The following is a 144,179-nucleotide window of genomic DNA, read 5'->3' as shown; positions in this document are numbered from 1 at the left end:
TGGTTTATTACTATTTTTTCTGAGTTATTGCTTAGTTTTTAGTGGCCATAAGTAAAGCACGCGCTAAACCTAGAAAAGAGATATTTTAATTAAGTTTTTGTTGTTGGGGAGAAATAATGAATGACAAAGTTCATATTTTTTAATTTAGAAATTTGGAGAAATTAGTTAAATGGTCGGAAGTAGATGAAAAGATGGATTGCTGAGGGACGACAAGAAGAATGGTCGGAAGTAGGTGATAACTTAGATTTGATTCTTGGAAACTGAATTTCCGCATATTAATTATCACTAAAACTTTAAGAGAAACAGAAGACTTTTTAAAATTTTTTCCCAAAGGAGCAGAAGATGGATTTTTAAATATTTTTTTTTTTCAACAGTCAAGGTGCATTTTTTAAATATTTTTTTAAGAGACAACGGATTTTTTAAATAATATTTTTCAAGAGACAAAGTGGTTTTTTAATATTTTTTTTTTTCAATAGAGACAACGTGGATTTTTAAAATATTATTTTTCAAAACGCGGATTTTTTTTAATATGTTTTTAATAGAGACAACGTGGATTTTTTAAGTATTTTTTTTCAATAGAGACAACGTGGATTTTTTAAATATTTTTTTCAATAGAGTCAACGTGGATTTTTTAAATTTTTTTCAATCGAAACAATGTGTATTTTTTAAATTTTTTCAATAGAGACAATGTGGATTTTTTAAATATTTTTTTCAATAGAGACAACGCGTATTTTTTAAATTTTTTTTCAATACAGACAATGTGGATTTTTTAAATATTTTTTTTCAATAGAGACAACGTGGATTTTTTTTAATATGTTTTTAATAGAGACAACGTGGATGTTTTAAGTATTTTTTTTTCAATAGAGACAACGTGGATTTTTTAAATATTTTTTCAATAGAGACAACGTGGATTTTTTAAATTTTTTCAATAGAGACAACGTGGATTTTTTAAATTTTTTCAATAGAGACAATGTGGATTTTTTAAATATTTTTTTCAATAGAGACAACGTGTATTTTTTAAATTTTTTTCAATACAGACAATGTGGATTTTTTAAATATTTTTTTCAATAGAGACAACGTGGATTCTTTTTAATATTTTTTTCAATAGAGACAACGTGGATGTTTTAAGTATTTTTTTTTCAATAGAGACAACGTGGATTTTTAAATATTTTTTCAATAGAGACAACGTGGATTTTTTAAATTTGTTCAATTGAAACAATGTGTATTTTTTAAATTTTTTCAATAGAGACAATGTGGATTTTTTAAATATTTTTTTCAATAGAGACAACGTGTATTTTTTAAATTTTTTTCAATACAGACAATGTGGATTTTTTAAATATTTTTTTTCAATAGAGACAACGTGGATTTTTTAAATATTTTTTTTATACCCTCAGCCTTTAGGCTAAAGAGGGTATTTACACTTTGATACGACCAAAAATGTGCCTCATCGAAATAATGGTTTTAGACCCCAAGTATGTTTGTACGATATCCGTTTCACACAATTTTGAGTAGATCTAGCAATGTCCGTCCGTCTGTCTGTCTGTCCGTCTGTCTGTCTGGCTGGCTGGTGCGCACGATAACTCTCGAACGGATCAATCAAATCGATTCAAATTTTGGGTATCGAAATATTTTGTCCAGATTCGATTTAAGTTCGAAGATGGGCCATATAGGTCCACTCCTTCAGGTACCTCCCCCACAAATGTTCAAAAATTGTCGCAAAATTTGTGCGCACGATAACTCTTGTAGGGAATAACCGATTTGGTCCATACTTTGCACATCGTGTAATTCCTACCAAACTTAGATGAGGTTCCAATATGGACTCAATCGGTCCACTGCCTCGGGTACCTCCCACACAAAATTTCGGAAAAGTTCAGTTTAGGACCTGGTCTCGAATCGCTTTGATTTTTGTTTACACAAGTTGTGTTCGCTGTCCTCTATACGACGCTGTAAGTTTTATTAGGGGCAAGTCCATACTTCCTGAGAAATTAGCCTGAAAGTTACAAAAAACCCTATGACACCGTGTGTAGTGGTTGGAGCGCAAGATAACTCTCGAACGGATCTGCCGATTCGGTTCAAAATTTGGCTTTCGTAATATTTTGTCCAAACTTAGTTCAAGTTCAAAGATGGATTATATCGGTCGACTCCTTCCGGTACCTCCCCCACAAAAGTTCGAAAATGTTCGGAAAATTTGTGCGTACGATAACGCTTGAAGGGAGTAACCGATTTGGTCCATACTTTGTACATTATGAAATTTCTACCAGACTTAGATGAGGTTCCAATATGGACTCAATCGGTAAACTCCTTCGAGTACCTCCCACACAAAATTTCGGAAAAGTTCAGTTTAGGACCTGCTCTCGAATCGCCTTGGTTTTTGTTGTAGCATATTGTATTGACCGTCCCCTATACGAAGGTACAAGTTTCCTCAGGGGCAAGTCCATACTTCCTGAAAAAATAGCCTGAAAGTTGAAAAACAAACCATGTTTTGGGTGGAAGCGCAAGATAATTCTCGAACGGAAATGCCGATTCCGGCCAAAATTTGGCCTTCGTAACATTGTTTCCAAACTTACTTTAAGTTACTTACTTTAAGTAGATAAGCCATATCGGTCCACACCTTCAGGTACCTACCCCACAAAAGTTCAAAAATATTCGGAAAAATTGTGCGCACGATAACTCTTGATGGGAGTGACCGATTTGGTCCATACTTTACACATTATCATAATATCTACCAGATATAGATCAGGTTCGAATATGGACTATATTTGTCCACTCCATCCCGTACCTCCCACACAAAATTTTGGATAAGTTCACTTTAAGACCTGCTATTGAATCACTTTGATTTTTGTTGAAGCAACTTACATTCGCTGCCTCAATTACGATGGTAAAAGTTGTTCCAGGGGCAAGTCAATACTTCTTGAGAAAACAGCCCGAAGGGTGTAAAAACCCCTATGGCACCCCCATGGTCTATGTCGGTCCATTCCTTTAATCGACATTTTTGTCGGTTCATACGACCAAAATTTTGAAACCCCCTAAATACATAAGTTTTTTGTGAAAAAAGGGTTTTAATTTGCACAGGCTGAGGGTATATCTCTGTCGGCAAAGCTGACTGATACTTTTTTACTTGAGACAACGTAGTTTTAAATATTTTTTCATTAGACACAACGTGGATTTTTTAAATATTATTTTTTCAATAGAGACAACGTGGATGTTTTAAATATTATTTTTTTCAATAGAGACAACGTGGATTTTTTAAATATTATTTTTTTCAATAGGGACAACGTGGATTTTTTAAATATTATTTTTTTCAATAGAGACAACGTGGATTTTTTAAATATTATTTTTTTCAATAGAGACAACGTGGATTTTTTAAATATTATTTTTTCAATAGAGACAACGTGGATTTTTTAAATATAATTTTTTTCAATAGAGACAACGTGGATTTTTTAAATATTATTTTTTTCAATAGAGACAACGTGGATTTTTTAAATATTATTTTTTCAATAGAGACAACGTGGATTTTTTAAATATTATTTTTTCAATAGAGACAACGTGGATATTTTAAATATTATTTTTTTCAATAGAGACAACGTGGATTTTTTAAATATTATTTTTTCAATAGAGACAAGTTGAATTTTTTAAATACTATTTTTTTCAATAGAGACAACGTGGATTTTTTAAATATTATTTTTTCAATAGAGACAACGTGGATTTTTTAAATATTATTTTTTCAATAGAGACAACGTGGATTTTTTAAATATTATTTTTTCAATAGAGACAACGTGGATTTTTTAAATATTATTTTTTCAATAGAGACAACGTGGATTTTTTAAATATTTTTTTCAATCGAGACAACGTGGATTTTTTTTAATATTTTTTTTTTTTTTCAATAGAGACAACGTGGATTTTTTAAATATTTTTTTTTTTTCAATTGAGACAACGTGGATTTTTTAAATATTTTTTTCAATAGAGACAACGTGGATTTTTTAAATATTTTTTTCAATAGAGACAACGTGGATTTTTTAAATATTTTTTTCAATAGAGACAACGTGGATTTTTTAAATATTTTTTTTCAATAGAGACAACGTGGATTTTTTAAATATTTTTTTTTCAATAGAGACAACGTGGATTCTTTAAATATTTTTTTCAATAGAGACAACGTGGATTTTTTAAATATTTTTTTCAATAGAGACAACGTGGATTTTTTAAATATTTTTTTCAATAGAGACAACGTGGATTTTTTAAATATTTTTTTCAATAGAGACAACGTGGATTTTTTAAATATTTTTTTCAATAGAGACAACGTGGATTTTTTAAATATTTTTTTTTTTCAATAGAGACAACGTGGATTTTTTTAAATATTTTTTTCAATAGAGACAACGTGGATTTTTTAAATATTTTTTTCAATAGAGACAGCGTGGATTTTTAAAAAATGTTTTTTCAATGGAGACAACGTGGATTTTTTAAATTTTTTCAATAGAGACAACGTGAATTTTTTAAATATTTTTTTCAATCGAGACAACGTGGATTTTTTTTAATATTTTTTTTTTTCAATAGAGACAACGTGGATTTTTTAAATATTTTTTTTTTTTCAATTGAGACAACGTGGATTTTTTAAATATTTTTTTCAATAGAGACAACGTGGATTTTTTAAATATTTTTTTCAATAGAGACAACGTGGATTTTTTAAATATTTTTTTCAATAGAGACAACGTGGATTTTTTAAATATTTTTTTTCAATAGAGACAACGTGGATTTTTTAAATATTTTTTTTTCAATAGAGACAACGTGGATTCTTTAAATATTTTTTTCAATAGAGACAACGTGGATTTTTTAAATATTTTTTTCAATAGAGACAACGTGGATTTTTTAAATATTTTTTTCAATAGAGACAACGTGGATTTTTTAAATATTTTTTTCAATAGAGACAACGTGGATTTTTTAAATATTTTTTTCAATAGAGACAACGTGGATTTTTTAAATATTTTTTTCAATAGAGACAACGTGGATTTTTTTAAATATTTTTTTCAATAGAGACAACGTGGATTTTTTAAATATTTTTTTCAATAGAGACAGCGTGGATTTTTTAAATATTATTTCAATAGAGACAACGTGGATTTTTTAAATATTTTTTCAATAGAGACAACGTGGATTTTTTAAATATTTTTTCAATAGAGACAACGTGGATTTTTTAAATATTTTTTCAATAGAGACAACGTGGATTTTTTAAATATTTTTTCAATAGAGACAACGTGGATTTTTTAAATATTTTTTCAATAGAGACAACGTGGATTTTTTAAATATTTTTTCAATAGAGACAACGTGGATTTTTTTAATATTTTTTCAATAGAGACAACGTGGATTTTTTAAATATTTTTTCAATAGAGACAACGTGGATTTTTTAAATATTTTTTCAATAGAGACAACGTGGATTTTTTAAATATTATTTCAATAGAGACAACGTGGATTTTTTAAATATTTTTTCAATAGAGACAACGTGGATTTTTTAAATATTTTTTCAATAGAGACAACGTGGATTTTTTAAATATTTTTTCAATAGAGACAACGTGGATTTTTTAAATATTTTTTCAATAGAGACAACGTGGATTTTTTAAATATTTTTTCAATAGAGACAACGTGGATTTTTTAAATATTTTTTCAATAGAGACAACGTGGATTTTTTAAATATTTTTTCAATAGAGACAACGTGGATTTTTTAAATATTTTTTCAATAGAGACAACGTGGATTTTTTAAATATTTTTTCAATAGAGACAACGTGGATTTTTTAAATATTTTTTCAATAGAGACAACGTGGATTTTTTAAATATTTTTTCAATAGAGACAACGTGGATTTTTTAAATATTATTTCAATAGAGACAACGTGGATTTTTTAAATATTTTTTCAATAGAGACAACGTGGATTTTTTAAATATTTTTTCAATAGAGACAACGTGGATTTTTTAAATATTTTTTCAATAGAGACAACGTGGATTTTTTAAATATTTTTTCAATAGAGACAACGTGGATTTTTTAAATATTTTTTCAATAGAGACAACGTGGATTTTTTAAATATTTTTTCAATAGAGACAACGTGGATTTTTTAAATATTTTTTCAATAGAGACAACGTGGATTTTTTAAATATTTTTTCAATAGAGACAACGTGGATTTTTTAAATATTTTTTCAATAGAGACAACGTGGAGTCAGTGCATAGTCCCAATTTGAACTTCGATATCTCAAAAATGGTAAAACTTACAAAAATATCATTCAGGTCAATCTTGTAGAGAATTTTCTACAACATCGTCTTCAGTCTCAGTTCGAAGGAATGTGCGGTTTCCAAGCAAAATCGTGAAAACCCTAAAAACCCCTAAAAATGTGAACTTTGACCGCGATTTATTTAAAAATCCCTCCTGCGATTTTTTTTGTTTTTTGATTTTTTTCTCTTCTATGAACATTGTAGTTTCAGAATCTGCAAAAACTTCCCAGGTGTAAGCACCTTTCATTTAAAGTTAGTCCCGGTGTACACTAGAGCGATTTCAATGAAATAATTTAATGGAATTAGGCGTTCTTAAATCAAGTTCCATACTAAAGCAATTTTATGAAATTGCGGTAGTGGGGAACTCGATCTAAGAACGCCTAATTTCATTAAATTATTTCATTGAAATCGCTCTAGTATGGACCGGGATTTAGTTAAAGTGCACTCGAAAAGAGCAGCCAGTTCAACCTTTGTATCGTTACATTTCTCATAAACTTTAATGAAATTTGATTATGAATTGTTGAAGATGATGAAGATCTTTTATAAGGTACAAGGAGGAGACTTAAGGCCTGGGTACATAAGCTGCCTCGCCTGCTTGGCTTGCTTGCTTCTGATAAAAGAATAAACAAGAAAAGGGCAACCTAGTTCGAAATTGGCTCGGCCTTCTTAATTCTTTTATTTTTGTTATGGCAGAAATGAAGCAGGAAAGCAAGGCAACCAGGCGAGGCAGCTTATGTACCCAAGCCTTTATGCCTTAATAATTGATAAATACATTACTGGTAACCTTTAAAATACGTACATATGTATATTCATACTGTCCTACCTCTCAATCTAACACGCAAAAAAACAAGCAATTCTATAATTCAAATTTTATGAATTTTTAATTAGCAACCAAAGCAATGAATACAAATTTACACTAAGGATACAGATATGATTGATAAGCCCATTATTTGTAATTGACAGTTATTCTAAACAACAAGTAAAGAAAAATTGAATTAAATTCATTTCCCATTCCTTATTTTTCAAAGATTTTTGAAATTCTTTTCACAACTAGCGACAACACATGGCAAAGAGATATGTATGTATGTAAGTAAATGTGATTAAAATCCATATACTAGATGAACATGAAAGGAAATGTCCAACTGTGCTCTCTGTACTCAATGGTAGTTGTCTTTGATCCTTTTCGAAGGATAACAAGTTTCTAGTAGTCTTTTTGTGGATTTATTATTCAAGAAAAACAAAAATGTAATTCATACAAAAGGGATGAACATGCTGGGACATAGTAAATGGTCAGTTTTTTTTTTTTCTAATAAATGAAATTCGTTGATGGGACTGATGGTCAGTCAGCACATTGGTCAGTTCTTTCTTTATGGTTGGTGATTAAGCTTTTTTGCCTGGTTGCTCTTCGCTTTCGGTATGTCCTTTTTATTTGAAAGGTTATAGGTCATTACCGTACTTTTGAGCAATTCTTCTCACAGTCCTGTGGCGCATAAGACGAAGTAGTATTTAGTTACTTAGAAAAGCGTTCTTTAGAAAAAAATATGTGATATGGTTGCTAGTTCGTTTTCTTTACATTTTATAGGCACTTTTATGGAAGTGCAATAACTTTGCATTGATATCATTTTATATACATACATATGTGAATAGTTCATATGCGTGTGTCTTTGCAAAACTCCTTTTCATTAGATATCCTCATGGAGGGGAGTGTCCAGTTAGTAGATGATTTTGCACAATAGCTGTGGAAATGTTTCCTTTTTATTTGGAATGGTTTGCCTTTTATTGGAATGCCATGAATAGAGGCCGGTTTAACATCTTATCATTCGCAAGAGGTCATTTTGAAACTTTAACCTTTTGTAAATTAGATTTGCTAATAATATGTTGTGTTATTTGGGTACGCCATTTTGGGATTTAAAAAACGTTCATATGTAAAAAGCTTTTGTGTTAACGCAACATCGAATTTGCGTACATAAGTATAATATGAAGAAAAAGTTGATCTTCGTGGAAAAGAATATTCAAGATAAACTTAAGACACTGAAAATTATCGGTTAGAGTCTCCGACAAGACAATTTCATATACATACATATTTAAATGTTGTTTTATGTAACAATTTTGTGCAATTACACATTGTTGTACTATGTTGAACAAGCAATTGATAAGAGGACATTTAATTGAAGGAAGGCAATTAAAACTAACAAAATTGAACAGCGGCTACTGTTGGAGTCCCCCTAATTTTTCTCTTCCCTATCCTTAAAGAAAAGATCGTTATGGGGTGGTGCCCTAGCTCAGGAGCCTTATGTACATAAACAAAATTAAAATAAATAAATTATTTTATGAGATTCACGTTTTTTATGAACTTTTAAAAACCCACGTCTATAGAAGTCCTTCAATTTTTATACCCTCCACCATAATATGGAGGGTATAATTAAATTTTTCATTCCGTTTGTAACACATCGAAATATTCATCGGAGACCCTATAAAGTATATATATTCTTGATCAGGGTAAAATTCTAAGTCGATATAACAATGTCCGTCTGTTTTTCCGTCCGTTGAAATCAAGATACAGCTCGCAATTTTTAAGATAGAGCTTTGAATATTGGTATTACTCCTAGGATGGTTTTAAAAATGGGCTACATCGGTCCACGTTTTGACATAGCCCCCATAGAACGGTACCAGCCGATTTTCGGTATTTTGAAGGTTTTAGCTTCATTATCTCAATATTACTCCGAAATGGCTGAAATTCGGTATTTATTCTTCGTTGGGGTACGAAACTTTACCCCATAAATTTGTCGGTACAGGTCCACGCCTTCATATAGCCCCCATAGAACGTTACCTCTCTATTTTTGGTATTTTGAAGGATATGGCCACAATAATCCATTGAAATGGCTGAAATTTGGTATTTAGACTTCGTTAGGGGTATTCTACTTTCCACTCTAAATTTGTCGGTATAGTTCCACGACTCCATTTGGCCCCCTTAGAACAGTACCTCCCGATTTTCGGTATTTTGAAGCCTGTGACCTTAATATTCATCCAATGTGGTAAAAAAAAACTTCCCCACAGAAATTTGTTGGTACAGGCCCACGCCTTAATACAGTCCCCATAGAACGGTACCACCCGATTTTTGCTATTTTGAAGGTTTTTGCTTCGTTATCACACCGAAATGGCTGAAATTTGGTATGTAGCCTTCGTTGGGAATATACAATTTTTCCCCAGAATTTTGTTGGTATGGGTCCACGCCTTCATATAGCCCCAAAAGAACTGTACCGGAGGCCAAAACCTTCAAAATACCGAAAATCGGGATATATCGTCCTATGGGAGCATTATCAAAACGTTGACCTATATAAACATTTTCTAGTGGAAATGGGACTAATACATTCAGAATATATTAAAATTACGCGTACTTTATATGGGGCGTTATGGGGGCTATACCAAAACGTGGACCTTTATAAACCAACATTGGTAGGAATGTTTTTTGGCCTCTGGAGAAATTACAACTAATTCGGTGGTAAAATGGGACAAATATCTTAAAAATTCATTAAAACGACGACGCGTCGTCACCTACATAGCCCGCTTTCAATACCTACGTACATATAATACATTTTAACAAAATTTCATCCACCTACGTCAATCCGTTCGGACGCCAGAGTGATTCCCACAGACGGACGGACATGGCTATATCGAAGTAGAATTGCACTCTGATCAAGAATATATATAGTTTGGGGGTCTACAATAATTATTTCGAGTAGTTACAAACGGTATGACAAACTTAATATACCCCCCATCCTATGGTGGAGGGTATAAATATTAAGTTTCAGTGTTTTACTTAGAAATGCACTTAAAACTAGAAAATAATTTGCCGCTTAGCCTCAATAAATATATTCGTTCTCATGATGGAATCTCTAAAATAAAACGCTTGCCGTTTAATTTTGCCACCATTTATAATTTAAATGCAAGCGTTTTATTTGAGAGATTTCATTATGAGAAAGAATATATTTATTGAGGCTAAGCGGCAAATTACTTTCTAGTTTTAAGTGCATTTCTAAATAAAACACTGAAACTTAATTTTTTTAAACTATTTTTTATTTTTAACTTGTCAGTAAATACATTTTTTGACCATTGTGAACAAAATTATAGTCAAGCCGAAAATTTAGACAAAAACTCTAAAATGCCTGAAGTCGTGTAGTACCGTTATATAAAGGCTATACCAAAACCTGGACTTATGTCCACAATTTTTGGTGGGGAAGTTTCAGTACCATTGGGAACCCCAAATGCCAAATTACAGCCTATTCGGGTTTAAAAATGAAGATTAAATCCTTAAAACAATTGAAATCAGGTGGTACCGCTATATGGGGATTTACCAAAACCTGTACCTATGTCCATCATTTTAGTGAGGAATTTTCTGTATCAATGGGGTGTCCCATTGCCAAGTTACAGACAATTCGGCCTAGAAATTAAGATAAAATCCTCTTAATACTTGAAATCGGGTGGTACAGCTATAAGGGGGCTATACCAAAACCTGGACCTGCATATGTTCAAAATTTTTGGTGGGGAAATGTCTGTATCTTTGGAAATCCCAAATGCCGAATGACAGCTAATTCGGGCAAAAATGAAAAAAAAATCCTCAAAATATCTGAAATCGGGTGGTACCGCTATATGGGGCTAAATGGGCCCATATTCATGTATTGTCATCCAAATCTGAAAATGTTTCAGCTCGATTGGTCAGCTACAACTGCGTTAAAAATGAGTTACTAGATTTGAACTAAATCGGGTGGTACCGCTATATTGGGGCTATAGGAAAAAATAGACCCATATTGGATTTGGTTTCATATTCATGTATTGTCATCCGAACTATCTGTAATTTGAAAAACTGTCCACATAAGTCCATGTGTTGGTAGAGCCACCATATAACGGTATCTCCCGATATCTGAAATTCGACAATTGAGTTTCCCAGGGGTCACAAAAATACTCCACCAAAAACATAGGCCCACACTTTAATTTAGCCCCATATAAGGTTCCCGACCGATGGAATAATTTTTTTATGATTTTTTTTTTCTTATTTAGGTAACAGTGGTCTCAAAATATCTCCTCCTAAAATTGTGGACAGGAAAGAAAATAATTATATCGTTTTACTTCAGAATATTTTATGGTGAAGGGTATAAAGAGTTCGGGCCGGCCGAACCTAACACTTTTTACTTGTTTTTTTAATCCACTTCTATTGAATTTCCTTAAATAATATTTTTGAAAGAATCCAAGCCTATTTTTTTTTGTTTTTTAACCCACGTCAATTGGAGTCCATCAAATAATAATTTTTAAAATATACACGTCTATTTTGTTTGTTATTTTTTAATGCACGTCTATTGAAGTCCCTCAAAAATAATCTTTCAAAAATTCACGTCTGTTGAAATCCAAAATTTTTTTTAATCCACGTCTATTGAAATCTATCAAAAAATATTTTTTATCTACGTCTATTGAAATCCACCAAAAAAATATTTTCTATAAATTTCCCTCTACTGATTTAAAAAAATCACGCCTACTGATTTTTAAAAATCCATGTCTATTGAAACTCCCAAAATATTTTTCTAGAATTCCAGGTAAAGTGAAGTGCTTCAAAATATTTTTTATAAAATCCACATCTATTGAAGTCCATAAAAAAATATTTTTAAAAAATCTACTTCTAAAACATATATTTTTAAAAAGAAAAACAAATCTAATGAAGTCCCTAAAAAATATTTCTTAAAAAATCCACTTCTATGGAAGTCCCTAAAAATATTTTTTTGAAAAATCCACGTCTATTACAGTCCATAAAAAAATATTTTTTTGAGAAATCCACGTCTATTGAAGTCCTTAAAAATATTTTTTTGTTAAATTCACATCTTTTGAAGCGCCTAAAAAATATTTTTTTTAAATTCACGTCTATCGCAGTCCCTAAAAAATATTTTTGTTTTTAAATTCACGTCTACTAAAGTCCCTAAAAGATATTTTTTTAAAAAATCCAGGTCAAGTGACTTACTTACTTACTTAGCTGGCCTTTTACAGAACATTTGTTCCATAAGCCGAACTAAGAAAAAATCTCCAATCCTCTCTGTTTGCTGCTGTATTTTCCCAATCTGGGATATGTAGCTTTGTGATATCTCGTTTCACTTGTTCGCTCCAACGAAGCTTTGGCCTTCCAGATCTGCGAGAACCTCCATGCGGCCCGCATTTATACGCCTTTTTAGCGGGTTCATCATCACTCATTCTTATAACATGGCCTAGCCATCGCAATCGTTGTATCTCGATTCGTTCAACTATATTGATGTCATTGTATAGTTGATACGATGTTCATACGACGCCGATATTCGCCGTCAACACAGATTGGCCCGTAGATCTTTCGAAGAATTTTTCTCTCAAACACACAAAGCACTGCCTTATCTGCTTGAGCAAGTACCCATGCTTCGGAACCATACATTAGCACGGGTAGTATCAGTGTTTTGTACCGTGTTATTTTTGTTTGACGAGAGGTGGCTTTATTCCTAAACTGCTTACTCAGCCCAAAGTAGCATCTATTAGCCAACACTATTCTTCTTCGTATTTCACAACTGATGTTATTTGTTGTGTTTATGGCGGTGCCGAGGTAGACGAAGTCCTTTACTACCTCAAAATTATAGGTACCAACATTCACAGATGGTGCGGTGTTTATGGACATATTACGCGTCGATACCATCAACTTGGTTTTTACGCCGTTTACTGCCAGACCAACTTTAGCAGATTCTCTTTCGACTTTTGCAAAGGTGTCAGTTACTTCCTTTACCGATCGACCCATGATGTCAATGTCGTCGGCATAAGCCAGTAACATGTGGCTGTTCGTGTATATCGTTCCATTTCTTTTGACCTTCGCGTCTCGTATGACCTTTTCCAGCAGGATGTTGAATAGATCACACGACAGGCCGTCTCCTTGTCTGAAACCTCTTTTGGTAGTAAACTCTTCGGAGAGGTTCTTTCCAATTTTAACTGAGGATCTCGTCTCAGTTAATGTCATTCTACAAAGTCGAATGAGCTTTGCAGGAATACCAAAATCAGACATGGCTTGGAACACCTTTGAACGTATAGGGCTGTCGAATGCTGCTTTATAATCGACGAAAAGATGGAAGGTGTCGATCTGCATTTCTTGGGTCTTTTCCAGGATTTGTCTCAAGGTAAATATCTGGTCAATGGTGGATTTGCCAGGTCTAAAGCCGCACTGATAGGGTCCAATAATTTCATTGACCATAGGCTTTAGTCTCTCACACAATATGCCAGATACTATCTTATATGCCATAGGGAGCAGACTTATGCCCCTATAATTGGAGCACACAGTCTTATCACCCTTCTTGTGGACTGGACATAGGATGCTCACGTTCCAATCGTCGGGTACGCGTTCTTCCTGCCAGATGGTGCTAACTAGCCGGTTTTGAACACCTCGGCTGGTAGGCCATCTGCTCCTGCCGCCTTATTATTCTTCAGCCGGTTTATTGTTGTCCTTACCGCATCTTGCCTGGGCGGTATACATTCAATACCATCATCTGGGATTGGATCTGTGGGATCTTCGCCGTCTTCACTGCTATCGGATACCAACAGTTTGGAAAAATGTTCTTTTCATATCCTGAGCACACTATCTGTATCAGTTACCAAATTACCTTGTTGATCTCTACAGGAGGATATTCCTGTACCAAAGCCATCAGTTTGATGCTTCACTCTTTGGTAGAATTTTCGGACTTCGTTCTGTCTCCTGTACATCTCCATTTGTTCACACTCCCTCTTTTCCATTTCTCTCTTTTTCCTGCGGAAAAGACGTTTCTCCTCTCTCCTTTTCTCCCGATACCTCTCTCGTGCGCTACGCGTTGCTACTGATTGTAAAGTAGCCCTATATGCCGCATTTTTTTCTTCGGTAGCAGCACGGCACTCCTGGTCATACCACGGATTCTTTGGTGGAGGTCTCTGGTATCCAAGTACTGATTTTGCGGCTGTTTGCATGGAGTGGGCAATATTTTGCCATTGTGCTGATATGTTATCGGGACGAGAAGCGCTATCATTAAGCAATTCGGTCAGTTGAGTGGAATATGCTGTGGCTATCTGTTGTGTTTGCAGCTTGGCGATGTCCAACTTTCGTGTTGTGTCTGTCCGTGCTTTATTTGCAACGCTTAGACGGGTACGTACCTTTGCTGCAACGAGGTAATGGTCCGAATCTACGTTTGCTCCTCGGAACGATCGTACATCCAACACGCTCGATGAATGCCTTCCATCTATCACAACGTGATCAATTTGATTTATTGTTCTATGGTCTGGAGACAGCCAAGTGCCCTTATGAATATCGAGATGCTTAAATCTGGTACTGCTAACTACCATGTTTTTTGCCGCTGCGAAGTCTATCAGCCTCATTTCATTGTCTGATGTTTCACTATGTAGACTGAATTTCCCAACTGTTTGTCCAAAGATATTCTCCTTTCCAATTTTGGCATTAAAATCGCCTAGAACAATTTTAATGTCATGGGCAGGACAACGGTCATATGTTTCTTCTAAGCTCTCGTAGAATATATCTTTGGTCTGTTCGTCCTTGTCTTCGGTTGGGGCATGAGCGCAGATAAAGCTGATGTTGAAGAATTTTGCTTTAAATCGAATTGTAGCAAGTCTTTCATTCACTGGGGTGAAGCTGGAGACCAGATGTTTTAACCTTCGACCAACTACAAAACCGCAACCAAACTCATGCTTTGTGTCATGGCAGCTATAATACAGTGCGTCACCTTTAGGTGTTGTTGTGACATCTTTCGCAGTCCATCGTATTTCCTGTATGGCAGTAATATCGGCTTTGTACTTTCCAAGTACGTCTGCCAATGCGAAGACTGCACCTTCTCTATAAAGAGTGCGAACATTCCAGGTGCAGATTCGCAGATCATGGTCCTTAAAACGTTTGCGGGGTTCGTCAACTTTAGAGGGGTTTGTTTTTCTTTTCTTTCGTTTTTTCATAGTAGGCTGTTTTTTTCTAGGGGATGGTTACTAACCCGACGCCCAAACCCAAGTTTTTAACGTTCTTATGGGTGAACGCGAGGCACATGTTAGCTCACTACCTTTAACGGGTGTTAAAGGCAGTTCCCCAGGTGACACCACGGGGAGGTCAGTGTCCACTTGAGATGAAAGAGGGACCAAGATAAATCCTGGGTTTTGCCATGTTAAAACCGGTCAGGACCGTTCCTTGGTATCTTCCATCCCCTACGTCACCCCCAGGTCAAGTGAAGTGCCTCAAAATATTTTTTAAAAATACACATCGAATGAAGTCCATAAAAACAATTTTTTAAAAAATCTACTTCTAAAACATGTATATTAAAAAAACAAGTCTAATGAAGACCCTAAAAAATATTTCTTAAAAAATTAAATTCTATGGAAGTCCCTAAAAATATTTTTTTGAAAAATCCACGTATATTACAGTCCATGAAATATTCACGTATATTACAGTACATATTGTTTTTAATATCCACGTCTATTACAGTACATTTTTTTTTTTTTTTTTTTGAAAAATGCACTTCCGCTGAATTTCATAAAAATATTTTTTTTTAAAAAATCCATGTCTATTGAATTCTCAAAAATATATTTTTTTAAATTCACGTTAGGAAATACAATCCCTTAAAAATATTTTTTAAAAAAATGCACGTCTATTGAAGTCCATAAATTTTTATTATAAAAATATATATTTTTTTGAAAAATCCAAGTCTATTGAAGTCCTTAAAAATAGTTTTTGTTAAATCCACGTCTATTGAAGTCCTTAAAAATATTTTTTGTTAAATCCACGTCTATTGAAGTCCTTAAAAATATTTTTTTGTTAAATCCACGTCTATTGAAGCGCCTGAAAATATTTTTTTAAAAAAAAATCCACGTCTATTGATGTCCGTAAAAAATATTTTTGTTTTTAAATTCACGTCTATTGAAATCCATCAAAACATTTTTTTAAAAAATCCAGGCCAAGTGAAGTGCCCCAAAATATTTTTAAAAAATCCACTTCCATTGAAGTCCATAAAAACTATTTTTAAAAAATCTACTTCTAAAACATATATATTAAAAAAACAAGTCTAATTAAGTCCCTAAAAATATTTCTTAAAAAATCCACTTCTATCGAAGTCCCTAAAAATAATTTCTTGAAAAATCCTCGTCTATTACAGTCCATAAAAAATATTTTTTTGAAAAATCCACGCATATTGAAATCCTTAAAAAGATTTTTTGTTAAATCCACGTCTATTGAAGTCTCTAAAAATATATATTTTTTTAAATCCGCGTCTATTGCAGTCCCTCAAATATAGACATTGTCCCTTGAAAGACATAATAATCAAAAATCGAAATTAAACTCTTCCACTTGTTAAAACAAAATCATCAAAAATTCCATTCCAAAAAGTTTGGCACGTGTAATGTCAACAATAATTATTCGACAAATTACAAACAAACCAAAAAAAAAAACAAGAGAAAATCCTTGATCATAATCGGCAAAACCAGTCGAAGAACTAAAGCGATAAGTGCAAAAGTCAAATGTAACAAGCAACAGCATCCCATATCAAGATTTCCAAGAAGAAATAGAGAAAACAATACACGAAAGGATCAAAATAAAAGTCGAACAGATCATGGCCTCAACCCTTCACACACAAGAGAAAGGCTTGCTTCCTTCAAGATTTCAAATGAAATTAGAGCAATCTCGATAATTTCACAAACCACTGAAAACAAATGAAACCCAAGCGAAATACATGTGCGTTGCCCTAATTTCGGATGCTTAAGGATGGAAAATCAGATCAAACCCTTAAAATGGGTTAAATGGCTTGACAACAAACACGCAAAACGCAAAGGCGCACAAACGCACACGACAAAATCTTGGGAAAATGAGGAAACGACCGAAAAAAACCTAAAGGGAGGTTAAAAAAAATAGGGTAAAATACAAACAGTAGCTGCTGTCATTAGCAATGGAATTAGAGTAAAACAACAAAACAAACATGCCACAAACATGAACAGGTATCCTGCCTAATGATGATGATGACGTAGACGACAAATGAGGATGCTTCTTCGTCAGTTGTGTGGAAAACCACCACCATCACAAGCAACAAGCCTTTTTGGGCTTGTGAATGAACTCTTTGCTACGCATGATCGGCTTAAGTGGCATATTGAAAGGATTATTATCTCGTTTTTTTTTCGTTGCGTTTCGTTTCTAGCACACTACTATTGTCCTTTGTAAACAGAGGCTGGGCTTTGTTGTATTATTCTCTTTGTTTGGCAGCTATCTCAAGCATCCTGCTGCGTGTGCGCATTTTACACGCATTCATCTCATTGTTTTGCCATTGTCTGGGAGTTTTTTGCGTAGTTTAGCTACTTTTGGGATAATATCCTCGTTTTTTGTGGGCACAAATACATTTCCTGAGATATTGTTAATGTCTGCCTCTCCCCCCTCTGCTCATTACTCATTGTGTTTGCAGACAAAACGATTAGCATTACAATCCGATTGTAAACGATATTGTTTTGTAACTTTTTAAATATTTCGACTCTTTGTAATAAGCCTCATAGGATTTTTTTGGCAAAGATGGAAGTAGAAAGAATTTTTGAGTTTATTTTCAAAGTGTCAAAATTCACACATTCGCAGGGTGTATAACAATTAATCGTCGCAAAAAAGTGGGGGAGTGTTCCCGTTGAAAGGCAACATTATGTTTCTGTTCTTTCAAAAGTTATCCCATCAAGCGTGTGATGAACAAGTGGCTGGCTGTATGACTGGCTTTTGTGCACCGTTGACACCCATTGATTGCCTGCCACCATAGTGATGAAATTCCCACATTAAAAGCGGCTTAAGTTGTTCTTCTCTCTGTTTTTGTTGGCAAAAATTCCACGCAACAAATTGGGGGGAGTTTTAAATGAAATTCCCATTATATGCTGTTGTGGAGGATAAGTGGAAACTTGAAAATTCACCAAAGCGTAAATCATTTGTATTCACTGTTAAGCTGCTACTAAATAACAATTGAGTAATTAAAGACACCGTAGCAACACAGAATTTATACATACATATTTTGTAAATCAGTTTTATTAATTGTTATTAGTAATGAGCAAATCTACGCATGTTATTTGACAATGACAAAAAATGCTTTATGTAATCGCGCACTAAAACTAAAATTAACTTAAATGAAAACGAATATTTAAAATTCCCACAACTTTACAACCACAGTATATGTATGTGACATTATTCAAAGACTAACAAAACTGCATCATATGTATGATATCACCATTTTAAAACAAAGAAATTCTTTGATAAACCTTCGGGAACTTTTTTATATAAAAAATGCAAATAAACCAACAACTCATCATCAGCAGCAGCAGCATCATCATCACAGGCAAATAACACCATCAACCGCATCGCCATGCATGTGGTGCCAAACTATTAGAAACACATTAGAACCCACTCAAACGTACAACGAACTGTTTCCTGAATGCAGGCGGCGAGAATTGTCACCCGCTGCTAACTAACTTGGTTTTGTAGTAGCCTAACTTATACAAGAAGATAGGAAAGAAACAAAAGAAATCTTCAACTTAAAGATGCAAAACAAAAGATGTTTTTGTGTTGCATATACGAAAAAAAGAACAACGAAATTACTAAATAGATGAAAAATGTGTCTGGAATTTGGAAGGAAGATACACTATAAGAATTTTTTAATGACTTGTAGTTATAAGCTTGTTTATGTATTCGAATAATATCTATAAGTGAACTGACATAATTTCGCATATGCATTTATCTAATGAAGTGCGATATATATTAGTTACCAAGCTTTGCCTTCGTCTGCCATACAAACAACATTCTAATACCCTGAAGATCGGCTTAATCACCTGTGAAACGTAGCGTAATGGTTGGATGTGTGGGACTTCTGTAGACTCCTAATTTTTCAATGTATCTCTTAGGTCATGAATGCACAACTCGAAAGAGAATTAATTAATTAAAATAAAAAGAACCCAAACGATGTTTATATTCTATTCTATACTCTATAATATAGAAAACCCTGGAGGCCCTCAATTCTACAGAAAATTCAACGAAGATCTTCCATTATATAGAAAACACCAACGGAGATGTTCTATTCCATAAAAGAGGTCTTCTATTATCCAGAAGACACCTACAGAGGTCCTCTATTTTCTAGACTTCTAAGCAAGTGTTCAGTTTTATTGAAGACATATATGGAGGTCTTATATTCTGTAGAAAACCCCCATACAGATGTCTTTTAATCTATAGAAAACCCCTACGGATATATTTTCATTCATAGAAGACCTCTACGGATGTCTTCTGATCTACTCAAGAAAACTTCTATGGATTACTTCTATTCTATTGACAGCTTCTACAGAAGTGTTCTACTCTATAGAAGACACCTGAGGATGTGTTTTACTCTATAGAAAACTAACATGGAGGCCTTCTACTCAATGGATCAACCCTATCAACGTTTGTGGGGGAGGTACCTGAAGGAGTGGACCGATATGGCTTATCTTCGAACTTAAACTATGTTTGGACAAAATACTACTAAGGCCAAATTTTGGATCGAATCGGCAGATCCGTTCGAGAGTTATCTTGCGCTCCAACTAGAGGTGGGCGCGTGTCGTGCCGTGAGTAGTGCGTGTTCGTGCCTTCTCGAAAAACGCCGTGTTTGTGCGTGTCGTGCCGGCATACATTTTTAGCCGTGCGTGATCGTGCTTTTTTGTTCGACACGGTTTTTGCACGACACTACTAACACGATCTGCACTATGTGACACGATCGTGCTAAATTTTTGGTCTCCCTTAAGAAGTCGTGCAAGAGATCATACTAAACACGAAAATCGAACAAGAATATAAAACCGACCAAAATATTCCTATAATTGTTTGCTTCGTTTTTTAGTCTAGTACTTATTTCAGTTTTGTTATGGACAGGCCAGAGTATGAGTGAAAAAAAGATGATGTTTGTTTGTCATTTGTTTTGTTCATGAGAGAAGCAAATACAAAAACTACTGAGAGGGTTAACGCAATATTATCTCTTTGCAAATCAGATGTTTATCTGACTGTATTATCTGTTATGGATGATGTTATTGAAAAACGACCTCTTCCCGAATTGGGATAACTGATTGACTGCCCAAAAACGTTGTAAGATATTTTAAACACTCGGAGCTAAACAAAAAATTGTCGATAATGTTAAAACAAGATATAAGAACACGTTGGAATTTCACATATATTATGTTGAGAGCATATACCAAGTTCACAATGAGATTAAGAGTACTTTGCTGCAAAATAATGAGTTGGATCATATATCTGACTTAAAGTTTTCATTGCTAGAACATCTATTGGGTTTTCATAAAACATTCAAAGGTGTTCCGAAAAATTAAGCTCGGAAAAGTACCCTACTATGTACATTTTTGCCCTTTGGTCTAAAAAACTTTTGAAAGTCTGCTCAATTGATACCATTGACTCTTAATTCATGAAATATTTGAAAGCTAAAACTAAACAATCATTGCTTAAACGCTTTGTACCAACAATGACACATCTTATAGGGACGTTTTATTTGCTGCTGAATTTTTTATTGACTAATGTAAAAGCCGCGTTACTTGATATACAAAGTGAGAACATAGAGTTTTCTAATGATGGACAGGAAATAACAATACCACGTTTATGAAAAAGTCTCCAATTGATACAGAAATTGATACATATTATCGATTGCCGTATTTAGCCATACTGATGTTTTAAACTTTTGGAAACAGTCTAATCTTAAATGTTTAAAACAATTAGCCAGGACATTTTTGGCTATACCCATCAGCTCTGCAACGAGCGAGAGATTTTTTCCACATCTGGAAACGATCTCAGCGAAAGACGTACTAACTTGGACAAAATAATGTTTTTTATACCCTACACCACTATGTGGGGAGGGTATTATAAGTTGGTTTTGGCCAAACAATTTGTAACGCATCGAAATAATGGTCGTAGACCCATACCAAATGAATGTCTGACGAGCTGAGTCGATCTGGCTATGTGCGTCCGTCCGTCTGTCCATATAAACCTTGTAATCACTCTACAGGTCGCAATTTTGATCGGGCCCCGGAGCGGAAGAAGCCTATTGTTTTTGGTGATGGTCGGATAATATTCAGGAGTCGGAATAAGCAATAAGCTTATGTGGAGAAAAGTCTGCGTTTTTTCTTATGCAAATATCTCCGCTTCCGGCAGGAGTATTCCAAAAAGGAACACCGTATATGGAAGAAGAAAAGATCTCCTTTATATTGATGCAAAGTATGTTGGCGTAATTGGCAAAGAACCGATATATCGTAAAAATCAGTAATATATCCAATTTTTCCATTTTTTGTAATCAAAAAATATAAGCATATCTTGGCTATAAGTTTTGATACATAAATGTTTAAATTTTTTTTAATATAATTTTTGAGAATTTACTAAATGTCAGAAAAGTGGCAATGCCGCCCCACCCATGGGGCAGCTTTGCCACCGACGTGGATGCCTACGCCAAGGGACTCTAAAACTTCATTTAACACATTTCCTCCTTAAATATCAACATTTTAGAATAAAATGACGTTTTATCTATTGAATATTCAAAAAATATACTAAAATTGACAAAAAGAAACAGATCCTAGCATTCAATTGAAGTTGGTATGTTGAATTTATATACAAAAGATATAATATTACATCAATACGATACGTTTAGCATAATATTTAATTTTGACTTCACATTATTATTATAGTGTGGTATATCTATAACATAACATATTTCTCACATTAACGCACCCCAGCCCCAACATATTTCATAGTATGAATAATTTTAAAAATTTATAATTATTTTTTAATACAAATTATTTGGATTTCTATTCTTTAGAAGTTGTCTTTTAACGGTATAAAATGTATTTTGGATATCACCAAAGGAAAACAAGATATAACAAAATATACCTTCCTTGAACTTTTTTCGCAATACCCCGAAAAACACAAAACTGCTTGCATCCTCAATCATGTCTTTGATACAAATGCCAGCTTTTGGGATATGATAGATCTTTTCTAAACTCAAAATTTTCCTCTTAACGGGGTTTTTGTAGCATTTGTAGTTTTCAAGAAAATCCGCTGTGACAAAGCCGCCCCATGTCATTTTTTTTTTGCAACTTTCAGGCTATTTTCTCAGGAAGTATGGACTTTCTCCTGATGAAACTTGTACTGTCGTATGGGGGGCAGTGAATACAATTTGCTAAAACAACAATCAAAGCGATTCGAGAGCAGGTCCTAAACTGAACTTTTCCGAAATTTTGTGTGGGAGGTACCCGAAGGAGTGGACCGATTGAGTCCATATTGGAACCTCATCTAAGCCTGGTAGACATTTCACTAGTTGCAAATTATGGACCAAATCGGCTGCTTCCTTCAAGAGTTATCGTACGTACAAATTTTCCGAACATTTTCGAACTTTTGTGGGGGAGGTACCGGAAGGAGTGGACCGATATAACCCATCTTCGAAATTAAACTAAGTGTGGACAAAATATTACGAAAGCCAAATTTTAGACCGAATCGCTTGATCCGTTCGAGAGTTATCGTGCGCTCCAGCCAGCCAGACAGACGGACGGACATTGCTCAATCGACTCCAAATTGTCTGAAACACATTTCGTCCAAACATACTTGGGGTCAAAAACCATTATTTCGATGAGGCACATTTTGCCCGTATGAATTTTTTAAACATATTTAAAAAACTCACGTCTGAATATTTAAAAAAAAAATACAAAAAGCCACGTGTGAATAGTTTTTCAATATATTTAAAAAATCCACGTTTAGACATTTCTTAAAAAAATATAAAAAAAGACTTTTGAATATTTTTTTTAATATTTAGAAAATACACATATATTTTTTAAATATTTAAAAATCCACATTTGATATGATTTTAAATATTTAGAAAATCCACGTTTGGACAAAAACAAGTTTGGATATTTTTAAAAATTTTTTAAAAACTCAACTCTGGATATTTATTTTTTTTTTTTTAAATACTATGTTTGGATAATTTTTAATTATTTAAAGAATCCACGTTGGTTTTTTTTAAAAAAAAACTAGGTTTGGATAATTTTTTTATTTATTTAAAAAAACACGTTGGGATATTTTAATAAATCTAGGTTTGCATAATTTTTTAATTATTTCAAAACCCCACGTTTGAATAGTTTTTTAAAATAAATACACATTTAAATATTTTTTTAAATATTTAAAAAAAAATTAAAAAATGTTTAAAATATTTAGGTTTGGATATTTTTTAAAATATTAAAAAAAATCTACTCATAGATATTTTTAAAATATTTTAAAAAATCCACGCATAGATATTTTTAAAATAATTAAAAACAGATATTTTTAAAAATATTTAAAAAACACGCTTAGATATTTTTATACCCTCCATCATATGCAGGGTATAATTAAATTTGTCAATCCGTTTGTAACACATCGAAATACTCGTCGGAGACCCTATAAAGTATATATATTATTGATCAGCATAAAATTCTATGTCGATTTAACAATGTCCGTCTGTCCGTCCGTCCGTCTGTCTGTCTGTTGAAATCAAGATACAGCTCGCAATTTTAAAGATAGAGATTCAATATTTGGTACAGAAGTTGTTATTACTTGCAGGATGGTTGGTATTGAAAATGGGATATATCTGTCCATGTTTTGATATAGCCCCCATAGAACGGTACCTCCCGATTTTCGGTATTTTTAAGGTTTTAGCTTCATTATCCCACCAAAATGGCTGAAATTTGGTATTTAGTTATCGTTGGGTGTATAGAACTTTTCATCTGAAATTTGTTGGTATAGGTTCACGCCTTAATATAGCCCCCATAGAACGGTACCTCCCGATATTCGGTATTTTGAAGGTTTCAGCTTCATTATCCCATCAATATGGTTGAAATTTGGTAATTAGCCTTCGTTGAGGATATAAAACGCTCCACCTGACATTTGTTGGTATAGGTCCACGCCTTAATATAGTCTCCATAGAACGGTACCTCCCGATATTCGGTATTTTGAAGGTTTTAGCTTCATTATCCCACCAAAATGGGTGAAATTTGGTATTTAGTTATCGTTGGGTGTATAGAACTTTCCACCTGAAATTTGTTGGTATAGGTTCACGCCTTCATATAGCCCCCATAGAATGGTACCTCCCGATATTCGGTATTTGGACATTTTTTAATATTTAAAAAATCCACGTCTGGGCATTTCTTAAATATATAAAAGAAATCCACGTTTGGTTATTATTTAATATATTTAAAAAAAAAATCCACGTTTCAACTTTAAAAAAACACGTTTTGATATTTTTTAAATATTTTAAAAATCCACGTTTGGATATTTTTTTTAATAAAAAATGCACGTTTGGATATTTATAAAAAATATTAAAAAATATTTGGCGCCATCGTGGTGCAATGGTATGCACACCGTCATACCCCTCTGTAAATTTGGCGACATTTTCTGAGTGTCTATTCTGGGACACGTTGGTTTTCAAATATTTAAAAAATCCGCGTTTGGATATTTTAAAATATGTATGTTTGGATATATTTTTTAAATATTAAAAAAAACGTCCATGCATAGATATTTTTTAAAATATTAAAAAAATACAATATTTAAATAATTTCAGCTTAAGTATTTTTTAAAATATTTAAAAAATTCACGTAAAGATATTTTTTTTTAAAAAAGTTAAAAAATCCAAATTTGGTTTTTTAATTTAAGAAATTAGAAAATTTGATTTGGTCTTTCTTTAATATTTAAAAAAAACAGGTTTCTATATATATTTTTCAAAATATTGAAAAAAAAATCCATGTTTGGTTATTTTTTAATATTTTAAAAAATCTGGTTAAGATATTATTTTACAATACTAAAAAAATCCACGTTTGGTTATTTCTTATTATTTAAAAAAATTCACGTTTGGTTATTTCTTATTATTTTAAAAAATCCACGTATGTTTATTTCTTATTACTTAAAAAAAAACCACGTTTGGTTATTTTTTATTATTTTGAAAAAAAAAACACATTTGGTTATTTCTTATTATTTTGAAAAATCCACGTTTGGTTATTATTTTTTTATATTTTAAAAACTCCACGTTTGGTTATTATTTTTTAATATTTTGAAAAGTCGACATATGTATATTTTTAATATATTTAAAAAATCCACTTTGGATATTTTTTAAATATTTTAAAAAATCTATATTAGGATATTTTTTTAAATATTTAAAAAAATAAACGTTTTGATTTTTTTTTAAAAAATTAAAAAAATTATCGCTTGTTTTTTTTGTTATTTGAAAAAAAAAATAAACTTTTAGTTATTTCTTAATATTTGAGAAAATTAAAGTTTGGTTATTTTTTAATATTTTAAAAATCCAGGTTTCGATATTTTTTAAAATATTTTAAAAAATCCATTTTAAAATATTTAAAATTGGCGTTTAGACCAGAATTCCGAACCTCCTATGTCGTATTAGATTTTCTCTGTGCATTTCCACTCCCTACTCCTTCCTGAAAATAACTTCAACAAAAACGTTTTCACTACAAAACAAAAACAAAACGTCAAAATGCAAACCCAAGTTTGATGAATACGCAAAGGTATGTCGGTAGGTACTATGTAAAAACCAAACAGTATAGCAGCGCCTAACTAAAATGTGAAAATTGTCCATCTTATTGCAGTTGTTTTTGTTTTTATTTTTCTCAGATCATTGAATACATGCTAAGCAGGCAGTAGGAGACAATACTTGAGATAACAAGATTCCTTTGTTCTTTGGTCTTCCGCTTTTCTTTTCTCAAGTAGCTGCATTCTTTGATGCTACTCATCAGTACTATGAATATTTAGTTTTCTTTTGTCTTCTCCCCCGAAGAAAAAGACACATTGCGTAAATGGCTATAAAAATACCGTTTAATGGCTAACCGATAATGGTAGTAGCAGTAGTAGTCAGCTTGTCATAAAATGTGTTTTGTTTTAACCATGTTTAGATCGATTGTGGTGAGGATCAGATAAAAACATTTGTTTTCTTCTTTTGGTGTTGGATAACCTTCAATCGATTTGGGTAATCGAGATTTATTTTGTTTTGTACAAAAACAAAAGAAAGGATACACGAATCTTGTCATTTGGTAACAGCTGTCTGTCTATGTTTTGGTTAAAATAAATGTCAAGATTTTAACCAAAATGCCGTTAATTTAGCTAGTTTATTGAGAATTTCCTTTCATTTTGGAATCAAAAAAGAAACCCAGTGGGAAAAAGTTTTATTCTTCAAGTTGATGAGAAAATTGTCTACATTTTTTGATTATTCTTATATTTCCGGTAATTTACATATTAAGGATGCAATTTAATGCTTATAACATGTTCCTGCTATTCATCCATTTTCCATTGTGCCTTTTGTGAAAAATATGTAATATCTTTCGTGCTTTTTAGTTAAAATTTCTTACAACGCCATGTATCCAGCTTATTATTAGTTATTATTATATTCAGATATTCAGATTGCTTTTTCAATATACATATGAAATTACATATTAATATCGGAACAGTGGGAGACAAATTTTCAAAGCATGAACTACATTTTATTCATTTAAAATTTCCTTTGTGGTGTACTATTATTGAGGATTTCTTATTGTGAAATAAAGAAACTGGCTTGAATATCAAAAGTTCTCCTCAACAAAAATCCACGCCTATTGCCTTGCAGTCCATCTAAAATATTTGTTAAAAAATCCACTTCTATTGCCTTGAAGTCCCTCTAAAATATTTTTTAAAAAATCCACTTCTATTGCCTTGAAGTCCCTCAATAATATTTTTTTTTAATTTACGTCTATTGCCTTGAAGTCCCTCAAAAATATTTTTTTAAAAATCCACGTCTGTTGCTTTGAAGCCACTTAAAAAATATTTTTAAAAATTTGCGTCTATTGCATTGAATTCCCTCAAAAATATTTTTAAAAAAATCCACGTCGATTGCCTTGAAGTCCCACAAAAATATTTTAAAAAAATCCACGTATATTGCTTTTAAGTCCCTCACAAATATTTATTAAAAAACCCACGTCTAGTGCCCTCATTTTTTTTAAATCAAAGTCTATTGCCTTGAAGTCCCCCAAAAATATTTTTTTTATCAAAAATCCACGTCTATTGTCTTGAAGTCCCTCAAAAATTTTTATTTTTTATTTTTTTATTTTTGCCTTATTAAGGCGAAGGTCATTTATGGTGATATTTAATTAATTCTCTTTCGAGTTGAGCTTATTAGACCTATTATATACATTGAAAAATTAGGAGTCTACCGAAGTCCCACACATTCAACCATTACGCTACGTTTCACGGGTTGTTCAGGCGTATTGAATGTTGTTTTTGTGGCAGACGAAGGCAAAGCTTGGAAACTAGTATATATAACACACTTCATTAGATAAATGCATATGCGAAATTATGTCAGTTAATTGAAACTCCAAACTTTTCCTATAGTCCTGCTTGGTAATCCCATTTTTCTATGTTCACAAATACTATGATAAGTTTTATTCCTACGTCATTAGTATTTGTTCTCCTATATCGGTAGATTTTGATCATCAATTATTGTCTACTAAACTTTTGACAAGTTGATGGTGGCTCAGAACGCTAAGACGCCGGCAACCTTGACACTCAGTTGTCGGAGACCCAGGTTCGAATCCCCGCCTGGCTCATGCTGAAATTATTTTTGCCTTATTAAGGCGAAGGTCATTTATAGTGACATTTAATTAATTCTCTTTCGAGTTGAGCTTATTAGACCTATTATATACATTGAAAAATTAGGAGTCTACCGAAGTCCTACACATTCAACCATTACGAAGTCCCTCAAAAATATTTTTTAAAAAATCCACGTCTATTGCTTTTAAGTCCCTCAAAAAATATTTAAAAAAACCACGTCTATTGCTTTTAAGTATCTCACAAATAGTTATTAAAAAACCCACGTCTAGTGCCCTGAAGTTCCTCATTTTTTTAAATCCAAGTCTATTGCCATGAAGTCCCCCAAAAATATTCTTTAAAAAACCCACGTTTATTGCCTTGAAGTCCCTCAAAAATATTTTTTTTTTTAATTTACGTCTATTGCCTTGAAGTCCCTCAAAAATATTTTTTTATACCCTACACCACTATGTGGGGAGGGTATTATAAGTTGGTTTTGGCCAAAAAGTTTGTAACGCATCGAAATAGTGGTCGTAGACCCATACTTATATATACCAAAATGAATGTCTCGACGAGCTGAGTCGATCTGGCTATGTGTGTCCGTCCGTCAGTCCGTCCGTCCGTCCGTCTGTCCGTCTGTCCATCTAAACCTTGTAATCACGCTACAGGTCGCAATTTTGATCGGATCGTCACGAAATATTGCATGTTGATGGGGGTCCCGGAGGGGAAGAAGCCTATTGATTTTGGTGATGGTCGGATAATATTTAGGGGTCGGAAAGGGCAAAAAACTTAGGTGGATAAAAAGACAACGTTTTCTTCCAAAGCGAATATCTCAGCTTCTATATGGGGTATACCAAAAGCAAAACCTGACAATTAAAGTAGAAAATATCACCTTTCTATTGATGTAAAGTAGGTGCTCGTAGGTGATCAAACAACGAAGATATCACAATAGTAGCAAATAAAACCCCAATTTTCAGTTTTGCGATTTTAATTATATTGACGAATATCACAGCTTTAGTTGTAAACTTTCCAAAAGCAAAGCCTGACTATGAAAGTAGAAGTTCCCGTCTTAACAATGATGCAAACTAGGTCGGCGTAGGTAACCAAATGACGGAGATATCGCAATAGTCGGTAATACATCCCATTTTTCTATTTTTTTGGAAATCACGCTACAGGCCGCAATTTTGATCGGATCGTCACGAAAATTTGAGGGTTAATGGGGGTCTCACAGATGAAGAAGCCTATTGATTTTGGATAATATTTAGGGGTCGGAATGGGCAAACACTTATTTGGAGAAAAGTCAACATTTTATTTCAAAGCCAATATCTCTGTTTCTTTAAGAGGTATATCAAAAGCAAAACTAGGCAAGGAAAGTAGAAAATATCACCTTTACAACGATGTAAAGTAGGTTGTCGTAGGTGGTCAAATAGCAGAGATATGGCAATAGTCGATATTGGATCCCATTTTCCGATATTTTTGTAATCCCGCTACAGGTCGCAATTTTGATCGGATCGTCACGAAATTTTGGGGGTTAATGGGGGGTCCCAAAGAGAAAGAAGCCTATTGATTCTGATGATCGTCGGATAATATTTAGGGGTCGTAATGGACAAAAACTTATTTAGAGAAAAGGCGTACGTTTTATTTCAAAGCCAATATCTCTGTTTCTTTAAGAGGTATATCAAAAGCAAAACTAGGCAAGGAAAGTAGAGAATATCACCTTTACAACGATGTAAAGTAGGTTGTCGTAGGTGGTCAAATAGCAGAAATATGGCAATAGTCGATAATGCATCCCATTTTCCGATATTTTTGTAATCACGCTACAGGTCGCAATTTTGATCGGATCGTCACGAAATTTTGGGGGTTAATGGGGGTCCCAAAGAGAAAGAAGCCTATTGATTTTAATGATCGTCGGATAATATTCAGGGGTCGTAATGGGCAAAAACTTATTTAGAGAAAAGGCCTACGTTTTATTTCAAAGCCAATATTTCTGTGTTTTAAGAGGTATATCAAAAGCAAAACCTGGCAAGGAAAGTAAAAAATATCACCTGTACAACGATGTAAAGTAGGTTGTCGTAGCTGCTCAAACAACAGAGATATCGCAATAGTCGGTAATGCATCCTATTTTCTGATTTGCTTGTAGTCACGCTACAGGTCGCAATTTTGATCGGATCGTCACGAATTTTTTGGGAGTGGATGCGGGTCCCACAGAGGAAGAAGCCTATTTAGTTTGGTGATGGTCGGATAATATTCAGGAGTCGGAATAAGCTAAAAGCTTATGTGGAGGAAAGTCAACGTTTTTTTTTTCTTATGCGAATATCTCCGCTTCTGGTTGGAGTATTCCAAAAGGAATACCCGTCAATTGAAGAAGAAAAGATCTCGTTTATATTGATGCAAAGTATGTTGGCGTAAGTGAGCAAACCGAGATATTGCAAAATTCAGTAATAAACCCAATTTTTCCATTTCTTGTAATCACGCTACAAGTTGGAATTTTGATCGGATGGTGACGAAATTTTGTTGGTAGATGGGGGCTCCACACAGGAAGACGCCTATTGATTTTGGTGATAGTCGGATAATATTTTGGGGTCGAAATGGGGAGAAACTCATTTGGAGACAAATTCAAAGTTTTATTCTTTGTGAATATATCGGCTTCTAGTAGTGGTATTCCAACGGCAAAGCCTGTAAATGGAAGAAGAAATTATTGCCTTTACATTGGTGTAAAGCAGGTTGGCAAGTTGGTCAAACAAGGGAGATACCACAATAGTCGATAATGCATCGAATTCTTCCATTTTTTGTAATCAAGCTACAGGTCGTAATTTTGATCGGATGGTCACGAAATTTTGGTTGCTTATGGGGGTCCAAGAGAGAAAGAGGCATATTATTTTTTATGGTAGTCGGATTATATTCCCTAAAAGAAATGTTTAGCAGTGAAAAGCTTATGCACAGGGGTAGTGGTGTAGGGTATCACATGGTCGGCCCCATCCCGACTATAGCCTTTGCTCACTTGTTTTAATTTACGTCTATTGCCTTGAATTCCCTCAAAAATATTTTTTAAAAAATCCACGTCTATTGTGTTTAAGTCCCTCAAAAAATATTAAGAAAAAATCCACGTCTATGCCCTGAAGACCCTCAAAAATATTTTTCAAAAATTCACGTCTATTGCCTTGAAGTCCCTTAAAAAATATTTTTATAAAAATTTAAGTCTATTGCATTTAAGTCCCTCAAAAATATTTTTAACAAAATCCACTTCTATTGCCTTGAAGTCCCTAAAAATATTTTAAAAAAATCCACGCCTATTGCTTTCAAGTCCCTCAAAAATACCCACGTCTAGTGCCAAAAAAACCCACGTCTAGTGCCATGAACTCCCTCAAAAATATTTTTTAAAAAATCCACGTACGTCTATTGCCTTGAAATTCTTCGAAAATATTTCTTTTAAAAATCCACGTCTACTGCCTTGAAATCCCTCTAAAATATTTCTTTTAGAAATCCACGTCTATTACCCGAAGTCCCTCAAAAAATACTTTAAAAAAATTCAAATCTATAGCCTTGAAGTCCCTCAAAAATATTTTTAAAAAAATACAGGTATATTGCCTTAAAATCCCTTACTATTGCCTTGAAGTCCCTCAAATACATTTTTTTAAATCCACGTCTATTGCCTTGAAGTCCCTCAAAAATATTTTTTTAAAAATACAGGTATATTGCCTTAAAATCCCTTACTATTGCCTTGAAGTCCCTCAAATACATTTTTTTAAATCCACGTCTATTGCCTTGAAGTCCCTCAAAAATATTTTTTTAAAAATACAGGTATATTGCCTTAAAATCCCTTACTATTGCCTTGAAGTCCCTCAAATACATTTTTTTAAATCCACGTCTATTGCCTTGAAGTCCCTCAAAAATATTTTTTTAAAAATACAGGTATATTGCCTTAAAATCCCTAACTATTGCCTTGAAGTCCATCAAATCCTTTTTTTAAATCCACGACTATTGCCTTGAAGTCCCTCAAATACATTTTTTAAATCCACGACTATTGCCTTGAAGTCCCTCAAAAATATTTGTTGAAAAATCCAAGTCTATCGCCTTGAAGTCCCTCAAAAAATATTTTTTAAAAAATCCACGTCTATTGCCTATAAGTCCCTCAAAAATATTTTTTAAAAAATTCACGTCTATTGTCTTGAAGTCCCCCAAAAATAATTTAAATAAAATCCACGTATATTGTCTTGAAGTTCCTCAAAATATTTTTTAAAAAATCCACGTGTTTTGCCTTGAAGTTCCTCAAAATATTTTTTAAAAAATCCACGTGTTTTGCCTTGAAGTTCCTCAAAATATTTTTTAAAAAATCCACGTGTTTTGCCTTGAAGTTCCTCAAAATATTTTTTAAAAAATCCACGTCTATTGCTTTAAGTCACTCAAAACATATTTTTTAAAAAATCCACGTCTATTGCTTTAAGTCACTCAAAAAATATTTTTTAAAAAATCCACGTCTATTGCTTTAAGTCACTCAAAAAATATTTTTTAAAAAATCCACGTCTATTGCTTTAAGTCACTCAAAAACAATTTTTTTAAAAAATCCACGTCTATTGCTCCAAGTCACTCAAAAAATATTTTTTAAAAAATCCACGTCTATTGCTTTAAGTCACTCAAAAAATATTTTTTAAACAAGTAAGCAAAGGCTATAGTCGGACGGAGCCGACCATGTGATACCCTACACCACAACCTCTAGGAATTAATTTCAATGGTGGCATAATACCTCTTTGTAATGCTGCCGATATTTCCTGATTATTTCAGCCATGAAAAACTTCTCTACAAGTGGCAACTTGTACACGCCTTTCGGATTCGGCGATAAAAATACGTCACATATCAATGACATAACATGAATTCATTCCCTCCCTGTCCCTACTGGGATTTTGTGGAAAAATTTTTTAAATTATACATTTCTAAACAATATGCCAAAATTGGAAAATTCAAAATTCAGAAATTCAAATAATTTGAATGCAAACAAATTTATAAATCCCAAAATTATTCATATTCAATTACACACAAAGTAAGATAGTACTTATAAGTCAGCTCCGCTTACGGTGATATACCCTCAGCATCTGACCAAAAAAGAAGCAAACACAATAATTATGCCGTATAAAAATATATATTTTGTAGGTATCGTAATGTAAGGCTTTACCAAATCTAACTTCTGATTTTTGAAAAAGTTTGAGAATTATTTTTTGGAAATTTTGGATCATTATCTCAGGAAGTATGGACTTACTCCGGAAAAATTGTACCGCTGCAATAGGTACCGTGAAAAGAACCTTCTTCAAAAAATGCAAATCGATCCGAAACTGGTCCTTAAATTGCACTTTTCCCAAATTTTGTGTAGGAGGTACTCGAAGAAAGGGACCGATATAGTCCATATTCCAATCTGATACATGACTGGATGGATGTGCAAAGTTTGGACCAATCAGAAAATCCCCTTGAGAGTTATCTTCCGGATTTGCCATTTTAGTTAGGTTTCATGCTTGTTTTTCAGGGTTTCTTGGACCTTTTCGGCCATAATCTCTGGAGGTATGGACTTGCCACTGCAATTGTACCATCGCAAAGGGGACCGCAAGGACAATCTGCTGAAGAAAATCAAAACGATTCGATAGGACTCTTAAATTACACCTTTCCAAATTTTTTGTGGGAGATACTTGAAGTTGTGGAATGATATAGTCTTACCGGATCTATATCTGGAAGGAATACTAATATATGGAAAGTTTGGACCAAATCGATTTCGCACTTCTACAATTATCGTTCACACAATTTTTCAGACAAATTTTGAACTTTTGTGGGGGAGGTGTTGAAGGAGTGAACCGATGTGGCCCATATTCGAAATTAAACTAAGTTTGGGCAAAAATTACGAAGTGCAAAATTTGGTTCCAATCGGTAGATCTGTTCGGGAGTTATCGTGCGCACCAGCCAGCTAGACAGTAAGAGAGACAGATGAACGGAACTGAAAATTTCTCTGTCATGATATAAGACAATTGGTAGCATGGGAGGAAATTATGGTTCTCTACAGAAACCCCATTACATATTAGGCATTATTCCCGTTATCTGGCAGACACATTCATGCAATTTGCATCAGGGGAAAGGTCAGTAGTTATAATTCCATATGTAGGCTACTTTGCCGGTATATGCCTTCCACAAATTAAAACATGGACCCAAAATAAAATCTGAATATTTTTCATACAAAATTAATGATCAATGTCACCCGCTAAATAATATCAGATCATCATTCAAAATAATAGGCATTTTCTTCTACCTAAACTCTTACCACGTGCAAAATTTCGTGACTATTGAACTATAATTGCGACCTCTAGCGGGTTTATAATTATACTACAAACAAAAAACTGGATATATTAGGCTGTAACTCTGCACGGTGCTCTTGAATCAAATTTAAATGAAAGGTGCTTACACCTGGGAAGTTTTTGCGGATTCTGAAACTGCAATGTTCATAGATGAGAAAAATCAAAAAACCAAAAAAATCGGCGGAGCGCTTTTTAAATAAATCGCGATTCAAGTTGACATTTTTAGGAGTTGTTTAGGTTTTCACGATTTTGCTTAGAAACTGCGAGTCCTATCTAAATGAGACTGAAGAAAATGTTGTAGCTATGAAAATTATCTACAAGATTGACATTCACGCTATTTTCGTAGGTTTTACCATTTTTGAGATATTGAAGTTCAAATTGGGACAATGCACTGACTGTATCGCCCCCTTATAAAACAATGTAATGAAGGGGGCGCCTTAACTAAGTTTTAATGAAAACCGCTTACACAGGGGAAGTTTTTGTGCATTCTGAAACTGCAATGTTCATAGATGAGAAAAATCCAAGAACAAGAAAAAATCGCTGTAGGGATTTTTAAATAAATCGCAGTCAAAATTCACATTTTCAGGTGTTTTTTAGGATTTCACGATTTTGCTTGGAAACCGCAAGTCCAATCGAAATGGAGCTAAGGAAAATTTTATAGCTGTGAAAATTCTCTACAGGATTGACGCTTATGATTTGTTCTCAGGCTGTACCATTTTTGAGATAAAGGAGCTCAGTTTACATTTTTATGTTTTGTTTGTTAGGGTTTCGCGATTTTGCTTGAATACGGCAAGTCTTATCGGCATGGAACCTGAGAAAATCGTATAGCTGTGAAAATTCTCTACAAGACTGGCTTATGTAATTTTTCCTAGGTTGTACCATTTTTTTAGATATACAAGTTTAAGTTGGGAAATTGCAGTCATGACATTGTTTTATAAGGAGACGATACAGAATTGAATTGAATTTGTATTGTCCCAATTTCAACTTCTATATCTCAAAAGTTGTAAAACCTACGAAAATATCATTAAGGCCAATCTTGTAGAGAATTTTGACAGCTACAACAATTTCTTTATTCCCATTTTGATGGGACTTGCGATTTCCAAGCAAAATCGCAAAAACCTAAACAACCCCTAAAAATGTCAACTTGAATCGCGATTTATTTAAAAAGCGCTCCGGCGATTTTTTTTGTTTTGTGATTTTTCTCATCTATGAACATTGTAGTTTCAGAATCCGCGAAAATTTCCCAGGTGTAAGCACCTTCCATTTAAATTTGATTCAAGAGCACCGTGTCTGTTATCTAATCACGTACATCAACATAATTGACATCAATTGAAAGGTCAAGAGATCGTCTTCGAAATGTAACTCATGAGTGGGGAATGTGTCTTTCAGGAATAAAGATATAAGCTGTTTATAAAAAAAATTCACAATTTTCACACAAAAGTTGTGGTCCATTTAACCCTCTAAATATCATCTGGTCGCCATCTCAAATCGCAAGCTTCTTCTTTGCCATATACTCTTATCTTATTTAAAATTTCGAGGCGATCGGACTATTATTGCGACCTACAGAGCAGCTACAAAATCGGATAAAAATTATGTTTTTGGTCCATTTCACCCGCTAAATATTTCACGATCATCACCAATTAAAATAACGATCTATTCTGATGTGAAACCGACCTCCATACCAAATTTCGTGACGATAGGTCCATAATTGCGGCCTGGAGTTTGATTACAATTTATAATGGACAGACGGACGGACGGACACACATCTCAAAATCGCTTTATCTCGCCGAGATATGAAGATTGGTATACCACATTGGGGGTCTCCGACGAATATTTCGCGGTGTTAAATGATTTTTTCCCAAAACAAACTTATAATACCCTTTCTACATAGTAGTGTAGGGTATAAAAATCCACGTCTATTGCTTTAAGTCACTCAAAAAAATATTTTTGAAAAAATCCACGTCTATTGCTTTAAGTCACTCAAAAACAATTTTTTTAAAAAATCCACGTCTATTGCTTTAAGTCACTCAAAAACAATTTTTTTAAAAAATCCACGTCTATTGCTCCAAGTCACTCAAAAAATATTTTTTAAAAAATCCACGTCTTTTGTCTTGAAGTTCCTCAAATTATTTTTTTAAAAAATCCACGTCTTTTGTCTTGAAGTCCCTCAAAAAATATTTTTTAAAAAATCCACGTCTATTGCTTTGAAGTCCCACAAAAAATATTTTTTAAAAAATCCACGTCTATTGCCTTGAAGTCCCTCAAAAAATATTTTTTAAAAAATCCACGTCTAGTGCTTTGAAGTCCCTCAAAAACTATTTTTTAAAAAATCCACGTCTAGTGCTTTGAAGTCCCTCAAAAACTATTTTTTAAAAATCCACGTCTATTGCCTTGAAATGCCTCAAAAAAATATTTTTTAAAAAATCCACGTCTGTTGCCCTGAAGTGTCTCAAAAAATGTTTTTTAAAAAATCCCTGTCTTTTGCCTTGAAGTTGCTCAAAAAATATTTTTTAAAAAATCCACGTCTATTGCCTGGAAGTTGCTCAAAAAATATTTTTTAAAAAATCCACGTCTATTGCCTGGAAGTTGCTCAAAAAATATTTTTTAAAAAATCCACGTCTATTGCCTTGAAGTCCCTCAAAAAATATTTTTTAAAAAATCCACGTCTATTGCCATGAAGTCCCTCAAAACATATTTTTTAAAAAATCCAAGTCTATTGCCTAGAAGTCCCTCAAAAAATATTTTTTAAAAAATCCACGTCTATTGCCTAGAAGTCCCTCAAAAAATATTTTTTTAAAAAATCCACGTCTATTGCCTGGAAGTTCCTCAAAAATATTTTTTAAAAAATCCACGTCTATAGCCTTGAAGTCCCTCAAAAAATATTTTTTAAAAAATCCACGTCTATTGCCTGGAAGTTGCTCAAAAAATATTTTTTAAAAAATCCACGTCTATTGCCTTGAAGTCCCTCAAAAAATATTTTTTAAAAAATCCACGTCTATTGCCATCAAAAAATATTTTTTTAAAAAATCCAAGTCTATTGCCTTGAAGTCCCTCAAAAATATTTTAATAAAAAATCCACGTCTATTGCCTTGAAGTCCCTCAAAAATATTTTTATAAAAAATCCACGTCTATTGCCTTGAAGTCCCTCAAAAATATTTTTATAAAAAATCCACGTCTATTGCCTTGAAGTCCCTCAAAAAATATTTTTTTAAAAAATCCACGTCTATTGCCTTGAAGTCCCTCAAAAAATATTTTTTTAACAAATCCACGTCTATTGCCTTGAAGTCCCTCAAAAAATATTTTTTTAAAAAATCCACGTCTATTGCCTTGAAGTTCCTCAAAAATATTTTTTAAAAAATCCATGTCTATTGCCTTGAAGTTCCTCAAAAAATATTTTTTAAAAAATCCACGTCTATTGCCTTGAAGTCCCTCAAAAAATAGTTTTTTAAAAAATCCACGTCTATTGCCTTGAAGTCCCTCAAAAAATATTTTTTTAAAAAATCCACGTCTATTGCCTTGAAGTTCCTCAAAAATATTTTTTTAAAAAATCCACGTCTATTGCGTTGAAGTTCCTTAAAAAATATTTTTTAAAAAATCCACGTCTATTGCCTTGAAGTTCCTCAAAGAATATTTTTTAAAAAATCCACGTCTATTGCCTTGAAGTAATTCAAAAATATTCTTTAAAAAATCCACGCCAATTGCCTTGCAGTAATTCAAAAATATTCTTTAAAAAATCAACGCCAATTGCCTTGAAGTAATTCAAAAATATTCTTTAAAAAATCCACGCCAATTGCCTTTAAGTGCCTCAACAAATATTTAAAAAATCCACGCCTATTGCCTTGAAGTGCCTCAACAAATATTCTTTAAAAAATCCACGCCAATTGCCTTGAAGTTCCTCAAAAAATATTCTTTAAAAAATCCACGCCAATTGCCTTGAAGTTCCTCAAACATTATTCTTTAAAACATCCACGCCAATTGCCTTGAAGTGCCTCAACAAATATTCTTTAAAAAATCCACGCCAATTGCCTTGAAGTCCCTCAAAAAATAGTTTTTTAAAAAATCCACGTCTATTGCCTTGAAGTCCCTCAAAAAATATTTTTTTAAAAAATCCACGTCTATTGCCTTGAAGTTCCTCAAAAATATTTTTTTAAAAAATCCACGTCTATTGCCTTGAAGTTCCTTAAAAAATATTTTTTAAAAAATCCACGTCTATTGCCTTGAAGTTCCTCAAAGAATATTTTTTAAAAAATCCGCGTCTATTGCCTTGAAGTAATTCAAAAATATTCTTTAAAATATCCACGCCAATTGCCTTGCAGTAATTCAAAAATATTCTTTAAAAAATCCACGCCAATTGCCTTGAAGTGCCTCAACAAATATTCTTTAAAAAATCCACGCCAATTGCCTTGAAGTTCCTCAAAAAATATTCTTTAAAAAATCCACGCCAATTGCCTTGAAGTTCCTCAAAAAATATTCTTTAAAAAATCCACGCCAATTGCCTTGAAGTTCCTCAAAAAATATTCCTTAGAAATCCACATCAATTGCCTTGATGTCCCTCACAAAATATTCTTTGAAAAAAAAATCCACGCCAATTGCCTTGATGTCCCTCACAAAATATTCTTTGAAAAAAAAAATCCACACCAATAGCCTTGAAGACCCTCAAAATATCTTTTTAAAAAATCCACGCCAATTTCCTTGAAGTTCCTCAAAAAATTTTTTTTAAAAAATCCACGCCAATTTCCTTGAAGTTCCTCAAAAATATTTTTTAAAAAATCCACGCCAATTTCCTTGAAGTTCCTCAAAAATATTTTTTAAAAAATCCACGCCAATTTCTTTGAATTTCCTCAAAAATATTTTTTTAAAAAATCCACGTCTATTACTTTAAATCCCTCGAAAAATATTTTTTAAAAAATCCACGTCTCTTGCCTTGAAGTCACTCAAAAAATATTTTTTTTTAATCTACGTCTATTGCCTTGAAGTCCCACAAAAATATTTTTTAAAAAACCCACGTCTATTGCCTTGAAGTGCCCCAATAACCCTCTAAATATCATCTGGTCGCCATCTCAAATCGCAAGCTTCTTCTTTGCCATATACTCTTATCTTATTTAAAATTTCGAGGCGATCGGACTATTATTGCGACCTACAGAGCAGCTACAAAATCGGATAAAAATTATGTTTTTGGTCCATTTCACCCGCTAAATATTTCACGATCATCACCAATTAAAATAACGATCTATTCTGATGTGAAACCGACCTCCATACCAAATTTCGTGACGATAGGTCCATAATTGCGGCCTGGAGTTTGATTACAATTTATAATGGACAGACGGACGGACGGACACACATCTCAAAATCGCTTTATCTCGCCGAGATATGAAGATTGGTATACCACATTGGGGGTCTCCGACGAATATTTCGCGGTGTTAAATGATTTTTTCCCAAAACAAACTTATAATACCCTTTCTACATAGTAGTGTAGGGTATAAAAATCCACGTCTATTGCTTTAAGTCACTCAAAAAAATATTTTTTAAAAAATCCACGTCTATTGCTTTAAGTCACTCAAAAACAATTTTTTTAAAAAATCCACGTCTATTGCTCCAAGTCACTCAAAAAATATTTTTTAAAAAATCCACGTCTTTTGTCTTGAAGTTCCTCAAATTATTTTTTTAAAAAATCCACGTCTTTTGTCTTGAAGTCCCTCAAAAAATATTTTTTAAAAAATCCACGTCTATTGCTTTGAAGTCCCACAAAAAATATTTTTTAAAAAATCCACGTCTATTGCCTTGAAGTCCCTCAAAAAATATTTTTTAAAAAATCCACGTCTAGTGCTTTGAAGTCCCTCAAAAACTATTTTTTAAAAAATCCACGTCTAGTGCTTTGAAGTCCCTCAAAAACTATTTTTTAAAAATCCACGTCTATTGCCTTGAAATGCCTCAAAAAAATATTTTTTAAAAAATCCACGTCTGTTGCCCTGAAGTGTCTCAAAAAATGTTTTTTAAAAAATCCCTGTCTTTTGCCTTGAAGTTGCTCAAAAAATATTTTTTAAAAAATCCACGTCTATTGCCTGGAAGTTGCTCAAAAAATATTTTTTAAAAAATCCACGTCTATTGCCTGGAAGTTGCTCAAAAAATATTTTTTAAAAAATCCACGTCTATTGCCTTGAAGTCCCTCAAAAAATATTTTTTAAAAAATCCACGTCTATTGCCATGAAGTCCCTCAAAACATATTTTTTAAAAAATCCAAGTCTATTGCCTAGAAGTCCCTCAAAAAATATTTTTTAAAAAATCCACGTCTATTGCCTAGAAGTCCCTCAAAAAATATTTTTTAAAAAATCCACGTCTATTGCCTGGAAGTTCCTCAAAAATATTTTTTAAAAAATCCACGTCTATAGCCTTGAAGTCCCTCAAAAAATATTTTTTAAAAAATCCACGTCTATTGCCTGGAAGTTGCTCAAAAAATATTTTTTAAAAAATCCACGTCTATTGCCTTGAAGTCCCTCAAAAAATATTTTTTAAAAAATCCACGTCTATTGCCATCAAAAAATATTTTTTTAAAAAATCCAAGTCTATTGCCTTGAAGTCCCTCAAAAATATTTTAATAAAAAATCCACGTCTATTGCCTTGAAGTCCCTCAAAAATATTTTTATAAAAAATCCACGTCTATTGCCTTGAAGTCCCTCAAAAAATATTTTTTTAAAAAATCCACGTCTATTGCCTTGAAGTCCCTCAAAAAATATTTTTTTAACAAATCCACGTCTATTGCCTTGAAGTCCCTCAAAAAATATTTTTTTAAAAAATCCACGTCTATTGCCTTGAAGTTCCTCAAAAATATTTTTTAAAAAATCCATGTCTATTGCCTTGAAGTTCCTCAAAAAATATTTTTTAAAAAATCCACGTCTATTGCCTTGAAGTCCCTCAAAAAATAGTTTTTTAAAAAATCCACGTCTATTGCCTTGAAGTCCCTCAAAAAATATTTTTTTAAAAAATCCACGTCTATTGCGTTGAAGTTCCTTAAAAAATATTTTTTAAAAAATCCACGTCTATTGCCTTGAAGTTCCTCAAAGAATATTTTTTAAAAAATCCACGTCTATTGCCTTGAAGTAATTCAAAAATATTCTTTAAAAAATCCACGCCAATTGCCTTGCAGTAATTCAAAAATATTCTTTAAAAAATCAACGCCAATTGCCTTGAAGTAATTCAAAAATATTCTTTAAAAAATCCACGCCAACTGCCTTTAAGTGCCTCAACAAATATTTAAAAAATCCACGCCTATTGCCTTGAAGTGCCTCAACAAATATTCTTTAAAAAATCCACGCCAATTGCCTTGAAGTTCCTCAAAAAATATTCTTTAAAAAATCCACGCCAATTGCCTTGAAGTTCCTCAAACATTATTCTTTAAAACATCCACGCCAATTGCCTTGAAGTGCCTCAACAAATATTCTTTAAAAAATCCACGCCAATTGCCTTGAAGTCCCTCAAAAAATAGTTTTTTAAAAAATCCACGTCTATTGCCTTGAAGTCCCTCAAAAAATATTTTTTTAAAAAATCCACGTCTATTGCCTTGAAGTTCCTCAAAAATATTTTTTTAAAAAATCCACGTCTATTGCCTTGAAGTTCCTTAAAAAATATTTTTTAAAAAATCCACGTCTATTGCCTTGAAGTTCCTCAAAGAATATTTTTTAAAAAATCCGCGTCTATTGCCTTGAAGTAATTCAAAAATATTCTTTAAAATATCCACGCCAATTGCCTTGCAGTAATTCAAAAATATTCTTTAAAAAATCAACGCCAATTGCCTTGAAGTAATTCAAAAATATTCTTTAAAAAATCCACGCCAATTGCCTTGAAGTGCCTCAACAAATATTCTTTAAAAAATCCACGCCAATTGCCTTGAAGTTCCTCAAAAAATATTCTTTAAAAAATCCACGCCAATTGCCTTGAAGTTCCTCAAAAAATATTCTTTAAAAAATCCACGCCAATTGCCTTGAAGTTCCTCAAAAATTATTCTTTAAAACATCCACGCCAATTGCCTTGAAGTGCCTCAACAAATATTCTTTAAAAAATCCACGCCAATTGCCTTGAAGTCCCTCAAAAAATATTCCTTAGAAATCCACATCAATTGCCTTGATGTCCCTCACAAAATATTCTTTGAAAAAAAAATCCACGCCAATTGCCTTGATGTCCCTCACAAAATATTCTTTGAAAAAAAAATCCACACCAATAGCCCTGAAGACCCTCAAAATATCTTTTTAAAAAATCCACGCCAATTTCCTTGAAGTTCCTCAAAAAATTTTTTTTAAAAAATCCACGCCAATTTCCTTGAAGTTCCTCAAAAATATTTTTTAAAAAATCCACGCCAATTTCCTTGAAGTTCCTCAAAAATATTTTTTAAAAAATCCACGCCAATTTCTTTGAATTTCCTCAAAAATATTTTTTTAAAAAATCCACGTCTATTACTTTAAATCCCTCGAAAAATATTTTTTAAAAAATCCACGTCTCTTGCCTTGAAGTCACTCAAAAAATATTTTTTTTTAATCTACGTCTATTGCCTTGAAGTCCCACAAAAATATTTTTTAAAAAACCCACGTCTATTGCCTTGAAGTGCCCCAATAAATATTTTTTAAAAAATCCACGTCTATTGCCCTGAAGTGTCTCAAAAAATGTTTTTTAAAAAATCCACGTCTATTGCCCTGAAGTGTCTCAAAAAATGTTTTTTAAAAAATCCCTGTCTTTTGCCTTGAAGCCCCTCAAAAAATTTTTTTTTTAAATTTCCGTCTATTGCCTTGAAGTCCTTAAAAAAGTATTTTTAAAAAAATCCAGGTCTATTGCCTTCAAGTCCTTAAAAAAGTATTTTTAAAAAAATCCACGTCTATTGCCTTCAAGTCCCTCAAAAAATATTTTTAAAAAATCCACGTCTATTGCCTTCAAGTCCCTCAAAAAATATGTTTAGAAAATCCACGTCTATTGGATTCAAGTCCCTCAAAAAATATGTTTAGAAAATCCACGTCTATTGGATTCAAGTCCCTCAAAAATATTTTTTAAAAAATCCACGTCTATTGCCTTCAAGTCCCTCAAAAATATTTTTTAAAAAATCCAGGTCTATTGCCTTCAAGTCCCTCAAAAAATATTTTTTTAAAAAAAAACACGTCTATTGCCTTGATGTCCCTCAAAAAATATTTTTTTTTAAAAAAAAAATCGACGTCTATTGCCTTGAAGTCCATCAAATTTTTTTTTTTTAAATTCACGTCTATTGCCTCGAAGTGCGCCGAAGAATATTTTTTTATAAAATCCAAAATGTCAATTGCTTTAAATCTCTCAAAAAATATTTTTCAACAAATCCACGTCTATTGTCGTGAAGTCCATCAAAAAAATTTTTTTAAAAAATCCACGTCTATTGCCTTGAAGTCCCTCAAAAAATATTTTTTAAAAAGCCCACGTCTATTGCCTTGAAGTCCCTCAAAAAAAAAATAGTTTTAAAAAATCCACGTATATTGCCCTGAAGTCCCTCAAAAGAAATTAAAAAATCCGCTTCATTTGAAGTCCCACAAAAAATATTTTTTGAAAAATTAACGTCTGTTGCCTTGAAGTGCCTCAAAAGAAAGTTAAAAAAATCCACCTCATTTGAGGTCCAAAAAAAATATTTAAAAAAATCCACTTCGGTTGCCTTGTAGTCTCACATATAATTTGTGACATTTTAGCAACGCAGAATACGACAGAGCTCCTACTGTGCTTTTAGACAAGCTTCCTTTTTAGCATTTAGTAGCTTTTAAATCCGTACATATTGTCATAAATTCCATAGTAATTTTATCTTTTGTATTCATGCATTCATAAAACATATGTAGATTACTTCATTATATATGGGCGGCAAATATCTTCCAACCATACCACACATCCGTACATCCTTTCTGCTACTACCCACACCTTGATGTCATGGCGTGTGTTTTTTATTCTTTTATACCACTTTAGGCTAAAAAATCGTATTTAAATGTTTCATATTCATACATACAGCAAAGCTATGACGATTATGATACAAAATATGGTGACGACAATAAGAACAACACGAAAAGGAGGACTTCAAGTGTCGTTGAGCTATGGATAATGATGTTATCCTTTTTGGTTGGCATTCATGGTGAGAAAGGCTCACAAATGTCGTCGAACCGACGACATTGTCATCGTTTCGTTAAGTGTTGTTGTATTTAAATTGTATCTTTCTGCTATTGTTGTGATGGCCGAAGTGCAAAAACCCATAAAATCGCATCAACGCTTAGTTGAATACCCAGCTACACAACCAACATTGAATTAAGTCGTCGTATTCAAATAGTTGTGGGTGGGTGTTCGTAGGTTGGGTATATGTATTATAACTTTGGCCCAAAGCAGAATTGTTGCAAGTAACCATAAAAAGGATAACACTTAAATACTTGAGACCCATCAACGATGGTCTGTGAGGTTTAAGAGCCTTTCTCTTGCTGTGTCACTACCACTGACTACTGCATAAACCCATTTTTATGAGACATCATAATTTCGTTCTTTTTACATCAGGTGCATGCAGTCCGTTTTTATCTGTGTGCTAAGAGGGTACTCAAAGCCTAACACTTGTCAAAATGTGTACGTACCACTGAATTCGATCATTTGCTGAGCGTTGTGATTTTCTTAAATGGTCATTGAAACAATGGGGTTACTTTATATCCTTTTATGTTAATTTTCCGAGTGGTTACAATATACTATGTTTTTTATGCATGAATGAAAGAATTCTAGAATCTTAATCGAATAACGACGTTTTATAAAATGCAAATATATTCCTTATCAGGAAACATTAAAAACGGATTTTAGGAGCTGATTTTTTTGAAATTTATTTTTTGAGGGACTTCAAGGCAATAGACGTGGATTTTGTAATATAAATTTTTTGAGGGACTACAGTGGACGTTGATTTTTTAAAAAAATATTTTTTAGGGAATACAGTGGACGTGGATTTTTTAATAAATATTTTTTAGGGACTACAGTGGAAGAGGATTTTTTAACAAAATATTTTTTAGGGACTACAATGGACGTGGATTTTTTAAAAAAAAATTTTTGGGGACTACAGTGGACGTGGATTTTTTAATAAAATATTTTTTAGGGACTACAGTGGACGTTGATTTTTTAAAAAATATTTTTTAGGGAATACAGTGGACGTGAATTTTTTAAAAAATATTTTTTGGGGACTACAGTGGACGTGGATTTTTTAAAAAATATTTTTTAGGGACTACACTGGACGTGGATTTTTTAAAAAATATTTTTTAGTGACTGCAGTGGACGTGGATTTTTTTGACGTACTTTAAGACAGTAGACGTGGATTTTTTTTTTGAAGTACTTCAAGACAGTAGACGTAGATTTTTTTAAAATATTTTTTGAAGTGCTTCATGACAGCAGACGTGGATTTTTTTTAAATATTTTTTGAAGTACTTCAAGACAATAGACGTGGATTTTGATAAAAAATATTTTTTGAAGTACTTCAAGACAATAGACGTGGATTTTGATAAAAAATATTTTTTGAAGTACTTCAAGACAATAGACGTGGATTTTGATAAAAAAAATATTTTTTGAAGTACTTCAAGACAATAGACGTGGATTTTGATAAAAAAATATTTTTTGAAGTACTTCAAGACAATAGACGTGGATTTTGATAAAAAAATATTTTTTGACAATAGACGTGGATTTTGATAAAAAAATATTTTTTGAAGTACTTCAAGACAATAGACGTGGATTTTGATAAAAAAATATTTTTTGAAGTACTTCAAGACAATAGACGTGGATTTTGATAAAAAATATTTTTTGAAGTACTTCAAGACAATAGACGTGGATTTTGATAAAAAAAATATTTTTTGAAGTACTTCAAGACAATAGACGTGGATTTTGATAAAAAAATATTTTTTGAAGTACTTCAAGACAATAGACGTGGATTTTGATAAAAAAATATTTTTTGACAATAGACGTGGATTTTGATAAAAAAATATTTTTTGAAGTACTTCAAGACAATAGACGTGGATTTTGATAAAAAAATATTTTTTGAAGTACTTCAAGACAATAGACGTGGATTTTGATAAAAAAATATTTTTTGAAGTACTTCAATACAATAGACGTGGATTTTGATAAAAAAATATTTTTTGAAGTACTTCAAGACAGTAGACGTGGATTTTGATAAAAAAAATATTTTTTGAAGTACTTCAAGACAATAGACGTTGATTTTGATAAAAAAAATATTTTTTGAAGTACTTCAAGACAATAGACGTGGATTTTGGTAAAAAATATTTTTTATGGTCTTTGAAGCAATAGACGTGGAAATAAAAAAATGTTTTTTAGGGACTCTGGAGCAATAGACGTGGAAATAAAAAAATGTTTTTTAGGGACTCTGGAGCAATAGACGTGGAAATAAAAAAAATGTTTTTAGGGACTCTGAAGCAATAAGAAGGAACTTCAAAGCAATAGAAGTGGAGTTTTTAAAAAAAATATTTTTTGAGGAACTGCAAAGCTATAGATAGACGTGGATCTAAAAAATATACATTTTTTATGGATTTTGGAGCAATAGACATGGTTTAAAAAAAATTAATGGACTTCACTGCAATAGACGTGAATTTTTAAAAACAAAAAAAAATTTAAGGGACTTTGAGGGGGACTTCATTGCCATGAAGAAAATTTAAGGAACTTTAAAAAATAATATTTTTGAAGAAATGGAGTTTTTAAAAAATATATATTTTTTGAGTAACTTTAAAGCAAGAGAAGTGGAGTTTTTTAAAAAAATATTTTTTGAGGAACTTCAAAGCTATATAAAAATATATATTTTTTTAGGAATTTTGAAGCAATAGACGTGGAGTTTTTAATAAAAATGTTAAGGAACTTCACTGCAATAGACGTTTATTTAAAAACAAAAAATTTTTTAAGGGACTTTGAGGCAATAGACGTGGATTTTTAAAAAAATAATTTTCTTGGGGGACTTCATTTCCATGAAGACTTTGAAGAAATAATTTTAGAAATAATTCTAAAAAAAATATATTTTTTTAGGGACTATGAAGCAATAGACCTGGATTTTTTAATTAAAAATTTTAAGGAACTTCACCGCAATAGACGTGAATTTTTAAAAACTAAATTTTTTTAAGGGACTTTGAGGCAATAATCGTAGTTTTTTTAAAAAATATTTTTGAGGGACTTCAAGGCAATATACGTAGATTATTTAAAAAATATTTATAAAGGGACTTTAACGTAATAGACGTACATTTTTTAAAATATCTTTTTTGAGGGGCGTCAAGGCAATAGACGTGGATTTTTAGAACTTCAAAGCAATAGACGAGGATTTTTTAAAAAATATTTTTTAGGGACTTTGAAGCAATGCACTTGGATAAAAAAATAAGGAACTTCACTGCAATAGACATGAATTAACAAAATATATTTTTAAGGAACTTCACTGCAATAGACGTAGATTAAAAAAATAAGGAACTTCACTGCAATAGACGTGCATTTCTTAAAAAATGTTTTTAGAGACTTCAGGGCAATAGACTTGTCGATTTTTTAAAATATATTTTTAGGGACTTCAGGGCAATAGACGTCTATTTTTTAAATATATTTTTGAGGGACATCAAAGCAATAGAAGTGACCTTTTTAAAGAATATTTTCTAAGGGACTTCAGGCAATAGACGTAGTCGATAGTTCTACCACCGCCGATTACATCGGCAATAAGGTTTCCTTGAAGAAGCGGGCTATAGACTACAAATGCACCACTTCAAAACAACAATTCTAAATTTTTAAAGAATTTGGTGCAATAGTAAGCACTCTTCCGCCTTCTTCGGACATTGCTGAAATAATAGCTCACATATCATTAAAAAATCTACCTTGTTTCCTCGTGGATTTTTGTAAGAACATAACTATGTATGTAATAAAATGTTTCCACAACTATTGAAAATTATTCATTTTGGACTTCGTACGATCATCGCATCCACTTTGTCGGTTACTAAGTCGCATTATCATTGAAATAATGAAATTGCGCATTTGTTTATTTCCACAACAAATTCATATTGAATTAACTAGTGAACCTACAAATTAGTGTCGTCTCAGATCGCCAGAAATTCATTCAATGGTAGCTGTTCGTTCGTTCGTTGTGCGAAAAAAGGTTCAGTAAATCGGCACAAAAGTTCAACATGTAGATCAGGCAATAAACATTGTATTTAATCATTTAGCAGAGTGGAAAAGTAGCTGGTGGTGGTGATAGGCAGCTTTTTTTACAATTGCGAAGACAACAATAACAACATGTGATTTAAATGTATTACTCATCAAAAGAAGAAAAAAATGTTAAATAATAACACAAAAAAAAAAAAACATTTTATAAATAGGCTGGGCCTGAAGATTTGCCACTGTGGAAAAGCGCAATTAAAAAATTAAAATTTTTACAGAATATTTTTGAATTTTTTTCTATTTGTATGGTTATTTATCTGTTGACTATTTCTAAAAGTAAAATTCAAATTTCACTTTTACATATTTTTTTCTCCAATAAATCCATCCCATAGTTACACAAAACTCACTATAAATTGTATTAAAACTTGCAATACTCATCGTCCTACAATAATAACAGTTTCTTAATGTCCGAAACTGATAAGACTTTAGAGGGAAATACCACACTTGTTTACTTGAAAAAGTCATAAATAAAAATATATATTCTTTTTATTTCATACATTTTTTCGTATTCATTTTTAACTGATACGAAAGTGAAAACAACTCATCACATTCTCAGTTGTCACTTATATTGTATAAATGTGTGTGTGTGTGTGTTTGTGTGTATTCCTAGATTTCAATAGACCGTAAACACGAACAGAAAATAATATTTCCATTTAACGATTTGATTTCACGCATTTAGTATAGATTATTTCTAAACATTTCTCAGACTAAATTTCAAGATTAGTTCAATTATTTTTGAAAAAGGTCGTGTGACCTTTTGTGGAATATGAAATGAGTGTATATGTAGATTTTGTTTCTTATCAGCATTATATATTTTGAATACGAAATAACAAAAAAAAAATAAAATATTTGTATAATTTATCAACATTGAATACAGTATTCAATAGAGATGGATTTTGACAACAATTTGTAATATTATTAACATTTTGCAGTGGCGCAATATGTAATTAGTTTTGTTGTGGCAGCGAAAATGTAATGACATAAATATATTTACATCAGCTTCTGACTCATCTGCTCCAACTCAAAGTTTGTGTCTTAAAGTCCCTTGAAGTACCTAAAATTTTTTTTTTTTTAAAAATCCACGTCTATTGCCTTGAAGTACCTAAAAGTATTTAAAAAACACGCCTATTGCCTTGAAGTATTTAAAAAGTATGTTTTTTAAAAAAAATCCACGTCTATTGCCTTGAAGTCCCTCAACAATATTTTTGTAAATATTCACGTCTATTGCCCTGAAGTCCCCAAATATTATTTTTTAAAAAATCCGGGTCCATTGCAGCGAAGTCCATAAAAAGCATTTTTTTTTAAAATCCACGTCTATTGCAGCTAAAAAGTATTTTTTAAATAATCCACTTCTATTGCAGCGAAATGCATAAATTGAAATCCTTAAAATATTTGATTAAAAACAAGTAAGCAAAGGCTATAGTCGGACGGGGCCGACCATGTGATACCCTACACCACAACCTGTAGGAATTAGCTATGTGCAACCGCCTTGCACGCTGGATGTCAGGGTTCGATTCCCATCAAATTGTTTACGGTTACAAAATACCCCTTAGTAATGTTGGCGATATTTCCTGAGTATTTCAGCCATGAAAAATGTCTCTACAAGTGGCAACTTAGGACACGCCGTTCGGACTCGGCGATAAAAAATAGGTCACATATCAATAACTTAATATGAATCCATTGATATAAGAGAAGCCTCCCTTGTCTTTACTGGGATGTTTGTGGAAAAATATATAAATTTTACATTTCTAAAATATATTCGAAAATAATATATTGTGATATCAAAAATATATTTTATACCGGTAGAAAAAATAATAACAATGAATAGAAATTCAAAAACATGCATGCAAACAAATTTATAAATCCCAAAATTATTCATGTTCAATTATACAGTAAAGAAGATAGAAGATGTAACACGAGTTTACTTCAAAATACGTGGAATCTGTAGGTATCGTAATATGGGGCTATACCAAATCAATTTTAGTAAGCTAACTTCTGAGTTTTGGAAAAGTTTGAGAATTATTTTTTCAGATTTGTAATTTTAGTTGGAGCCGGCAGGGGATTTTGGAACTTCTGAACTATAATCTCAGGAAGTATGACCTACCCCGGGAAAGGGACCAGAATAGGGACAGTAAAAAGAACATTCTTCTTCTTCAAAAAAAAAAAAGAAAATAATGATCAAATAGATGCGATACGGGTCCTCAAACTGCACTTTTCCCAAATTTTGTGTGGGAGATCCTCGAAGGACGGACCGATATAGTCCATATTCTGACCTGACACATGACTGGATGAAATAATACGATGTGCAAAGTTTCGACAAATCAGAAAATCCCCTTGAGAGTTAACTTGCGGATTTGCGGCGCAAGTACAATCTGCTGAAGAAAATTCAAAACAATTCGAGAGGACTCTTAAATTTCCCTTTTCCGAATTTTGTGTGGGAGGTACCCTAAGGACCGATATAGTCTTATCCGATCTATATCTGGAAGGAATAATAATATATGGAAAGTTTGGAGCAAATCAATTACTCAGTTCGCCAGTTATCGTTCACACAATTTTTCGAAAACAATTTTGAACTTATTTGGCGGAGGTGTGGACCGACATAGCCTACATTCGAACTTAAACAAAGTTTGGCCAAAATATTACGTTGTATAAAATTTGGTTCTAATCGGTAGATATGTTCGTGAGTTATCGTGCGCACCAGCCAGTTAGACAGTAAGAGAGACAGATGAACGGACAGCGCTAAATAGACTCCAAATTGTCTGAAACGAATTTCGTCCAAATATACTTGGGTCTAAAACCAATATTTCGATGAGACACATATTTGGTCGTATTTTGTTTGTATCCCCTTTACCCTAAATCCTGAGGTATAAAATATGTGGCGAGGCGACCCCATGTTGCAATATTTATATAAAAATCCAATTTGACAACTGAACTGAAAATTTCTCTGTCATGAAAGAGACAATTTGTTGCATGGGAGGAAATTGTGGTTCTCTGCACAAAACACATTGTATATCAGGCAGTAGGTGCGTTATCTAGCAGACACATTATTGCAATTTGCATCAGGGGAAAGGTCAGTAGTTATTATTCCATATGTAGGCTACTTTGCCGGTATATGCCCTCCAGGAATCAAAATATGAACCAAAAATAAAATTTGTATATTTTTCATACAAAAGTAATGGTGTATGTCAACCGCTAAATAATATCAGATCATCATGCAAAATTATAGGCATTTTCTTCAACCTAAACTCTTACCTCGTGCAAAATTTCGAGACTATTGAGCTATAATTGCGACCTCTAGCGGGTTTCTGATTACACTGCAAACAAAAAACTGGATATATTAGGCTGTAACTCTGTTATCTGATCACGTACATCAATATAATTGACATCAATTGAAAGGTCAAGATATAGTCTTCCAGATATAACTCACGAGTGGGGAATGTGTCTTTCAGGAACAAAGATATAAGCTGTTTATTAAAAATTTTCACAATTTTCACGCAAAAGTTGTGGTCCATTTAACCCTCTAAATATTATCTGATCGCCATCTCAAATTGCAAACTTCTTCTTTGTCATATACTCTTACCTTATTTAAAATTTCGAGGCGATCGTACTATTATTGCGACCTACAGAGCAGCTACAAAATCGGATAAAAATTATGTTTTTGGTCCATTTCACCCGCTAAATATTTTACGATCATCACCAATTAAAATAGCTATCTATTCTGATGTGAAACCGACCTCCATACCAAATTTCGTGACGATCGGTCCAAAATTGCGGCCTGGAGTTTGATTACAATTTATAATGGACAGACGGACACACGGACGGACGGACACACATCTCAAAATCGCTTTATCTCGCCGAGATATGAAGATTGGTATACCACATTGGGGGTCTCCGACGAATATTTCGCGGTGTTACATGAATTTTTCCCAAAACAAACTTATAATACCCTTTCCACATAGTGGTGTAGGGTATAAAAATCCACGTCTATTGCCTTCATATCCCTCAACAAATATCCTTTAAAAAAGCCACGTCTATTGCCTTGATGTCCCTCAAAAAATGTTCCTTAAAAATCCACGTCTATTGCCTTGAAGTCCCTAAAAATTAAATTTTAAAAATCCACGTCTACTGCCTTGAAGTCCCTAAAAAATTAGATTTTAAGAAATACACGTCTATTGCCTTGAAGTCCCTCAAAAAATTTTCTTTAAGAAATCCAACTCCTATTGCCTTTAAGTCCCTAAAAAATAAATTTTAAACAATTTAATTTTTTCCCAAAGGAAACTGTGGATGGAATCGAAAGGAAAAGGATAAAATGGACTATGACGGCACATTCCTTCAGGTAACTCTTTGGGAAAAATTCAACACATTAATCCTGTTCAAGGCCATTTCTCGAATCGCGATGAATATTTCACGAGATATGGGCGGCGAAATGCCCCAGTATACTTACTTCTTCTCTCTATTATCCATACTTTTGCATGGATGCATCATTCATAGAATCATTTTTCTAAGAGTGGATACCAATCCACTGCTCGGATATGGGTTTGATTGTTCTCATGGGTGAACGTGTTGCGAAGTAACGCAGAAAATCGTTCAATCTGGAACGGTTTATTGAGAAAAATTCAAACTGCCAAAATTAAACCATCCTATCCTATTTTAATTTAAGGAGACATGTTCAGATATTAGGCAAAGGCATATGCATGTTATCCCTTCACCTAACGTTTTCTTAAAAACTGACCGGTCATTAGCTGCCATCATTAATTAATTGAATGGACAACGGAAATTTCGGAAGAAAATGCGAAACTTCTTCTTTTTCTTTAACGGATAATAATGATATGTCCATGTGAAAGGATTTAAGTAGTGAACCATTTTCACACCTTTGAACTATAAATTGTGATAGCTCGATTAATTAATCATTACCAAAATTGCAGCAAATGAGAGGAGTCACAAAAGGAAAGACAAAGGATATGTACAAAACAATCATTAATTATCGCCTTAATCCATCAGCATCGATCAAACGGCAACGGTCAGCTTTGCAAATGAAGATCATTAAGTTGGAACTTTCTCACACACAGGGTGATGAACAAAATGCAAAACACCATTTTCCAAAAATCTTTAATAATTAACCATGAAAAATTGTTCGTTTTTCTTTTACGTTTTCAAATGATTGCCTTTAAACTGACCATTAGTGTTAAGGCGTACGGCGTTGACACCCCTTTTGTGTGGCGATAAAGTCCTTCTGCCATCTTTCTTCATGGTAGACAATCCGCAAACGCAATCCCTCTAACGGTCAGTCAGTCAATGTCAAAAACCATTATCTCGCTAATAACTCAAAACACACACTTTGATGAAAGAGGTATCCTTGTCTTAAGGTTCTCTTTGGTTTCGTAACAAAAGGATTCTTTTACATCTTGTGAAATTTGAGACGCACCAAAGCTCCAGGTAAAGATTTCCTTTCGTCTGTTCTTCAATGGGCTGCGATCAAGCAACCCTTTAACTTAAAGATTTCATTCTTTCCCTTTAACTCTTTTTGTGCGTGCCCGCTCGCATTGATGAGCAAGCGACATGATGGTGGTGGTTGGTGGTAATGTTGTCATGTAAATGCTGGTCAGTTTGAATTTTTCACGCTGACTGCATTCTTTTCTACCTTTTGTCCATCCATGGACTGGACACTCATTTAGTTTTGCATAATCAATAATCCTTGACGCCAAGGCTTTGTCCATCTTTGAGTTTGTGTGTTTTTCTTATTATCATAATTTTTTGTCTACTGCCGTGTCATAAACAGAAAAATATGGTCAAAGACAATGGAAAGAAAAATATAAATTATGGTTTATAGTCAAATTTGGCAGCAAAACTATAAATCCTTTGAAACCAAACTCTGCGTGTGTGTTTGGATGAACAAGAAAAGGATTCCTTTGCAGGATATAAACATCACATCGTGGAAGTTTGCATGACATCTGCCTTATTCGATACTCCATGAACTGGCTGACCATTTGAAGTAGTGGTCAGTTAGTTTCTTAAGTCGTATCCTTTTACTTTAAAGGTGAAGGGGTTTCTATTGTTTTTGTGGTATTTATGGCTATTCTTCGTGACATCTCGATTGCTCTTTTACCGCTTGGATGCTGTTGATTGCATGAGAACTATGTACTTCAACTTGAACTTTGTAACTGTTTATTGCATCTTTGGCCGTTAAAAGAAAACTTGGGTAGAAACATTATGGGTTATGTAGACATTCCCTTTATAATGAAGACATTTAATTTCATAGGCCATTAAGTTTGAAATGTATGAATTATTGAAGAAAATATTTCTTAATACAAGGAAAAAACCGTTAAACATCGATGGTATAGGGAAATAATATTTTCCCTTAGATAGCCTAAGTACTACTGTAAAATATGGTATAGTCCAGTCAAAATAGGCATGCGTATAAGGGGGAAATAATAAAAATTCAAACAAAGCTGAATTTTAGTGTACAGCTAGGGTTTGCCATCAAAAGTAACGTCCAAAAGTCCTCATCGATCCCACGTGTACAAACGAAGTTATACAGGATCAAAGGTCATTTTTTGCAGGCCTTATTCAGTTTTTTTTATTTTTCTCAAAAACGATAAGACCTATCGGAAATCGACTAAAGTAAAAGTTGTAGGCTTAAACATTGTCTACAAGAATGATCTTTATTATTCTTGAGATATCGCGATATGAGTGTCAAATTACACATGTGAAGAAGTAAACCGCGTCAAAACATCATGAAGCGGACCGGTTAAAATAACAACACCGTGTATTAGCTATTTCCATAAGCTTTCAAACGATACCCACTTTGCAGTAATCGGTTCAGAAGAATGGGGTCTAACCGGATTTTAAAGCTGACCTTTCGGATCAAATAACCGCCGAACCGGATCAGCCACCCATGAAAATTATACATTTCCGTATTCGTTCCCGTTGGGCTTTCGACTACACATGTGGGTTAAATGGTCTATTTTTGCATAAAATGACTCTAACATAAAATAATTCTACTAAACACGATCCGATTTTGTTGGAATTTTTTTAAGATAGGTAGACTTTCGCTCTTCAAGGAAACATATATTTTTGGGGGGACACACCAGGTTACTCCGGTTATTTTAGCCGTTTCACCTGAATATGTGCATATTTCCCTTATACGAGCATATAAAAAATGCATTTTCTAGGACCGCTATATCTCAAGAATACTTCCTACTAGGAAAAATATTATAAAGACCAAACTTGTAGAGAATTTGTCTGTCTACAATATTTGCCATAGTCACTTTTTAATTACACCCACCGTTTTTAAGAAAAAATCCGAAAACCTAAAAAATCCCTAAATTTTGATCTTTGTCCCCGAATAACGGTTTTTGCACACATGGGATTGATGGGGACTTTTAGCTCTCCGCCAAAATTCAGCTTTGTGGGAATTTTTGCTATTTCAATGCCTAATTTTACTGAACTAGTAGTAAAGGTTTTGCTTTAAATTAAAAAAATTAAATAACATTTAGAAGGTTGTGCAGGTTTTTCGGAAATATCATGTCATTTATGTTCTAAACTGAGGATTTCCAGAAAAAGAATTTATAGAGTCGACAATTACAACACCTTTGTCCCATAAACCGTACCGTGAACCATTGGATCATTGATAAGATTAAAAGTGGTTTTAGTCCCACATACACATATATTGAATCTAAATTCGTTACAGACAGTTTTGGCGGAAAGTTAGATAAAACCTGAACCAATTTGGTGGCCTTTAGTAACGTCCACTAAGACTACATGCGGTGTAAATTTCAATACGATTCAGAAGAAGACAAATAGATTTTTTATAGACAGAGGACTTCTTGAACTTATCTATTGACAGAAACTCTCTTCTATATCTAGAAGACCTCTTGCGGTATTCTGTAGACAGAAGACTTGTTGAAGCCTTCTCTAGACAGAAGACCCCTAGAGGAAAACTATTGATGTCTTCTACAAACAGGAAACTTCTCGAGATCTTTTATAGGCAGAAGATCGCTTGAAGTCTCCCATAGACGGAAGGCCTCTTGACGTCTTTTATAAACAGAATATCTCTTGAGATTTCTTACAGACAGAAGTTCTCGTATGTTATTTTATCGAGAGAAGCCCGCTTGATCTATAAATATAAAAAAGCAGTGAGGTGAGTGACTCACTGACTGACTGATTCATCAACGCCCAGGCGAAACGGCTGAAGCTAAAAGCATCATTTTGAGTGTGGGTTCTTTGAGGTGTGTAGGGGTGAGATAAGGCTGGGTTTTTGGAAATTCGAACTATAAGGGTACTAAAAGGTATTAAATTACTAATACTAATTTCAGAATTCTAGCTCTACCCGTTTGCCTAATACTAGGGTACCCTTTGTATTTGAGCTAGAATTCTGAGATTTGGAATTAGGGTCACTGATGGAAAGTTAGAAAGATATACAAAAGAATTTTTGGAGATTCGACCTAAAAGCGTATGAAAAACACTAAAAGTTACTAAATTTAGGACCAGTTGTATATTTTGAACTGATATCGCTAGATATTGGAGTGTAGGATTAAGATATGGAAGTAGTTTTGGAAATTCGTAGTTATTTGTACGATTTGGGTGAACGGATAGGGCTGGAATCCTGAAAATTGGATGAAGATTACGGTTGGAGTGGAGGATCGAGGTATTTTTGGAAATTTTTACGTATGTGTACGAAAAGATTTGGGTGAACTGATACACTCAGAATCCTGAAATTTAAAATTAACTTATTGTTGAGGTGTAGGATTGAGGTAGGGATGCAGTTGTGAAAATTCGTACTTATGTGTACGAAAAGTACTAAATCTAAATGTGATACAAATTGGACTTGGATGAACGGAATGAGCTGGAATCCTGAAATTTGTTATTAAGATTTCTGTTGAAGTTGAGTTTTGGTACTTTTTGGTATTTGCTGAAACTTTCGATATAAATGTTGGTATTAAATTTGCTGTTGGTATGTACAATGGAGGTAAAAATAAATTTCACGAAATTAATACTTATATGTATGAAAGTACTAAAAGGCGCAGAATTTAGTCCAAATTGTTTTTGCGTAAAGGGGTAGAGATGTAAATTCGATATTAGGATAGCAGTTGGCATTTAGAGTGAAGATAAGTACTAAATACTACTATAATTGGATTTGGGAGAACAAATAGAGCTGTAAATGAGTATAGGAGTGATATAGCTGGAATTTCGAATTTTTGTAATAGGGTCTGTGTTTTTGATGGTACTAAATTTGGTGTTGGGTGTATGAAGCTGGAATTATATAATTAGTGTGCGAAAAGTTACTTTAAAATATCCAAAGCCGAGGTAAGGTTCTAATAAAACATGGAAAAGGATGTGGAAATCCGAACTAAAGTGGTATGAACAGTACTTAAATGAAATTAAATATCAATAAAAAAGGTATTAGTACAACACAATTTTCAGGGTTTCCACTTTTCAATATTCGTATAGTTTATTTGTATTTTATTCCTTTTCCGCATACGAAGTAGCGGGCATTTTGCTAGTATCTTCATAAAACTTAAGATCTATTGCCATCTTCCATGGAAAGTAGACCTAATAAATTCTTCTACAAACATGAGACTTCTTGTAGTCTCCTAAAAAGTGAAAGACCTTATGATGCCTCCTATAGACAGAATACCTCTGGAAGTATTCTATAGACTGGCGCCCTCTTAGGTGTTCTAAAAACAGACGACTTCTTGAAGTCTTCTATAAACAGACGACGTCTAAAGGTCATCTATAAACACAATATCAAAAAAATAGTGAAAATTAGTAGATTTTTGCCGTACTGGAATAGACCAAAAATTGGGCAATACCGGCTATACTTAAACCTGGATATATTAGCTCAATGATATGGGACCTACTGTTTATCGCTGAGTCCGAAAGGCGTGTCTTAAGACACCACTTGTAGAGAAGTTTTATTTGGCTGAAATACTCCGGAAATGTTGCCAACATTACTGAGGGGTATTTTGCCACCGTTGAAAATTGTTTGATGTTGCCCCACGACCTTCAGCGTGCAAGCCGGTGTGCATACCATTGCACCACGGTGGCAACCAATCTTCAAAATACATATTGAAAATCGGGAGGTACAGTTCTATGGGGGCTATATTAAGATGAGGACCTATACCGACGAATTTCAGGTGGAAACTTTAATAGTAACAACGAAGACTAAATATCAAATTTCAGCCATTTCGGTGGGATATTGAGGTCACAACCTTCAAAATACGGAAAACCGTGAGGTACCCTTCTATGGGGGCTCTATGAAGACGTGGACCTATACCAACAAATTTTTGGTGGAAAGTTTACTACCCCCAAACGAAGCATAAATACCAAATTTCAGCGAATTCAGTGTGATAATGAGGCTAAAACCTTTAAAATACCGAAAATCTGGAGGTACCAATCTATATGGGCTATATGAAGGCGTGGACCTATACCAACAAATTTAAGGTTGAATATTGTATACCCTCAACGAAAACTAAATGCTAAATTTCAGGCATTTTAGTGGGATATTGAGGCCACAACCTTCAATATACCGAAAATCGGGAGGTACCGTTCTATGGGGGCTATATGAAAACGTGGACCTATACTGACACATTTCAGGTGGAACGTTTTTTACCCCCAACGAAGACTAAATATCAAATTTCACCCGTTTCGGTGTGATAATGCGGCTAAAACCTTCAAAACGTGGACCGATATAGCCCATTTGCAATACCAAGCATCCTAGGAGTAATAAAAACTTCTATACCACATAACAAGGCTAAAAAATTGCGAGGTGTATGGTATGGCGGACGGACATGGTTATATCGACTAAGAATTTTATGCTGATCCAGAATATATACCTTATAGGGAATATTTTGATGTGTTACAAACGGAATGACAAATTTAATTATACCCTCCATATTAGGGTGGAGGGTATAAAAAGGAGTTTCTATTCACAGTCTGTTGGGAAAATCGACAGATACTTTTTTCTTAGAGCTTTCAGACCATTTTTATGAATTATGAACTCGCTCAGAAAAAAATATAATTGTACTCGGGATACAAGAAAAAATTAAAACAATTCTCAAACTGGCCTTGATCCACATTACAATTGTTAAGCTTAAATTTGAAAAATATTATCATAGGGACTGAACGTGTTTTCTATAAAAAATCAGTCCTACGTCAATCCTCAATAACCATCATCCAAAGTCGTAGGGTGTTTTCTTTAAGAATATTAGTTCTAAGGAAATCATAAGTCCTCAGCAAACGATTTTTTTTAAATCACCAGCCTTGAGGACTGAACATGGTCATTCTTAAAGGGTCTGAAAATTGTTTCTAAGATAAAATATTAGCTCGTAGAACCTTAACACTTTTTATATAATTTTAATGCAACTATTTGTTATAAAAATATTGAACAATGTCTTCTTAACGCCCCTTTCAGAAATTGTTTTTTTTTTTCAACCACCTGGATGGTCTGCAAATATTTCTTGTTTTCCGTACATTTTAATTGATTTTTTATTCAAATATTTCGTAAATACCTTTGACAATCATTCTAGTTGACCTTTTTGTGACCAATTGTTGTACAGCACACAGAGATCTTTCTATTATCATTATTGGACACACACACGCAGGCTCGCACTCGCAAACGTATTGGCCAAACATTACAAGACATCATCTTGAGACATCCTCCTTCTGTCCAGCTGTACAAATGTTGATGCAAACGAAACGATGATGAAGAAAGTGTCAAAATTATCATTAATAATAACATTAACAAACTATGGCATGGCAAATGTCAAATGAGACGCCCAAGACGATGATCTGAGAAGATGCCAAAGGAAAGACAAACAACTTTGTCGTGTCCGAAGATGGATGAATGGATTGATGAAAATGCAAAATAACGAAGACAAGGAAGGTAGTTTCAGAAGCAAACATTTACACGCAACATCATCTAAACTGGACACTGCAAAATCATTTTTATTAGGAAAAACAAACAAGAAGAAGAAAGGGAGGAGGTGAGAAATACCCAACAACCTGGGTGCAAACGATTTCAACAATATTGGTTGGTCCCCAATGACATCACTACATTGGCGGAAGTTTAATTGAAAAATTATGATAAATAGCCAAAGGACAAACATAATCAACACTAACGCACACACACTCACATAAGCAAATGGTTTACCTTCAACAGGACACTCGCAGGCATACACACTTGGTCATAGGTGAAATAGCCCTCTACAGATATTAATATGCTTATGAAGAAGATGCAACACAACATCCATCCATGCGATGATAATAAAAATGATGAAGCATAACAACCCAGCCGAGTTTCTTAAGTATCTCACCATACATAGTTCCTTTTGAAAGGGTTGCTATGGGACACCACCACTCATCTACACATTAAAAAACGCCAAGGCAAATCCACTACAACTTTGAGAGAGCGTGAAAAATATTATCATCCCATTTTTTATGCGCTTTGAATCCTTTCGCTACGGGATATCATTTACGATTTGAATACAAAGGTATTTTTAGTTTTAGTATTTTTTGTTCTTCTTCGTTGGCTTTAGTAGCTAAACAAACATACAAGTTGGAAGTAACAGTGGGTTACCGGGATATGGAGAAGCCCAGTATTAAGTTTTATTCTAAGTGAGAATCTTCAACTATTGCTTGAAGTTCCTCAAAAAATATTTTTTTAAAAAATTCACGTCTATTGCCTTGAAGTTCCTCAACAAATATTTTTTAAAAAATTCACGTCTATTGCCTTGAAGTTCCTCAAAAAATATTTTTTAAAAAATTCACGTCTATTGCCTTGAAGTTCCTTAAAAATATTTTTTAAAAAATCCACGTCTATTGCCTTGAAGTTCCTCAAAAAATATTTTTACAAAATCCACGTCTATTGCCTTAAAGTTCCTCAAAAAATATTTTTTTTAAAAAATCCACGTCTATTGCCTTGAAGTTCCTCAAAAAATATTTTTACAAAATCCACGTCTATTACCTTAAAGTTCCTCAAAAAATATTTTTTTAAAAAATCCACGTCTATTGCCTTGAAGTTCCTCAAAAAATATTTTTACAAAATCCACGTCTATTACCTTAAAGTTCCTCAAAAAATATTTTTTAAACATATCCACGTCTATTACCTTAAAGTTCCTCAAAAAATATTTTTTAAAAAATCCACGTCTATTGCCTTGAAGTTCCTCAAAAAATATTTTTTAAAAAATCCACGTCTATTGCCTTGAAGTTCCTCAAAAAATATTTTTTAAAAAATCCACGTCTATTGCCTTGAAGTTCCTCAAAAAATATTTTTTAAAAAATCCACGTCTATTGCCTTGAAGTTCCTCAAAAAATATTTTTTAAAAAATCCACGTCTATTGCCTTGAAGTTCCTCAAAAAATATTTTTTAAAAAATCCACGTCTATTGCCTTGAAGTTCCTCAAAAAATATTTTTTAAAAAATCCACGTCTATTGCCTTGAAGTTCCTCAAAAAATATTTTTTAAAAAATCCACGTCTATTGCCTTGAAGTTCCTCAAAAAATATTTTTTAAAAAATCCACGTCTATTGCCTTGAAGTTCCTCAAAAAATATTTTTTAAAAAATCCACGTCTATTGCCTTGAAGTTCCTCAAAAAATATTTTTTAAAAAATCCACGTCTATTGCCTTGAAGTTCCTCAAAAAATATTTTTTAAAAAATCCACGTCTATTGCCTTGAAGTTCCTCAAAAAATATTTTTTAAAAAATCCACGTCTATTGCCTTGAAGTTCCTCAAAAAATATTTTTTAAAAAATCCACGTCTATTGCCTTGAAGTTCCTCAAAAAATATTTTTTAAAAATCCACGTCTATTGCCTTGAAGTTCCTCAAAAAATATTTTTTAAAAAATCCACGTCTATTGCCTTGAAGTTCCTCAAAAAATATTTTTTAAAAAATCCACGTCTATTGCCTTGAAGTTCCTCAAAAAATATTTTTTAAAAAATCCACGTCTATTGCCTTGAAGTTACTCAAAAAATATTTTTTAAAAAATCCACGTCTATTGCCTTGAAGTTCCTCAAAAAATATTTTTTAAAAAATCCACGTCTATTGCCTTGAAGTTCCTCAAAAAATATTTTTTAAAAAATCCACGTCTATTGCCTTGAAGTTCCTCAAAAAATATTTTTTAAAAAATCCACGTCTATTGCCTTGAAGTTCCTCAAAAAATATTTTTTAAAAAATCCACGTCTATTGCCTTGAAGTTCCTCAAAAAATATTTTTTTAAAAAATCCACGTCTATTGCCTTGAAGTTCCTTAAAAAATATTTTTTAAAAAATCCACGTCTATTGCCTTGAAGTTCCTCAAAAAATATTTTTTAAAAAATCCACGTCTATTGCCTTGAAGTTCCTCAAAAAATATTTTTTTAAAAAATCCACGTCTATTGCCTTGAAGTTCCTTAAAAAATATTTTTTAAAAAATCCACGTCTATTGCCTTGAAGTTCCTCAAAAAATATTTTTTAAAAAATCCACGTCTATTGCCTTGAAGTTCCTCAAAAAATATTTTTTAAAAAATCCGCGTCTATTGCCTTGAAGTTCCTCAAAAAATATTTTTTAAAAAATCCACGTCTATTGCCTTGAAGTTCCTCAAAAAATATTTTTTAAAAAATCCACGTCTATTGCCTTGAAGTTCCTCAAAAAATATTTTTTAAAAAATCCACGTCTATTGCCTTGAAGTTCCTCAAAAAATATTTTTTAAAAAATCCACGTCTATTGCCTTGAAGTTCCTCAAAAAATATTTTTTAAAAAATCCACGTCTATTGCCTTGAAGTTCCTCAAAAAATATTTTTTAAAAAATCCACGTCTATTGCCTTGAAGTTCCTCAAAAAATATTTTTTAAAAAATCCACGTCTATTGCCTTGAAGTTCCTCAAAAAATATTTTTTAAAAAATCCACGTCTATTGCCTTGAAGTTCCTCAAAAAATATTTTTTAAAAAATCCACGTCTATTGCCTTGAAGTTCCTCAAAAAATATTTTTTAAAAAATCCACGTCTATTGCCTTGAAGTTCCTCAAAAAATATTTTTTAAAAAATCCACGTCTATTGCCTCGAAGTTCCTCAAAAAATATTTTTTAAAAAATCCACGTCTATTGCCTTGAAGTTCCTCAAAAAATATTTTTTAAAAAATCCACGTCTATTGCCTTGAAGTTCCTCAAAAAATATTTTTTAAAAAATCCACGTCTATTGCCTCGAAGTTCCTCAAAAAATATTTTTTAAAAAATCCACGTCTATTGCCTTGAAGTTCCTCAAAAAATATTTTTTAAAAAATCCACGTCTATTGCCTTGAAGTTCCTCAAAAAATATTTTTTAAAAAATCCACGTCTATTGCCTTGAAGTTCCTCAAAAAATATTTTTTAAAAAATCCACGTCTATTGCCTTGAAGTTCCTCAAAAAATATTTTTTATAAAATCCACGTCTATTGCCTTGAAGTTCCTCAAAAAATATTTTTTAAAAAATCCACGTCTATTGCCTTGAAGTTCCTCAAAAAATATTTTTTAAAAAATCCACGTCTATTGCCTTGAAGTTCCTCAAAAAATATTTTTTAAAAAATCCACGTCTATTGCCTTGAAGTTCCTCAAAAAATATTTTTTAAAAAATCCACGTCTATTGCCTTGAGGTTCCTCAAAAAATATTTTTTAAAAAATCCACGTCTATTGCCTTGAAGTTCCTCAAAAAATATTTTTTAAGAAATCCACGTCTATTGCCTTGAAGTTCCTCAAAAAATATTTTTTAAAAAATCCACGTCTATTGCCTTGAAGTTCCTCAAAAAATATTTTTTAAAAAATCCACGTCTATTGCCTTGAAGTTCCTCAAAAAATATTTTTTTAAAAAATCCACGTCTATTGCCTTGAAGTTCCTCAAAAAATATTTTTTAAAAAATCCACGTCTATTGCCTTGAAGTTTCTCAAAAAATATTTTTTTAAAAAATCCACGTCTATTGCCTTGAAGTTCCTCAAAAAATATTTTTTAAAAAATCCACGTCTATTGCCTTGAAGTTCCTCAAAAAATATTTTTTTAAAAAATCCACGTCTTTTGCCTTGAAGTTCCTCAAAAAATATTTTTTTAAAAAATCCACGTCTATTGCCTTGAAGTTCCTCAAAAAATATTTTTTAAAAAATCCACGTCTATTGCCTTGAAGTTCCTCAAAAAATATTTTTTAAAAAATCCACGTCTATTGCCTTGAAGTTCCTCAAAAAATATTTTTTAAAAAATCCACGTCTATTGCCTTGAAGTTCCTCAAAAAATATTTTTTAAAAAATCCACGTCTATTGCCTTGAAGTTCCTCAAAAAATATTTTTTAAAAAATCCACGTCTATTGTCTTGAAGTCCATAAAAAATATTTTCTTCTTCGTTGGGTTTAGTAGCTAAACAAACATAAAAGTGGAAGTAACAGTGGGTTACCGGGATATGGAGAAGCCCAGTATTAAATTTTATTCTAAGTGAGAATCTTTAACTATTGCCTTGAAGTTCTTCAAAAAATATTTTTTAAAAAATCCACGTCTATTGCCTTGAAGTTCCTTAAAAAATATTTTTTAAAAAATACACGTCTATTGCCTTGAAGTTCCTCAAAAAATATTTTTTAAAAAATACACGTCTATTGCCTCAAAGTTTCTCAAAAAACATTTTTCAAAACATCCACTTCTATTGCACTGAAATTCTTAAAAAAATATTGTTTAAAAATCCACGTTTATTGCCTCGAAGTTCAAATTGTTTTTTTTTTAAATCCACGTCTTTTACCTTGAAGTTACTCAAAAAATCCAAGTCTATTGCCATGAAGATCCTCAAAAAATATTTTTTTTTAAAAAACCCACGTCTATTTAATTGAAAGACCTCAAAAAATATTTGTTACAAAAATCCATGCCTATTGCCTTGAAGATTCTCAAGAATTATTTTTTTTTTTTTAAATCCACGTCTATTGCCTTGAAGTTCCTCAAAAAATATTTTTTTCACAAAATCCACGTCTATTGCCTTGAAGATCCTCAAAAAATATTTTTTTACAAAATCCACGTCTATTGCCTTGAGGATCTTAAAAAAATATTTTTTTACAAAATCCACGTCTATTGCCTTGAGGATCTTAAACAAATATTTTTTAAAAATCCACGTCTATTGCCTTGAAGATCCTCAAAAAATATTTTTAAAAAAATCCACGTCTATTGCCTGGAAGTTCCTCAAAAAATGTTTTATAAAAAATCCACGTCTATTGCTTTCAAGATCCCCAACAAACATTGTTTTTAAAAAATCCACGTCTATTACCTGGAAGATCCTCAAAAAATATTTTTTTTTTTTAAAATCCACGTTTATAAAATATTTTTTAAATAATCCGCGTCTAAAAAAATATTTTTTTTTTTTAAATCCAAGTCTAAAAAAATATTTTTTTTTTAAATCCAAGTCTAAAAAAATATTTTTTTAAAAAATCCACGTCTATTGCCTTTAAGTTCTTCAAAAAATATTTTTTTAAAAAATCCACGTCTATTGCCTTTAAGTTCTTCAAAAAATATTTTTTTAAAAAATCCACGTCTATTGCCTTTAAGTTCTTCAAAAAATATTTTTTTAAAAAATCCACGTCTATTGCCTTTTAGTTCTTCAAAAAATATTCTTTAAAAAATCCACGTCTATTGCCTTAGAGTTCTTCAAAACATATTTTTTAAAAAATACACGTCTATTGCCATTTAGTTATTCAAAAATTATTCCACGTCTATTGCCTTGAAGATCCTCAAAACATATTTTTTAAAAAATCCACGTCTATTGCCTTGAAGATCCTCAAAACATATTTTTTAAAAAATCCACGTCTATTGCCTTGAAGATCCTCAAAACATATTTTTTAAAAAATCCACGTCTATTGCCTTGAAGATCCTCAAAACATATTTTTTAAAAAATCCACGTCTATTGCCTTGAAGATCCTCAAAACATATTTTTTAAAAAATCCACGTCTATTGCCTTGAAGATCCTCAAAACACATTTTTTAAAAAATCCACGTCTATTGCCTTGAAGATCCTCAAAACACATTTTTTTAAAAAATCCACGTCTATTGCCTTGAAGATCCTCAAAATATATTTTTTAAAAAATCCACGTCTTTTGCCATAAAGTCCCTAAAACAAATATTTTTTTTAAAATAATCCACGTCCATTGCCTTGAAAAATATTTTTTTTAAAATAATCCACGTCCATTGCCTTGAAAAATATTTTTTTAAAAAATCCACTTCCATTGCCTCGAAAAATATTTTTTAAAAAAATCCACGTCCATTGCCTTGAAAAATATTTTTTAAAAAAATCCACGTCCATTGCCTTGAAAAACATTTTTTAAAAAAAATCCACGTCCATTGCCTTGAAAAATATTTTTTAAAAAAATCCACGTCCATTGCCTTGAAAAATATTTTTTAAAAAAATCCACGTCCATTGCCTTGAAAAATATTTTTTAAAAAAATCCACGTCCATTGCCTTGAAAAATATTTTTTAAAAAAATCTACGTCCTTTGCCTTGAAAAATATTTTTTAAAAAAATCCACGTCCATTGCCTTGAAAAATATTTTTTAAAAAAATCCACGTCCATTGCCTTGAAAAATATTTTTTAAAAAAATCCACGTCCATTGCCTTGAAAAATATTTTTTACAAAAATCCACGTCTTTTGCCATAAAGTCCCTAAACCAAATATTTTTTAAAAAAATCCACGTTCATTGCCTTGAAAAATATTTTTTAAAAAAATCCACGCCCATTGCCTTGAAAAATATTTTTTAAAAAAATCCACGTCTTTTGCCATAAAGTCCCTAAAACAAATATTTTTTTAAACAAATCCACGCCCATTGCCTTGAAAAATATTTTTTAAAAAAATCCACGTCCATTGCCTTGAAAAATATTTTTAAAAAATCCACGCCCATTGCCTTGAAAAATATTTTTTTAAAAAATCCAAGTCCATTGCCTTGAAAAATATTTTTTAAAAAAAATCCACGTCTATTGCCTTGAAGTTCCTCAAAAAATATTTTTTAAAAAAATCCACGTCTATTGCCTTGAAGTTCCTCAAAAAATATTTTTTAAAAAATCCACGTCTTTTGCCTTAAAGTTCCTTAAAAAATATTTTTAAAATCCACGTCTTTTGCCTTAAAGTTCCTCAAAAAATATTTTTAAAATCCACGTCTATTGCCTTGAAGTTCCTCAAAAATATATTTTTTTAATAAAATCCACGTTTTTTGCCATGAAGTCTCTAAAACAAATATTTTTTAAAAAACCCACGTCTGTTGCCTTGAAGTCCATAAAAATATTTTTTTTTAAATCCACGTCTCCTGCCTTTATGTCCCTGAAAAAATCTTTTTTTGTTAAAAAATCCACGTCCTTTGCCTTCAAGTCCCTCAAAAATATTTTTTAAAAAATCCAAATCTATTACCAAGTAGTGTCTAAAACAAAATATTTTTTAAAAAAATCAACATCTATTGGATTGAAGTCCCTACAAATATTTTTTTTTAAATCCTGGGCTATTGCCATGAAATCCCGAAAACAAAATATTTTTTAAAAAATATTGAATATTTTTTAAAAATATTGAAGTACATCAATAAATATTATTTTAAAAAATCCACGCGCTAAAACAATTTTTTTTTAAATTCCACGTTTATTGCCTTGAAGTACCTCAATAAATATTATTTATATTAAAACAAAATATTTTTTAAAAAATCCAAATCTATTGCCTTAAAATCCCTCAAAAAACATATTTTAAAAAATCCACGTCTATAGCCTTGAAGCCCCTCAAAAAATATATTTTAAAAAATCCACGTCTATAGCCTTGAAGCCCCTCAAAAAATATATTTTAGAAAAATCCACATCTATTGCTTTGAAGTGGCTCGAAAAATATTCTTTAAAAAATGCATGTCTACTGCCCTTAAATACAAAAAAAAAAAAACATTTTTTAAAAAAAAAACTCAGGTCTATTGTCTAGAAGTCCCTCAAAAAATATTTTTTAAAGAATCCACAACTATTGCTTTGAAGTCCTTCAAAAATTGCTTGAGTGGAGTATTCCCCCATATCCAATCCCCGTCTATTGCCTCGAAGCCCTTAAAAAATATGCTTTTAAAAATTAAAGCCTTTGCTTTGGTGAGTCGAGGGTAAAACAGTTTGTTTCCCCAATATATTGCCCGAATACTGTATACCACCAATTGGTAAGGTACTACTATTAGATATTTTAGTTTAGCAAATGATAATCTCATGCACACGCACACACAGTCACATAAAATGGACATTCACATACTGTTTTGTTGACCATTAAAAGGATTCACTAGGATTCTTTTTTTGCTTGCACCCAAACTCCTTTGTTTGCAAATTCAGTTTTTTGTTTGTTTACTTTCCCTCTATTTCATCATACTATGCCACCATTGCTGGGATTTTTAGGCGTTATCTTTTGCGCAATAGTTCACACAAGCTTTGCTTAACTATTTGCAAATATGTGAGTAAAGAGTTGGGATAAGTAAGTAACCAACGTCAAAGGCTTCAAAGGGTATTTACTAACAAACAAAGTTTCTGTTTACAAAATATCATTTGTGTCTTACATATGCATGTGATAGTGTATTTCCATGTGTCCTTTCACTATATACCATCATCCCACCCCCGTGTAGTGCGAGGTGTTTTGGTAAAAGGGTTAGAAGGGGTGTTAACAAACTAATGTCTTTAAAGGATTTACTTATTGATGACCATAAAATAAGCCATTGGCATTTTTTCTTTGGTTGGTGGAATAAATGTTTTGTGGTTTATGTGACAATGTAATCCTGGGTTTAGTGTGATAATAATCTACTCATATATTGGTAGACAAAAGATTTATGAAGGACTTCGAAATAAAATTACTTCTGAACAATCTCATTCACGTGACTCGTTTCAGGGGTATAGTGATATGTATTGGCTGGTGACTGATATGTCGATTATAGCCTAATATAATATATATAAAGCCAAATGGCGCTGAGACTTTATTTGTTTATAGATCAGAACAATGTTTTTGTTGTAGCAACACAAAAATGTTCGTTCGTGTGTTATTCCAAGTATCTGCTTCCTCTGTATCCAGACCAGAGATGGCCAGCAACAACAAATTTCCTATGCCCGCGGGCATAGGCAAAGCGATCGTACTCAGAGGTATAGAGTACACATCTTCGTGTCGATGAGAAGAACGTTTGTTTGTTAGTGTAATACTAATGTTGGTCGTTCGGATTTTTTATACTCACACAAGCGCAATGTATAATCTGCAAATTTGTGTTTTTGGCCATCACTGATCCAGACCCAAAAGTTCTGCAACCTGAACTGGTTGCCTCCATAAAGAATTAGGAGACAGTTGACTGGGGCTATACATATGCAGTGTGTCGTGTGATCCCAATCCAAATGCAGGACATGTGTTGGGTAACGCGGCATCAATTCGGCACCAATACGAAATGAGGCGACTGCATCGTCCGGATCTTTTCTGGTCTAAAACAAATAGTTTTTGTCTTTCCAGCTGGCGTTCTTCTTGGTCCTCTCATGACGATTGTACACTGGTGTCAAGATGAGGCACCCTGTTGCACTCCGGCATTGTGAGTATTCGTCCACTGCGTAGCGCCGCATAGTTTACGACAGACCGGCATATTCCTTTGTAAGAGATCAACAAGGAAAACTGCTTCTCATTGTGGGGAGGAGTAGTGCCTTTAGAATCTTTGCTTCTGGCGATTACTGCCGGTTAAAATAACATGCGCACCTCTTTGGGCCAATTACTGTCACGCCGTTGAAAGTCACAGCCATTCTACCATCCTTCTTTCCCGGATTCGAGAGTGAGTTAACCATTGCCCACAATTTACCTAATCCTGTACCAATGTTGCATCAGGTGGTCTAGCAATTTTTCATTTCGCTCTTTTCTAGTTTTGCGCCTATGCTAGAATTTGGTCTGATTTGGTGTATTCGACCAGCAGGTATGTAGCGAGAGGCGGCTGCAGTGATGATGTCACGGAAAGTGGTCTCAGCTACTCGAGGATCTGAGGGAATGTGCAGCTCTCTGATGCGGTGTCTGGTAAATTCTCTGAACCCTTGCCAATCAGCTTTCCCGTGTTTCAAAAAAGTACGGCGTTTAGAGGTTGTAAAGTCGGTTGGTCCATTAGCGGAGACGATGATAGTAAGATGGTCTAAGCCAAGAGAAATAATGGGTTGCCAGACGCAGAAAAATATATGTTAGAAATATGTTTGGATCCACATAATTTGGTTGGGTCCAAACAAATATATGTTTGCAACATTTTGTAACAAACATATCCCAATTTTATTTATTTGCGTACCAACAAAAATTTTTATGTTAGAACATATTTTTTTGTGGGGGGGGGAGAGGATTTTTGTCAAAGAGCGTAACAACAGGGCTCTCACTTGTATTAAAATAAAGAGCAGTTTTTATGGTGCAATAGAAAACGCAGAAGCGACGACGAGAGGGTGAAAAACCTGTTTTTGCTTTGCGGTGTTTATGCGACCAAAAGCTAGTGTTTCGTTCGTTGTGTTGTTGTTGCGATTTATTCTTCAGCAGGCATTTTTTCTGTAGCTCATCCAAAGCGAGTTGTTCTTTTTGGTCGTTTTTGCGAGAAAGGCAGTTTGATTTATTTTGGCAGTTTCTTCTGGACTATCTTTTTTAGCGTGGGTCGCTCTAGTCGGTAAAGTGAATAAATAAATCAGTGTTTTGTAATAGTGATTTTAAGTAAATTAAAACCCAATACATTTTATAATTGGAAGTTTTATAATTGAATGCAAAAATGTGAATTGAAATATACTGCGAGGCAAAGAAGAAATCGCATTTAATATTGGTAATAACATCAATACATTTTCCATATACATACATAGATGTGTTTGAAATATGGCGATGTACCTGTTTATTACAATTTATAAACATTTGATTCCAGATACCGATTTTCGCTGATGATTTTAACTTTGACAGGAGAATGTGTTTCATTTCACAACTAACGAGAAGTGTACAACGATGTTTCTATATTTTTGTTTTCTTCTTTTTAAAAGTGTGACACTGCATTATTATTTACTTTTTTATAAATTATTCTATTCCGTTTTTCTTTCATTAAAATCTGCTATGTTTTTGTTGTGCGAAGTGGAATTTTGTGTATGTATCTACGCGTCAGTTGTTGCTTTTGTGTTTGGTATTTCTATGCCTTTCAATAAAAGAAAAAACACCACCATTTATAAATGTGTATGTATGTGTCTGTTTTTTTTTGTGGCTTTTGGGTTTGTATTTATATTACATCCAAACATATATTTGTTTCACCCAAACATATATTTATTTGTACCCAAACATATATTTGTTTACGCCCAAATAAATATTTCGTTGCAGGATGTTGGAGTGGTTGCAAACAGGGTTTCGGAGTCGAGGTATTTTTGGCTCGACTCCGACTCCAGACGAATTTTTTTCACTACTCCGGCTCCGACTCCGACTCCGGGTCGACTCCGAGAGTAAATTCCTATACCACTAAAAATGAATAAAATGTGCAACATTTTTTAACTTTTTCCCATATTTTGACCTATATAGGCTAATGTGTTAGTTTTTCCTTACATATTCATTAGAAAGTACATTCGTTCGAATACATTCGATCATATTAATATCGTTTCGGCCGAATCTTATGAAAGTTTCTGTCGGTTTTTTTCTCCATCTGAAAGAGAAAAATATTACGAAGTTTTGAGGCAGTCTACGAAATCCAGCTTTTATTAAAGCATTTTGCGGTGCCAACTCTCGCTCAAAAACTAATAAACCAATTGTCATATATTTTTGTGGCCGATTTCGAGAAAAACACTGTTCATATGCTGCATACAAAATAAAATAAATTGTTCCCATCCTCATACTAAGGCAATATTGTTCCGATCGACTTAAAAGTTTGACCTCATATTCTATGCTATTTATACTTTCTACTTTTTTCTGAAATTTATAAGTAGGGATCACCCCTTTAACTAAAGTTCAGCGCTCACATTTTGAATTTGGTGTGGAGTGGATAATTTTATTGAAATATTTGAGATATATTGTGGACACCACCCAGCACGTTGGCAGATGGATGTCTTCTGGAACTGAAAAATTAGCACAAAAATGTTGCTAGGAAAATTTTATGTATGGTCGGTCCACTAGGACAAGTAATCAATATTGTCATATTTTCATTGTCCTTTATCACTTTTACCCGATCCTTTTTTCATGAAAACCTATATGATTATGTATTTTATTGAATTTCGTATAAGCTATTGATTGTGTAGAAAACTCGGATACACATGAACTATATCTGTTCCTGGCGGACGGATCCGGTTATTGGAATATCTACATCTAAAGCCCTCATTGAGTATATAATGAATCCTAGAAGAAAGATGAGCCGTTTGTCAGACATCAGAGTTATGGCGGGATGAATCTATCGTTGACCAACAACGAATTTATGATGCCCTGATTCAGAAGCGAACATTATCGAAATACATAAACATACGATTTTTTTTTTTTTTTTTTTTTGAGAAAGTAATGGGTAAAACTGATAAAGGACAATGAAAACGTGACAATATGGATTTCTTGGATATGGGAAACCTACATATAATTTTCGATGGAACATTTTTGTCAAAAATTTCATTTTGTTTTACTTTTTGAGGTCAAGAACAAAAAGGACATCGAAGGAACTGAGGTAGAAGGACAGCATATTCGACAGAAGGGTTCCTCATTCTATTTAACTGAAAACATGACATCTAACAATGATGAAACAATATCTCGAAACAAACAGAGACAAAAAACTATTTTCTCAATGATTGATGGGGGTCAATTAAAAAATTCATTATGTCATAACACAGAAATTTCAGCTATGGGATCCTTTAGGTTTTCAATTCGGGTTTTCATCCCGAAAAGAAATTTTTCCACCCCCAGATCTAGACTTTCATTTTGTGTCACAGGGTATTCAGTAAGATTTCCCATAGAGACCACAATGTCTTTAATAGAAGACAAGGATAACTTCTCATAAAAAGAAGATGAGAATACAAATAGAACTTTGTGAGAATACCAGTAAAGAAGTTAAGTTAAGTTAAAGAAGTTAACGGTCCAATCTTAATTCGATTGTCAAAGAACTTTACTTTTGTTTGCAAAAATGTAAAAAATCAATTGGATCAACAAAATAGGGATGAATAGACTACACTTCAGAGGATACTAAATATCCTGTGAATTTTCCTTTAACTTAGTATAATATACTGTTTGCATATACGTTTTCTTATACCTTCCTTTTAAAAAAATAATAATTTAAAAAGAAAATGTTCTTGTTCCAAATTTAATGTTATATTTATATTTATACAGACTCCGACTCCAGCAAAATTGCTCGACTCCGACTCCGAAACCCTGGTTGCAAACAAATATATGTTTGCTGCAAAATATGTTTGGGTCATATGTTATAGAGGTCCTTTTTTCCTCCGTGCAATATACGTCATTTATCAGACCGGGTGCCACAATGGTGATATGTGGCGAGCTGTGACAATCTCCTCTCATTCATCATACAAAACGTGGAGCTACTTATTTGCTCGACCAGCGCTATACCCCTATGGCCAGTACCTGGGCCACCGACGATATATGTCCCTAATTGGACCAATGTCCAATTGGTTCGTAAATGCAGCTAAAAACTCCAAAATACCTGAAATCGGTTGGTACAGTATAACGAGTGGTTTTACCAAAGGCTGAGGTTAGCTCAGCCGCTGCCAGGGTCGACTCGAGGACCCACAGACCTTAAGTAAGATGAGACATGAGACGATTGAACTGTTCTTTAGAGTTTTATGTATATAATAAACATAAGTTTTAGATAGTATGGAGATTAGTTGATGTAGTATATGTTGGTAATGTTGGGGAACAGCCTCGGGTGGAATCGCTTCGAATTTGTCGGTATAAAGTTGGTGGTAATCGGCGGATACAAGATGGGGTTGGTCGTTGACAGTCGGTCGATAACACTCGGCTCGGCAATAGTGAAATCGGCAATCTTCTGATCGTCAGCCCTCGCTCGACAATACTCGGATGGGTAATGGGTCGGTAGTTCCCGTTGTTGGGGTATCGCACGGATCGGCGTTATTCGGATTGCTGTCGGCTCGGTAGTCTTCGGGTGTTGAGTTCGGTTCGTTAGTCTTCGGGTGTTGAGTTCGGCTCGGTAGTCTTTGGGTGTTGAGTTCGGTTCGTTCCTATTCGTATTTAAAGGAGTCGGATATAGTTAGACAACGGAGCGAACGAATCGCAGGGAGCAAACGAGTCGCAAGGAGCGATCGAATCGGCAGGGGCGAACGAATCGGCAGGAGCGAACGAATCGGCAGGAGCGAACGAATCGGCAGGAGCGAACGAATCGACAGGAGCGAACGTATCGCAAGGTCGATGGCTGATGCAGTCTTCCGTTGAATCGAATAGGACTGCGGAGAATGCCACACGTCTTCTCTTTCACGTCGTTTAACGCCAGCACTCGACAAATTCAGCGACGAAAACAAAAAAAACAAAAACATCTTATCCATCTGGGTTTACGGAGTGAATGAGAATTATTTGTAAGGCGAGACAACCAGGAAATACACTGAAGTTTATATAATGTATGAATGGAGTTGTAATTATGCATGAAGTTGGGATTATACATTCACTGATAAGGTAGTTTTGTGTTGATACTGGACGTAATATCAGAGGGGCGGTTTGCAATGTAGCGGTCACGTTACAACCGTTATATAGGGGCTATTCCAAAACGTGAGCTGTTATAGCTCATCTTCGAACATGACCTACCTGCAAACAAAAGACGAATCGAACGACGAAAACGAATCGGACGACGAAACTTCTTCTGTTTTGCTTTCTTAAGTACCGTTATAAATTACAACAAGTAAAAAAGGCGTTAAGTTCGGCCTGGCCGAACTTGTTATACCCTCCACCACGATATGGAAGTAAAATGGAATAATTAGTTTCCTTTCATGTATGAAGAAGACTTAATACTAAATTTCAGCAATTTTGGTAAAACAATGTGAGACACCATTCTATGAAAGCTATTTCAGAACGTCGTCAGAACAAATTTCTGACCGAAAGTTTTTAGACCCAAAGAAGACTAAATACCGAAAATCGGGAGATATCGTTCTATGGGGGCTATATAAAGGCGTTGACCTATACGACAAATTTAAAGAGGAAAATTGAGTATCCCCAACGTTGTCTAAATACCAAATTCCAGCCATTTCGCAGGAAAGTTGAGGCCACAACCTTCAAAACACCGAAAATCGGGAGGTACCGTTATATGGGGGCTATATGAAGGCATGGACCAATACCGACAAAATTCTGGTGGAAAGTTTTATACCCCCATCGCAAATTTAGTACCAAATTTTAGCCATTTCGGTGTGATAATGAACCTAAAACCTTCAAAATACCGAAAATCGGGAGGTACCGTTCTATGGGGACTATATGAAGGCATGGACCAATACCGACAAAATTCTGGGGGAAAGTTTTGTACCCCTAACGTAAACTTAATACCAAATTTTAGCCATTTCGGTGTGATAATAAATCTAAAACCTTCAAAATACCGAAAATCGGGAGGTACCGTTCTATGGGGGCTAGATGAAGGCATGGACCGATACCGACAAAATTCTGGGGGAAAGTTTTATACCCCGAACGTAGACTAAGTACCATAATTCAGCCATTTCGGTGTGATAATGAAGCTAAAACCTTCAAAATACCGAAAATCGGGAGGTACCGTTCTATGGGGACTATATGAAGGCATGGACCAATACCGACAAAATTCTGGGGGAAAGTTTTGTACCCCTAACGTAAACTTAATACCAAATTTTAGCCATTTCGGTGTGATAATAAATCTAAAACCTTCAAAATACCGAAAATCGGGAGGTACCGTTCTATGGGGGCTAGATGAAGGCATGGACCGATACCGACAAAATTCTGGGAGAAAGCTGTATACCCCCAACATAGACTAAGTACCAAATATTAGAAGTTGTACCGATGATATGTTTAGAGATAATTTGCTGAATTCTCATTGAAATTTGTTGATATCGATTTGTTTGTTTTTTGTCGCAGGTGGGACCACTTTATATGGTAAATGATTATTTCAAAACGTTACAAACGAAGGAACATATTAGTATGCCCTCCTTTCTATGGTGGAGGGTATAAAAAAGTCCTCTTATATCGTCGGTGTCACGCTTAAGTGTTCCATACGCCATATTTTTACTTTTTGAGATGCAGGTGGTTTCTAAGGTTTTCCGGTATGTTCTTTCAGAATTTTTGGTCGGCTTTCTCCTATCTGCTCTAATTTCCGAGATATTCACGCTTCGACGCCAAAGCTTAATTTTTTTCAGTTAGGAAATTACTATTTTAAAAGCTTACACGTTTAAAAACACATTTCAAAAATCAGGACTTTAATTTTCGATTTAGAAGTTTTTAATTTATTGAGACAAATATGGAAATTGTGTCATAAGTTTGGATTATATTGGTTTTAACTCAAAGGGAAAACATCGATGTCCGATTCTTTTATGCGGCACCCTCCTATAGTGTTTATTTTTGTTAGATTTTAAGATTGCCAAAAAATCCGACAACCACCCTAGTGTGGATATGGAACAAATCGACAAAAATTCTATTTTTAGAAAAATTTCTATGACTGAACCCGGTGCGCTTCGCTACCCCAATTAAGGTAAAGTATATTTTGATACATTTATTTGTAGGCCAATTTTCGTCACACATTCCAACATTCATTAAAATCGGGTATATATAGCGTGTTTGGTACATCAATACATGAAATCGGACGAAAATATATATGGGAGCTATATCCAAATCTGAACTAATTTCAATATAATTTGCCAAATGTATTGCTAGGCCCAATTCCGTCACACATTCCAAATTTCCTTGAAATTGAATATATATAGCGTGTTTAATGCATAAAATACATGAAATTGGCCGAAAATATATATGGGATCTATATCAAAATCTGAACCGATTTAAATATAATTTGGCAAATTTATTTCTAGACCAAATTCCTTCACACATCCAAAATGTGGAGACATTATCTGTTACCATTCTATAGATATTTGCATAGCAATCTAAATTTTTTGGAGGTATATCCGATTCTGATGCTATATTTCAGGATCAACAAGGAATTTCAGAAATTTGTATAGCCTTTCAGGCCAAGTAGTGATATACTCTGAAATTTTCAGGAAGATCGGTTCAGCGGTTTTTGAGCCCATAAACTTCAAACAAACGTACACACATTTTTCTACTTTATGTATATAGATATTCCTCTATATTTATACCCTACTCCAGGGACGTACGCAGGATTTCATTTCGGGGGGGGCCCAACTTGACAAAAAATCATGAAAATTAAAAATGTTGTGTATCGTTACGTAAAGCTATTTTAAAGGGGTTTTAATTGATTTTATGTATATTCAATATTGCCACAAAGTATATACATTCAAAAGAGAGAGATCACAATATTTTAGATACAAGATTAACATTGGAACTGATTATAATATATTAGTCCTTGGATGAACCATATCAGACCACGTTCGGCATAGTCTCCTTACAAAAGTTTTTAACCAAATTCTCCAACAGAAATGAAGCAATAACTAAAAAATCTTTCAAATTAATATTACCCATATAGATGTACGTTTTGGTGTATCCCAGAATTTTCAACCACATTAGCTCTTATTTTGGCATTTTGGGTTCTAAATCCCGCAGCGAATAGCTTCCGAAACATTTTTTCTATTTTCGAGGCTATTAGCATAGTTTTTAAAAAAATATCGTCAGTAATATGGATTTCGGAAATCATTTTGTTGGGAGAACTTCCATGCAAAAAGTGGTGAAAATAGATCCACGTTCGAACGCAGGGATTGCATTCGCGAATATTTCGAATAGATACATACATACATTGTTTGGAGGATATAAACAGTTCGATCTGAACATAACGCCGTTTCTTCTTTATCACACACTAAGTTCAGTGCCATTAAAAAAAGTTTTGTGTTATTGTAAGAAAATAATATTCTTTAGTGCATAAAAACACCAAAACTTTACTATTTTACCAGAAGTGATAGAGTCCGTAAAAGCCAACTAATAATTCAGAAAATTACATTAAAAAAAGAAAAAAATATCAGGAGCCGGGCGATGCAATCTACGACTCATAGACTCCGAATCCAACTCGCAGTACTGTTTGAGACCACGCTAACACATGGTCGAAAAAATATCTCTAAAAACGCTCGGCAACATTTTAGCTAAATCATGAAAAAATAGTTTAAGACGAAAAACTCCATCTGATACATCAATGGTTGTTGTTCCCGCTAATTTCTATCTTAATTGTACGACTAGATGTTTATGGACTCTATGACCTTAAAAACTTTCCAACGACCAATCACTCCTGTCGGCACAGCGGAGACAAACTTATGAAAATGCATAACTTTTGTTTTCTGGAAAACAAGTAAAAAGTTACAGTCGGGTTTGCCTACAGAGATATACCCTCAGCCTGTGTGAGTTGAGACTTTTATATATAAACAGATCGAATACGGGCTACATAGCCAATTTTTTTCTATAAATTGTATAGCCAAGAAGTTTCAGAATTTGATATGTACGTAATTTTAGGATGTTTCCGTCAAATCGGGTAATTGAAATTTTGTGTTGAAGGTATTTGAAGGAGTGAATCGATATAATCCATATTCGAACCTACTCTAGGTCTCGAAAAAATCGGATTGGACTTTGCTCAAGATTTGCCCCATACGACGGTACAAGTTTCATCAGGGGCATGTCCATACTTCTTGAGAAAATAGCCTGAAAGGTACAAAAAAGCACCTGTGACACCGTGTGTAGTGGTTGGAGCGCAAGATCACTATCGAACGGATCTGCCGATTTGGTCCAAAACTTAGCTTTCATAATATTCTGTCCAAACTTAGTTTAAGTTCGAAGATGGACCATATCGGTCGAATCCTTCAGGTACCTCCCCCACAAAAGTTCAAAAATTTTCGGAAAAATTCTGCGCACGATAATTCTTGAAGGGAGTAACCGATTAAGTCCATACTTTGCACATCGTAAAATTTCTAACAGACTTAAATGAGGTTCCAATATGGACTCAATTGGTCCGCTCCTTCGGGTACATCCCACACAAAATTTCGGATAAGTTCACGTTAAGACCTGTTCTCGAATCACTTTGATTTCTTTTGAAGCAACTTGCATTCGCTGCCTCAATTACGACGGTAAAATATTTTTCAGGGCCAAGTCCATACTTTTTAAGAAATAAGCCCGAAATGTGTAAAAAATCCATATGTGGTGGCTGGAGAACAGGATAGCTCTCGAACTGATCTGCCGATTTGGTCAAAAATTTGGCATTCGTCATATTTTGTCCAAGCTTAGTTTCAGTTCAAAGATGGGCAATACCGTGCCACAACTTCCGGTACTTCCCCCCAATATTTATAGAATGTCGCTAAAATAGTATGCACGATATCCCTTTTAACGGGGCAATAAAATTCAGAAAACACGTTAAATACATTCCAGCTGTCAGTAGATGAAATTTTCAATTCACATAGGCTGAGGGTATATCTCTGTCGGCCAAGCCGACTTTTTTAGGATTTTTTTTGTTAGGTTTTCACGATTTGCTTCAAAACAGTAAGTCTTGTCGAAATGGGACTACAGAAAATCGTGTAGCTGTGAAAAATCTTTACAAGATTGGGATTCGTATTTTTTTTACTCGGTTGTACAATTTTTGAGATATATAAGTTTAAGTTGGGAAATTGTAGTCATGACATTGTTTTATAAGGCTACGATACAGTCAGTGAGTAGTCCAAATTTGAACTTCTATATCTCAGAAATGGTAAAAACTACGAAAATATCATATAAAAACAATATTGTAGATAATTTTCACTGGTACAACATTTTCTTTAGTTCCATTTTGATGGGGCTTGTGGTTTCCCAGCAAAACAGTCAAAAACTAAAAAACCCTAAAAATGCAATTTTTTGTTTTTCGATTTTCTCATCTAAGCTTCTTTCATTTAAAGCTGGCTCAAGAGCACCGTAATATACAATACAAATAACAGCAGATTTTAATACAATACCATATAACGAAAGTTTGAGCATTAATTTCGTTTACGGTTGTTTTCAGCTACAAATTTGTTATTGACAGGAAAAAATTCAGATGGGCACGCTATTTATAGCAGATATTATCACTTTATAATGCACAACAATACATTTTTCTACATTATGTATTTTATCCCACTGTTTAGCAACAAGTTAATATAAACTAGGAATACAAAATTTTGATTAAGGCAGTAAAACAATTTTCTAACTGCTTTTCGAGATATACTCCACGGAAAACCCTTGATATGTCGTACATATTGTCCAATAGACATTTCATTTTATGTACTTCTAATCCGCACAATACTGAATTTGTAAATGTTTTGAATACAAAATGAGTTTAAAGCCTCAAGATCTTTATATTCATTACAGAATTCCAAAACACTGGCATGGCATAAAGAAGGAATTCAGTTTTACTGGACGTATCTCTAAAAAGAGTATTCAAACAAAAAAAAATTTTAATATTTCTTAGACAACTTGATGACAAAGTACATTTTCAGTACAGAACCTTCAGGATAATATCAGTTTTCATTTGAAATTTTAAAAACAAAAATTATTTTAGAGAAAAAATCGTAATAATTTGTTAAAGTAGCTCAAAAAATTGTAGTCGACCAAACCATTTCGGGGGGGGCACGGGCCCCCAGTGCCCTACTCCACAATGTGGGATGGGTATTATTAGTTTGTTTTGAAAATATGTTCTATATACTATTATTAATAATTTAAGTCAAAAATATAAATATTTGCTTTAATCAGCTCCACGCAGTTGTGAGGCAAAACCTTAAAATGCGATTATCTCAAATCGGGCAAACAGCGTATGGAAACTTAAGCATGACACTTAAGCATGATATACCGACTTTATTATCAAATATGTGAAAGAACTTTCTTTGGTTATTCCCCTCTCCATTCACCTCGCCATACAAATAAAGTAGCTAATTGCAGAATTAGTATTTTCATTAAAGTTACATCACCTCATCCCCAATAAATTGCTCTATGCTCCCAAAACTTTCTCACACATTATTTAATGTCAAACTAAAATTACTCCCAATATCCTTTGGAAATACGATCAATTATATGAAATTTACAATATATTGGAAACCAATAAAGTTCCGGCACCCCTTTTACACAGAGACGGAATGTAAAGCAATATTGCTGTTCATCGAAAAGATATTAAATGTTTACAAAACGTTTCATACGATTTTGAGAACTTTACTGTGAAATGTATTTCTTTTAAAGCACAAATGATGACAACAATAACAACAACGACGACGACAACGAATGGCAGCAAATTAAACACGTAATTTAAAACGCTTCTGATGTCATTTAACAGAGTAGATTGGGAAAAAGTAAATCTGTGGCAGTAAACAACTCCATTGAAAGTGCTAATTTTATGTTATGATACCGATCAAAAGATCATATTTCTATATAGTATAGAAACACACATACACATGAAGGCAAACATACGGAAAACAAGAAATCCCTGTGCTGCTGCTGCTGGCTGACAAACAAACGATAAAACCCACCAAACAACAACAGATCGCCTGTTTAAAGAAAGGGGGAAATCATTTTGTTGGTGTGTTGTTTCTATGCCTTTTTTGTCCGTCTCTCCTGTAAGCATATTTTATCGTATCTCCCATATATCTTTTGTCGAGGATAGTGACATAAAGAGTTCTGTATTTTATACTTTAAGATTTCTGTATGTAGTTGTTGTTGCTGTGTGGTATTGTCTTTCTTTTGGAAGAGTTGCTGTTATTTATGTTATGTCAACAGCGATTAAAAGATAAAAATCTAAGACAACAAAAAACAAATCTTATGCGCCATGATTGCGGTAAACACAAATGTTGATTTTCAATCAATGACGTTTTCAGGAAATTCAAAGTGATCCATTGTTTTATTTGTGATGTGTTTTTAGACTTTTTGTGGTCATGTTTTATGAAAGTGAATGAGCTTTAGCCTTAATTAGAGTCGCATGTAAATTTGTTGTAAGTGGGGTGTTTAGAATATGGAATAAAGCACATCACACCAAATGTTATTGTCTAAAATAATTAACATAAGCACAAAAAAGCACAATATTTTTTTTTGGGTTAGAGGGAATGTATTGAAGTATAATGTTACTACCTACTGGCTTCTTCAAAATGCTGAAAATACTAATTGAATTAGCAACCATATAATGTAGAGTGAAATTTCCTTTCATCATAAATCATACATTGAACTATTAGTCCTAGACCCACATTTTTAGTATACCAATGTTCGTATCCAGTCATGATAAAACGATCGTCAACATATCGCTCATTTACACAAAGCGTGTCATAGCTCAAAAAATGCGTTTTCTGAGTTAGCAATTTCTATATTTTCTACGACTTCTACTTTATCTTGTACTTTAACTTGGAGGCACGGTTCCATGGTGGCTATATCAAAACGTCGATCTATACCTACAAATTTCTGGCGGAAAGTTTTTAGACTCAAAAAAGACTAAATACCAAATATCCGATGTTTCGGTTAAACCTTCAAAATACCGAAAATCAAGAGGTACGCTTCTATGAGGGATATAGAAACCCGCGGACCTATACTGATAATTCTTCTTCGGAATGTTTTATAACCCCATGGAAGACTAAATAACAAGTTTCAGTCTTTCGGTGGGATATTGACGTCACAACCTTCAGAATTGCGAAAATCGGGAGGTACCGTTCTACGGGGGCTATATCGAAACGTGGACCTATACGACGAAGACTAAATACCAAATTTCAGCCGTTTCGATGGGAATTGAGACTACAACCTTTACCGACGAATTTCAGGTGGAAAGTCTTATACGCCCTACGAAGAGTATATACCCAATTTCAGCCATTTCTGTATAATATTGAGGCTAAAACCTTCAAAATACCGACAATCGGGTGGTACTGTTCTATGGGGGATATATCAAAACGTGGACCGATATAGCACATTTGCTATAACAAACATCCTAGGAATAATAATAGAAATTTCTACACCAAAATACAAAGCTCTATCTTAAAAATTGAAAGCTGTATCTTGATTTCAACAGACGGACGGACGGACAGACGGACATGGTTATGTCTACTTAGAATTTTACCCTGATGAAGAATATACATATATACTTTATAGGGTCTCCGATGAATATTTCGATGTGTTACAAACGGAATGACAAATGTAATTATTCCCTCCATATTATGGTGGAGGGTATAAAAAGATTTTCACCCTCTCGTCGTCGCTTCTGCGTCTTCTATTGCACAATAAAAACAGCTCTTTATTATAAAACAAGTGAGAGCTTTGTTGTTACGCTCTTTGACAAAAATCATCTCTCCACCCATAAAAAATATGTTCTAACATAAAAAATATCTTGGTACCCAAACAAATAAAATTTAGATATGTTACAAAATGTTGCAAACATATATTTGTTTGGACCCAAACAAATTATGATTGGATCCAAACATAAATTTGTTTGCAACCAGTCCCAAACAAATATTTTTTTGGATCCAAACTTATTTCTAAGATATATTTTTCTGCGTGTAGGAGTTTGGTATAATTCAACAAAACAGTTTTTTGGGTTTATGAAGCAGTAAAACACTTCAAATCATGCTTGATCTTGCACAAAAATTCGAAGCTGATATCTGGCTAGCTGCTTGCAAAATATGGTCCAAGGGGTTGTTCCATTTTTTTTGTGTAATAATCTTTTTAAGTTGGCAGGTCAAATTTCAATCGCCAATTTAAAACGCGTTCTTCTCGAAACTAGATTTTTTGAGATGTATTCTAGGGCAGGTCGAGTCGTGTGCGCAGTCTTCCTACTGGCGAACTTTACGAATAAGTGCATTAAACTACAGTAAACCTTCCAAAATATTTAACCTTCCTATTTACGATACGAATTGGGGTAGAGGGAATGTTTTCTGCTAATAATTGTAATCACACACCGCACTGTGGTTCCGCCCGTGGACAAAAATCGAAAAATGTATGGCGTCAAATTTGATTGCAATTGAAATAAATATTCTCTAAACACATTAAATTGTTAATATCCAGTATTATTTTTCCCAATTTACAGCGGTAATATGCCAAGTTAGGTCGATGAAGTTGAGATGTGTATGTGGTGCCTTAAAAACGTAAAATAGATCTGCATAGCATTCCAAGCTTATAAGTGAAATTATAAAAAATTGAAGAGGTAAATGAAAAATTTTCAAAATCACACTTATATTTGATGGCATTGACAATATTCTTACGAAGAACCAAATTCATAATTCGTTTTCTAACTTCCTTAAAAATAAATTCTTTGTAAATCACTTTTTGTGCTATTGATATTAAATCATTACTATAAATTTATGTTGAGTTTTACTAATGAAGGCCCCGTAAGGGCAAGCCCGTATTTTTTTTAAAATACAGGGGAAGTCTCTAGTTTACGATAAAAAGAAATCCAGCTGCCCCTACCTGCCACCCTGTAAGTTATTCCCATTATAAGACGCACGCCCCGCCTGTAAAAGCACGCACCTCTATATGTAAAAATGGAATGTACGAGTACGAACATTGTTCTCAGCAGACAACAAAATTCGAAATTAACGGATTTAGTTTATTTCACATCATATGTTTATTTTTTATATAACTGAAAATAAAAGTTTAGCATCTCGGTAAGAGACTTATTTTTGATATGAATATTTTTCTTTAGTCGACAAAACGACTAAAACTTGGATGTACCATTATAGAGAGGGGGACTATAACAAAGTGTGGATCTATATGGAACATTTTTTGCAAGGGGGTATTTTGTTCACTAAGAAGTGAAAATACAGAATTACAGCCAAATCGGTTCGAAAATGTGGCTTAAATAGTTCAAAATACCGAAAATCGGACGGTACCTTTATATGGGGTCAATAGCTAAACGTGGATCTATATTGAATATTTTTTGGTAGTTGGTCCAAAATGCAAAATTAGTTTTGCTAAAATCGGTAAAACCAATCAGTGGTCTACGAAAATATCGCATAATAAATTTAAAGGCTATTCAATAAAAATTTAGAGTTATAGCAAAATCGGGGAAAAATATATATGACGGCTATATCCAAATCTGAACCGATTTTTGTTAGAATCAGTAAAACTAATAAGTGGTCTAAGAAAATATCGCATATTAAATTTGAAGGCCATTCAATAAAAATTGACCGAGTTACAGCAAAATCGGAAAAAGATATATATGTGTCTATATCCAAATCTGAACCGATATGGACCAAAGTTGGAATTTTTCATTCCTATGCCGTCAAAATTAATTGTACAAAAATTCATCAATCTAGATCAACTCACTCTATTTTTGTCCACGTTTACAAAGAAGCGGCACCACTGTGCACCGAGGAAAAAATGCCTCTCTAACTTATGTCTCATACATATTTTGCAGCAAAGATATATATGTTTGCAACAGTCCCAAACATAACAAATGTATGTTTGGGTTCTGCAAATAAATATATGTTTGGTGCAAACTAATATGCGCTTAGGTGCAAACAAATATTTGTTCGGGTGCAAACAAATATATGTTTGGGTACAAACATATATTTGTTTAGATGAAATATAAATACAAACACAAAATCCACAAAACCATACACATACACCAGATTAAGGCAATGGGTCTCCCTTGAGCGTAAATTTACTCTCGCTCACAACCTGTGTAGACTCTAACTGGTGGTGAACGAAAGTAAATTTACGCTCAAGGGAGACCCATTGCCTTATTCTGACATACACACATTTATAAATGGTGGTGGTGGTTTTATTTTATTGAAATTTATAGAAATACCAAACACAAAAGCAACAACAGACGCCTAGATACATACAAAATTCCAAATAAGAAATAGTGTCACAATTTGCAAAGAAAAACAAATAAAAACAAGTGAGCAAAGGCTATAGTCGGGATGGGGCCGACCATGTGATACCCTACACCACTACCCCTTTGCATAAGCTTTTCACTGCTAAACATTTCTTTTAGGGAATATAATCCGACTACCACCAAAAATAATATGCCTCTTTCTCTCTGGGACCCCTATAAGCAACCAAAATTTCGTGACCATCCGATCAAAATTACGACCTGTAGCTTGATTGCAAAAAATTGAAGAATTCGATACATTATCGACTATTGTTGTAACTCCCTTGTTTGACCACCTTCGCCAACCTACTTTACACCAATGTAAACGTAATATTTTCTTCTTCCATTTACAGGCTTTGCCGTTGGAATACCACTACTAGAAGCCGATATATTCACAAAGAATAAAACTTTGAATTTGTCTCCAAATGAGTTTTTCCCCATTCCGACCCCTAAATATTATCCGACTATCGCCAAAATCAATAGGCTTCTTCCTCTGTGGGGCCCCCATCTACCCCCAAAATTTCGTCACCATCCGATCAAAATTCCAACTTGTAGAGTGATTACAAAAAATGGAAAAATTGGGTTTATTACTGAATTTTGCAATATCTCGGTTTGCTCACTTACGCCAACATACTTTGCATCAATATAAACGAGATCTTATCTTCTTCCATTGACGGGTATTCCTGTTGGAATACTCCAACCAGAAGCGGAGATATTCGCATAAGAAAAAAACGTTGACTTTCCTCCACATAAACTTTTCGCTAATTCCGACTCCTGAATATTATCCGACCATCACCAAACTAAATTGGCTTCTTCCTCTGTGGGACCCGCATCCACTCCCAAAAAACTCGTGACGATCCGATCAAAATTGCGACCTGTAGCGTGACTACAAGCAATTCAGAAAATGGGATGCATTACCGACTATTGCGATATCTCTGTTGTTTGAACAGCTATGACAACCTACTTCACATCGTTGTAAAGGTGATATGTTCTACTTTCCTTGCCAGGTTTTGCTTTTGATATACCTATTAAAAAACAGAGATATTGGATTTGAAATAAAACGTAGACCTTTTCTCTAAATAAGTTTTTGCCCATTCCGACCCCTGAATATTATCCGACCATCATTAAATTCAGTAGGCTTCTTCCTCTGTGGGACTCCCATTAACCCCCAAAATTTCGTGACGATCCGATCAAAATTGCGACCTGTAGCGTGATTACAAAAAAATCGGAAAATGGGATGCATTATCGACTATTGCCATATCTCTGCTATTTGACTACCTACGACAACCTACTTTATATCGTTGTAAAGGTGATATTCTACTTTCCTTGCTAGGTTTTGCTTTAGATATACCTCTAAAAGAAACAGAGATATTGGCTTTGAAATAAAACGTTGACCTTTCCCCAAAAAAGTGTTTGCCCATTTCAACCCCAGAATATTATCCGACCATCATCAAAATCAATAGGCTTCTTTCTCTTTGGGACCTCCATTAACCCCCAAAATTTCGTGACGATCCGATCAAAATTGCGACCTGTAGCGTGATTACAAAAAAATCGGAAAATGGGATGCATTATCGACTATTGCGAGATCTCCGTCATTTAGTTACCTACGCCGACCTAGTTTGCATCATTGTAAAGACGGGATCTTCTACTTTCATAGTCAGGCTTTGCTTTTGGAAATTTTACAACTAAAGCTGTGATATTCGTCAATATAATTAAAATCGCAAAAATTAAAATTGGGGTTTTATTTGCTACTATTGTGATATCTTCGTTGTTTGATCACCTACGAGCACCTTCTTTACATCATTAGAAAGGTGATATTTTCTACTTTAATTGTCAGGTTTTGCTTTTGGTATACCCCATATAGAAGCTGAGATATTCGCTTTGGAATAAAACGTTGTCTTTTTATCCACCTAAGTTTTTTGCCCTTTCCTACCCCTAAATATTATCCGACCATCACCAAAATCAATAGGCTTCTTCCCCTCCGGGACCCCCATCAACATGCAAAATTTCGTGACGATCCGCTCAAAATTGCGACCTGTAGCGTGATTACAAGGTTTAGATGGACAGACGGACAGACGGACGGACGGACTGACGGACGGACACACATAGCCAGATCGACTCAGCTCGTCGAGACATTCATTTTGGTATATATAAGTATGGGTCTACGACCATTATTTCGATGCGTTACAAACTTTTTGGCCAAAACCAACTTATAATACCCTCCCCACATAGTGGTGTAGGGTATAACTATTAATTATAAAATAAAGAAACATCGTTGAACGCCTCTCGTTAATTGTAAAATAAAACCCATTCTCCTCAACATTAAAATCATCAACGGGAAATCGGCAACTGAACTCTTGAACCAACTTTAAGTGAAAGGAGCTTACGCCTGGGAAGTTTTTGCGGATTCTGAAACTACAATGTTCATAGATGAGAAAAATTGAAAAACAAAAAAAAAAGCGATGGAGCGCCTTTTAAATAAATCGCGATCAAAGTTCTCATTTTTAGGATTTTTTAGGTTTTCACAATTTTGCACAAATATTGTAGCTGTGAAAATTCTCTACAAGATTGACCTTTATGATATTTTCGTAGATTTTACCGTTTTTGAGATATAGAAGTTCAAATTGGGACAATGCATTGGCTGTATTGCCTTCTTATAAAACAATGTCATGTACACCTGGGGAGTTTTTGCGGCTTCTGAAGCAGCAATGTTCATAGATGAGAAAAATCCAAAACAAGAAATGGAAACATTTTTAAATAAATCGCAGTCAAAGTTGACATTTTTAAGTTTATTTTAGGTTTCCCCGATTTTCTTGCAAACCCCAAGTCCTATCGAAATGAGTTAAAGAAAATGTTGAAGCTGTGAAAATTCACTAGATGATTGTCCTTTATGATTTGTTCCCAGGTTTTACCAGTTTTGAGATATAGAAGTTCAGGTCACATTTTTAGTATTTTTGTTAGGTATACGCGATTTGCTTGAAAACAGTAAATCTTATCGAAATGAGACTAGAGAAAATTTTATTGCTGTGAAAGTTATCTACAAGATTGGCTTTTATAGTTTTTTTCCTAGGTTGTACCATTTATGAGATATATTCGTTTAAGTTGGAAAATTGCAGTCCTGACATTGCTTAATAAGGAGAAGATACAGTCAGTGAATTGTCCCAATTAGAACTTCTATATATTTAAAATGGTAAAACCTGCGAAAATATCATTAAGGTCAATTTGTAAAGGATTTTCAAGGCTGTTCGCACAGAAAGTTTTTATGCGCCCGAAACCGAATCAAATAAAAAACACGAGAGTTTTTCTAATTTAAAAATTCACAATTTATTTGGTTTGTTTGTTTTGCCGGCTATAAGTCAACTAAAAATTGTTCTAATTTTCTAATCCCTTCTTGGGCCACACAAATAAGGGGAACAAAAATGAATCGAAACGATCAAAACAAATAAACGATCAACATTAAAAGCGATTAGCGAAAGAAATAATCGCAACAAAAACAATACAAAGGGCCACAGTTATGGGTACTTTACACGATATGTTTTTTACATATGAATTGTCACTTCTCCCATACAAAATGTATATGCAAAGTGACAACTCATATGTAAAAAACATATCGTGTAAAGTACCCATTACTGATTTGTATGTACGAATATGCATACAAACAGAACTGACCATATGTAGGCATTGTTGTTGTTATCTCTCGTTGCGACGAACAAAATTGACACAAAGTGCCCAACGTACCTGCGTAAGTTAGGGTGGGACGAACAATTGACGATTACAAATAACATTAAGGTGGGTCTAATAAAATGTAAAAACTTGAAAATTATCAAATTTCAAATTAATTTATAAAATGCAAAGACCCAATAACTATAAAATGAAAATTAATACAAATAGACAGAAATACATAATATTCTGCTCCAACAAAGGCTACAATATTTTCTCAAATACCATTTCGATCATCTTGTGGTTTTCGAGCAAAATCGTGAAAACCGAAAAAAACCCTAAAAATGTGCATGTACATGAAAAATGTATTACCGCCTGTTCATGTATGTCGCACGGAAACCTGTACGAAAGGAAAGCAGTCACTCGCTTCCGTCTAAAAATGCGTTCATGTATTTCGCAAACTATCGTGCGACTGCCGTTACGTATCTTATGCGAAATACTACTAATTTGAATGTACATTTGTACAACTATGTTCCATAAATGAGAGCTAAATGAAAAATGAAAACAAAATCCACATATACATACAAATATTGGAATATGTGTGATTTGTTTTGTTTGAAAAATAAAATGTGTCGGTGTTTTGAATTATTTTATTTAATTGATTTCTTCAAAATAATGAATGAAAGCGCCATTGAATCGTATCTGTAAAATTTTTATTTTGTTTCAAGAATGTGTTGCATAAATTTGTTTTAAGATTTTCTGTGTTATTCGCGAGTTTACGTTCTACTCGGCAGCTACAAAGCAAGTGAGTGATTTTGACATTCTCTTTCTATAATAGACAGTCCTTTCGAAATACATAAACCCAAATTTAATGGAAAAGTGTACGTTTACGTGTTATTTCGTATGGCTTGTCGGTCGCATAGATTTTCGTTTCGAAGGTGTTTACATGAACAGAAAATGATTTTTTTCCACTTCCGAAGCGCAAGAAACCTTTCGGTCGACATACATGAACAGGCTGTTAATGTTATTACCAATTATAAATGCAATTTCTTCCTTCTCCAATAAAATATTTCCATTCACCTTTTTGATTCAATTATAAAATTTCCAATTTTAAAATGTATTGGGCATTTAATTTACTAAAAAGCGTCATTTCTTTAAGAACTCAAAAAACACTGATTTATTCACTAACTTTACCGACTTCATTCAACGACTGCCTTGGGGGAACTGAAGATAAAATATGTTTCTCGCAAAAAGAACAAAAATAATTCATACCAATTTCTCTTTTCATCCTCGCTTACTTGTTAACTGTTACAAAAAAATTACTGCTTGTGATGAATAAATTGCAACAACAAAGAACGGAACACATGTGTTTGCCGCATATCGCATACACACCACCAAAGCAAAAAAAAAACTTTTACACCCTTCCGTCGTCGCTTCTACTTCTATTGCACCACACACACAGCTTTTTATAACGAAATAAGCGTGAGCCCTGTTGTTACGCTCTTTGATAAAAATTCTCTCTCCACCCATAAACAATATGTTCTAACATAAAAAATATGTTGGTACCCAAACAAATAAAATTAAGAAACATATGTTACAAAATGTTGCAAACATATACATATCTCTTTGCAACCAGTCCCAAACATATACTTGTTTGGATCCAAACATATTTCTAACATATATTTTTCTGCGTGAAGGCCACAATCGTTAATACAATTTTGGTGGTGATAAGGAATCGAATGTAAATATCACCTCTTCTATTCCAAAAGATTACAATAACGAATATCCCAGTATTGTTTGGGAGCATTTCAAAAAAACTTATCAATAACAAGTAAAAAAGTATCAGTCGGCTTTGCCGACAGAGATATACCCTCAGCCTGTGCAAATTGAAACACTTTTTTCACAAAAAACTTATGTATTTAGGGGGTTTCAAAATTTTGGTCGTATGAACCGACAAAAATGTTGATTAGGATTAAAGTTCAAAAATTTTGCGGAAAAGGTACTTAAAGGAATGGACCGACATAGACCATGGGGGTGCCATAGGGGGTTTTTACACCCTTCGGGCTGTTTCTCAAGAAGTATGGACTTGCTTAAACTAAATTTAAATTAAAATTGGAACTTAAACTAAATTTGGAAACAATATTACGAAGGCCAAATTTTGGCCGGAATCGGCATATCCGTTCGAGAATTATCTTGCGCTTCCACCCATAAACATGGTGTCATAGGGTTTGTTTATCAACTTTCAGGCTATTTTTTCAGGAAGTATGTACTTACCCCTGAGGAAACTTGTACCTTCGTATAGGGGACAGTGAATACAAGATGTTACAACAAAAACCAAGGCGATTCGAGAGCAGGTCCTAAACCGAACTTTTCCGAAATTTTGTGTGGGAGGTACTCGAAGGAGTTTACCGATTGAATCCATATTGGAACCTCATCTAAGTCTGGTAGAAATTCCATAATGTGCAAAGTATGGACCAAATCGGTTACTCCCTTCAAGAGTTATCGTACGCACAAATTGTCCGAACATTTTCGAACTTTTGTGGGAGAGGTACCGGAAGGAGTGGACCGATATAATCCATCTTTCAACTTGAACTAAGTTTGGACAAAATATTACGAAAGCCAAATTTTGGACCGAATCGGCAGATCCGTTCGAGAGTTATCTTACGCTCCAACCACTACACACGGTGTCATAGGGTTTTTTGTAACTTTCAGGCTATTTTCTCAGGAAGTATGGACTTGCCCCTAATGAAACTTACAGCGTCGTATAGAGGACAGAGAATACAACTTGCGTAAACAAAAATCAAAGCGATTCGCGATCAGGTCCTAAACTGAACTTTTCCGAAATTTTGTGAGGGAGGTACCCGAAGGAGTGGACCGATTGAGTCCATATTGGAACCTCATCTAAGTTTGGTAGAAATTACACGATGTGCAAAGTATGGAGCAAATCGGTTATTCCCTACAAGAGTTATCGTGCGCACAAGTTTAGCGACAATTTTTGAACATTTGTGGGGGAGGTACCTGAAGGAGTGGACCTATATGGCCCATCTTCGAACTTAAATCGAATCTGGACAAAATATTTCGATACCCAAAATTTGAACCGAATCGATTGATCCGTTCGAGTGTTATCGTGCGCACCAGCCAGACAGACAGACGGACAGACAGACAGACAGACGGACAGACAGACAGACGGACGGACATTGCTAGATCTACTCAAAATTGTCTGAAACGGATATCGTACAAACATACTTGGGGTCTAAAACCATTATTTCGATGAGGCACATTTTTGGTCGTATCAAAGTGTAAATACCCTCTTTAGCCTAAAGGCTGAGGGAAGAAGACGTTTTGAGTCTACAAATTATCATAGAAGATACACGCAAAAAAACGGCCTCTCTAACATATGTCCCAAACATATTTTGCAGCAAACATATATATGTTTGCAACAGTCCCGAACATAATATATGTTTGGGTCTGCAAACAAATATATGTTTGGGTGGAAACAAATATATGTTTGGGTGCAAACATATATATGTTTGGGTGCAAAGATATTTATGTTTGGGTGCAAACAAAGATATGTTTGGGTGGAAACAATTTTATGTTTGGGTGCAAACATTTTATATGTTTGGGTGCAAAAAAATACAAACCCAAAAGGCACAAAAAAAAACAAACACATGCACCAGTGGGCGCTTACTGAGAGCAAGGGAGCGTAAAATTCAATGTAAAACACTTTGAAATGTGTGCTCACTTGCTCTCAGTAAGAACTCACTGGCTATCTCTATAGTATACACACAAATGTTGAGGTTGTTTATTGAAAGGCAAAACAACAACAAACACATAGGTACATACAAAATTCCAAAGAAATACATAACACACTTTAATAAAAGAAAAACTGATTGAAATAATTTGTAGTCACACTTTTAAACAGGAAAAATATATAGAAACGTAGTTTAACGCTTCTCCTTAGTTGTGAAATAAAGCAAATTGTCCTCATAGTTGAAATCATCAGCGGGGAATCGGCATCTAGAATCAAATGATTATGTAATGTAATAAATAAATATGGATATGCCATATTTCAAATATACATAAGTATGTATGTAATTACCAATATTAAATGCGATTTCTTCCTTGTCCAATAAAATAATTCCATTCAACTTTCCGATTCAATTATAAAATGTATTGGGCATTTAATTTACTAAAAAGCACAATTTCTTTAAGAAAACACAAAACACTGATTTATTCACTCACTTTACCGTCTTGACTCTACAAAGGCATCTAAAACACTGAAGAAAGAAAAAAATATAATTCATATCATTTCTTCTTTTCTTCTTCGCCTGCTAAGTTGGTTAACAACAACAGAACAAGAAACACACGAGTTTGACGCATACATGCCACCAAAGCCCCCTTCTTCGCTTCTACGTCTTCTATTATACAATACACACAACTCTTCATTATAAAACAGCATTCCACAGCCGCGAGAGCACTGTTATTACTCTCGTTGACAAACATCCTCTCTCAACCCATGAAAAAATTTTCTAACATAAAAAATATGTTTTACTCAAACATATCAAATTGAGATATGTTACAAAATGTTGCAAACATATATTTGTTTGCACCCAAACATATTATTAGGTGTGGCCAATGTAGTCCATTTTCGAATGTAAACTAAGTGTCGACAAACTATTATGAAATCCAAAGTTTGGACGATACCGATTGCTCTGTTTAAGTGATATCACGCGAACCATTTTAGCAAATATTTTCGAATATTTGTGGGGGAGGAAACTGAATGAGTATACCGAAATATTACGATATGCATAGTTTAGACCAACGCAGTATCCGGTTCGAAAGTTGTCGTACTCAGCCACCCCTTTCGGGCCATTTTCTCAGGAAGTATGAACTTGTCCCTGAAAAATATGTGTACTCTCGTAATATCAATCAATCTTTTGCCAAAAAATCAAAACGATTCGAGAATAGGTCTTAAACTGCACTTTTCCGAAAATTTGTGTCTCTATAGTTAGTCAAAAAATCTGAAAATAAACTGAAGTATTTTGGTGACGAGCAGCATAAACACAGCAGAAAATAAAGGAAATCAAAAACCAGTTTTTGAAAAAGTGCCCGATTTCACTCAGAAATCCCCCTATACACTCGTCAGCCTAATGTCAGGGTATACAATTTTCTCTCTCAATTTCAAAGGAACTTATTTTTATTAGCAAAATGACTTGACGTAGACCATCGGCTTTTCTTCGATTATTTTTTATAAATTTCTTCAACTAAAAATAATCAGCTGACAATTTGTTCGGGTACTTAATCAATACCTCCGTCCTCTCATCTACAACCTGTCGCAACTGTTCCACACAGGAAATCAAAAACAATTTACCATACTTGCCCCGAATATCCTAACAGGATATGAACAAATAAAATTAAGAAAAATTGTCAAATTTTACATAAACCTGTCGTAAAATCAAAATATTTATTTACCCCTCAACCAGAGAAAATTAAAGAGGCTGGGAACGACAATTTGAAGTTAATGTTTCTAACCGCATCAGAAACCAAAAACACACGCACACAATCTATTACGAAGAGAAATAAGAACAAAAAAATATTACAAAATTTTCCCAAGGATATAAAAATAGCTAACACACAAATAGCTTGTGAATGTCAGACTTAATGGTTGTCCTTACAAAACAATTACGCCTGCGCACAAACGTGCCTCCAGAAGGTGCCACACAAATTAAGCAAAGCAGACACATCAACCCACCGGCAAACACAACACACATCGTCGTAATACAGTGTGGCATTTGTGTGGAAGGGAATTCTCTGCCTCTAAAGGAAAATTTGATTACCGCGAGAAACAATTTTTCTCAAAGACAGACACACAGAGATGGAAGGACGGACAGACGACATATAGTATGAATGCTCCAAATCTAAAACCTTGTTTTAAGATTTCCACTATCCTTAAAGAGTGGGGGAGTGGAGAAGTACAATGTACTGTGAAACATTACTCATAATAAAAGTAAACATGATGTACGACTAATTTGAATTTGAAACACATACTCTGTCATGCCACACAAAACTCCTGCACCAGCGAGTAATGCACTCAGAGCAGCTAGCTGTCTGACGTGATTTCCTATGTTCGGTAATATGTGTGTGTTGTTTTTTTCGTGGTTCCCACACTATTTTTCACTTCTTTTGTCGTACTGAACAAATTTGTAACACATTCGTGTGTACGTGAAAATTACGTGAAGTGGGATTATTTTTAGTCGAAGAAATTTCTAAAAAAAAGGCCAAACAGATACACTAGTAGAAATTTTGGAGGTAATTTTAAAAAGGCCATACTTTTCATTCTTAAAGAATAGAATTTCTCTTTATCTTGGTATTATTTGTAAATTAAATTTATTTTAATAAATTTAATTATCTAAATAAATTTAAATGTATTTATCTTATGACTGTGGTCATAGGAAATATATTCCTCCAAAACTATGGATGACTTTTTCTAATAATAGTAGTTAGAATAAGAGAAAAAAATAGTTTAAAACAAGGAAGAAAGTATCAGTCAGCTACGCCGACAGAGATATACACTCAGCCTCGGACATAAATAAATAAATTGAAGTAGTGCAATGTGGACTAGTTCTTTCTCGGCATGTTTTATGCAGTTCAAACGGAGTCGTGAAAACCGCATTTGGATGCAATCCAAAGAATCACATCCATTTGTCACATTTTAACAACATCCGGAGGCCGTTCAACGGAGTCGTGAAAAAGGCACTCCAATTCCTCACATTTTAACAGCATCCGGATGCAGTTCAAATGGAGTCGTGAAAAAGGCACTCCGTTCACTACATTTTATTAGCAGTTGTTAGAGATCCCTACATGTACATAAATCAGTTTGTACATCTCTACAGGCAGCGGAATACATTTCCAAAAAGAGATAATCGTGTTAACACTTCCAAACATTTGTTAATACAAACTAAATAATATTTAATTTGTGAACATTTTTCCGGTAACTCACGAGAAGAAAATTTCCCAATGGAGTGCTGTTGGAGTACATGTCGAAATCTTAAGTGGTGATGGGAAGACAATATCAAACCCATTTAGCAGATGAAGCAAAAGCACTTAAGCTTGGATTAAATGAAGAGCGGAGGAAACACACATGTTAGCGATTGAATTAAATAGAGAATTTTCATAATTTGTGTTAATTTAATAAAGTTATTAATATTTTTGTTTTACACAAATAATAAATGCATTTTATATTGTTATTCAAAACACGTGCTCTGGACTGCCTCCTATTCTACCCCAAAGGGTCAGTTAAAATGCAATGCCAAAGGGTCAGTTAAAATGCAGTGCCAAAGGTTCAGTTAAAATAAAATGCCAAAGGGTCAGTTAAAATGCGGTGCAATAGAGTGCCTCTTTCCGAGGTCACTCCCTTGTAAAAATCATGAGTGAAAATGCATAATTTGATGCACTTCCAAATCACTTGTACATTAGGGTTATGACTTTTTGACATTTTTCCTCAAAAATGATTTCCTGTAGCAGGGATGAATGAACTTTTGCCTATTAATCGCTATGCTATCATTTATTCCATTGAAATATAAAAAAAAAGTTCACGCACAAATCGATTTTAAAAAAATAATTTTTTGAAAAAATATATGAAATGAAATTTTTTTTTTCAAAAAATGATTTTTTGTTGCACGAATGAATAAATATAAGCCTACTAATAACTATAATAACGTTTATTTCATTCAAATATTAAACAAGTCGCAAAAAAGTCACTTTGAAAAAATTTTAAATTTTTTGTTTTTTGTTAAAAAATTATATTTTTATATAAAAGCGTTTACGACATTTTTACGATTCTCAGAATTGTAGAAAAATAGTGCGAAATAAATTTTATGTCATTTTAATTATCTCATGTGGCTCTAAAGTTTATTTTCAATTATATATCTGTTTTCAGTGACTTCAAAAAATTGTCCATAATTTTGATAAATTCAAATTTTAAAATCATTTTGTGCGTGAGGTTTTTTCACCGAATCACCTTATAATTAAGATTTTATGTAATCTTATGGCAAAACTCATCACGCTATGATACAGGGATATGAGGTTGTAAAAAATTCATAACCCTATTGTACATATCATTTAACTACCTCTTTGGAGGCAAACTTTTCGCTGGGAAGTAAACACAAAACTTCTGAATCTGTGGGGGTTCGCTTGAACTATTCATCGAAGTTCTGGCATTCCGCTTCTACGTGAATCGTGAAAACGCTCGTGCAAGAAATTGTCTAAATTAGACCACGTTTTCGTAAAGCCGCCATATGGGCATATACCTTCCCAGCAAAATTTGAAGGAAGGGGTACCATGCGATGACGTGATTTCATGGCATCTTTTGCATTGGTTTAAACGAAGTCGTGAAAGATCCGATCTTTTCATCAGCATTTGAACCCATTCCAATAGAGATGAATTTAGTGTTTTTATTTATACACATTTTTCTAAGTATATAAGATTAATCATTTACAAAAGACTTGATGTTGTCGGAGACTCGTAATCACAACCAACGTTGTTAAAACTCTCGTGGTAATGATAATGTCATTGCAAAGGGTTGGTGAAAATTACATGCCAAAGCATTGGTGAAAATGACATGCTTTGGATCCAGAAATGAATAGCATCTTTTGGGTTCCACGCTCATATAAAATTCATCTATGAAAATGCTAAAAAGATGACATGCCAGATCACTTGCACCCATGATTGAATGAAAGTTAGAAAATCAAGGGGCAGTTTGGACTTTTACGCTGCATCAATTTTCTGTGAGTTCACTTTCACCTGTTGAAGTCTTCTATTAAACAGAGAAGACATCTTCAAATCTTCTATAGACAAGGGAAGAACCCTTAAGGTCTTCTATAGACAAAAGAAGACCTCTTGACGTCTTACATAGACAAGATATTTCTTCTATAGACAATACAGGTTTGCTTGAGGGCTTCTACACTCAAGAGAAGACCTCTTGAATCTTCTATAGACAAGAGAAAACATCTTGAGGTCTTCTACAGACGAAAGAAAACCTCTTGAGTTCTTCTATGGACAAGAGAAGAGCCCGTTAAAGGAATTCTACGGACAAGAGAAAACTTCTTGAGGTCATCTATAGACAAGAGAAAACCTCTTGAGGTCTTCTATAGACAAGAGATGACCTCCTGAGGTCTTCTATGGACAATAGAAGATCTCTTAAGTTCTTCTATAGAAAAGAGAAAACCTCTTGAGGTCTTCGATGGACAATAGAAGGTCATCTTTAGACAAGAGAAGAGCTCATAAAGTCTTCTATAGGCAAGAGAAGACCTCTTGAGGTCTTTTATAGACAGGAGAAGACCTCCTGAGGTCTTCTATGCGAAAGAGAAACCTCTTGAGGTATTCTATAGACAAGATATGACCTCCTGAGGTCTTTTATGGACAATAGAAGATCTCTTGAGGTCTTCTATGGACAATAGAATATGGACAAGAGAAGATCTCTTGAGATCTTCTATAGAAAAGAGAAGACTTCTTGAGGTCTTCTATGGACAACAGAAGATCTCTTAAGTTCTTCTATAGAAAAGAGAAGACCTCTTGAGGTCTTCTATGGACAATAGAATATCTCTTGAGGTTTTCTATGGAGAAGAGAAGACCTCTTGAGTTCATATATGGACAAGAAAAGCCCGCTTGAGGTTTTCTTTCGACAAGAGAAGATCTCTTAAAGTCTTCTACGGACAAGAGAAAAACTCATGAGGTCTTCTACAGACAAGAGAAGACCCCTTCAGTTCGTTTTCAGAAAAGAGAAGATCTCTTGAGTTCTTCTATAGACAAGAGAAGACCTTTTGAGGTTTTCTATAGACAAGAGAAGACCACTTGAGGTCTTCTTTAGACAAGAGAATACCTCTTTAGGTCTTCTACAGACAGGGGAAGACCCCTTGAGGTCGTTTTCAGAAAAGAGAAGATATCTTGAGGTCTTCTATGGACAAAAGAAGATCTCTTGAGTTCTTCTATACCTCTTGAGGTCTTCTATGGACAATAGAAGTTCTCTTGAGGTTTTCTATGGGGAAGAGAAGACCTCTTGAGTTCATATATGGACAAGAAAAACCCTTTTGAGGTATTCTGTAGACAAGAGAAGATCTCATAAAGTCTTCTATAGGCAAGATAAGACCTCTTGAGGTCTTTTATAGACAAGAGAAGACCTCCATAGGTCTTCTATGGACAAGAGAAACCTCTTGAGGTCTTCTATCGAAAAGAGAAGACCTCTTGAGGTCTTCTATGGACAATAGAAGATATTTTGAGTTCTTCTATCGAAAAGAGAAGACCTCTTGAGGTCTTCTATTGACAATTGAAGACCCCTTGAGGTCGTTTTCAGAAAAGAGAAGACTTTTTGAGGTCTTCTATAGACAAGAGAAGACCACTTAAGGTCTTCTATAGACAAGGGAATACCTCTTGATGTCTTCTATAGACAAGAGAACATATCTTCAGGAGAAGACGAGACATGGTGAGGTCTTTCACGGACAAAAGAAGACCTCTTCAGGTCTTCTATAGAACAGGCAAGGCCTCTTGAGGTCTTCTATATACAAGAGAAACCGTCTTTAGGTCTTTTATAGGCAAAGAACATCTCTTGAGTTCTTCTATAGCAACGAGAAGATCCCTTGAGGTCTTCTATGGACATTCTATAGACAAGAGAAGACCCCTTGGGGTCGTTTTCAGAAAAGAGAAGATCTCTTGAGTTCTTCTATAGACAAGAAAATACCTTTTGAGGTCTTCTATAGGCAAGAGAAGACCACTTGAGGTCTTCTATAGACAAGAGAATACCTCTTGTGGTCTTCTATAGACCATTGGTGATCACTTCCTTAGGGTAGCGTAAAACCAACCACACGTATCGTCTCTTTATTTCTCATTTGCTATTGCTTAGTAATGGGGAGAGTGTCTTACCACTACTAATACACCAACTATTCTGTGCACCCCTGCTATAGGTAAAATATTCTTCGCGAAGCTTAAATAAAAATTTTGAAGATACATACATATATATTCATTACAGAAGCTAAAATTTTGTTATTTATTTTTGAGTACAAATATGTTTTGACAGCAAATGAAGACATCAGTTGGTGTTATTGTATCACCTTCTTTCTTCCTTCGTTTATAGAAAAGAGAAGATCTCTTGAGGTCTTCTATAGACAAGAGAAGACCTCTTGAAGTCTTCTATAGATAAGAGAATACCTCTTGAGGTATTCTATAGACAAGATAAGGTCTCTTTTGCTTTTCTATTGAGAAGAGAAACCCTCTTGATGGCTTTTATTAACAATAGAAGATCTCTTGTGGTCTTCTATAGATATAAAAAGACTTCTTGAGGTTTTCTATGGACAAGAGAAGACTTCATGAAGTCTTCTATGGACACGAGACGACATTTTGAGGTCTTCTTTAGGCAAGAGAAGACCTCTTGAAGTCTTTTATAAACAATAGAAGATCTCTTGAGGTCTTCTATAGATATAAGATGACCTCTTGAAGTCTTCTATGGATAAGGGAAGGCCTCTTGTGTTCTTCTATGGACAAGAGAAGACCTCTTGACTTCTTCTATGGACAAGAGACGACCTGTAGTGGTCTTCCTTAGATAAGAGAAGACCTCTTGCGGTCTTCTTTAGCAAAGAGAAGACCTCTTGAGGTCTTCTATCAACAAACGAAAACCTCTTGAGTTTCACTACAGACAAGAAAAAACCTCCTAAGGTCTTCTAAAGACAAGAAACGACCTCTTGAGGACTCCTATTTTTCCACAGACAATATTTCACGAGGATGATTTTATTATACAACAAGTAAGAACGGCGTTAAGTTCGGCCGCGCCGAACTTGTTATACCCTCCACCACAAGTTGTATTGAAGTAAAATGGAATAATTAGTTTCCTTTCGTGTATGAAGAAGACCTATTACTAAATTTCTGCAATTTCGGTAAAACAATGTGAGGCACCGTTCTATGGGGGCTATTTCAAAACGTCGATCTGTACCGACAAATTTCCGATGGAAAGTTTTTAGACTCAAAGAAGACTAAATACCAAATTTCCTATATTTCGGTAAGAGAATGTGGCTAAAACTTAAAAAATACCGAAAATCAAGAAGTACGCTTCTTGGAAGGCTAAATAACGAATTTCGGTGGGATATTGACGTCACAATCTTCAGTATTACGAAAATCTAGAGGTACCGTTCTAAGGGGGCTATATCGAAACGTGGACCTATCCGACGAATTTTAGTCGGAAATGGGGCAATATGAAAGCGTGGACCTGTACAGACAAATTTCTGGCGAACAGTTTTATATCACATTGAAGACTAAATACCAAATTTCAGCCATTTTGGTGGAATATTGAAGCCACAACCTTTAAAGTACGGAAAATCGGGAGGTGCCTTTCCATGGGGGCTATATGAAGGCGTGGACCTATACCGACAAATTTAAAGGGGAAGTTTGAGTAACCCCAGCGAAGTCTAAATACCAAATTTCAGCCATTTCGGTGCAATATTGAGGCCACAACGTTCAAAATACCGAAAATCGGGAGGTACCGGTCTATGGGGGCTATATGAACGCATGGACCGATACCGACAAAGTTCAGAGGGAACGTTTTACACCACCAACGTAGACTAAGTAACAAATTTCAGCCATTTCGGTGTGATAATTATGCTAAACCCTTCAAAATAACGAAAATCGGGAGGTACCGTTCTATGGGGTCATATAGCCTCCGTGGACCGTGGCGTGAACCGATACCTACAAAATTCTGGGGGAAAGTTTTATACCCCTAAAGAAGACTACGTACCAAATTTCAGCCATTTTGGTAGGATAATGGAGCTAAAACCTTAAAAATACCGAAAATCGGGACGTACCGTTCTATGGGGGCTATATCAAAACATGGACCGATATATCCCATTTTCAATACCAACCATCCTGCAAGTAATAAAAGCTTCTGTGCCAAATATTGACTCTCTATCTTTAAAATTGCGAGCTGTATCTTGATTTCCACAGACAGACGGACAGGGTTAAATCGACATAGAAATTTATGCTGATCAATAATATATATACTTTATAGGGTCTCCGACGAATGTTTCGATGTGTTACAAACGGAATCACAAATTTAATTATACCCTCCATATGGTGGAGGGTATAAAAAGCCCTCATAGCTGTTCACCTAAACTTATCACCTAAATATGAAATATTTCTGTAAATCAAACCTCGGGATCTAAGAGTGCTTTCTGACAAAAATCGACTTTTAGACCATTCAATTAGCATTTAGATGTTTAGATTTTGAAAGTTTTGTTAAAGGTCGCCTTTCGATTTTCCGCCATAAAAATATGTTGTTAACAGAGGACGCCATTCCAATGTGTTAAAAAGTCGACTTCGACTTTTAGACTTTGTACGTCAAAAAACGGCGACCAATCGAATAATCAAAAGCCTACTTACCTATCCCTAGATTTCAGATCATCGCTCAGGTCCAAGGCTTATACATCATTATTATTCATGATAAAATTATTACCAGTATTTTATTTTCTCAGTGTATTTTTGTGTGTATGTTGTCATAGATTATATTTTTGTGTGTATATGAGGGGGAGAAACCTTATGAATTATTAGACAATTTATATTTAATTAGTATTTTTAGGAAAATACCCAAAACGCACACACACACACCTCAACAACAAATCTTGCTAAATCCATGACCAAACATATCACATTTCGCCTTGTAAGTTTTCTTTCATTGATAGTGGCATTATAAGAAATCTTCAGATTTTATAATCCCCCTCCATAGAGAAGAAATGTTATTGATATGTGTTTTTAAAAGTCTCTCACACTCTCGTAAAACTGTAATTCATTTACATCATGGGACTTCCTTTCCTTCGTGTGTGTGTGTGTATGAATTCAAAAAGGATATATCCTGTATTTTGACATTTAAGTTCATCGGAGCAAATATGCACCTTGCGCTTTGTGGTTTTCCTTGGGAAATAAGTCTGTGCATTTATAAATTTTGAGATTTATTTCAAGCGTAATAAAATGCCATTCATTGAAGTGACTGTTATTTAATATAACACTGAAAACTGACAAAAAGCAATTACATGACCTTCCCACACCGTGCAGAGGAACAAGTGCCGTACCGATCCCTACCAATCCCTAACATAACAGTGTTATCCTTTCAACCACCAAACATCAACACGAGTGCAATTAACCACAAAACACAACACAAGTGTAAACGGTAAAAGGTCAGCAGCAGTAGTAACCATAGCATGCCTGTAAGGTAATTGTGTTCCCTTTTATTGTTTTGCGTTTGTTTTTGTTACTTCGTCATTGTGCGCAGCCGCAACCTTTTCAAGTGCGTTTCTCACTCAAGTGTTGCAATACACAAGTGTTTCATTTAATTCTCGCCCTCTATTGTTTTTACTCCAGTTCGACCAGCATTAACGTCCACTTGAGTTGTGGTATGTCCTTTTTCATTGCTGCTGTTGTTGTTGCTGTGAATTGTGAATGTGGTGCAAAGTGTGTTCACTCTTTTGCCAGACATCAGGTCTGACTTAAGTCCAATTTGGAGTTTTTGTTTGTCTTGACATGTGTTTGCTGGTGGTTTTTGTTGAAATCATGAGGCCAGGATTAAAATGGGTTTGAACACAAACATTACAATTTTTAAGGGAAAACCGCAAGGATGTGACTGATTTAAATATTAGGAGTATTTATTTGAATATTGAGCTCTCCAACAGGAAGAACTTTAAGGCTTTTATTAAAATAGTATTGGCCTTGAATAACAAAAAAAATGCAAACCTATAATTTTAAATACTGCCTAACTGAAAACTTAATAAAAACTTACCTTTTGAACATTGTGACAAAGTATATAGTTACGAGTTCGGGCTAGTATCCAAATTTTAAAAATAGACTAAAATGATAAAACAAATTTCAAGTAGAACCACGTAGAAAATCTGTAGCTGAATACGCTCAAACAGAATAGAACTTCTACCATGGTGCAATCGGAAGAAAGCGCTCTTTAGACGCCGAAAATTGTGGTTTAAAAACTCCGTAGTCTTCTTAAAAAAATAGAATATTTTTGAGGTGTCTTAAAGACAAGGGAAAAACTATTGTGATTTTTTTAAATAGACTAAAAACATAAAACAAATTTCAGGTAAAACCACGTAGAAGCTCTGTAGCTGAATACGCTCAAACAGAATAGAATTTCTACCATGGTGCAATCGGAAGAATGCGCCCTTTAGACACCGAAAATTGTGGTTTTTAAACTCCGGAGTGGAGTCTTCTTAAGAAAATAGAATATTTTTGAGGTCTCTTAAAGACAAGGGAAAAACTATTGTGATTTTTGCGGCTAGAGAAGACTTTTTGAGGTCTTCTATATCCATAAGAAGATCTCTTGAGGTATTTTTTGGACGAGAAAATATCTTCTATAGGCAAGAGAAGATCACTTGAGATATTCAATAGACGAGAAAAGACATATTGAGATCTTTTATAGAAATAGAATATTTCTTGAGGTATTTTATTGACAAGAAGAGACATCTTGATCTTTAGACAAGAGAAACTCTGTTGAGAATTTTCTATGTCATGAGCACAGCTTTTGAGATTTTCTATAGACAAGTAAAACCTCTTGAGGTTTTTTTGTGGATATAGAAGACTTTTAGATATCTTCTATGGACTTTCTGAGGTATTCTATAGAAGGGGTCTTTCATGGGCAAGAAAAGATTTCGTAAGGTATTATATAGATAAGAGCAGACCTCATGAGGTTTTCTATGGACAAGAAGAGACCTCTTGAGATTCTCTGTTAACAAGAGAAGACCTATTGGGGTCTTCTGTAAACAAGAAATTACCTCTTGAGGTCTTCTATATACATAATAAGACCTCACGAAATTTCTACTGACAAGAGAAAACCTCATCAGTAGTGCGTTTCGCTAACTCATTTTTTGAGTTACCGACAAAAATCGGTAAAATTAAAATGCTTGTAATTTCGGTAATTAACGATAATATTCGGTAAGTTAGCGACCAATAAAATGTATTCGTAAAGTTCTACCGACAGTAACAGTGTTGTCAACATTTATTTAAACTTTTCATGCATAATTTTCCATTTTGATGATACCGATTTTTGTCGGTAACTCAAAAAATTAGTTAGAGAATCGCACTACTGCACACTGGTCCCACTTGTATGGAAAGGAGTGCCAAAAATATTTCCAATCGAGTTAACGACTCAAATTTTAAACATAGTTTTATAACGAGCCCAAAAGGGAGAAAAACAAATTTAATGAATGTAGGTCCACATTTGGGTGTAGCCCCCATACAAAGGTACCCCCCGATTTTTTATATTTTAACGATTTCAGCCAAATTTTCCAGTCGATTTGGCTGATATTTTGCATTTTGTGTTCTGAGGGAACAACATACCACCTTGCAAGATATGTTCAATATAGGTCCACGTTTAGATATAGCTCCCATATAAACATACCTCCCTATATTCGGTAATTTGTCGATTTTAGCCAGATTTTCTAACCGAGTTGGCTGTAATTTTGTATTTTGACTTCGGAGGGAATATCTTATGTCCGTGCAAAAAATTGAACATTTTTTGGTTTAGGTCCAAGTTTAGGTATAGCTCCCATATAAACGTACCTCCCGATATTCGGTATTTTGACGATTTTAGCCAATTTTCCAACCGATTTGGCTGTAATTTTGCATTTTAAGTTCTGAGGGAACACAATACCTCCTTGCAAAAAATGTTCAATATAGGTCCACGTTTCGGTATAGCTCCCATGTAAACGTACCTCCCGACTTTCGGAATTTTGGCGATTTTGCAGGCGTGGTATAAGGGGAATAACTTACAGGGTGGCAGATGGTGGCAGCTGGATTTCTTTTATCGTAAACTAGAGACTTTCCCCTGTATTTGCCCTTATGGGGCCAACATTAGTAAAACTCAACATAAATTTATAGCAATGATATTAAAAATAGCACAAAAAGTGATTTACAAAGAATTCATTTTTAAGGAACTTAGAAAACGAATTTTGAAATTGTTTTTTTCGTAAGATAATTGTCAATGCAATCAACTATAAGTTTCATTTTGGAAATTGTACATTTACCTCTTAATTTTTTTATAATTTCACTCATAAGCTACGAATGCTTTGCGGATCTTTTTTCGTTTTAAAGGTACCACATACAAATCTCAACTTCTTCGACTTAATTTGTAGTTGTCATTCTCCCACTGAAGACAAGGACGAACAGACCAAAGATATATTTTATGAGCGCTTTGAAGAAACATATGACCGTTGTCCTGCCCATGACATTAAAATTATTCTAGGCGATTTTAATGCCAAAATTGGAAAGGAAAATATCTTTGGACCAACAGTCGGAAAATTCAGTCTCCACAGTGAAACATCTGACAATGGTATGAGGCTGATAGACTTCGCAGCGGCAAAAACATGGTAGTTAGCAGCACCAGATTTCAACATCTCGACATCGATAATGGCACCTGGCTGCCTCCAGATCAGAAAACAAGAAATCAAATTGATCACATTGTGATAGATGGAATACATTCATCGAGCGTATTGGATGTGCGTTCGTTCCGAGGAGCAAACATAGACTCGGACCACTACCTTGTTGCAGCAAAGGTACGCACCCGGTTAAACGTAGCCAACAAAGTACGAACAGACACAACACGAAAGTTAGACATCGGTTAGCTGCAATCACAACAGATAACCACAGCATATTCCACTCAACTAGCCCAATTGCTTAATCAAAGCACTCCTCATCCCGATAACATATCAGCGCAATGGCAAAGTATTGCCCACTTCATGCAAACACCGCAAAATCCATACTTGGATAGCAGAGACCTTCACCAAGGAATCCATGGTATGATCAGGAGTGTCGTGCTGCTACCGAAGAGAAAAATGCGGCATATAGGGCTACTTTACAATCCGTAGCAACGCGTAGCGCACAAGAGAGATATCGGAAAGGAGAGAGGAGAAACGTCTTTTTCGCAGGAAAAAGAGGGAGATGGAAAAGCGGGAGTGTGAAAAAATCGAGATGTACAGGAACCAGAATGAAGTCCGAAAATTCTACCAAAGAGTCAAGCATCAAACTGATGGCTTTGCTACAGGCACATCCTCCTGTAGATACCAGAATGGTAATTTGGTAACTGATACAGATAGTGTGCTAAGGATATGGAAAGAGCATTTTTTCAAACTGTTGGTATCCAATAGTAGCGAAGTCGACGAAGATACCAAATATCCAATGCCAGAAGATGGTATTGAATGTATATCACCCGGCCAAGATGAAGTAAAGACAGCAATAAACCGGCAGAAGAATAATAAGGCAGCAGGAGATGATGGCCTACCAGCCGAGCTGTTTAAACCGGAGGCGACTCACTGATAAGGTGTATGCATCAGCTAATCAGCTCCATCTGGCAGGAAGAGCGCGTACCCAACGATTGGAACCTGAGCATCCTGTGTCCCGGCCATAAGAGAGGAGATAAGACTTTATGCTCCAACAATAGGGGCATAAGTCTACTCCCTATTGCCTACAAGATCGTGTCAGGGATATTGTGCGAACGACTAAAGCCTATGGTCAACGAGATAATTGGACCATACCAATGCGGCTTTGGACCTGGCAATTCCACCATTGACCAGATATTTACCATGCTGCAAATCCTGGAGAAGACCCAAGAGATGCAGATCGACACCTACCACCTTTTTGTCGATTATAAAGCAACCTTCGACAGTCCGCTGCGTCCAAAGGTATTTCAAGCCATGTCTGAATTTGGTATCCCCGCAAAGCTCATCCGGATTTGTAAAATGACTTTTACTGACACGAGATCCTCAGTTAAAATAGAAAAGAACCTCTCAGAAGAGTTTTGTACCAAAAGAGGTTTCAGACAAGGAGACAGCCTTTCGTAGGATCTCTGCAACATCTTGCTGGAAAAGGTTATACGAGAGCCAAACGTCAAAAGAAGTGGCACAATCTACACCAATAGCCACATGTTACTTGCTTATGCTGATGATATAGACATCATGGGACGATCAGTAAAAGAAGTAACCGATACCTTTATGAAGGTCGAAGGAGAATCTGCTAAGTTGGGTCTGGCGGTAAACGGCGAGAAGACCAAGTTGATGGCGTCGACGAGCAATGCGTCCATTGAGCTCGGACCAACTGTGGAAGTTGGCCCCTATAATTTTGAGGTAGTAAAAGACTTCGTCTACCTCGGCACCTCCGTAAACACAACAAACGACATCAGTTGTGAAATAAAAGGAAGAATTGTATTGGCCAACAGATGCTACTTTGGTTTAAGTAAGCAGTTCAAAAACAGAGCCACATCTCGTCAAACAAAAATAACGCTCTACAAAACACTGATACTACCCGTGCCGATGTTTGGTTCCGAAGCCTGGATACTTGCGCAAGCAGACATGGCAGTGCTTGGTGTGTTTGAGAGAAAAATTCTTCGAAAGATCTACGGACCAATCTGCGTTGACGGTGAATATCGACGTCGCATGAACCACGAGCTGTATCTGCTGTACAACGACATCAATATAGTTAAACGTATCGAGATGCAACGATTGCGTTGGCTAGGCCATATCAAAAGAATGGGCGAAGATGAACCCGCTAAAAAGGCGGGTGCACGCAGACTTGGCAGGTCAAAGAATAGATGGCGCAAACAAGTGGATGAAGAATAAAAGGCGCGGTATTCCAGAGTGCGAAGCAACAAATAGGGAGAATTGAAGATCTTTTCTTAGTTCGGCCTATGGAACAAATATTCTGTAATAAGCCAGCCAAGTAAGTAAGAAGTAATTTAGTTATCGTTTTATTTCGTTGCCTTATTTTCTGATAATTTCATTTAAGCGCAGAGAACTTTAAATCTAATTACGAAAAGGGTATTGCATTCAACAAACCGCACCACAACTTCAAATGCAATAGGAAGTAACAATTATTATGTCACCCTCACCTTGTTTTACACACTCAATAAAAAAACTATGACAAGTAGAACAGATTTTCACAATTCACCGCAAACTCAAAAAAAACACAAACTTAAACAAAACTCCCCATTGATAAGCAAATAAATACAAGAAAAACTACCTTCAAAAATTACTCCCTGATTCCTTGCATTGTTATTTAACTGACAGACGCATTGTTGACTTTTGTGCGGCGGTAGGAAGTTAGTTGCGTTTAGGTTTTGTTTTTTAGTGGTGCAGGTGGTTTTAGTTAAATATTTGTTCCGCTGCAACAACATTTTGTGGTGCACGGAAAACATGCAACACAGTGATTTTCCAAAGGCAGATTTGAAATGTTTTCCCCTTCAAACGTTCACTTTATCACTCTTTTTCTCTCTTCCTCTCTTCCGCCGAGCCTTCAACAGACATAGTTGATGTTTAACTTTATATCCTGTGAGATTGTTGTTTGTATGACTAGATTGCATGCATGTCCTTATTTAAATGTCCACCATACACAAGCGGGTACTTTTGTTGTTTCCGGATCAAAGGATCACTTCCTGACAGGATATAACAGAAAGAGAAATTTTCGTACAAATGTTTAGATTTCTGTGGGAAAATTATGAAAAAATAAAGTTAAATAAAAAACGCGGACAAAATAAATATTTCCTCTCCGTGAAATGACCACAGGGGAAAATGATTTCTCTAACGGTCATTTCAATTAATTTTAATGAATTTCAGGTTTTTAATTTAAGTTTCCTTTCTCTTCAAATTTGAGACAAAATGTCAAAGCATCATCTTGAAAATTGGGTCAAAATGTTAACGTTTTGTTCCCAAAGACAAAAAGATGCTGTTAATATTTGTTGTCTATTAATATTTGCTGTCTTTGAGGTACTCTATCTCACCAAAAGGGTTGCAAAGATCATTTACCCCTTCTTTTCCATTAGCTCTTTGGCTAACAAAGAAATGTTTAGCAAAGTTGCTGGCAACTAGTTTTTCATCTCATTTAAATTGTTTTTGTCGAAGATCACAACATTTGAACCCTTTGCAAACTCGATTTTTGTAAGAAAACAATTTGTCTAGCATTTTGATGTCTTTTAATTCCCTTTCTTTACAATTTGTTTTCTTTTGTCTATCTATGCGCTTACCCAACAATCATATTAAAATGTTAAGTTCATGTTTTGTGACATTTCTTTGAACCTCAATGTCAAATTATTGTTGTTTGTGAAGACATTTCGCTATTAGCTTATTTGGTACTTGAGTCACTACATATTTCTGTTCATAGCAGCAGGTTCAGCAGTTCTAAACTCTGCGGCAATGCTAATGTTAATAACGGTATAAAACAATATTTGGTAAAAAAAGATAATGGCGATGTTAGGTATAACACACGTACATACATACTTTTTGGTAGTAGAAAATGATTTTGGAGATAAAAGAAGATATTTTATCCCTCAGCCTTTAGGCTAACGTGGGTATATGGATAATATTTTTCAAAAATTAACCTAACTGAAACCAAGAGTTTACCATTTTATAACGCGCGAATTGTGGTTATATTACACTGTGAACCGAAATTTTGGGGGGTGGAAAATTCCTTTTAGGGCTGAAAGCCCTTGATGAGTATATACAGAACGACAAAGGGCAGATCCGCCGTGAGTCGAACTTCTGAGTTATGGCGTGATGAATTTTTCACTGGAGACCCTATAAGGCATCAGCAATTAGCGTTATATCTATGTTCTCTGTTGTTTTGGCTTATTTTGAGATTACATGTCTTCTGTCAAATCGAATGAGGATTATTTTCGTAGAGCACTTCGACCTTCTAACTCGCCTTCTTCAATATCCTTTTCGTCCTTTATTTCAAGAACCGCAATAAAAGTACCACAAGATGACGATTTTCAGCTTCGAAATGTTCTGCAAAAATGTCGCTCAGAAAATTTTAGGTACGGCTCTCATTGACATTTTTGCGATTTTGTCGCGTTTTCGTGGTCGTTTTGTGCATTTACCCTGTTTTTGTTCAGAAAAAGAAAGATTATATTTTGTTTTTTGTATATTCGTTACAGAACATACAAAATCACAAAACACAGTTTTTTTCTGAGCAAATAGGGGTAAATGTAGAAAATGACTATGAAAACGCGACAAAATCGATTAGCTGTCAATGAGAGCCGTACCTAAAATTTTCTGAGAGACATTTTTGCAGAACATGTCGAAGCTGAAAAATGTCATCTTGTGGTACTTTTATTGCGGTTCTTGAAATAAAGGAACAAAAGGACATGGAAGGAAGCGAGTTAGAAGGTCGAAATGTTCTACGAAAACGATCCTCATTAGATTTGACTGAAGATATGTCATATCAAAAATAAGCCAAAACAACAGAGAACAAAGATATAACGCTAATTTCTGATGCCTTATAGGGTCTCCAGTGAAAAATTCATCACGCCATAACTCAGATGTTCGACTCACTGCGGATCTGCCCTTTGGGGTTCTGTATATACTCATCAAGGGCTTTCACCCCCAAAAGGAATTTTCCACCCCCCAGACCTCGAGCTCCATTTTGTTGCACAGTGTTATACAAATTAAATGCTTTTAGAAAAAAGGGATATGTTTTTGGATGTGACAAAAAATATTGTTCTTAAAAGTTAATTTACCCATTAACAAGTAAAAAAAGTATCAGTCGGCTTTGCCGACAGAGATATACCCTCAGCCTCTGTGAATTGAAACGTTCATCTACGGACAGATCCAATGTATTTAGAGTCTTTTCTGAATTTTGTGGTGGTTCATCGTATAACTTTTGGACCAGACACACGGACGGACGGACACACATCTCAAAATCGCTTTATCTCGCCGAGATATGTAGATTGGTATACCACATTGGGGTTCTCCGACGAATATTTCGCGGTGATACATGAATTTTTACCAAAACAAACTTATAATACCCTTTCCACATATTGATGTAGGGTATAATAAGAACAAAATTTTTGAATTTTTTTTTAAGAAACTCTTATAACCTCTATAAAAACTCAAATATTAACTTTCCCAAATATATTCGACATTTAGTAATGTTTTTACATAGGCAGATTATTTTTGACACTAAAAGGGTTAAAAAATATCCAATTGTGTAAAAAGCTATAATTTATATTAGTAATTTTAAAAAAATTTGAAAAAGTTGAAAGAGCTGAAAGAGGACACTCTCCAGCATCATTCTGCGAAAACGGAACATTGTTCCAAGTTGCTTCCTAAAAGTTGTAGTCCACTAAATTTGGAATTTCACTAAAATTTAGTACCTGAGGAAAAATAGAATAGCTCACTTCGTGTAAACGCTGCGGTAATTGATTGAAACGGTTCTTAAAGACACAATCCTGCCTACCTAACTAGAAAATAATTAACACAATATATGCTATAGTTTCCGAAAAATTGCTATTTGTTTTTCTAGAAATAGGTAACTTTTGGGCAGGAAAATCGATTTCTGAACCTCTGTGCGCCGATGTAGTCTCTGGTCAGCTACGGGCCAACAAGTAATATACAACACTTACAAAAAGTCCAGAAATAGGTATACGAGGTTGTAAAAACTCATAACCCTAGTGCACAGTTCTAAACTGTTGGAATCAGGGTTTCGGAGTCGAGCCATTTTTCCTTCGACTCCGACTCCGACTCCAGGCCAGTTTTTTGTCACGACTCCGACTCCGGAGTCGACTCCGAGGGTAATTTCCTATACCACTAAAAATTAATACAATTTGCTAAATTTTTCAACTTTTCCTATACTAGGACCCACCGACGTAGCCAGGGGGGGGCCCGGGCCCCCCCCCCGAATTGATTTTAGTTCCCATAGGATATTAGCTTATGTTACATATTCTTTATTTTTTTAGTAAAATTTTAAACTGTTTTAAATTGTTCAAGAAATGTCTAAAGTAGTTGGAAGTATTGCAGAGAATTATTTAACTACATTGGTATAGTTATTGTCCAAAATATTTGAAAATATAAAAATAATGAAGTTAGGCTTTTTGAACAATTTTATGCAAAGTTCTTGTTAAGTTTTAAGGTGTTGTGTAAACGTTCAATCGGAATTTAAGGCTGACTGTAAGTGTTACTGAATTAAGAACAAAAAGTTTGGCTTATAAACAACATCCAGAAAAAACATTTTTGCGATATTTTGTTTTTGAAATTTGTTATAAGAGCAATTCAACAATAAAATATAAAACCGTTGCTTAATCTTTGTGGTTTTAAGTGTTTGTATATTTTCTCTAACACGTTTTTATAATGAACTATTTTGAAATTCATAACAATTACAACTTCTTTATTATGTTTGAAATTTGCAACAAAAAAACTATTATATATTATTTTTATTATATAGTTTCTCTTCCACCGCAGTGTCGTAAATGTCTATTGAACAAAAGGATTTTTCTGTCGAATTTTTATGTTTTGTTCGACCTTTCGAATGTTAATAAAATCAAGATTATTGATCTTGAGGTCAATGTTTATATTTTACTAGCTGAACCCGGTGTGCTTTGCTATCCCGAATAAGTAAAATATATTTTAACAAATTTATTTGTAGGCCAATGTTCGTCACTTATTCCAGCTTTCATTAAAATCGGGTATACAAAGCGTGTTTGGTGCATCAAATACATGAAATCGGACGAAAAGATATATGGGAGCTATATCCAAATCTGAACCGAGTTCAATATAATTTGGAAAATTTATTTCTAGACCCAATTCCTCCGCACATTCCAAATTTCATTCAAATTGGACATACATAGCATGAAAATATATATGGGCACTATATCCAAATCTGAACCGATTTCAATATAATTTGGCAAATTTATTTCTAGACCAAATTCCTGCTCACATCCAAAATTTGGAGACATTATCTGTTACCATTCTATAGATTTCTGCATAATAATATAAATTTTTTGGAGGTACCTCCGATGCTGATGCTATATCTCCGGATCAACGCGGAATCTCAGCAATTTTTATAGCCTATGTTATTTTCAGGCCATGTAGTGATATACTCTGAAAATTTCACGAAGATCAGTTCAGCGGTTTTTGAGTCCATAAACTTCAAATAAACAAACAAACGTACAAACATTTTTCTACTTTATATATATTGATTTATTACATATTATTTCCAATATTTCAAAATTGCAATGAATTTCATCTTCAGGGATTTTCTGTCGATTACTCTTTGAATAAAACCAGCAGAAAACGTCATAGAAACCCATAGCAATTGTATTTTGGGAAGTGTTTTCAATGGATCCACATTTCTAGATATGCTAATTTTTCCTCCTTCGGTAAAGGATTTTGTGACGACAAACGAAATCTAAAAACTGATCGGAAACAGGTTCTTCTTCGTCAAAATTTGAGCCTATGTGAATTAAAACTTTCATCTATAGACAGATCGAATAGCGGCTACACAGCCAAAATCCTTAAACCCAAAAACTATGTATTAGGAGATTTTCAGAAATTTGTAGCCATTTTCGGAGTATGAACTTGCAAACAAAATATGGATTTGTATCATTGATCACAAGTGTTGCGGTGCAGGTATAGAGGTATGGAGAAATGGGCCGGATCGACATAGTTCATTTTGGGAGTAGATCTTATTTTGGGAGTCATTCCTTTCAAAAGATATTGCGCCCATCAGTCATTTCAGTTCGCCACAGTATAATTTTCACCTTTAGACCCTTATGTCAGGAAATATGGACTTGCCCACGAAAAACATAATACCGCTCTAAACACAAGGAATGCCTTCAGTAAAAATTTTTAAAGATCCTCAAATAGACCTTAAACTTCCCTTAAACCACTATTTTGAAAGTTTGTGAGGGAGGTATCCCAGTATGGCCCATTTTCGAGCAAAAACTAAGTTTGGAAAAAATATTACGAAAATAGCAGAAGAAATATACCGAAAAGCACCGTTTTATAATTTTATTTTATTTTTATATTTCATATTTTTACTTATAACTAAATTATAAGCATAAAGTGAAGGCATGACCATTGAGGTCTTAAACTTACACATCTTATCCAGGGAGGTCTTAAACTGCACTTCGCTGAAATTTTTTGAAATACTCCGCGGAAGATTGCCGAAAGGTTAGATCGATATGGGCCATCTTCGAAGTTAAATTATCGTGCTCTCCAGGCAGCTATCCAGACGAACGGACATAGCTAAGTCGACTCCAAGTTTTATAAAACAGATTTCTTCCAAACACACTTTGGCCCTAAAGCCATTATTTCGATGAGGAACATTTTGGCTAAAGGTTGAGAGTATAATAAATGTAGATTGGGAAAAATTGTGTTTATGGATTTTTGCTAAAAGAATGTATACAGGTATAGACCTTGGATTGGGCGACATAATTTCATTTTAAAAGAATTTAAGACTGGATTCCAGAGTTTCCCTTGTTCCTGATCAATTTATGAGAAGATCCAGGACAGGAACCAGAATTTCTATAAGTGAAATCCGACGATTGGACGCCAAAATTAGTCTATTGACAGATGCACGATTTGGCGACAGAATTTGTCATTTACATAACCACGATTAGGTGCTAGAATTTCTTGATGGATAGACTAACTACTGCTAAGCATTAGTTCTCGGCCTTCATAAATTCTTTGTGATAAGTAGACATAGAATTTTTGCATATATTTGAAAATTATAATGTTAAGATATTTGAAAATTAAATGTTATGATATTTCTAAGTTTTTCCGATTGTATTCGTTATCTTTTGGTCTTACCGAAGTGATATCACTGAATTTCATAACATTCACTGTAGCTGTGAATTATTTGATAAATGATACGTCCAAAAATATATGGGATTATTAATATATTCATTGTTTTGACCATATATTAACTGTGACATATTGTCACAAGATACAATTGGCCAAGAAGTCTTACACCATTTGAATTAAAAATAGTAATGAAAATTATTTCATCAGTAAAATAAGTCTAAAAAAAGGTTTACATCTTTGCTAAATAAGACATGTTCGCTAACATGAACTTTCAAAATTTTGGTCAGGTGGGCCCCCCCCGAAATGAAATCCTGGCTACGTCCCTGCTAGGACCCTATATGCTTATGTGTTCTTTTCTCTAAGACAATTTGTAATGCAATGCGATGTAAAATTGATGTTCCGTATTGAATCTGCTGTATCTTATATCAAAAAGAACAACAACAACAGAAAGAATATAGAAAGTTTCAGTAGATTTTGCCGAAATATATGTACGAGTATACCCTCCGATTATCAATTTAAAACAAAAACAAGTAGAAATGACGAGTTTGATTAAATTTTTTTTGTACGGACGCACAGAGGGGAAACATAGGCATAAAGTTGCTCAAAACTCAAAATATGAAAATAGTTTTTTTTATGAAAAAATGTTGATAAACGGCAACCAGACTCTTTTCTACATTTGCTATAACCATCCTCGACTTTGTAAGATTAACCAATCCAATGCAGCAGTCGATTGAACTCAGCCTTACTGAAAACAAAAAGTAAATTTTCGAAAACTAACTAAATTAGGTGAACATTAAAATGACATTATCCTCTTTATGAAAATTGTTTATGATCATTTTTAAGATTACTACAATTTCAATAGTGAAAAAGTCTATTTCCCCGTCGTTTTCCGACCATAGTTTCTTCTAATGTTTTATGCGATTGAGCCTCAAATATCAGATTCAATCATAAAAAATTGCGCATATTTGCGCCATTCCGAAAATTGAATTGAATTGAAAAATTGAATTGAGAAAAATTTTATTTAAGTAAATTTCAAAAAATAAAATTTGGAATGAAATATATGTACATATATGGGACTATATATACATCTGTACTGATTTGTTTGAAAATTGGCTCAATGTTTTTTAAGGCTAGTTCAGGTTGCATGTGTCAAATTTCAGTGATTTTGGTACATTTTTATCTCATATCAGATGCGAATATATATGGAAGCTGCATCCAAATCTGGACCGATTTTCATTATTTTCTATAGGATTAATCCTTGTGCAGAAGATATGCTTTGTGAAAAATATTATATCAATCGAAGTATAAATGAGCTTTCTAGGACTTTTGATCAACTTTTAACACAAATTTCCCCTCTGTGGGACGGGTCACATATCTTTTTCGTTTTATTTTGTCGAAATATGAAGATGGGTATGCCAACAGTAATTTGTTACTTACAGATTTTACGAAAGCGAAATTTTGACTTCTACAGTTCCCTTTTTTTAAATGCATATTTTTTAATTCGTTTCGCTTAAATACGCGATTATTATGTTCTTAATGATCCCACAAAAACATATGCTGATCGGTTTATTCGTTTTCGAGCTTCAGTGGTCACCGCAAACTGCTTTAGTAAAAACAGTGTTTCGTAGGTGGCCATTTGTCAGAAAACTGTGCAATATTTTTCAAAACAAAAAAAAAAAAAAAAAAAAAAAAAAAAAAAACTGAAAGTAGCTCAAGGTATTATAAATCAGATGAAAACAATATCTTTTGGAAAAAATTGGTAGATTACTTGTAAAAATTCATGAAAAATTTCATTTTTCGTGCACAATAAGTGACCATAACCCCTTAATTGTGGCCAAAATAAACTTATAATACTTTTTCCACATTATATTATATTGTCATCTAAATCTGAAAAGTGTGCAAAGTTTTATTTCGATTGGTCAACTGCAACCGCTTTAAAAATCAGTTACCAGATTTGAAAAGGGGGTTAATTTAGACACCGTAAAACACTGTAAGAATGGTCCAATATTGGTTTTGATTTCATATTCATGTACTGTCATCCAATTCTGAAATGTGTGCAAATTTTAAGTTCGATTGGTCAACTGCAACTGTGTGAAAAATTAGTTACCAGATTTGAAAAGCAAATTAGATAAAACACTGTAAAACAGTGTAAAAATGGACCAATATTGGTTTTGATTTCATATTCCTGTATTGTCTTCCAAATCAAGTTAAATAAAACACTGTAAACACTGTAATAATAAAAAATAAAAACTCTTTTGATAAATGTAGAAAAAAACATTTTGCCCGGAGTCGGAGTCGAGCTTTTTTTTCACGACTCCAGACTCCGACTCCGACTCCAGCAAAATTTGCTAGACTCCGACTCCAGACTCCGACTCCGACTCCGCAGCCCTGGTTGGAATCCAATAGTGAAGACGACGAAGATACAACAGATCCAATCCCAGAAGATGGTATTGAGTGTATCCCGCCCATCTGCTTGTTAGCGCCATGTGTCTGGAAGAACGCGTACATGCCAAATTACCACGAATGAGGCTCAAATTAAAGGGACATAAGTCTGCTCCCTCTTCCGTACAAGATTGTATCCACAATATTCTGTAAACGACAAAAGCGATTTAGGTCTGAAACAACCACCATTGACCAGTAGTGGAATTCTGTAACTACTTTTTTGAGTTACCGACAAAAATCGGTAACATTAAAACGCAAAATTATGAATGAAAAGTAGCAATAAAAGCTGACAGTACTGCTGCTATCTGTAGGATTTAGGAACAGCTTTATTTTTATTATTAACTCACCGAAAATTTTCGTTAATTGCCGAAATTATAATCATTTTATTTTTACCGATACTTGTCGGTAACTCGAAAGATGAATTACAGAATTCCACTACAGATATTTGTCTTGGGGCAGAACCCAAGAGATACCGATCGACACTTGCCATATTTTTGTCGATTATGAAGGAGCCTTCGATAGCGCTATGTCTTCAAAGGTATTTCAAGCAATGTCTGAATTTTGTTTTCGCGAAAAGAGCATTCAATTTTTAAATGGAATAAAAGTTATTATATTCAAGAATAGGCAAAGGTCAAACAGTGAAAATTCTCTACAAGACCTTGAGATATAGAAGTTCAAATTGGGAAAATGCACTAACTGTATTGCCTCCTTATAAAACAATGTCATGACTACATTTCCCAACTTAAACTTATATATCTCAAAAATGGTACAGCCTAGGAAAAGCTTACAAAAGCTGAACTTGTACAGAATTTTCACAGCTATAAGACTTTCTCTGGTTCCATTTCGATAAGACTTGCCGTTTTAAGCGAAATCGTGAAAACCTAACAAAAAACATAAAAATGTGACCTGAACTTCTATACCAAAATGGTAAAATCTAGGAATAAATTATAAAGGTAAATCCTCAAGAGAATAAACCTAAAACTGTGAACTTTTACCGCGATTCAATTTAATTTAAAGGCGCTCCGGCGATTTTTCCTTTTTTGTTGTTTTGATTTTTCTCATCTATGAACATTGTAGTTTCAGAATCCGAAAAAACTCCCCAGGTGTTGTAACGTGACAAATTGATCACATACATAAAACCAACGACAGCGCTGCCCCACTACCACAACAACATTACAACCGGCCAACGGAGATTAGCAAAGCCCCACTACCCAACAGCGTCATAACCTGCCAATCCATACTAACTGTTGGGTTCGCTTGCGTTTCAGTGGGATGTGTGTGTTACAGTGCAATTTTAGGCAAGCGACAGCATAACATCTGCAGAGTAATTCTCAAATGCTCTGTGCGACTGTACACACTAATATTTCAGTTTCGTTGGCGAAAGACAGGCTTGCTACTGCAGGGAGCCAGCCATACGGGCTTGAGTACAGTTGTGTGTTCGTGGTCCGCCAACCGGCACGGGAGTGTAGAGAGGTTGGGAAGTATTTTTGAGAGCTACCCCTTTGCGCGGTGGCTAATACATTCACTCCACCTTCGGGTGTTGTTCCACTCCACCTTCGGGTGTTGTTCCACTCCACCTTCGGGTGTTGTTCCACTCCACCTTCGGGTGTTGTTCCACTCCACCTTCGGGTGTTGTTCCACTAGTCAGTACTCGTAGAATACCGTAGAGGCTAACGTAGAACTAACACTAACGAACGACAACACGAACAGCCGAGCCGAGTGCAGAATCACCGAGTAGCCGAACACCGAATCCCCGAGTGGCCGAACACATACAACACGAATCACCGAACACTGAACCCTAAACACCGAATCACCGAGTGGCCGAACACATACGAACAACGAGTGGACGAATATCTACAACACGAATCACCGAGTGGCCGAACACATACGAATCACCGAGTGGCCGAACATCTACAACACGAATCACCGAGTTCCCGATTATCTTCAAATCGTCGCCGAACAGCGAATCATCGAGTTCCCGATTATCTTCAGATCGCCTACTACCGAACGGCGAGTCACCGAGTTCCCGATCATCATCAAACCATTTACTGAATCCAAGTTGCCGATTCCCCAGCCAATGGTCCTTCTTATCGTATTTAAACATAAGTAGATTATAAATTAGTTTTACATCAATAAATATCCGATTTAACCCCCAGGAAAGGGAGAATACTCGTCTTATTATTCCGTAAGGTTTAGTGGGCCCTTATGGCGACCCTGGACACGACTAAGTCTACCCCAGCCTACGACAAAACCACGTTACAGTGTAAGCACCTTTCATTTAAAGTTAGTTCAGACGCACTGTGGGGAGTAACCAATTTTGTCCAACATTTGCACTTCGTAATATTTTTTCCTGACATAGAACTGTTCCAAAACTCGGATTGGACATGCATCCGATCGTTTAGAAGTTTCTTGCAGCATGTTGTGCTCGCTGCCCCCATTACGAGGATGCCAGGACGTACACATGGTGTTTTTAGGGGGGCCGGTGGAGAAGTTCATTGACTGCAGCGAACTTCGAATGTCAAATTACGGAACTAACCGTATACCCGTCAAAAAATGTAGCTAAAACCTTCAAGACACCGAAAATTGGGAGGTACCGTTATATGGGGAACTTATGTTGATAATTGCTGATGGAGAAGTTTTGTGACCACTGGGAACCTCAAATGTCAAATAAGCGGGAGGTACCGTTATATTATACCTAAACAAGCAGCAGTTTCAAATGACATAAAGTCTCATAAAGTCTTCTCTAGACAGAATACATCTTGCTGTCTTCCATAGTCAGAACACTTTTTAGGTCACCTATAGACAAAAAACCTCTTCAGTAGTGGGATTCTCTAACGCATATTTTGCCTACCGATAATAATCGGTAAATTTAAAATTAACGAAATTTGTCGGTAAGTTAGCGACCAATAAAGTTTTCGGTAGGTACTACCGATAGCAACAGTGCTGTCAACGTTTATTGGTACTTTTCATCCATAATTTTGCGTTTTAAATCTACCGATTATTGTCGGTGACCAAAAAACGCGTCAGAGAATCCTACTACAGGTCATCAATGGATAAGCTTTTCTATAAACTTAAGATCTCCTGAAATCTTCTATAGGAAAATACCTCTTTAGATATTCTACAGACGAACAATCTCTTAAGATCATCAACAGACAGCAAACTTCTTGAGGTCTTCTATTGATAGTATACCTAAAGATGTATTCCATAGGAAGGATATCTCTTTAAAACATCTACAGACAAAAGACCATAGAACGAAGAAGACCTCTTGTGGTGTTCTGTAGACAAAAGACATCTATAGAAATCATCTATTGATCTATTGATCATCAATATATAGAACTCTTCATGAGGTATTCTATAGACAAAAGATCTCTTGAGGTAAATATATAGAAGATTTCTGAAGGACTTCTGTTGAAAGCAGACCTCTTATATAGTCAGAAGACCACTTGACGTCTTCTGTAGAGAGAAAACCTGTATATAAATGTTATAGACACTATCGATACGAGTAATTGACATTGGTTCAACGCCGTAATATTTCTCAAACACCTCTATTAACTTCGATTATGGACTATATCGGTGCACGCCTTCTGAGTCCCAAATTTGGTTCAATCTAAACTTACTCCCAAAAATTAAACGTTATTTCGGAAAGTGCTGGCAGTTCTTATTACAATATTAACGTACTCGTATTGAAAAACAAAAACAAGTAAAAAAGCGTTAAGTTCGGCCGGGCCGAACTTTTCATACCCTCCACCATAAAATATTCTGAACTAAAATGGAATAATTAGTTTTCATTCCTGTCCCCAACTTTAGGTGGGTACGTTAAAATGTCAGATAATGTACATAAAATGTTTCATTCGGTAGGCCCTTTTTTATGGTGCCTATATCTAACTATGTGGGTGCCACCGTGGTGCAATGGTATGCACACCCGCCTTGCACGCAGAAGGTCGGGGGTTCGATTCCCCGGCCAGTCAACATCAAACATTTTTCAACGGTGGCAAAATACCCCTCAGTAATGCTGGCGACATTTCCTGAGTATTTCAGCCTTGAAAAACTTCTCCACAAGTGGTGTCTTAAGACACGCCGTTCGGACTCGGCGATAAACAGTAGGTCCCATATCATTGAGCTAAATATGAATCGGGGTGCACTCATTGATATGAGAGAAGTCTCCCTTGTCCCGTATGGGATGTTGTGGAACAATGTTTTTTTGTTTTATATCTAACTATGTATGTTGGCAATTTGGTGGGCTAGAAATTGGGAGGTACCGTTACAGTTTTTGATGGGAGCATTTAATGTCAAATAACTCCTAATTCGGTTAAAAATTGTAGCTAGAATCCTCAAAATACCGAAAATCGGTACATAACGTGGGAACTTCAAATGTCATTAACAGCTAGTTCGGAGGTATCTGGGCTATACGAAAATATAAACTTAAATGAACAATTTTTGTTGGCTTTTAAATTTTAAATTAAATAAAGTTCGTCCAAAAAATAAAGCTAATGTACGGAAAATCAGGAGGTTTGTTTTGGGGCTATACCAAAACATGGACCTACGTTCGGTTAAACATTTTAAGTAAAATCCTTAAAGTACCGAAAATCGGGAAGTATCGTTATATTGGGGCTATGTTGAAAATTGTTGATGCCGATGTGTGGTGACCACTACAACCTTCAAATGTCAAATTACAGTTAGTTCGGTTAAAAATTTTAGCTAAAATTGCCAATTACTGAAAATTGGGAGGTACCGTTATATGGGAGCTATATCCGAACATGGACCTATGTTGACAATTTTTTATGGATAGGTGTTGTGACCACTAAGAACTTCAAATGTTCAAATTACAGATAATTCGGTTAAAACTTGTAGGTAAAATTCTTAAAATACCGAAAATCCGTTATATGGGGTTACCGAAATCCGTTATACCGTTATACCAAAAAATAAAGCTAATGTACGGAAAATCGGGAGGTTTGTTTTGGGGCTATACCAAAACATGGACCTACGTTCATAATTATTTCGAATATAAGTTTTTTGGTCACTAAGAACCCTACATATCAAATTATAGCTAATTCGTTCTAGAAATGTGAATTTAAACGTCAAAATACCTGAAATCGGGCGGTAACGTTATAAGGGGGCTATTCCAAAACATGCACCTATGTCCACTAGTTATATAAGTTATTGACATTTAAGAACCCTAAATGTCAAATTATAGCTACATCGGTCTGAAAATGTAGCTAAAAACGTCAAAATACCGTAAATCGGGGGTACCGTTACATGGGGGCTATACCAAAACGTGGACCGAACTTGACCTGCCTGCAAACAAAAGACCCATTTTCCCAAATTTCAGACAATTTTGGTGGAGAGGTGTGGTGACCACTAACAACTTCAAATGTCAAATGTTCAAATTACAGCTAATTCGGTTAAAACTTGTAGCTAAAAATCTCAAAATACCGAAAATCAGGAGGTACCATTATATGGGGCTATACCAAAACTTGTACCTATATTCACAATTTTTTCGAATATAAGTTTTTTGGTCACTAAGAACCCTAAATATCAAATTATAGCTAATTCGGTCTAGAAATGCGACTTAAACCGTCAAAATACCGTAAATCGGGGGTACCGTTATAGGGGGGCTATACCAAAACGTGGACCTATGTCCACAACTTTTGTTATATAAGTTTATTGACACTTAATATGCCTAAATTTCACATTATAGATAAATCGGTCTGAAATGTAGTTAAAAACGTCAAAATACCGTAAATCGGGGGTACCGTTATATGGGAGCTATACCAAAACGTGGACCTATGTCCACAACTATTGTTATATAAGTTTATTGACACTTAATAACCCTAAATGTCACATTATAGATAAATCGGACTGAAAATGTAGCTAAAAACGTCAAAATGCCGTAAAGGGGGGTACCGTTATATGGGGGCTATATCAAAACGTGGACCTATGTCCACAACTTTTGTTATATAAGTTTAGTGACGCTTAAGAGCCCTAAATGTAAAATTAGAGCTAAATCGGTCTGAAAATGTAGCTAAAAACGTCAAAATACCGTAAATCGGGGGGTACCGTTATATGGGGGCTATACCAAAACGTGGACCTATGTCCACAACTTTTGTTATATAAGTTTATTGACACTTAAGAACCCTAAATGTCAACTTGTAGCTCATCGGTCTGAAAATGTAGCTAAAAACGTCAAAATACCGTAAATCGGGGTACCGTTATATGGGGGCTATACCAAAACGTGGACCGATATAGCCCATCATCGAACTTGACCTGCCTGCAAACAAAAGACGCATTTTCTCAAAATTTTAGCGTCCTATCTCCATTTTTGTGGATGCTAGAGTGATTACCACAGACGGATGGACGGACGGACGGACGTGCACAGATCGACTCAGAATTTTACCCTGATCAAGAATATATATACTTTATAGGGTCGCAAATGAGTATTTCAATGCGTTACAAACGGAAAAACAAACTTAATATACCCTCCATACTATGGTGGAGGGTATAAAAACAACCCATATTGGGTTCGCTTCTTTTTTATATCACAGGCTGAGGGTACATATCTGTCGGCTTTTTTTACATGTTTTCAAATCAAGTCAACAGGGAACGCCAATGAAAGTAAAAAATAATATCTTAGTAATACTCCCTCATTGCTGCAAATTTTGCAACGTTACTGTGGAGTTGACATTTTCAATTACGAGTAGAAGTACATATTTTACCGTTTTAACTCAAATGCGGAAAAGATCTTCGCTCATCTGTTGCTGTTGTTATTCCAGTTGTCGAAGTTTTGTTCAATTAGCATTTAATTAAATTCATTATTGCTGCTAATCTTATTGGGTGGTCTTCCAAGCAGCTACACCAAAAACCGGGCTCCTCTTGTTACATTGTATCTTCTAAAAAGAAAATGTTTTGATATTTGCCGATCCACATTATTGAACGAGTGCGCTAATTAGCATTCAAAGAGTGATGATGCTGATGATAAGTAGAGATATTCTATAAAGATCAATTTATGAATGAAATGGGAAAAAGCGGTAATTCATTCATTGTTGTGGAAGCAGAAGAAGCTAAAGCTATGAATGGGAAATAAATTAAGCAAATGTATTTCCTATGGCGTTTTTGATTAATTGGTAGTTGTTGAAGCTTCTCTCCCTAGCATTGACAGCAGTCTGGTGTGGTTCATTCATAAAAGCTGATGTTAAATGGAAGCTGCTGGTAATGAATGGCTAATTGAATGAATGATTGATTTCCGAATAGAAGGAATAATTAATAATTTTTTAATTAAACGATTTTGTAGAGATTAAAAGACCAAATCTAGTTCAATTGAGAGCAAATTCTTTTTTAGCGGATATGCTAATTAGGTGCTAAGCAAACCGGATAGATAGGTACATACATACATATACATGCATATGTTCCCAGAAACATCCGAGAAGGTACAAAGGAGACTTCACTCATATAAACGAGTGCGAACCGATTGATATTGACTTAATTCTCTGGGACCAATTTTTTGATTGTCGATTCCAAACAGCATGTCTTAAGACACCATTTGTAGAAAAGTTGTACATGGCTGAAAATAAATATTCAAGAAATGTAGCCCACATTACGCAGAGGGTCAGTTATGTACTACATAGTTATGTTACATTCCTTATATCTTTTAATTTTATTTTTCGTCGTTGATATAATATAACTAAATTGTATTTCACTATTTCAGACTGTACTTTTTAAGCTATCTTCCATAATATTTACCTGAATATACACATATAATAACATATAAATCAAGTATAACCTTCCTTATGAACTTTCACAAGAAAAGGAATATGAACCAAAAATACCGTTAAGTTCAAAGGTCAGCAGAACGAATGGAATCCTGTTTCAAACAATTCCATGGCTTTTCAGGATATTTTCTTTAAAATTTTGTCCACTAATATAATAAAAACTGGGAAATATAAAAATAGCCGCCAAAAAAAAACAACTAAAGCCTGAGAAGTTTTTGGCCAAATTTGACCTTTGACACTGCCAAGCAACCAAAAACAAGGATTTACCACCCCTAAATTAAAATAGAGCAATGTCATGCTACGGTTCATGCAAATCACTATTGACCTCAACTGTAATGTGGAGAGTGAAAAACTGGTTTTAAAACACACATTTTTTCTTGTACAAAATACAACAATTTCAATTATTTACGACAAAAATACAACAAGCGATTACCGCTCAACTCTTTGCAGGGTCGTGGAAATTGTCCCAAAAGAAGAAGATTTTTTCTCCCTTTTAGTTTGCATATCTTAAACAATTGGGTGACCAAATTCTTGACTGGACATTTGTTGCATGGTAAACCATGATTCAGTTAGTTTGTGTGTTTCATGTTGTTTTTAAATATTTAGTTTCTAGCAAATTTCTAGCTTCTGCTTAATGTCATAAAATATAAGATTTTTATTGCGTTGTCATTTCATAGCAACCGGTCAATATTCATAGGACCATCATAATTCACATACGCAAATGGACATAACACATTGGAGTATCCACCCAAAATACAAAAAAACACTTCAAGTCTTCATGGCATAAACATGCAGATGATCCGCTTTGACTACCACTCAAAAAAGAATAGGGAAATTTCAAAAGGAGATAGGGACCTTGAAGAAGCCTATAATTTTGCATGATGATCAGATAATATTTAGCGGTCCTAAATTTTGCGTAAAAAATTTTAAAATGATTACATTAAGCTATATACCCTTTTTACTGAAGGACAGATTCTGATTTTATGGAACTGAAACTCTTTACAATTCCATTGATATCACTTATGTAGAAAACTGGGTTGGTGCCACCATGGTGCAATGGTTCTCTTCCCAGGGCCAGGTAACATCAAATAATCAACAGTATCAAGATAACCCTCAGTGTAATATGGGTAACATTTTGTGAGTAAAACTTCTCTATAAGTGGTGTCTTGAGACACGCCGTTCGGACTCGACGATAAACAGTATGTACCATTGATATTAGAGAAGAGGAAGACTTCTTTCTCTCTGCCTTCGGGAATGTTGGTGGAAAAATGTATTTATGTAAGTTGATAAATGTGGTCAGTTGACGGACCTCGGCAACCAGCAGTACTACTGCGATAAGAGCCTTCAAACTTCATCGTCGAAATACGCTTGTTTCACACATGCCAGACGAATACCCGAAATAAGACCAACTTTCCCAGCAGGGGCCAGAGGTCAAGTAAACCAGCGTCATGAGATAGGTCGTACGAACCCTGCAGACCCAAGAGTTAAGGAACCTATTCTTCAAATCAACAGGATAGTAGGCGCACAAGCGAAGAAACTGGCTAAAATACCTGAAGCAATCCTACAATGATACATTATTGACATCTTCTACAGACATTCAACCTCTTCACAGAGAGGTGGGAATCAAGACACCGCCATACAATACGTTCCGAGAGATCCCCATTTCATCCTAGTAGGTCAACGGTGTGGCAATAGGTTGAGCGGTCGACATTTCCATCTTCTTCAGTTGGAAGAATTCCTATGCACGATCTCAACTGGTCTCCTGTCTGTAGAAGACTTCAGGAGTGAACTTTTCGAAATATAAAGTTCTGAGGAGGTCTCTTGTCAATAAAGACATCGAGAGGTTTTCAAGACTTCAAGAGGGAGCTTTCTGTCTATAGAAGACCTCTAGAAGAGGTATTCTGCCTATAGGGGCCTTAAAAAAGGTATTCTGTCTATAAACCACCTCAAGAAGAGGTCTTCTGTTTACAGAAGTCCTCAAAAAGTTCCCAATTGTCTATAGAAGACATCAAGAAGAGTTATTTGTCCATAGAAAACCTCAAAAGAGGCCTTCTGTTTAAAGAAGACCTCAAGAAGAGCCCACTTATCTATAGAAGACTTCAAGAGTTCTTCTGTATCTAGAGTACCTCATGAAGTTTTTGGTATATAAAATTCTCAGGTCTTCTCTATATAGAAGACATCGAGAGGTCTTCAAGACCTCAGAAAGGGGTTTTCTGTCCATAGAAGACATCAAGAAGAGGTCTAATGTCTATAAATGACCTCAAGAAAAATTCTCTGCCTATACAAGACCTCAAGAAGAGGTCTCCTATCTATAGCAGACATCTAAAAGAGGTCGTCTGCCTATAGAAGACCTCAAGAAGAAGAAGCCTGTCTATGGAAGGCCTCCAGAATAGGTTTTCTATAGACAGAAGAGGCCGCCTGTCTAAAGAAGACCTGTAGTGCGATTCTCTAACTAATTTTTTGAGTTACCGACAAATGTCGTTAAAATTAAAATGCTTATAATTTCGGTAGTTAACGATATTATTCGGTAAGTTAGCTACCAATAAAAAGTAGTCGTACAGTTCTACCGATAGCAACCGTGTTGTCAACATTTATTTGAACTTTACATTCATAATTTTGCGTTTTAATATTACCGATTTTTGTCGGTAACTCAAAAAATGTGTTAGAGAATCGCACTACTGAAGAAGAGGTCTTCTGTCTATAGAAAACTTCTAGAAGAGGTCTTTGATTGAATTGATGACCGCAAGAATAGGTCTTCCGTCTACAGAAGACCACAAGAAGAGGTCTTCTGTCTAAAGAAGGCCTCAATAAGAGGTCTTCTGTCTACCGAACACCTAGAGAAGAGGACTTCTATATATTGGCCTATAAACCTCTTGTCTATAGCAGACATCTTCTGACTATAGAAGACCTCAAAAGGTCATAAGTATATGGAAGAAGTATATGTGCCATCCATTTTATTTATCACCTTATTTCGTTTTTCTACATCAATCTTTTTGCGGTGGAAAAGACGTTTTTTCACTCTCGTGATCTATGCGTTGCTTCTGATTGCACACTTGTCCTAAATGCGGAATTATTCTCTTCGACACTCCTTCCTTGCAATACCATGGATTCCTTAGTGGACGCTTTTGGCTATTACATTGGGTGGGAAATCTGTTGAAATTGCAGAGTTCCAGTGGTGTATCAGATCGTAATTTATTTCCTATATTTCATTAGGTAAGTATTTTTTCTGCAGCAAGATAGTTAAGGAACGCATTGAAATAATCATTTGTGACCTTATAAAGTATATATTCTTGATCAGAATAAAATTCTGAGTCGATCTAGATATGTCCGTCTGTTGTAATATCTCTGCGTCCACAAAAATTGAGCGCTCTATGTTTTTGTACCAGAGCGTATTTTTTAGGTAGGTCAAGTTCGAAGATGGGCTATGTAGGCAAACATTTTCGTATAACCACCACATAACGGTACCTCAAATTTGTCGGTATTTTGAGGATTTCAGCTAAATTTTTCAACTGAAATAGCTGCAATTTTACATTAAGGACTCTTAGTGGTCACAAAACTTCTCCACCAAAATTGTCAATACAGCTCCCGATTTTCGATATTTTCAAGGGATTTAGCTAATTTTTTTTTTCCGAACTGCCTGTGATTTCACATTTTAGGTGCCAGTGGTCTCAAAATTTCTATAAAAATTGTGTTCACCTTGGGTTCATGTTTATACCCTCAGCGTTTAGGCTAGAAAGGGTATATACACTTTCATACGGACAAAATGTGCCTCATCGAAATAATGGTTTTAGACCCCAAGTATGTTTGGACGAAATGTGTTTCAGACAATTTGGAGTCGATTTAGCAATGTCCGTCCGTCCGTCTGCCAGTCTGTCTGGCTGGCTGGTGCGCGCGATAACTCTCAAACGGATGAGCCAATTTGGTCCAAAATGGCTATCGTAATATTTTGTAAAAACTTAGTTTAAGTTCGAAGTTTGTGCCATATCGGCCTACTCCTTCAGGTACCTCCCCCACAAAAGTTCGAAAATGTTGTGCGCACGATAACTCTTGAAGGGAGTGACCGATTTGGTCTATACTTTGCACAACGTGAAATGTGTACCAGACTTAGATAAGATTTCAACATGGACTCAATCGGTTCACTCCTTCGGGTACCTCCCACACAAAATTTCGGAAAAGTTCAGTTTAGGGCCTGCTCTCGAATCAGTTTGATTTTTACTGTAGCAACTTATATTCACTGCCCCCATACGAGGGTACAAGTTTCATCAGGGGCAAGTTCATACTTCCTGAGAAAATAGCCTGAAAGGTGCAAAAAACCCCTATGACACCGTGTGTAGTTGTTGGAGCACAAGATAACTCTCGAACTGATCTGTGGATTCGGTCCAACATTTGGCCTTCCTAATATTTCGTCCATACTTAGTTTAAGTTCGAAAATATAAGCCACTCATTTAGGTACCTCCCCAAAAACTACCATTATTGGTCCTCTCCTTAAGGTACCTTCCCTGCAAAAGTCCAAATTTTTGTTCAAGTGCAGTTTAGGGTCTGTTCGAAGATCCTTTGGAAATGTATACCGATTCTATTCGTTGTGGTCCTGTTTACAGCGATATAATATTTTCCGTGGACAAGTTCATGCTTTCTGGCCTACTGGTCCAAATGTTATACGATGACCCACTGAAATGACTAGAGGGTGCGATATCTATCGAAAACATAAAACTCCCAAAATAAGATCCACATTCATAATGGACTATGTCGATCTATTCCTTCAAGTACCTCCTCCGCAACACTTTAATCCTAATCTACATTTTTGTCTGAAAGTTCAAATGTTCAAAAAGAGTCTCAAAATTCTGAAAAGACCCTAAATACATTCGATCTGTCCGTAGATGAAAGTTTTAATTCACATAGGCTGAGGGTATATCTCTGTCGGCAAAGCCGACTGATGCTCTTTTACTTGTTTGTCTATAGAAGACCCCACGAAGAGAAGAGAAGACTTCAAGAAGAGGTGGTCTGTCTATAGTAGACCTCAATCAGATGTCTTTTGTCTATAGAAGAACTCAAGAAGAAGTCTCCTGTCTATGAAGGTCTGAAGATGAGGTCTTCTGTCTTTAGAAGACCAGAAAAGGAGGTCTTCTGTCTTTAGAAGACCAGAAAAGGAGGTCTTCTGTCTTTAGAATACCTCAAGAGGAGGTCTTCTGTCTATAGAAGACCTTAAAAAGAGGAATTCTGTCCATAGAAAACCTTAAGAAGAGGTCTTCTGTCTATAGAAGACTTTAAGAAGAGGTCTTCTGTATATATAAAACTTCAAGAAGAGTTATTCTATCTATGGAAGACCTGATGAAGAGGTCCTCTATTTATAGAAGATACGAAGAAGAGGTTTTCCGTCAATAGAAGACCTCAAGAAGTCTTGTGTTAATAGAAGGTCTTCCTTCAATGGAAGACCTCTAGAGGTCTTGTGTCAGTAGAAGACCTCAAGAAGAGGTATTCTGTTTATAGAATACCTCAAGAAGAGGTCTCTACTTCTTGAGGTCTTTTGTCAATAGAAGTCCTCAACAGGTCTTCTGTATATGGAAGACCTCAATAGGACTTCAGTCTATAAAAGACCTCAAGAAGAGGTCTCAAGAGGTCTTCTCTCAATAGAAGAATTCAGCAGGTCCTCAAGAGGTCTTCTATCCATTGAAGATCTCAACAGCTTTACTGTCTATGGAAGAACTCAAGAGGCCTCAAGAAGTCTTCTGCGTATAGAAGAGCTCAAGAGAGGTTCTCTCTATTGAAGGTGCAAACAGGTCTTCTGTAGAGGTTTTTTGTATATAGAAGTCTTCAAGAGATCTTCCGTCTATAGAAGACTTTAAAGGATATTCTATCAATAGAACACTTCAATATGTTAACCTCAAAGGTCCTCCGTCGTTAAAAGACCTCATGAGGTATGTTTTCTATATAAGACATCAGAAGGTCTTCTGTCTAAGGTGTGCCATCAATTTGATTTTTCATTTCATGTTAGGATTTTCAGACTACATCTCGATTCTTTCACACTACCGTTTTTCCATAACAATCGTTCTCCTCTCTCGTGCTATACACGTTGCTTCTGAGTGCATATTTGTCTCAAATGTCGGATTATTCTCTTCGATAGCAGTTCGACACACCTTCCTTGAAAGATATATTGACCATATTGACAACTTTGCAGGAAAAAAAAAGAAACCATAAAATTTTGTGGCATATTATACAGGTTCTCGGCTCCGTATTTCCATGAACAAGTTAGTAATTTATGTGGTTTAGTCCAGAGAGCATGGTCTGAATAATGAAAGGTTCCTGGAATGAGTCAATATGCATCGTTGTTTTAAGCCTTGGTTCCCTGTTCTTTCTTGCTTGCTTCTACGTTTAAGACGTAGAAGGCCATGTCCTATGCCTTTATCATACTGGCCATTGCGTGATGACCTATTCCGACCACAAGGGTGTACTGCTTCACTACCATCATGTGGTCCTCATTCCCCTTATTTGGGATTTCCACAAAGATTTTATCTGTTTTGCTTTTATTATCGATTCAGTGTAATACGCAACTTGTGCCCTGTGATTGCTTGCTATTTGCTCACGATAGCCTGATGACGACGGGGTTTATCTCGTACGCAAATCAACAATACCCGTCGGTATTTGGTACCGATCGCAGCATCGTAACATAATTACTCTCTCTTCTTAACCTAACCTAAATATTGTCTTATCTTTATAATTATTTTGCTATATTATTTCTAACTTACTATGAACCTCGCGGAAAATCGTAAAAAGATTCTTCTTCTCAGCAGCTTCTCATACAACTGTGACCACTGCGTATTTCTGGTGTGTCCACCCAAAAAGCAACAGGCAATTCAGGTCTGCTGAATTTATGGCTAAAAGATGCAGATGATCCTCTTTTTCTACCACTTGAAAGAGAATATGCTGCTTCAATAGAAAGCTATGATAGTTGCTGCCATAAATTACAAGTTCTAGATACACAACGAGGAAGCTTTTGAACCTTTCATAACATGTTGGTGTTATTGAATATTGCGAAAAAAAAATCGTGATATATTCAAGACCATGACAATTATGATTTATTGGATTGACCTACCCCAATTATGCTAATGGTTCAATTGACAATTTTTTTCAACTTTCAATAAAATTGGTAAACGATTGGTTAATCTACAACACTCTAAATGTCTACTTGTTTATTAATGGCTTGCTTAAAGCTTTGTTTAATTATGTCTTAACATTTAAACACATCTCTATCTCAATCGCTTCCTACGTATTATTTTTGTCTTTATTTGTCTTCATGTTGGGGTATTTATACCCTATACCACAATGTGGAAAAGGGTATTATAAGTTTGTTTTGGTAAAAATTCATGTAACACCGCGAAATACTCGTCGGAGACCCCCAATGTGGTATACCAATCTTCATATCTCGACGAGATAAAGCGATTTTGAGATGTGTGTCCGTCCGTCAGTCCGTCCGTCCGTCCGTCCGTCCGTCTGTCCATTATAAATTGTAAACACGCTCCAGGCCGCAATTATGGACCGATCGTCACGAAATTTTGTATGGAGGTCGGGTTCAGATCAGAATAGATCCCTATTCTTATTGGTGATGATCGTGAAATATTTAGCGAGTGAAATGGACCAAAAACATAATATTTATCCAATTTTCTAGCGGCTCTGTAGGTCTCAATAATAGTCCGATCAACGCGTAATTTTAAATAAGGTAAGAGTATATCACATAGGAGAAGCTTGCAATTTGAGATGGCGATCGGATAATATTTAGAGGGTTAAATGGACCAAAACTTTTGTGTGAAAATTGTGAAAATTTTTAATATACAGCTTATATCTTAATTCCTGGAAGTGACATTCCCGACAAGTGAGATATACTTGAAAGTGCAACGCTTGACCTTTCAATTGATGCCAATTATGTTGGTGTGCATGATCATATAACAGAGTTACAGCCTAATATATTCCGTTATTTGTTTGTAGTGTAATAATAAACTCGCTAGAAGTCGCAATTATACATCAATAGTCACGAAATTTTGCACCGGGTAAGAGTATAGGTCGAAAAAGATGCCTACAATTTTGAATGATGATCTGATAGTCTTAAGCGGGTGAAATGGACCATTACTTTTGTATGAAAAATGTAACAATTTTATTTTTGGTCGATATTTTAATTCCTTGAGGACAAAGTAGCCTACATATCGACACCTCCAAATAAAAGTATGCTAAGTCTAAAAAGTGAGTTTTGCAGGAGAACCTCTCAAAGTTTGGAAATTTTTTTGAACTTCAGTACTATGCTAAGTCAATATTTGTTTATAACTTCTGTTCGGATTGACCGATTACCAAAATTACCAAAATTAGACAGAATTTAAGTTAAAGGACGTTCGACACCTCCAGATAATAGTTTGCTAATTCTGAAAAGCGAGTTTTGCAGGACAAGCTCTAAAAGTTTGGAAATTTCTTTGACCTTCAGTACTATGCTAAGTAAATATTTGTTTATAACTTCTGTTCGGATTGTCCGATCATTACCAAAATTTGACAGAATTTAAGTTGAAGGACGTTAAATATAAAAATGTAAAGAACTTGAAAACATGCTAAGTCGACTTAGCATACTATTGTTTGGAGGCGTCGATATGGGAAAAAACTACTGGCCTTTCCTCTGATGTAAATTGCAATAAAGTTTTTGCTAGATAACGGGCCTACTGCCTAATATATAATGGGCTCTGTGTGGGAATTTTTATCCCATGCTACATATTGTCTCTCCAAAAGTTTATGTAACACCACGAAATATTCGTCCTATACCCCTTATTTGGTATGCCAATATTCATATCTCGACGAGATAAAGCGATTTAGCGATGTGTGTCCGTCCATTAAAAATTGTAAACAAGCTTAAGGCCGCAATTATGGACCGATTGTAACGATTTTTTTAAGGAGGTTGGGTTCGGGCCAGAATAGAAATGATTAGTTTTTGGTGATGATCGTGAAATGTTCAGGGGATGAAATGGACCAAAAACAAAATTTTAACCAATTTTGTAGCGGTTTTGTAGGTCAAACTAATAACCCGCAAATTTTTAAACAAAGTTTGAGTTTATGATGAAGAAGAAGCGTCCAAACCAACGTGAAGATCAGATAATACTTAGCAGGTTAAATGGACTGAAACTTTTGTGTGAAATTGGTAAAAATTTCAATAACGTAGCGGTTAAACAACGGTAGTAGTAGTACTACATAAGTGGGTTTCATTACATTTTAGTTTGTGTGAAATAAATTTTCCTTTCCTGCTACAAAAATGTCTTTGTCATGCTAGATAACTTTTTGGTTTTGGTCATAAGTATTATATATTACATCTCTGATATTTGATAATTAAATTTTCACAATCATTGAAAAGAAGTTCCGTGGAGAGCGATTGTCCAGGGATAGTGGTATAGGGTATCCCATGGTCGGCTCCGTCCGACTATAGACTTTTCTTACTTGTTTTTTATTGTTTTGTGAAGATTTCTTTACTTTTCCCATGTTTTTAGTTTCACATGCTGCCGTTAAGTTTGTCAAACACAACAATCTCCCCAGTGACCTTTAATGATTCGAAATCTGTGTTTTTTTGCTTATCTCGGTCTGTCTGCCTGCTTCCAATGTTAGCAGCAGCCGCAGCAGCACTAGTTGCGCTTCTTATCAATGATAAGTGTAACAGACAACAGTTTTGTTTATAAAACAGCGGCAATATTTTGTATTTTTAGATAAATGTGACTGCTTCACAAAGCAAATAGTCAAAGAAAAAACAAAACAAAAACTACAAAAATACATATTTATTTTAATTAGATAAAAATCTAATCTTAAACAAGACGACAGCAAAGAGTGGGAGACGACAGACCGACCACTGTTGGAATTTACATTTTTCAGATGCTTATTTTCACATGTAATTGGATATTTTTATGAATGAAATCATTTATAATCGGGGAGTGATTTTATGGTGCGACTTTATGATGCGTAACACGGTAACAATTCCAAAGTAAATAGTTTGGGGAAAATTAACTGCAACTGCACAAAGATTTGAAATTTAAATATTTGCTAAAGCGAAATAAACATCTAAAAAGTCAGAACAGAAGCGCTACATTGGGGTCAGTTATCTTTGAACGCTACGAATCACGTTTTGATTTTTGTTCTTTTTTTGTTTTAAAAAATGCTACTGGAAATAACGGTAGTTGGTAACACTCCCATTGTGGTTAAGGGAGATTGAGAAATTCTAGATATGAGAAATTTCGGCACTGCTTTTTATCACATTTTAGTTATGCATAAAACAGTTTGTTATCTTTTTTGGAATGCACCCGGCTCACGTTTTTGTGGTATTTGAGGCATATTTTTTAGTTGCAGATAGGGATGAGCACATAGTAAGGAATTTTAATGATAATAAAAATGCAGTATTTAGCTTCAAATGTTTTTAACGCTTTTTTTTGCAAATGTAAACATCATTTAGAAAATCCTGAGGATCTTGTGGATTTCATTGTATCTATACGCAATGCAATTGGCACTTCATATCCACTGGATTTCGTAAATGTAAATAGGCTCAAACACTCGCTTTAAATATTTTCATAAATGATGACATTTATTATTTCGCCAAAAGTCATAACTAAAACCAAAAGGGTGGTTGTTGACAATATCAGAACAAATAAAATTGTATCACATTTCCCCAAACCAAATGATATCGGTCAATTGCCAACTGTTGAGTGAATAATTTACATAAAACATGCATGAATAGTGAATGAGTTAGTGGAGTGACTGGCGATAACACCGCTACTTCCCTACCCAAAGTGGTATTATGTTACATGTAAAATATATGCCGTTGAAATGTATTATTTAATGTAGCCTATTAAATTTACATTTACACCCTATGATCAATTTACATTACACACTAGTTTGGTATGTAAAGAGCGCTTGAGGCACCCATACCCAAAAGGAGTAACGATGTAGGGTTTAAACGTGCAAATTTGTGTGTTCCGTAATTTAATAATGCAATGCAAATGTGTTGACTTTTATAGCTTCCTGTGAATAGCTTAGGTGATGAAATAAAATAACATGCATTAAGTGAATGGAATTATTAAAAGTTGTGTTCTAATCGAATAGAAGAAGACATCATTCTTTATAAGAATTTTGAAATGTAAAATGATCGGCCGGCCGATAATACCAAAGTTGGCGAACTCTTTTAATTTTGACTTTCATTAATAAAATCGGGGAAATTAATAAGGATCACATAATGTGTTCGTTGGTTAGTCAGTAACACACTGAAATATTCGTCGGAGAATCTATAAAGCAATGGTGTTTTTATACCCTCCAACATAGTATGGAGGGTATGTTAAGTTTACTTCTTCGTTTGTACCGCATTGAAAGAATCATTTGCGATCCTATAAAGTATATAGAGATTTCTGAGTGAAATCGTACCCTTTTGAAAACAAATTCAATTTAGTAAATTTATTCCCAACTTGTAAATAATAGCGAAACCATTTTAAAAACCGAAAAATGAAGTAGTGTTTAAGATGTCTAACATAAATTCCTAAATTAAACTTCACAACAAATGTTAATAAGTGTAACTTTTTATTTATTTATTTTTTTTAGTTTTTTTTTGTTTTTGTTAAAACAACAAATGCTTCACACTGGTATAAAGGAAAGTGTTCCTAATAAATTAAAATAAAATAAGAAACAATGGTAATTATTCGAATCCTACTACAAAAGGGTCTTAAAATTTTTATAATTGACGGTAGTTTAATACAAACAAGTAAAAAAGAGTCAGTCAATGTGAAGTGAAACTTTCACCTACGGACAGATTGAATGTATTTAAGGTCTCTTCAGAATTTTGTGGCCCTTTTTGGACATTTGAACTTGCCGACAAAAATCTGGATTAGGAATTAACCGCACTAAGACACAAATGTGAAACTTTTGTGGGTGAGATACCCTTAGGGAGGACCGATATGGGTCATTTTAGAAGTTAAACTAAAATTTGACAAAATATAATGAGATCCATAGTTTGGACCAAATTGGTTGCCGCATTCAAGTAATATCGTCATCGCATTTTAGTGGCATTTTTTCTAAATATTGGGGAGAAATACCGGAAGTTGTGGGACCGGTATTACCCCATGAAACAAAGTTTGGATATAATATGACGAAAACCCAATGTTGGACCAAATTGGTTGAACTGTTCGAGAGTTATCGTGCTCTCTGACCGCCACATATGGTGACATAGGGGTTTTTTACACCCTTCGGTCTGTTTTCCCAAGAAATATGGACTTGTCCCTGAAAAAAAGTTTTACCATCGTAATGGAGGTATCGAATGCAAATCGCTTCAACAAAAATCAAAGTGATTCGATAGCAGGTCTTAAAGTGAACCCAGCAAAATAAATTTGGTAGTAGTGCAATGTGTACTAGTTCTTTCACGGCATGTTTTGATGCAGTTCAAACGGAGTCGAGAAAAAAGCGCTCCATTCCTCACATTTTAACTGCGTTTGGATGCAATCCAAAGAATCAGATCAACTTATCACATTTTAACAACATCCGGATGCAGTTCAACTAAGTCGTGAAGAAGGCACTCCGATTCCTCACAATTTAACAGCATCCGGATGCAGTCCAAACGGAGTCGTGAAAAAGGCACTCCGTTCGATACATTTTATTAGAGATCCCTACAAGTACATAAATCAGTTTGTACATCTCTACAGGCATTGGCATATATTTTCCAAAAAGAGATTTTCCAAAAAGAGAGAGTTTGTTGCGAACATTTTTTCGGAAAGAAAATTTCCCAATGGAGTGCTGTTGGAGTACATGTCGAAATCTTAACTGGTGATGGGAAGACAATATCAAACTCATTTAGCAGATGAAGCAAAAACAGTTCAGCTTGGATTAAATGGAGAGCGGAGGAAACACGCATGGTTGCGATTGAATTCAATGGAGAATTTTCATAATTTGTGTTAATGTAATAAAGTTCTTAATATTTTTTTTTTTACACAAATAATAAATGCATTTTATTTGTTCTGGGATATTTTGTAATGGCTTGCACACATTCCGCAGAATGTATCAAAACACTTGCTTTGAACTGCATCCTATTCTACCCCCAAAGGGTCAGTTAAAATGCAGTGTCAAAGGGTCAGTTAAAATGCAGTGCAATGGTGTACATCTTTCAGTAGTCACGCTCTTGTAAAAATCATGAGTGAAAATGCATAATTTGATGCACTTCCAAATCACTTGTACATATGATTTAACTGCCTCTTTGGAGACAAACTTTTTGCTGGGAACTTATCCGAAATTTTGTGTGAGTGGTACCAGAAGGAGTAGACAAATATAGTCCATATTCGAACCTGATCTATATCTGGTAGATATAATGGGATGTGCAAAGTATGGATTACATCGGTCACTCCCTTCAAGAGTTATCGTGCGCACAGTTTTTCCGAACATTTTTGAACTTTTGTGGGGGAGGTACCTGAAGGAGTGGACCAAATTTCGGACCGAATCGGCAGATACGCTCGAGAGTTGTCTTGCGCTCCAACCACTACACACGGTGTCATAGGGGCTTTTTGCAACTTTAAGGCTATTTTCTCAGGAAGTATGGACTTGTCCCTGATGAAACTTATACCGTCGTATGGGGGGCATTGAATACAAGTTATTGCAACAAAAATCAAAGCGGTTCGAGAGCTGGTCATAGTCTGAACTTATCCGAAATTTTGTGTGGGAGGTACGCGAAGGAGTGGACCGATTGAGTCCATATTGGAACCTCATCTATGTCTGGTAGAAATTTCACGATGTGCAAAGTATGGACCAAATCGGTTACTTTCTTTAAGAGTTATCGTGCGCACAAATTTTCCGAACATTTCCGAACTTTTATGGGGGAGGTACCGGAAGGAGTGACCGATATAACCCATCTTCGAACTTAAACTAAGTTTGGACAAAATATTACGAAAGCCAAATTTTGGACCGAATCGGTTGATCCATTCGAGAGATATCGTGCGGACGGACGGACATGGCTAAATCAACTACAAATTGTCTGAAACACATTTCGTCCAAACATACTTGGGGTCTAAAACCATTATTAAACATTATTAAACCATTAACTTTGAGGAAATGTTGGTTTACTTCACAGCTAAGGAGAAGAGTTCAAAGATGTTTGTATATAATTTTTTCTTTTTAAATTGCAACTTTTTATAAATTATTTCATTCAGTTTTTCTTTTATTAAAGTCTGTTATATATTTCATTGGAATTTTTTATGTACCTATATGCCTGTTGTTGCTTTTGCTTTTTTTCTATGCCTTTCAATAAACCACCACCATTTATGAATGTGTGTATATGTTTGAGATAGCCAGCGAGCGCTTACTGAGAGCATGTGTTTGTTTTTTGGCTTTTGGATTTGTATTTGTTTGCACCTAAACAAATATTTGTTTGCACCAAACATATAATTTATTTGCACCCAAACATATAATTCGTTTGCAGGACCCAAACATATGTTATGTTTGGGACTGATTGCAAACAAATATATGTTTGCTGCAAAATATGTTTGGGACATATGTTAGAGAGGCGTTTTTTTCCTCCGTGTAGATACAAGTATCAATTCATTTAAGCTGAGGGTATATCTCTGTCGGCAAAGCCGACTGATTCTTTTTTACTTGTTTTTTGATTCTTTCACAAAAACTAAGTACATTCCTGTATTCCGCGTAAAACTGCCTATTTCTGAATCAAAAATCGGAAAGTGCTACAAAAACCGAAGTTTTTCCAATTGTAGCCCAGTCAAAATATATATTGAAATAGCAGAAATTCCCACAAAGCTAAATTTTGGTGGACAGCTAGGGTTTGCCAGTAGAAGCAATATTCTAAAAGTCCTCATCGATCCCATGTCTGCAAAAACAGTTATTCGGGGTCAAAGGTCGAAATTTAGGGATTTTTAGGTTTTTTCGATTTTTCCTAAAAACGGTGGGTCTAATCAACTACAGCAAATACTTTAGACAGAAAAAACGTCCACAAGTATAGTCTTTATATTTTTTTCCTAGAAGGAACCGTTCTTCAGATATAGTGGTTCTAAAACACACATCATTTATTTGCATTTATAAGGGAAGTACGTATATATTCAGGTGAAACGGCTAAAATAACAGGAGTATACGGGTCTGTCCGCCAAATAATATATGGGGATTTCTGAATGAAATCGGACACTTTTTCAAGATGAGGTTTTTGATTTCCTTTCTTTTTCGCTGTGGTGATTATTAGCAAAACATTTTAGTATATTTTCAGATTTTTTGACTTACGGTTCCAGAGATATCGCGCCTTGAAAAAGTCAAATTCTGTAAAAACTATATGCAAAGAAATACTCATAACTTCTCTGATATTGGTCCAATTTGAAAAAAAAAATTGTTTGTATGTTTTGTTGTTTTATTAGCTATTATATTAAAAAAGCAAAAAAAAATGCGCAGTGGGCTTGGATGCTATTTTCGCGATTTAATATTTAAAATCAATTTTTAAAGATGTTCGACCCCTTCGATTTTCTTTAAATATTTTTGTATTAAACTACCTTCAATTACAAAAATTTTAAGTCCTATGTGGTAATGGGGTTCGGACGATTACTATTTTTTCTGATTTTTTTAAAATTTGTGAATTCAATTTTCCCTTTATACCTTTGTGCAAATTGTATCATTTTATTAAAAAAAATAAAAGTTTCATTTATAAATATTTGTTTTGATTTTATATTTATGAATTAAATCTTATGAATCTTAAGCGAAAATTCCATTAAAGCCCACTTATTAAATCGCGAAAATAGCATCCAAGCCCTCTGTGCAATTTTTATACCCTCAGCATTTATGCTAACGAGGGTATATACACTTTCATATGGGCAAAATGTGCCTCATCGAAATAATGGTTTTAGATCCTAAGTATGTTTGGACGAAATGTGTTTCAGACAATTTGGAGTCGATTTAGCAATATCCGTCCGTCTGTCTGTCTGTCTGGCTGGCTGGCTGGTGCGCACGATACCTCTCGAACGGATCAACCGATTCGGTCCAAAATTTGGCTTTCGTAATATTTTGTCCAAACTTAGTTTCAGTTCGAAGATGGGTTATATCGGTCCACTCCTTCCGGTACGTCCCCCACAAAAGTTCGAAAATGTTCGAAAAATTTGTGCGCACGATAAACTTTTGAATGGAGTATCCGATTTGGTCCATACTTTGCACATGCTGAAACTTATACCAGGATTAGATGAGGTTTCAATATGGACTCAATCGGTACACTCCTTCGGGTACCTCTCACACAAATTTTCGGATAAGTTCAGTTTAGGACCTGCTCTCGAATAACTTCGATGTTTGTTGTAACAACTTGTACTCACTGCCCCCCATACGAAGGGGCAAGTCCATACTTCCTGAGAAAATAGCCTGAAAGTTGCACAAAAACCCTCCAATACCGTCTGTAGTGGTTGAAGCGCAAGATAACTCTCGAACGGATCTGCCGATTCTGTCCAAATGTTGGATTTCGTAATATTTGGTCCAAACTTAGTTAAAGTTCGAAGATGGGTTATATCGGTGCACTCCTTCAGGTACCTCCCACACAAAATTTCGGATTTCGAATCGCTTTGATTTTTGTTGAAGTAACTTGCATTCGCTGCCGCAATTACGACGGTAATAGTTTTTTCAGGGTCAAGTCCACACTTCTTGATAAAATAGTCCGAAAGGTGTAAAAAATTCCTATGGCGCCATATGTAGTCGCTGGAGAGCACTATAACTCTCGGGCTGATCAACCGATTTGGTCCAACATTTGGCCTTCGTCATATTTTGTCCAGACATAGTTTCAGTTCCAATTGGCCCAACTTAGGATCATTTAATATTTTATTCAAATTTAGTTTAATTTCTAAAATGACTATTTAATTTCTAAAATGACCCATTTCGGTCCTCTCCTTAGGGTACCTCCCGCAAAAAAGTGCAAAATTTGTGCCTAACTGCAGTTTAGGATCTGTTCGAAGATCCTTCGGAAATGTATACCAATACTGTTCGTTGTGGTCCTGTTTAAAGCGATATTATATCTTTCGTGGACAAGTCCATGCTTCCTGGTATACTGGTCCAAAAGATATACGAAGACCCACTGAAATGACTAGTGGGCGCGATATCTATCGAAATGATATGATTCCCAAAATAAAATTCACTTCCATAATGGACCATTTTCGGCAAGTTCAAATGTCACGCATGCTGAGGGCATATCTCTGTCGGCAAAGCCGACTGATACCTTTTTACTTGTTTTATTTTTTAATTTTTCTCATCTATGAACTTTGTACTTTCAGAATCCGCAAAAACTTCCCAGGTGTAAGCATCTTCCATTTAAAGTTGCTTCAAGAGCACCGTGATGTCTATTTTGACTGGACTATTGGGTTTATCTGTTATACGTCCCAGCAAAATAAATTGGAAGTAGTGCAATGTAGACTAGTTCTTTCACGGCATGTTTTTATGCAGTTC

Source organism: Musca autumnalis, unplaced genomic scaffold (assembly GCF_047663935.1).
Source record: "Musca autumnalis isolate F117 unplaced genomic scaffold, ASM4766393v1 scaffold_1, whole genome shotgun sequence".
Lineage (NCBI taxonomy): Eukaryota > Metazoa > Arthropoda > Insecta > Diptera > Muscidae > Musca > Musca autumnalis.
The sequence above is the reverse complement of the archived record's forward strand: the minus strand, read 5'-3'. Positions refer to the sequence as shown.